Here is a 111,883-nt window from a genome sequence, read left to right as displayed (position 1 = left end):
TGGTGACCTCGGGGTCTCGAACCTGGGTCCTTCTGCATCCCAGTCCGACACTCTATCCACTGTGCCACCGCCTGGTCAGGCTAATTTATTTTTAAAGATTTTATTTATTGATTTTAGAAGGAGGAGAGAGAGAAAGAGGGGGGAAGAGCAGGAAGGATCAACTCATAGCAGTTGCTTCTTGTATGTGCCTTGACTGGGCAAGCTTGGGGTTTTCAACCTACAACCCCAGCATTCCAGGTTGATATCTTATCCAGTGTGCCACCACAGGTCAGGCAGCAATACATTCTTTAAATACTGATTTTAGAGAGAGGAAGGCGGGGAATGGAGAGAAAGAGATAGAAAGACAGAAAGAACACTGATCTGTTCCTGTATGTACCCTGACCAGAGATTGAACTGAACTTGTGACCTCTGGACGCTGGGATGACACTCTATCCACTGAGCCACTCAATCAGAGCCTCGCGCCTGACCTGTGGTGGTGCAGTGGATAAAGCGTCGACCTGGAAATGCTGAGATCGCTGGTTCAAAACACTGGACCTAAAAAAAAAAAAAAAAACCTGGACCTGCCCGGTCAAGGCACATATGGGAGTTGATGCTTCCTGCTCCTCCCCCTTCTCTCTCTCTCTCTCCTCTCTAAAATAAATAAAGGGACAGACAGTAGACATATCCCCAATGTACAAACCTTACACTCTATATTGTAAAATTATCTGAGTGTTTTTATTTTTAGGCACAGCGATGCCAGCTGAATTGCTTCCCTAGCCCAGATATAAGGCCTTGAAAACCAGATGGAACGCAGGAGTCCACAGCCCTGACTGCAGAGCTCTTGGGCACGATCCAAGTCCTTGAGAAAGGTAACAAGGCGAGAAACCTTATCTCCATCTCCAAGAATAGTGCCAAGCCCTAATGAAGAACAGAATCCAAACCCGAGAAAGGGCACACAGCCCCAATCACCCTATAAAAGAGGCCTGCAAACTAAGGATGTTCAGGCAGTTCTCTGGACCTGAAGTCCACTGCCTTCTCAGGTTGTTGGCAATTTGATTAAAGACACTCATGTTCCACTTGGTCCTCATCTCTGTGTACTGGCTCTGCGGCAATCGACAACTCGAACCCCAGCTTGTTCTGTTACCACCACCACAATGGAGATATTGAACAGCCTGACCAGTGGTGGCACAGTGGATAGTGTCAACCTGGGATGCTGACGACACAGATTCAAAACCCTGAGGTTACTGGCTTGAGTGCCAGCTCATCCGGTTTGAGCACAAGTTCACCAATTTGAGTGCAGGGTTGCCCTCTTGAGCATAGGATCCTAAACATGATCCAAAGGTCACTGGCTTTAGCAAGGAGTCTCTGTCTCAGCTGGAGCCCCCAGGTGAAGGCACAGATGAGAAAGCAACCAATGAACAACTAGTGATACAACTATGAGTTGATGTTTCTCATTTCCCTTCCTATCCGTCTCTCACTAAAAATAAATATCTCAAGCAAGTAATTCCAACTGTCTTAGTGCTGCCAGTGAGTCTGCTGAGGCTGGAGCCACCAGCAGGCACGTCCTGCCAGGACAAACCCTAGCACGCCCTCTTCTTGCTCTCAACTTCAGACCAACATCTAGGAAACCTCTGCTAAGGAAAGACTAGATTTGTTTTCACTTCCTGTCTCTCCTGTAATCCTAATCTTGCTTCCTCTTCTTGTTACCTTTGAAACCTTAAAGCAAACCTATTTCTTGGGTGAGGACATTGACACACACCCACCTCCCACCCTTCCCACAAAGGGCCTGGTCTGTGAATAGAAAAGGTGGATTTTGGTTCCTTGTGGAAATAAAGGTGCAAGATGGAAATCCTTGAAGCTGTTTGGAGTGTGGGGGGTGGTCTGTACCACAGAGGAACAAGATTAGAATCCTTGAGGACCTGAGAGAAAAAACTGGAAAGACACAGGGGTGGTTGGGACATTTGTGAGAAGACAAGGAGTGGGAAGTGTTTAGGAACAGAGAGGATTTGAAGCACTCCAGGTTATGTTGAGAGGTCTGTGAGGTGTAACTCTGGGAGGAAGGGTACAAAGAATGACGGAAGGGCAGGACCAAGCCTTGGGGTAGGGGGTTGTCTCTGGAGGTGGCAGACCTGAGTGTACCTGGCTTCTGCTAGGACATTGAGCAGTGTGAGTTTGGGCAAGTTGTCTTCTCAGCCTTGTTATGTTCTGGAAAATGGCTGTAAATATGCCTTTCCCAGGACTGCGGCAGGGATTCAAGGAGAGTGTAGATTGACAGGTTGAGAGAGCAAAGGCTCCTTGAATGTCAGGTTCAACAGGGCCGGTTTCCAGGGAATGGGGACCCAAGAGTGGGGTGTGAGGGCTCTTAGGGACCAAGGGAAGGTTCTAGAAGTGTCTGGGCAAATACTGGGTTTGGGGGCTCCCCAGGATACAAGGATGACCCCACCCTCTTACTGAAACTCCCTGAAGCCAGATGCACCACCCTGCCCTGCACCAGAGAGGGACTTGACCCAACAGCAGTCAGGGACACTTCCTGGTCCTTTGAATCATATCTGAATACTGGATGAGAAGCCCTTTTACCAAAATGACAAAGTAGGTTGTATATGCACTGAAATTTCACTTGGGTTTAAAAACTCAAGTGTGCGTGCATGCAAAGACCTGGAGGGACAGGACCTCGGTATCACTCAGGGAGGCAGCCATGTTAGGTCTTTGTTTTTAAATCTTTACTTGACTGTTATGTTCTAGTTTTCCACACTGCCCAGGGTCGCTTTTGTGATTCAATGGTTATTAAACAGAAAGTTTTCAGGGCTGCACCTGTCTCCTAGTCAGGTCGGAACCTCCACCAGGTCTACCAGGCCTGCAGCTCGGACCTCTTCTCCCTTTCACTAGCTCTGCTCCTCAAACTCTCTAAATACTTGCTGCCTCTGAGCCACTGAACTTGTGGTTTCCTCTTCCTCCTTACCCTTCAGCAGTCACTGTTGGGGGAGGGGGGTTCCTGGCCCGTTGCTCTCACAGAACTTTATTTCCTTTGGGGGTGTTATCACACTTGACTCTGGGAGAGGTGTTTCTGCACACCTTACAGGCTTCCAATAGGCGTAACTAGAAAGGATGCGGGGGAGGGGAGGGGAGTCCTATTTAGCCTGTTAAAATGGCGCCCTCTTATGGTGGCAGCTGGGCCTCCAACCTCTGGCCACACAACCAATTTTACCGCTGTGCATTTATATTCCACTCTGATTTTACTTTGAACGTGTGACCATGTTAAACACTCTCTGCCGAAACTCTCAAACTCGAGTCATCCCGGCACCACCAGAACGCTTCCTTGCCAATGGGCAGGCCCCTAGGGCTCCAGGGCGAGTGAAGGCGCAGCATGGCCATTTGTTTGGTCCCCTGAGCTTTCAGGCCTGCATCACAGGCCGCGACTTCTCTGCCTGCAGCTTCACTCCGGAGCCAGCAAAGCCCGTGCCGCCCTAGGGGAGGAGAAAGGCAGGCGTGAAGGCAGGTTGCGGCCGGGCTGGGCCGGCCGGCTGCAGAAGGGGGAATCCTAAAATGGCCAGGTGAGACAGTGGGGCGGGTCTTGAGAATAGGGCGGAGTCTCCAGGTGGGCGTGCCGTATGGATGGCGGGGGCAGGCATTGGAGAGGGACAGGGAGGCAGGAACCAGGAACCGCGGCAGGGGCGCTGCTCACCCTCTGCAGCACGATTATGTCACGGTCTGTGAGCTTCTTCCCATTCACAGGGTCCACCATGTCCTTCCGAATCAACTTCTCCACGCACTCCAGGGTGACCACCGACCCACTGCGGTGAGGGGATGAGTGGGGACATCGATTAGAGGGCCTGCTCCAGACAGCCACACCCCCTGGCCCAGCCCCGCCCCCACATAAGACTCACGAGGGCCGCAGCACTGCGCAAGGGGTGGCGTTGCTCAGGCTGTCGCGGGTCACAGCGCATACATAGCGCTCACTGCGTGTGATCAGTCCCACGCGGTCCACGGAGCCGTCAAGAGGTGTGAACCGCACGGGCGTCAAGTCGGACATGCGCAGAGGCTTCCCGGACATGGGGCAGGTCACAGTGCGTGACTATGAGAGTGGGAAAGAGGCCAGGCTGGGCCAGGTGTGGACAGGATGGGGGATCCCTGTGAGGAAGGGGAGGGTGACCTCAGGACACTGGCAAAGTGGGCACTGGGGCGTTTGTTGGCAGGGGATGCTCACCGGCTTCTCCAACTTGGTGGCTTTGGCCTCGGGGGTCAGTGACGGGATCCAGAAACTGGGCAGGGTTTTGTCCTTGTCCTTGCCCTTGCCTGAGGGTCCAGCGCTGAGACTGGGTTGGTCATCCTCTACAGGGGGCACAGGGGATCTGATGCTGCTCCTAGGCAAGTAAATACCTGGCCATGGGGGACTCCTAGCCACCCGCAAGCTCTCTCCTCACCTGGGCCACTCCCTGAGGTGGTCTTGGGTGTGAATGGGTTGAGGGGCCGACTCACAATGGCCGCCTCCTTCTCCAGGAAGCCCCGAACCTGGTCCTGTGCTGCTGCCCGCTGTAGCTCTTTCTGTTCCTCCCGCCGGGCTCCCCGTTGCTTCTCATAGGCCTGCGGGCAACCAGGAGAAGTGAGAGAGACAAAGGCCCAGTGGGGCTCTCTGCTTTTTTTTTATTTTTATTTTTTTCATTTTTCTGAAGCTGGAAACGGGGAGAGACAGTCAGACAGACTCCCGCATGCGCCCGACCGGGATCCACCCGGCACGCCCACCAGGGGCGAGGCTCTGCCCATCCTGGGCGTCGCCATGTTGCGACCAGAGCCACTCTAGCGCCTGAGGTAGAGGCCACAGAGCCATCCCCAGCGCCCGGGCCATCTTTGCTCCAATGGAGCCTTGGCTGCGGGAGGGGAAGAGAGAGACAGAGAGGAAAGCGCGGCGGAGGGGTGGAGAAGCAAATGGGCGCTTCTCCTGTGTGCCCTGGCCGGGAATCGAACCCGGGTCCTCCGCATGCTAGGCCGACGCTCTACCGCTGAGCCAACCGGCCAGGGCACTCTCTGCTTTTGAGCTTAGCATCAAAACCACCAACACACCCTGTGCTCCCTTCTCTCATTCCCCATCACCTTCATCTGTCGGGCAATCTCCTTCTTCTGGTGCAAAATGTACTCCAGAATGGCCTCGCGCTCATACAGGTAGCCATCAGGCCTGCAAAGAAGGTAGGATGAGGACACACTGCCTGAACCAGGCCCTACAGCCAGGGGTCAGTAAGCACAGCAAACACTGGCCTCTGCCCTGGGCACCCACTGACCTCACAGGCAGCAGCACACTCACTGCTCAACTTTGCTCCCTGAGGTGACCACACTGTTTTAACTCTTCTGGCTTTGTGGAGGGAGAACTGTGTGCTGTGAAGGGCAGGCCTGGGTTGTCTAATCCCTGCACATTCTAAAGGACTGGCCCTTGATGGGCTTCTCAGATGGAACTTCTAAGCCCTTGGAATGTCCTGCCTAAAAGGACATTCCACCTCCCCATTCACCTGGGGAGCTTGGGCCATATGGTATCAACTTGATCTCTGGAGGGGCTGGAGACCAAGGTCAGCCACATGGTGGTCAGTCATGTCTGCGTGACCAACCTCCAGTAAAAACTCTGGACACCAAGGCTCAGGTGAGCTTCTCTGGTGGGTTGTTACATGTCACTGCTAGAAGAATTAAGTGCTGTTCCTGCAACTTTACTGGGAGAGACAACGCGAAGCTCATTCTGGTCTCCCCTGGGCTCCGTCCCATGTGTCTGTTCCCTTTGCTGATTTGGTCTGTATCCTTTCACTACAACAAGCTCATGGTGAGTGTCACAGCTTTGCTGAGTTGTTAGTCCTTAGGGAATCACTGAACCTGAGGGTGACCTCAGGGACCATGAACCACAGTCTGCTCTCATCATCATCCCTATAAAATCGACCTGTAATCGAGCTCATATTTACTCACTGGACTTATGATTCACTGAAGCCTTTGCTGGGCCCTAAGAGGCGAAAACAGAAGTGTTTCACATGTGAGTTGTCACGGGCCAGGCAATGGCCCGAAAACCCTCCCTGCTTTTACAAATGCATTCTTTTCCACACTCCACCATGAAATGTACTAGGATAATGCCATCTGTCACACGAGGACACTGGGAACCCGAGAGGTTAATGGCTTGCCCGCAGCACCCTGGCTGTGCAGCTGGCCAGACTCACTCCTACAGACCCCTCCCTATGGTTCCCTTGCCCTTGCTGCCCACGTCCCTGGCTCACGTGACGACAGGGTCATGGCAGGGCTGCAGAGAGAGACAGCAGCAGTCGAAGTCCTTGACAGCATCCCGGCTTAGTCGAATATTCTGGGTCCCGTAGCCTGAGGCCGCTGGGGACAGAGACAGGAAAAGGGAAGGAGACGGGAGACATGCCTCTCTCCAAACTTTGAGAGGCACAGAAAGAACTCGGAGTTGAGGGGACTCCGAGAAACAGGCAGTCAAAGGTGGGCTGTGTTTCCTGACCAGGCGGTGACACAGTGGATAGAGCATCAGACTGGGACACAATGGACCCAGGTTCAAAACCCCAAGGTCACCGGCTTGAGCGTGGCCTCACCATTTTAAGTGCGGGATTGCCGGCTTGAGCGTGGGATCATAGACAAGACCCAAAGGTCACTGGCTTGAGCCTAAGGTTGCTGGCTTGAGCAAGGGGTCACTGGCTTGGCTGAAGCCCCGCCCCTCCATCAAGGTACATATGAGAAAGCAATCAATGAACAACTAAGGAGCCACAACAAAGAACTGATGCTTCTCTTCTCTCTCCCTTCCTATCTGTCTATCCCTATCTGTCCGTCTGTCAAAAAAAAAAAAGTAGGCTATGTATCTGTGTGTCTAATGTGTCTGCAGAAGCCGCAAAGAGGTGTTCATCACCAGAGGGAAAGTTAGACTCTCCTAACCCCTTCTGGCTCTGTGATAGAGCTTAACCACATGGACCTCTCTGGGCTTTCATTTCCTCCTGGGGTATATTACTATGGCAACAGTGACACTTTCCATGGGAGGATTGGAGGAGTTCACGTAAAGAGGCACTTAATGTAGTGCCCACTGCATGGAGTCACATGAGCTGTCACTTAGGTGGTCATGACCATCAGTCGGAGAAGAAAGACATGCAAAGAAAGCACAATCAGAGGTGCCAAGTGAGACGGTGATTCTAAAACACATTTGTCCCCCTCCTAACCCAGTACCTGTGTCCTTCTTCTTCTCATGGTAGGTGTAGACAGCCCCAGCAGTGCAGTTCTTGCCGTGCCGAGTCATCCTGGGGGAAGAAGGGACAGCTGAAGGCTGTGGAGGCCAGAGGAGCCGGTGCTGGGAGGATGGCCCTCAGGGCTGACCTATGTCCCAGACAGGAACGCTGGTGGCAGGGCAGGGGGGACAGTCTTACACATGTTAAATGTTTAAGAAATTCCCATCGACCTAGAATGCTGAGGTCGCCGGTTCAAAACCCTGGGCTTGCCTGGTCAAGGAACATATGAGAGTTGATGCTTCCTGCTCCTCCCTCTCCCTTCTCTCTCTCTCTCTCTCTCTCTCTCTCTCTCCTCTCTAAAAATTAATAAAAGAAAAATTTTAAAAAAAGAAAAAAAAAAGAAATTCCTACACATTTCAATAGAGCAGCGGTTGGGAACCTATGGCTTGCAAGCCAGATGTGGCTCTTTTGATGGCTGCATCTGGCTCACAGACAAATTTTCAATAAAAAAAATAATGTTAAAAATATAAAACATTCTCATGTATTACAATCCATTCATTTCCCACCACTCACGTTCATGGTTGCAGGTGGCTGGAGCCAATCACAGCTGTCCTCTGGGACAACACCAAATTTTTTTTTTTCCTTCTTTTCATTCCTTGGAAGCTGGAAACAGGGAGGCAGCCAGACACACTCCCGCATGCGCCCTACCGGGATCCACCCGGCATGCGCACCAGGGGGCGATGCTCTGCCCCTCTGGGGCATAGCTCTGTTGCACCCAGAGCCATTCTAGCGCCTGGGGCAGAGGCCAAGGAGCCATCCCCAGCGCCCGGGCCATCCTGGCTCCAATGGAGCCTCGGCTTTGGGAAGGGAAGAGAGAGACAGAGAGGAAGGAGAGGGGGAGGGGTGGAGAAGCAGATGGGCGCCTCTCCTGTGTGCCCTGGCCGGGAATTGAACCCAGGACTCCTGCACGCCAGGCCGACACTCCACCGCTGAGCCAACTGGCCAGGGCCTACAACACCAAATTTTTATTGGACAATGCATAATGTACACGGGTCATTGTGTGGCTCTCATGGAATTACATTTTAAAATATGTGGCATTCATGGCTCTCTCAGCCAAAAAGGTTCCCGACCCCTGCAATAGAGAAACGTCCCTTTACTTTAAAAAAGACCTGAAGTTTGCTTATAGAAGTGGGTGCCGGCAGAGGTGAGCCCTATGAGTTAGTGTGAGGCTGGCGAAGGAGCTATCTGAAATCTGATGGAAAGTTCGAGCACCGAATGTGGGTGGGTGTGGCTCCCACACACAGGGTGCTGAGGCCCTGGGTTGGTGTTCAGGGTGCCTGTGTGTGTGCTGTCTGACTACACGCTCACTTCGACTGTAAACTAGGGCAGATTTCTGGGCTCATTCTGTCTTTCTTGTGGATGAATTCCCACGGAAGCCAAGGTGAAATCTGCTTTCTGCGTAAACTGACCCCTAAAGTATCAATAGAACTGACATTGCCTGACCAGGCAGTGGCGCAGAGGATTGTGTCAGACCGGGACATGGAAGACCCAGGTTCGAAATCCCGAGGTCGCCAGCTTGAGCGCAGGCTCATCTGGTTTGAACAAGGCTTGGACCCAAGGTCGTTGGCTTGAGCAAGGGGTCACTCGGTCTGCTGTAGTCCCCCGGTCAAGGCACATATGAGAAAGCAATCAATGAACAACTAAGGTGTCTCAACAAAGAACTGATGCTTCTCATCTCTCTCCCTTTCTGTCTGTCCCTCTCTCTGTCTCTGTCCGTCCCTATCTGTCCCTCTCTCTGTTTCTGTCACAAAAAAAAAAAATAGCACTGACGTCAGTCTGAGTTTTCAAAATGAGCCTCAGAGGCCCTGGCCGGTTGGCTCAGCAGTAGAGCGTCGGCCTGGCGTGCAGGAGTCCCAGGTTCGATTCTCGGCCAGGGCACACAGGAGAGGCGCCCATTTGCTTTTCCACCCCTCCCCCTCTCCTTCCTCTCTGTCTCTCTCTTCCCCTCCCGCAGCGAGGCTCCATTGGAGCAAGGATGGCCCGAGCGCTGGGGATGGCTCTGTGGCCTCTGCCTCAGGCGCTAGAATGGCTCTAGATGCAACAGAGTGACGCCCCAGAGGGGCAAGGCATTGCCCCCGGGTGGGCATGCTGGGTGGATCCCGGTCGGGCGCATGCGGGAATCTGTCTGACTGCCTCCCCTTTTCCAGCTTCGGAAAAATGAAAAAAAAAAAAAATGAGCCTCAGAATAGAATTGACTGTACACAGAAGTCTGGTGGATGGATCACCATTAAAAAACCAGCTACCCGCCTGACCTGTGGTGGCGCAGTGGATAAAGCGTCGACCTGGAATGCTGAGGTCACCAGTTCAAAACCCTGGGCTTGCCTGGTCAAGGCACATATGGGAGTTGATGCTTCCTGCTCCTCCCCCCCCCCTCTCTCTCTCCCTCCTCTAAAATGAATAAATTTAAAAATTAAAAATAAAAAAAAATACAAAAACAAAACAAAACAAAAAAAAACCCAGCTACCCAACAGGAAAACGAGCAAAGGATATGAAGAAGCAACTGGCAGAAGAAGCTCAAAGACTAACAAGGGGGTGGGAGGGACACTCAAACTCCCCTTAAATGAAAACTACGGTGACATACCATTTTATACCTAGCTTCAGGCTGGCAGGTAAAACTTTGTAAGCTGAACAAGACCAAGGCTCAGTGGGGATGAGTTAGACATGGGAACCCTCAGGTGATGCTGGGGGAACAGTGGATAGGACCAGACGTCCTAAAACAAGCTGTGGGTACTTCAGCAAAATGAGTGTAGGAGCTCTTGTACTAGAGTGTGTGTGCCCCAAAGACATTCTCAGAGACACCCACAAGGGAGCCAGTTCACAGCGGCGCCATTTATACTGAAGGGGAGTCAAGGGCAACAATGTCCTTCCCTCCCTGGAAGAATGGCTAGTGACTGCCCTTCATGGAGACAACCCAGCCATGACATGCAACTGATTAGATGTGTGCAAAGAATCATGGGTAGATCTTAAAAACACAATGCTGGGTGAAAAGAGTAAGAAATAGCCCTGGCTGGATAGCTCAACTGGTTAGAGCATCATTCTCATACACAGAGGTTGTAGGTTTGATCCCTGGTCAGGGCACATACAGGAACAGATTGATGTTTCTGTCCCTCTCTCTAAAATCAATCAATCAAAAAAAAAATTGCCTGACCTGTGGTGCTGTGGATAAAGTGTTGACCTGGAATGCTGAGATCACCAGTTCGAAGCCCTGGGCTTGCCTGGTCAAGGCACATATGGGAAGCAATCACTATAAGTTGATGCTTCCTATCCCCAACCCCTGCTTCTTTCTCTCCCTCTCTTTCCCCTCTCTCTAAAATCAAATAAAGTTTAAAACGATAAAAAAAAAATCACCCACAAACAAAATAGTCACACATATTAGAATGGCTGCCCATGTATGGGAGGGGACTGACTAGGGGATAAGCAAGAATAAGTAAATGAAACGAAGGGTGGGATGTAGGGATCAATGTGTGGAGGATTAAGCAACATGAGCTGCCTGAGCTTGAGCCCAAGATTGGTCCCCAATCCTGTGTGACTCTGGACTGGGGATCTCCTTTTTCTGAGTCCCAGCTTCCTTTGATAAAAAGTGGGGATAGGCCCATGGCCGGTTGGCTCAGTCGTAGAGCACTGGCCCGGCGTGTAGAAGTCCCAGGTTCGATTCCCAGCCAAGGCACACAGGAGAAACGCCCATCTGCTTCTCTACCCTTTCCTCTCTCCCTTATCTCTCTCTCTTCTCCTCCTGCAGCCAAGGCTCCACTGGAGCAAAGATGGCCCCAGCGCTGAGGATGGCTCCATGGCCCCCACCTCAGGCGCTAGAATGGCTCAGGTTGCAATGGAGCAATGACCCAGATGGGCAAAACATTGTCCCCCGGTGGGTTTGCCGGGTGGATCCCAGTGGGGCACATGAGGGAGTCTGTCTCTCTGCCTCCCTGCTTCTCACTTTGGAAAAATAAAAAACAGGCCCTGACCAGCTGGCTCAGTGGTAGAGCATCAGCCTGGCGTGCAGGAGTGCCAGGTTCGATTCCTGGCCAGGGCACACAGGAGAAGTGCTCATCTGCTTCTCCACCCCTCCCTCTCTCTTTCCTCTCTGTCTCTCTTTTCCCCTCCTGCAGCCAAGGCTCCACTGGAACAAAGTTGGCCCAGGCGCTGAGGATGGCTCTGTGGCCTCCGTCTCAGGCGCTAGAATGGCTCTGGTTGCAACAGAGCAATGGCCCAGATGGGCAGAGCATTGCCCCCTGGGGGGCATGCTGGGTGGATCCCGGTCGGGCACATGCAGGAGTCTGTCTGACTGCCTCCCCATTTCCAACTTCAGAAAAATACAAAAACAAACAAACAGCCCTGGCAGGTTGGCTCAGTGGTAGAGCGTCGGCCTGGCGTGTGGAAGTCCCGGGTTCGATTCCCAGCCAGGGCACACAGGAGAGGCATCCATCTGCTTCTCCACCCCTCCCCCTCTCCTTCCTCTCTGTCTCTCTCTTCCCCTCCCGCAGCCGAGGCTCCATTGGAGCAAAAGATGGCCTGGACGCTGGGGATGGCTCCTTGGCCTCTGCCCCAGGCACTAGAGTGGCTCTGGTCTTGACAGAGCGATGCCCCGGATGGGCAGAGCGTCGCCCCTGGTGGGCGTGCCAGGTGGATCCCGGTCGGGCGCATGAGGGAGTCTGTCTGACTGTCTCCCCGTTTCCAGCTTCAGAAAAATACAAAAAAACAAAAAAAAAACAAAACAAAACAAAAAACCCTGGGATAATCCAGAGATCCAGCTGATGGGACTGGATTGCTGTGAGGACAAATGAGGTCATGCTCAGAGCTTGGCACACAGGGGCTGTTCAGGAATTACTCACCGGTGCTCTGGAGAATCCAGAGGTAGGGGAGGAGTGGAATGAGGGGGGGATGTAACTAAGGGCTCCCAAAATGTAAAAAGCAGCTTCATCTTTATTTCTCCCTTCTGGTTACTTTCAGGGACTTGCTTTTCACTTTCAAAACTTGAAACACAAACCTCTCTCTGAGCTATGGATCTTGCATGCCCCCTACTGGCATTTCCTCCCAGAAAACAATTCTTGTTTTTTGGTTTATTTATACAGAATAGATGCACAGAACTTAAGGATGCAGTTTGATACATTTTAGCAAATGTATGCACCCTCTTAACCAGCACCCCACTCAGGATGCAGGGCATGACTATTACCCAAGAAGTGGAAATGCGCTGCTAGCCACCCCACTGAACCACCCCACTGAACCCACAGCCCCTCCTCCAACTTCCCCTCGCCCCCAAGCTTTCGAGCATGTGTCTAGCACCTGCTGTTGCTGCCTCCCCTTGCTCACCTGCCATCGGCTTCTCTGCCCAGGCCCCCTCGCTTCCGCCCAGCCCCCTCAACTACCAACTCATGAAGGTCGAGTTGACCTCCTCATGGACAAACTCTCCACTCTATTTTAAGTTGTCAACTGCCTTGACCCTCCACGGTACTTGGCACTGAGCTGCTTGTCTTGTGGCCAAGAACAGGGTATGTCTATGTCTTTGGCCTCATGGACCGGGACATTTTTCCTCCAAGAGAAAGAGGAACAGTGAGAGGAAGCATTTTTTTAACCTTGCCAGGAGATAATGGGAATAATCACGAGGAATGCCGCTTGGTGCCTGACCACATGCCAACTCTCTCTGCGCCCCATCTCATCAATCGTTCAACCTCGGCCACCGTCTGGTCTGTCTCTTCCTCACCTACATTTTGCAGACAGGCAAACTGAGGCTGAGAAGTAAAGCCATTTGCCTAGGGTACTAGTTCTCACGGATCCTTGAAGCACTTTCAGAAGATCCACAAAACTGTTTTCATTATAAAAACGAATTTGTTCCTCTTATTCTGCAATAAGTGTTTAGTGGTTATCTATCCAAAGACCCACTCTGTAAAGTGTGAGAATGCCATCTCTCTGAAGGGCTAATTGAATATGTATTTCTGCATCTTTGGGTTTTTTTTTTTTTTTAATTTTATTTATTCATTTTTTTAGAGATGAGAGAGAGAGACAGAGAGAGAGAGAGAGAGAGAGAGAGAAGGGGGGAGGAGCTGGAAGCATCAACTCCCATATGTGCCTTGACCAAGCAAGCCCAGGGTTTCGAACCGGCGACCTCAGCATTTCCAGGTCGACGCTTTATCCACTGCGCCACCACAGGTCAGGCCAAAATATCTGATTCTTTTTTTTTTTTTTTTTTAATTTTTTTTTTTTTACTTTATTTATTCATTTTTAGAGAGGAGAGAGAGACAGAGAGGGAGAGAGAGACAGAGAGAGAGAAGGGGGGAGGAGCTGGAAGCATCAACTCCCATATGTGCCTTGACCAGGCAAGCCCAGGGTTTCGAACCGGCGACCTCAGCATTTCCAGGTTGACGCTTTATCCACTGCGCCACCACAGGCCAGGCTATCTTTGGGGTTTTAAAAATTATTTATTTAATTTTTATTTAATTTTTTTTAGTGAGAGAAACAGACACAGAGGCAAAAATAGAGACAGACAGGAAGGGACAGAGATGAGATGCATCAACTCGTAGTTGTGGCATCTTAGTTGTTTATTAATTGCTTCTCATATGTGTCTTGACCAGGGGGCTCCAGCGGAGCCAGTGACTCCTTGCTCAAGCCAACGACCTAGCGCTCAAAGGGCACAAGCCAGCAACCACGGGCTTCAAACCAGAGATCTTCCATGAGATCATGTCTATAATCCCATGCTCAAACTGGCAACCTTGAGGTTTCAAACTGGGTCTTCAACATCCCAGGTCAACGCTCTATTCATTGAGCCACCATTGGTCAGACACTTGGTTTTTCAAATGTCTGTTAATGCCTTGGCTGGATAGCTCAGTTGGTTAAAGCGTCATCCGGATGCACAGAGGTCGCCAGTTCAATCCCCGGTCAAGGTACATACAGAAACAGATCGATGGTCCTCTCTCTCCCTCTTTCTAAAATCAATACATAAAAATTAAAAAATTGTTTTGTATTTTTCTTAAGTGAGAAGCGGAGAGGGAGAGACTCCCGCATGCGACTGACTTGGATCCACCCGGAAAGCCCACCAGAGGGCGATGCTCTGCTCATCAGGGGCCCTAGCTCCATTGCCACCAGAGCCATTTTAGCATGTGAGGCAGTGGCCATGGAGCCATCCTCAGCACCAGGGCCAACTTTGCTCCAATGGAGCCTTGGCTGTGGGAGAGTAAGAAAGAGATAGAGAGAAAAGGAGAGGGGGATGGGTGGAGAGGCAGATGGTTGCCTCTCCTGTGTGCCCTGGCCGGGAACAGAACCCAGGGCATCCACATGCCCGGCTGATACTCTACCTCTGAGCCAACCAGCCAGGGCCAAAAATTAAAATTTTTAATGTGTTTTAAAAATTTTTTATAAAGATTTTATTTATTCATTTTAGGAAGAAGAGAGAGAGAGAGAGAGAGAGAGGGGAGGGAGGGAGGGAGGAACAGGAAGCATCAACACCCATATGTGCCTTGACCAGGCAAGCCCAGGGCTTTGAACCAGCGACCTCAGCATTCCAGGTTGATGCTTTATTCACTGCACCACCACAGGTCAGGCAAAAATTTCCATGTTTTAATTTCTCTTTTTATAATAGTTTTCTTTTAATTATTTATGTATTGATTAATTTTAGAGAGAGAGGAAGGAGGAGAGAGAGAGATCGAGATCAATTTATTGTTCTACTTATTTGTGCATTCACCGGTTGATTCTTGTATTTATTCTGACTGGGGATCAAATCAGCAGCCTTGGTGTATCAGGATGATGCTCTAACCAACTGAGCTACCAGGCCAGGGCTGTGTTAATTTCTGAGAGGGCAATCTTAATAGACAGAACTCACACCAACAAAGGCTGATTGGTGAGATTGTTAAGATTCTGAGACCAAAGAGTTTGAGACCCACTGGCCAAGGGTCAAAGGGTTGGTAGGTGGCAGCGCCAGGATTTTGAAACCCCAGAAGTCGTGCTTTTAGCCACTGGGCTACATCATCTCCTCAGTGAAGCCAATTTCAAACTAGAAAACAGGACAAGTGCCATCTGCTGTCACTAGCACTTTGGAAAGGACACATCAGAGGGACAACAGATATTCTTTATCATCACTCTCACTGTACAGGGAGAAAACAAGCTCATAGGATCAATCCTCCAGTTCGAAAGTGGCAGAGCAGGGATTCAAACCCAGGCAGCCAGGCTCTGGAGCTGCCGCATAACCATGTGACAACTTTCAGTCCTTCCAGGAAGGTCACAATCTGATTCTTTTATGTGTGTGTGTGTGTGTGTGTGTGTGTGTGTGTGTGTGTGTGTGTGTGTAGTTGGGTTTTTTTATTCATTTTAGAGAGGGGGGAGAGAGAGAAGGAGATAGAAAGAGAGAGAGAGAGAGAAAAGAGGGGGGAGGATCAGGAAGCATCATCTCCCATATGTGCCTTGATCAGCCAAGCTGGGGGTTTTGAACTGGCGACCTCAGTGTTCTAGGTCGACGCTTTATCCACTGTGCTACCACAGGTCAGGCTTTTTTTTTTTTTTTTGCAAGAGAGAGACAGAGAAAGGGACAGACAGGAAGAGAGAGATGAGAAGCATCAATTCTTCATTGTAGCTCCTCAGTTGTTCGTTAATTGATTTCTCATATGTGCCTTGATGGGGGTAGGGGGCTATAGCAGTGCGAGTGACTCCTTGCGCAAACCAGTGACCTTGGACTCAAGCCAGTAACCATGGGATCATGTCTATGATCCCACGCTCAAGCCAGCAACCTCGAGGTTTCAAACCTGGGTCCTCTGCATCCCAGGCCGATGCTCTATCCACTGTGCCACCACCTGGTCAGGCTATTTTATTCTTTTAATACATTTCCATTTCCATTTAGACACTAACTTTCCATTGAAGGTACTTGTCCTTATTTAGGTTCCAAAAAATGTACCAGTGTGAACATCCTTTCATGTATCCTGGTTGTTCCAAACATATTTAAAAGTTTTCCAGCCCTGGCCGGTTGGCTCAGCGGTAGAGCGTCGGCCTAGCGTGCGGAGGACCAGGGTTCGATTCCCGGCCAGGGCACATAGGAGAAGCGCCCATTTGCTTCTCCACCCCTCCGCCGTGCTTTCCTCTCTGTCTCTCTCTTCCCCTCCCGCAGCCAAGGCTCCATTGGAGCAAAGATGGCCCGGGCGCGGGGCATGGCTCTGTGGCCTCTGCCTCAGGCGCTAGAGTGGCTCTGGTCGCAATATGGCGACGCCCAGGATGGGCAGAGCATCGCCCCTGGTGGGCGTGCCGGGTGGATCCCGGTCGGGCGCATGCGGGAGTCTGTCTGACTGTCTCTCCCTGTTTCCAGCTTCAGAAAAATGAAAAAAAAAAAAAAAAAAGTTTTCCAATAACTGAATCAGGTATTGGTGCTTAAAACTAAATTAAGAATTAAAACATCAGTCCCCCAGTGGCACTAGCCACATATCAAAGCACTCCATAGCTTCTTGAGACTAGTGGCTATTGTACTCGAGTATGAGAAGCATAGTGCTAAGAAAGAAGGGCTTTTAAAAACATGACCACAATACCGTAAGCACTTAACAATTCCTTCACACTATCTACTCTCTGGCCAGTGTTGAAATTTCCCTGATTGTCTCCCAACTGTATTTTTCTTTTTTTTGCAGTTGGTTTGTCTGAATCCTGAACCCATGGTTCTTTTTTTTTTTTTTTTTTTTTTTTGTATTTTTCTGAAGCTGGAAACGGGGAGAGACAGTCAGACAGACTCCCGCATGCGCCCGACAGGGATGCACCCAGCACGCCCACCAGGGGGCGACGCTCTGCCCACCAGGGGGCGATGCTCTGCCCCTCTGGGGCGTCGCTCTGTGGAGACCAGAGCCACTCTAGCGCCTGGGGCAGAGGCCAAGGAGCCATCCCCAGCACCCGGGCCATCTTTGCTCCAATGGAGCCTCGCTGCAGGAGGGGAAGAGAGAGACAAAGAGGAAGGAGAGGGAGAGGGGTGGAGAAGCAGATGGGCACCTCTCCTGTGTGCCCTGGCCGGAAATCGAACCCAGGACTTCTGCACGCCAGGCTGACACTCTACCACTGAGCCAACCGGCCAGGGCCCTGAACCCATGGTTCTTAACCTCTTTGGGGTGATTCCTTTGAGCCCCTAAAGGTGCTACAAGCCTCTCTCCCTAGAAGACCATCCAGGGGATACAGTCCTCTGAGTTTAAGGAACCCAGAGCGCTAATTACACTGAAGGAAGTCAGACAGAAACACAACCTGTTGAAAGTGGGAAAGAGAGAATTCCCTAAGAGCAAATGCAAGCCTCTGAGATTTTTCTATTAATAATAGATGGTATTTAAGAGGTTGGTGAACCCAGCTCTGTTCTAACTATTTTACATATATTATCTCTATCGAGATAACACCTGCTGTTATTCCACAACAACCCAAAGGGCTGTTACAAACAAGAACACAGGCACAGAGAAGGTGCCCAAGGCTGTGCAGCCGGGGTCTGACCCAGGTATCCAAGTCTAGCGTAGACCACCTCTGAGCCTCCAGGCTGCGGGCAGTCTCCTCACTGTGCTGGGTTCTCAGGATAGAACAGGGCTGCTGTGTGCCTGGCCCTTCCCTCTGCAAACCCTGTCCCCTTAACCCTCCTGTGCTCCATGGAAAAGTTGTCTCCCTGGGAAGCCTGACTGTCCAGGCTGAGTTAGGTATTCCCTCAGCTCTGATAATGCCGAGTTACCGGCACCTTCATGATAGCCACCACCCATCAGAAGTTGCTTTCACGGACTAGGAACCCTAGAAGGGGGCCTGGGTCAGACTCCTGTCTGGGTGCCAGCATTGTCTGACACCTTGGGGAGGGTGTTTCAGAGATGTGATCATGGGATCACTTCCTCCACTTCCAAAGCCAAGGGAAGTGTGTAATCAATGAACTGATAACCCAACCAATCCATATATTTATCACAAAAGCACTAAAATAATAGAAATGTTCATCATACCCTTCAAATGGTTATATATGGGGCCCTGTGCAAAGCACTTCCCATATCTGACCCCACTCAGTCCTCATGACAAGAAGTCCTCAGTACTTCTTAGTTTGTAGGTAAGAAAACAGATACCCATGAGGAATTAACTGATCACTTCCTCTCTCTGTTCCCTGACAGACCAGACCCAGTGAGCTTTTCAAAACAAAACTTTGGCCCTGGCCGGTTGGCGCAGTGGTAGAGCGTCGGTCTGGGTTGCGGAAGTCCCGGGTTCGCTTCCCGGCCAGGGCACACAGGAGAAGCGCCCAGCTGCTTCTCCACCCCCCTCCTTCCTCTCTGTCTCTCTCTTCTCCTCCCGTAGCTGAGGCTCCATTGGAGCAAAAAGATGGCCCGGAAGCTGGAAATGGCTCCTTGGCCTCTGCCCCAGGCACTAGAGTGGCTCTGGTCTTGACAGAGCGACGCCCCGATGGGCAGAGCATCGCCCCCTGGTAGGCGTGCCGAGTGGATCCCAGTCGGTCGCATGAGGGAGTCTGTCTGACTGTCTCCCCATTTCCAGCTTCAGAAAATTATTTTAAAAAATTAAAAAAAAAACAACTTTGATTAAGTCTCCCTGCCCTGGCTCAGTTGGTTAGGTCATCATCCCAACATGCCAAGATTGTGGGTTCGATTCCCAGTCACAAGGCACATAAAATAATCAACCAATGAATGCATAAATAAGTAGAACAACAAAACGATATTTCTCTTTCATTTAAATGAAAAATTTTAAAAATGAAACACCTGCCTGACCTGTGGTGGTGCAGTGGATAAAGCGTCGACCTGGAACACTGAGGTCACCCACTCAAAGCTCTGGGGTTGTTGGGTCAAGGCACATATGAGAAGCAACAGTAAGCTGATGCTCCCGCTACCCCCTCCCCATTTCTCTCTCTCCTCTCTAAAATCAATAAGTAAAATCCTGTTACTCTCCCCCATCGCCTTTCTCTCTCTCAACTCAAGAAATAAAAAAAATCTTTTAAAAATTCAAAAAAGAAACACCCCAGGTCTTGACTGGGTGGTGGCATAGTGGATAAAGTGTCGACCTGGAACGCTGAGGTCGCTGGTTCTAAATCCTGGGCTTGCCTGGTCAAAGCACATATGGGAGTTGATACTTCCTGCTCCTTCCCCCTTCTTTCTCTCCCCTCTCTAAAATTAATAAATAAAAATCTTAAAAAAAAAAAAAAAGCGTTGCCCCAGCACACTGAGGCTTGATTCCCTTGACAAGGCATGGACAATAATCAATGAGCCCTGGCTGGATAGCTCTGTTGGTTGGCGCATCATCCCAATATACAAGGGTTGTGGGTTGGATCCCCAGACAGAGAACATACAGGAACAATCAGAGTTTCTGTCTCTATCTCTCTCCCTTCCTCTGTATCTCTAAAATTAATATTTTAAAGCCTGACCAAGTGGTGGCAAAGTGGATAGAGCGTCGAACTGGGATGCGGAAGGACCCAGGTTCAAGATCCCGAGGTCGCCAGCTTGAGCGCGGGCTCATCTGGCTTGAGCAAAAAAAGCTCACCAGCTTGGACCCAAGGTCGCTGGCACCAGCAAGGGGTTACTCGGTCTGCTGAAGGCCCGCAGTCAAGGCACATATGAGAAAGCAATCAATGAACAACTAAGAAGTCGCAATGCGCAATGAAAAACTAATGATTGATGCTTCTCATCTCTCTCCGTTCCTTTCTGTCTGTCCCTGTCTATCTCTGCCTCTGTAAAAAAAATAAAAAAAATAAAAATTTTAAAAAAGCAGCCTGACCTGTGGTGGCGCAGTGGATAAAGCGTAGGCCTGGGACGCCAAGGTCACCAGTTCAAAATCCCAGGCTTGCCTGGTCAAGGCACATATGGGAGTTGATGCTTCCTGCTCCTCCCTTCTCTCTCTCTTACTCTCTCTCTCTCTCTAAAAATGAAAAAATATTTTTAAAAAGTTAAAATATAAAAAAAGCAAAACAAAACAAAACAATGAGTACACAACCAAGAATGGAACAACTAGGTAGAACGATGAGTTGATGATGCTTCACTCTCTCCCTCTCATCACCCAGACCGCATCTCTTAAATCAATGGAAAAAGTTTTTATTTTAATTTTAATGTACTTGAATATTTCTCAGTGGATAAACAAATTAATCCCCCCCAAAATGTAGCAGGAATGAGAGAACTGGAAAACCATCATTTTGCAATCTCTAATGACATTAGGATTCAGGCAATGATTGTTGACAGAAAAACTGATGCAAATGGGATATTTTCAGGGTACTACTCCTTGTGAGCAGAGAGAAGAGAACTAGCTTTACAATGTCGGGTTTGCGCTGTTCCTATCTGTACTAGTCAGCCACGGCTGCCAAAACAAAACTCTGATGGCTCAAACAACAGACGTTTCTTTTCTCTCTGTTCTGGAATATAGAACTCTGAGATCAGGATTCAATCCCTGGTCAGGGCACATATCAAAATCAAGCAGTGAATGCATAAATAAATGGAACAACAAATCAATGTTTCTCTCTTTCCCTTCCTCTCCCTCTAAAATCAATAAACAAAAATTTTTAAAAAGAAAAAAAAAGCAGGCATGGACAGTATGTAAATGATTGGGCACAACTGTGTTCAATGAAAATTTTATAAACATTGACATGTGAATCACACATAATTGTCACAAAATATTAGTCTTTTGATTTTTTCCAATTATTTAAAATGTTAAAACCATTCTTAGGTTGTACAAATACAGGTGGCGGTTGTAAACCATATAGTTGATCAAAGACAACTGTATATAGAATATATAAGGTCTACCGGAAAGTTCTGTCCGTTTTTTGAATAAAACAAAATACAAATTATTCTTACCATCAATAAACTTTATTAAATATATAATATAATTGCCATTATTATTAATGATTTCTTGCCAGCGTGAGGGCAATTTGTATATCCCATTTTTGAAAAATGTTTTATCTTTTGATGCGAAAAATTGAACCAGTGTTTGTTTGATATCTTCTTCATTTTTGAATTTTTTGCCCTTCAAAAAATTTTATAAGGACAAAAACAAGTGATAGTCGGAGGGTGCTAAATTTGGGGAATATAGTGGATGCGACAGACATGCTTCTGTAGCATTTCTTCCTTGTTGAAATTCGTAAAAATTACAGTGGCGTAAATGAACTTTATCAGTAGCCATGGGTACACTATCGCTTCACACATAAGACTAACGTGAATCAACTTTGTTTTAGTTAATTTGCTACGTCAGTATGTATACATTAAGTGATAAAAATAGGCACACATGCGCCAAATAAACATGTGCTTACGTGTCGAAACTTGTGAAAAAAAAAAAAACTTTTTGTGATAGAAACGAACAGAACTTTCCGGTAGACTTTTTTTTTTTTTGGTATTTTCTCTGAAGCTGGAAACGGGGAGAGACAGTCAGACAGACTCCCGCATGCACCTGACCGGGATCCACCCGGCACGCCCACCAGAGGCGACGCTCTGCCCACCAGGGGACGATGCTCTGCCCCTCCGGGGGCTTCGCTCTGCCGGGACCAGAGCCACGCTAGCGCCTGGGGCAGAGGCCAAGGAACCATCCCCAGCGCCCGGGCCATCCTTGCTCCAATGGAGCCTTAGCTGCAGGAGGGGAAGAGAGAGAGAGAGGAAGGGGGGGGTGGAGAAGCAGATGGGTGCTTCTCCTATGTGCCCTGGCCGGGAATCGAACCCGGGTCCCCCGCATGCCAGGCCGACGCTCTACCACTGAGCCAACCGGCCAGGGCCTCCGGTAGACTTTTTATTTAAAAATTACAACTCAGCCTGACCAGCCTGTGGCACAGTGGATAGAGCATCGAACTGGGATGCGGAAGGATCCAGGTTCGAGACCCTGAGGTCGCCAGCTTGAGTGCGGGCTCATCTGGTTTGAGCAAAAAGCAAAAAGCTCACCAGCTTAAGCCCAAGGCTCGAGCAAGGGGTCACTCGGTCTGCTGTCGCCCTCCCACCCCCGTCAAGGCACATATGAGAAATCAATCAATGAACAACTAAGAACTGCAATGAAGAATTGATGTTTCTCATCTCTCTCCCTTCCTGTCTGTCTGTCCCTATCTGTCCCTCTCTCTGTCTCTGCCAAAAAAAAAATTTTTTTAATTAAATTAAAAAATTACAACTCAATAATAAGAAAACAAATAATTCAACTTAAAATGAGCAAAGGATTGGAACTGACATTTCTCCAAAGACAAATGATCAAGAAGCACATGAAAAAAAATGCTGTATATCATTAATCTCGGAGAAAATGCAGTCAAAACCACAAAGTTCATAACCCATTTAGATGACTAAAAAAAGTCAGATAATAAGTGTGGAGAAAATAGAACCCTCATACACTGAGGGGAGGTGAAATGGAGTAGCCACTTTGTTTTATTTATTTATTTTACTGATGGTAAAGAGAGAGGGAGAGAGGGGGAGAGAGAGACAGGTACATCCATCTGTTCTGTATGTGTCCTGACTGGGGACTGAACCAGCGCCCTCTCTGCTTTGGGATGAGGCTCTATCCATCCAGAACTGAAGTACCTTTTTTTTTATTATTATTCATTTTAGAGAGGAGGGGGAGGGAGAGAGAGAGAGAGAGAGAGAGAGAGAGAGAAGGGGGAGGAGCAGGAAGCATCAACTCCCATATGTGCCTTGACCAGGCAAGCCAGGGTTTTGAACCGGCAACCTCAGTGTTTCCAGGTTGATGCTTTATCCACTGCGCCACCACAGGTCAGACTGAAGTACTTTTTTAAAAAATTGAATTTTGGCCCTGGCCAGTTGGCTCAGTGGTGGAGCATCGGCCTGGCGTGCAGGAGTCCCGGGTTCAATTCCTGGCCAGGGCACACAGGAGAAGCGCCCATCTGCTTCTCCACCCTCCCCCTCTCCTTCCTCTCTCTCTCTTCCCCTCCCGCAGCCAAGGCTCCATTGGAGCAAAAGATGGCCCGGGTGCTGAGGATGGCTCCGTGACCTCTGCCTCAGGCGCTAGTATAGCTCTGGTTGCAACAGAGCGACGCCCCAGATAGGCAGAGCATCGCCCCCTGGTGGGCGTGCCAGTCAGGCGCATGCGGGAATCTGACTGCCTCCCGGCTTCCAGCTTCAGAAAAATTAAAAAATAAAAATAAAAAATTGATTTTTTTTTAGAGAGACAGAAAGAAGAAAGAAGGGAGAGAGAGAGATAGAGAGAGAGAGAGAAACATTCATTTGTTGCTCCACTTAGTTGTGCACTCATTGGTTGTTTCTTGTATGTGCCCTGACTGGGGATTGAACCTGCAATCTCAGCATTTTGAGAAGCTCTAACGGACTGAGCTAACCAGCCAGGACCAACCCAGAGTTACCATTTAATTTAGCAATTCCACTTCCAATGGAAATGAAAACATGTCCACACAAACACCAGTACACAAATGTTCAGAGCAGCATTATTCATAACAACCCCAAAGTAGAAACAACCCAAATATCTATCAATTGATAAATGGGTGAACAAAATATCTCTCTCATAAAAAGGAATATCGGTAGTCCATAAAAAGAAGTATTGATAGTACAAAATGGATGAACCTTGAAAACATTCCGCTAAGTGAAAGAAGCTTCCATTTTATGTGACATTTCGAGATTAGATTAATCCATAAAGATAGAAAATAAATTTATTGTTGCCTGGGGCTGAGGGAGGTGTGTGTGTGTAAAATGGGGAGTGACAGCTAGTGGGTAGTGAGTGTCTTTGAGTGAGATGAAAATGTTCTAAAACTGACAATAGTGATGTTTATACAACTCTGTGACTATTCAAAAAAACAAACACTGAACTGTGAACTTCACATGGGTGAACTATATGTTAGATGAATTATATTCTAATAAAACTGATTAAACAAAATAAAGAGGCCAGCAGGATTTGGGTTTGGACTGATGAATCCTGGCTTAGCGAAATAAGTGAAACGAGATAACAAAAAAGCAAAAATACAAATCCATATGGTGGGATGAGCAATGGAGTAACTGACCCAGTTTCTTCAATGAACCGATTACACCAAGAGAAAAACAGTGGAGTGCAGGGAAGATTGCTCTATTAATAGAAACTTAAAACACTAAGAGGTGACTGGATGATAGAATCCTCTACCTGTCTTCCTCAGGATCCCCGGACTCTAGGCCTCGGGAAGGCGACCCAGCAACACTATCCCTTCACCGCCCGGAACTCACCTCACACACGACTCGCCGTGCCTTCGTTGTTTCTTCAACTGTACCCCTTCCTTCGAAAGGCGCGTTGTTTTCCCCCTTAGCTCCTCCCACTTCCGTGCGGCGAAAGAAACCGGAAGTAGAGCTGCCCCTAGTTTCAGGAGTACCCTGCCTGGTTTGGTAAGTTGTCCTTCCTTCTCTTCCTCCCTCCGGAAATGTGAGTGACAGATCGAAGGTTCCGGTTAGTGAAGCTGGCATGAATATGGGCACGCTTAGGATCTACTAGGCATTTCCCAAGGCAGGCGATTTCCTGCTTGTACCCACAGCTTTGCGTCTCTCCAAGCCCGAGTTTAAGGACTAATCACTTTCCACGGAGATTGGGAACCCACTTCCTCAAGTATATTATCCACTTTTAAGTGAAGAAACAATTGAGAGGGGACAACTCTTCTGTCCCTGTTTTATCAATGGAGCAATGGCGAAAACTCAAGTCAAAACCGTTCAAATCAACCCAGGAAGCAGGAATTTACTACGGCATACCCACTACTCCTAAGGACCAAGGCATACAGTTCCTGCTTGTTCTAGATACATAGATATCTAGATATCTGGAGACCTAGACGTTTACTTCCCTAGCTCGGCTGGGCGAATTCCCATTGGGGAAATGGGAGGAGCGGAGGAGGCGCCTACCCAGTTCCCTAAATACCCACGGTGTCGAAGATCCTATGGGGTTCTGGACCTTAGGCCCTTCATCATAAGGTCCCTTTAAATACTTTGTCCCTTACCTGAGTCCCGCCCAGGACAGGTAGTCCCAAACCCCGCCCCCGGCCCCCCCCCCCCCCCCCCCCCCCCCCCGCCTGAAGTCGCGACCGGGAAGAATTACAGGCAACAGGCGGGGGAACCCCTCCTTTCTTTTCCCTCCCCTCTTTCCTACCCCTCTTCACAGCTGGCCGCAGCTGGCCTAGGAGGCCCCGATTAAAGAGGAGGGGACAGTACTCACAAGTCTGGGCAGGTAAGTGAATGTCTCTGGAGGCAGAGCCTGGCTTGGGGACCTTAGCGTCCTGGCTCCCTGCCCCACTGGGTCCCATAAATTCAGGGCCCCCAAGCCCAGAAGTCCAGGCCCCCTGGCCCCTCTGCTCCCTGGACCCAAGAATTTAGGCCCCTGTTCTTGCCTTTCCTGTAATCTTTTATCTCTGTTGCTGGATGTGGCAATGGGCATAGAGAGAGGAGTATATGTGGAAATTACCAGGGAGAAAGGAATCCTGAAGATCAGTGGACATGTTTGTGAGCACCTACTATGTGTCTAAACTGTACTCAGGGCTGCAAACAAAGGGGAAAGAAGATAAGCTTCCTGCTCCAGTCTCTGGAGGCACACTGCCTTTGCTCAAGTCCTGCTTCTGAATCGTGCAAACCATGCAACCTTGGGGAAGTTCTTTGACCTCTCTATGCCTCAGTTTCCTCATCAATAAAATGGGAATAATAATAGTGCTGTTGTGAAAATTAAACGGAGTTGAAATAGGTAAACTTCCTCGAACAGTGTTTGGACCAGAGTACAGGCTATGACCGTGTCTGCTATTACTATTATAATTCATGAGCTACAGAGTCCAGGCAGGGAGACCTTGCCTTATTCCTTAGGGGCTGAGGCACTTGTCATCTATATCACACCTTGTTCCAGGTGTCCACAAAATATGAGGAGCAGGGGCCACCCCTCTCTGCTGCTGCTATACCTGGGGTTGACTACCTGCCTGGACACCTCACCCAGTGGGGAGCAAGACCAAGGTGAGTATTTGGGGAAGAGCTGGTGTCCAGGCTCTGACATCCACCTTCCCCTGACCCTGGAACCCTTGCCTCTATTCCCCTCCTACCACAGGGACCCATAGCTCCCCTTACCCTTATGTAAAGGTTCTTCCATGTGTCTAGTCCTCCATTTTTCTGTCTCTTGTGTCCTGTGGGCCCAGAAGTCTTCCTGGACTCCCCAGAGGCACAGAAGTTCCTGGGAAGCCGCAGACGAATTCCTCGAGCCAATCACTGGGACCTGGAGCTGTTCACACCAGGGAACCTGGAAAGGGAATGTATCCAGGAGAAGTGTTCCTGGGAAGAGGCCCGGGAGTACTTTGAGGACAATACTCAGACAGTGAGAGCCTGGGGGCCCTGAAATCCCTGTCTTCTCCAGGCCCTGGAGGGGTCCTGGCCCGCAACTATTTCTATCAAAAATTTGGGTGGGAGACCCTGGAGGGTTGGCTCAGTGGTAGAGCATGAGCCGAGTGTGTGGATGTCCAGGGTTCGATTCCCGGTCAGGGCACATAGGAGAAGCACCCATCTGCTTCTCCTCCCCTACCCACTCTAGCTTCTCTCTCTCCTTTCTCCTCTCTTCCTGCAGCCATGGCTTGATTAGAGTGAGATGGCCCCAGGCGCTGAGGATAGCTCCATGGCCTCTGCCTTAGGTGCTAAAAAATGGTCCCTGATGGGCAGAGCATCGCCCCCTAGTGGGCTTTAGGGGTGGATACCAGTGGGGGTGCATGTGGGAGTCTGTCTCTACCTCCTCTCCTCTCACTAAATTAAAAAAAAAATCTAGGTGGGTTGGTTTGGGCACAGGAGGATCTTCCAGTTAACAGCTGCTTTTCTACCTTCTCTACCCGACCCCCACCCCTCGAGGAGCGCTTTTGGGAGACATATACCTACAATGGCAAAGCAGGTGAGTGAGTCAGGGAGCAAGCCCTCTTGTTCCATGCAGCTAAGGCAGCCCTTTCCCATGGAGGCTGAACCAACACTCCCACCCCAAATTCTGTGATCCAAGTTCCTGGAGGTGGTTGTTAAAGCATCCTCTCTTGAGACTAGAGCTGGAGCCTGAGGAACCCACCACACCTCATTCCAGAGGTCCCATGTTCCCAGAAAGTAGGAAGTACGTGTGGAGAGAGGAGTTACAGCCTGGGGTCTATAAGGCCTCAGGCTCAGAGTTGCTGACCCACCTGAGACCCTCTTTGGAGTCCAGGGCCCCAGCCCCTTCTGCGGTTTGATTGCTAGGAGGGCTGTTCCCTAGCAACGCGGCTTGGCCAGGCCCCATTGTGTGCGGAAGTCTCTGTGTCCTCACCTGACCAGTCCACCCACCCTCAAACCCTCCTTTGAGTTCCACGACCCTGTCATGGCTGCAACCTTGCTTCTAAGGGGGGAGGGGCTGCTCCTTAGCAACAAGGCCTGGCCAGGCCGGACCAAGGAAGCCTGCCTGCAGCACTCACTACCTGGCTGGCTTCCCCTCCCCCACAGCCCCATCTTAGCCTGGCCTGGTTGCTAAGGAGGCCTTCTCCCTAGCAACCACACCTAGCCAGACTCAGGACCCAGGGCCTCCTGCTCACCAGAGGACCCCCCCTTCCAGGCACCAGACGCCCCACCCCCTGGTGGCTTGGTTGCTAGGGGTGGATGTACCTTAGCAACAGGCCCTAGGTCTGGGCTGGAGTCCTCCTCACATTGGAGCCCGGTTGCTAGGGGAGGTAACTGCGTTGCTACAGGCCTGTGGATGCCTGGTGGCTCCTTGATTCCACCTGAAACATGTCATAGGGCCTGCCTTCTCAGTGCAGCTTTTTGCTAAGAGGACTAAAAGCCTGGGGTTTACTGTTTGAGGAAAGCCCCCCACCCAGTGCTAAAGTTGGTCTCCCTAGCAGCAAAACCTAGGAAGACCTCAGGAAGCTGGAGTCCTCCCTGCACCCCTCCCCTACTTTTCCTCAGATGCGAAGCCTTGGATTGTTGAAGAAGCTGAACCTTAGAAAAAGGCCACATGAGTTCTTGACACCCAGCAATCTATTGTTATTGGAGAAAGGTCCCTAAATACCTCCATTGGTAAATGATTTTTTTCTAGTCTTCTGGTAAATTCCAGAGCCTTTCTAGGAGTTCTGCTCTTCCTTCAGAGTTGAGACCCTGCCCCTCTGTAGCCTGCTTGGTAAATGGGAATGAATTTCAGAGGGGGCAGTGTTGCCATTTAAAATACAGGAACCACCCCCACCCCCTTCCTGAGTTAAATTTCAAATACACATGAATAATTATTTTAGTATAAATATGTCCAGTTGAATATATGGGACATATTTATACCAAAAAGTTATTTATTGTGTATCTAAAAATTTGTGGGGTATCATACATTATTTGTTAAATTTGGCAGTGCTCAGTGTGGGGGCCTTGAGAGCTGGCTACCTGATCTCCTTACCCTATCTGTAGTGTGTCACCTGCAATCTTAGCAGATGAATTATTTAGGAGGGTCTTGAACTATATGCTATGTCCAGGGAGGGGCCCCTATCATCATGGTCATATAGCTGCTGTATTTTCTAATACCAGGTGAAGTTATCATAGGCCTTATAATACACTTTATCTCATTTAATTTTTACCTGTCAGAGAGGGGTTATGGTCCCATTTTACAGATCAAGAAATGGAGGCTCAGAGAAATGAATTGCCTGACGTCACACAGCTAGGACGTGGCCCCAGCTTTGCTTTGTTTCTTGACCGTATTTCTCCCTCAGGGAAAGGGCATTTGGACGTTGGGGTGGGTGGCAGCCCTTTAGGCAATGCTTCTTCCCTTTACTTCCTCCCCAGGGCGTGGACGAGTGGATGTAGCAAGCCTGGTTGTGGGGCTGACATCTGCCATCCTGCTCATTGTGCTGGCCGGCCTGGGAGTTTTTTGGTATCTACACTGGCGACGAGGCCGAGGCCAGCAGCTCAGTCCACAAGAGTAAGAGGGCTTTAGGGAGGAGGGGCTGGGGGTGCTGGAAAGAAGGGTGAGCAGGGGTCGGAGGGCCAACCAAAGGAGATGGACCAAGAATTGGGGGTAGGTCATGCTGATGAAAGAACTGAGGAGATAGTCATGTGAAGAGTGATTCTGTGAGATTGTTTCTAGTTGTGGCATCTGTCTTTTTCCTCAGTGTCTGGCACACAGTAGCAGCTCAATCAGTATTTGCTGCCTGTCTTTGCAGTACCAGGTTTCTGTGTGATTATCACTCTGTTAATATTGTATCTAGTGAAGCTGCAGACTGTGGTCTGTGGGTGTCTGCGGTATGTCAGTTTCCCTAGTACAGGGTGTAGCACGTTTGTGTGTGCCTGTAGAAGTTATCTAGGTGTGTCTTTCTTAGTGGCAGAGTCTAAGAAGGTACCTGGGCATCAGTCTTGGAAGTAGGGCTGGGGATAGTTAAGAATAGTTTTTTGTAATTGGGTATTTCTGTTGTGTCTGTTTCTTTGTGTGCCCACCAGCCTCTCTGGAGGGCTCTTTTTCTCCATTATTCTGTCTCTATCTGGAGTACCTGTGTGTCTGTGAATAAGAGTGTCTAGAAGCAGTTGTTGATTTCTGGGTCTGCCTGTTCTTGTCATTTTGAGGTACTTTTCTGCGTGTCAGATTGAAGGTGACCCTTTTCCTCCCTGTTCCATCTCCCTTCCACCGGTTTCCTACCATCCTCAGAGTCTCTGTCTTCCTAAATCGTCCCTCTTCCCAAATCTTTTTATGCTGTAGGTTTCCCCTGCTAATTGTGCACATTCTGTCTCCAGGGCCGAGCTCGTCAGCCCTCTGAGTCCCCTGAGCTCTCCGGGCCCTGCTACCACCCCAACGCCTCTGCTGCCACCCCAACCCCCAGGCCTCCCCACCTATGAACAGGCTTTAGCGGCCTCTGGAGTGCACGATGCACCTCCTCCTCCCTACACCAGGTACCCGGCCAGGCTTCGGCCGGGGGGCGGGGCGCAGAGGGGAGGGCACTGCTGGAGGCGGGGCGTGGGCTCGAGGGCGGGATTTGGAATTTTAAGCTTATTATTCCCCGCGAGGTTTGAGCGCGGAGGCGGGGCCTTTTGCAATTGTCTGGGGGCGTGGCTCATAGTTGTGTGTGAAGCATTTGAAGGAGGTGGGTCTTGCGCCCAGAGGGTCTGGGATTGGCTAAGACGCTTAGGGCGGGTCGGAATGGTATGGTTGGGCGGGTGGAGAGGAAAAACAGCCGGGTCTTTGACTCTTCACTGTGCCCCTCCCCTGCAGCCTCCGGAGGCCTCGCTGAAGAGCTGCTTCGGAGCCGGGGTTCCCCGAACCGTGCCCCAGATTCACACCGGATTCCGGAAGCCCCCAGGCCTCTTAAACTGCGAGGCTGAGCTGGGGGGTGGGAGGGTGGGTGGGAGTAGGGGTCGTCCAGCCCGAGGCCTATCCTGGCACACGTGTTTCCGCCGCGTACGAATACACGCATGTCCCCGGCGAGTGTTCCCGCGGTCCGGCACTCGCGGGCCCTCACGCTCTCTTGACCTTGGGGGTACTCGCTAGCCCCGTCCCCGGAGTAGGCTTGCCGTGGCAACTCGGACTTAGGCGCGCAGACCGGGTATGCAGACTCTCATGTGAGGCTTGACACAGCCATCTCCTTCCAGTGCCACCGACCACACACGCGCGCAGCCCCACCGGTGCACACGCATATCTTCGTGCGCTGCCTGTGCGCTGTACGGGAGTGCTTTGCAATACAGGGAAGGAGTGGGGGGCATATTTGCAACCGTGCTCGTTGGGGGCAGCCTCGCATTGCACTCGGAGGATTAAAGTTGAACTCTAACCCCTAAATAAAAGCCCTTTGGAAAAGAAACTAAGAGAAGTGAAACAATGCAAAAATAATAAACAACCGCGATCCCAGGCGCTCCTGCGTGTAGTAGAGTTGGTTTTCTGTACTAAGGTTGTGCCCTACACCCCCAGGCCTCGCTTGTGCAGTCTCTGGGTTTTCTTTTTTTTTTTTTTGCATTTGCACGGGATTGTGGGAGGAAGCGGAGCGCAGCCAGACACCCCGCCGCCCGCCCCCCCTTCCCTTCCCCCCTCCCCCAGCCGCCTTGTGCAAAGATGGCTGCACCGTGAGCGCAGCGGAGGAGGAGGCGGCGGCGGCGGCGGCGAGAGAGCGAGCACCCAGCGCCCGCACCCACCCCGGGGCCGCCCGGGACGCCCCCTCCTGAGCGCGCGTTCCCCCCTTCTCTCTTGCAAGCGCCAGGGCAAAGGCGGAGACAGCGGGGTCCCTCCTCCCCCCCTTTCCCTCAAGGGGGAACCCCCCTTCCCCCTCCTTGGCTGGGCGGCTGCACCCCCTCCCTATCCCGCCCCTCTGTCCCTGTCCCCTCCCTCCCCCGCCCGGGCCTTCCCGGGCCTTCGGCGGCAGCAAAGAAAAAAAGAGAGAGAGAGAGAGAGAGAAGGAAGAAAAAGCAGTAGCGGAGGGAGCGGCGGCGGAGGAGAGCGCGCGCGCGCCCCCTCCCTCCCTCCCTCCCTCCCCCTCCCCCCAATTTCCACCGCGGCCAATTCATGGACAGGAACTACCCCAGCGCCGGCTTCGGGGACCCGCTCGGCGCCGGGGCGGGATGGAGTTACGAGAGGTCAGCGAAAGCTAGGTAAGGAGCCGAGGGTGGCCTGGAGGAAGGGACCAATGGGTGGGGGATAAGCCCGGCTCGGCCCGGCCCGCCCGGCGACGCGTGCATCGCAAACTCCCCTCCGGTTTGCAAGGGAGCGGCCTTCCTCGGTTTGCAACAACGCCGCCGCCCCAGTTTGCAAATTGCAAACTCCGCCAAAGCCAGCTCCGGCATGCAAAGGGAGAAGTGCAGCGGGAAAATGGGGGTTCAAAACAATTTTGAACGTAAAGGCCTTGGGAAGGTGGGAGGGACTGGCGAAGCTAGGCCTGGATTTCCCCCCATTCTTGGATTGCCGGCTTGCTGACCCCTCCCCCCGCGCTCCAGGCTCTGCTCTTGCAAAGGTGGGAAGGAAAGGAGAATTAGAATGCAGACCTGGGGGGCGCGCCCCCCCCAGGTCCCATTGTTTCCGGTTTGCGCGAGGCCGCGCCACTCGGCCCCCCCTCGAAATTCCGCGCGCAGAGTGGGCACGGGGCCCCGCCCCCTTCCTAAACTGGGGTTCCTTGTGTTTAAGAGGGGGTGTCTTGGTATCTGAAATACAACCCCTTTAACTCCCCACCCCCAAAGGCAGAAAATCCTGGTTGTTGGCAAGGAGTGGCGTGTTTGACCTCTTTGATTCTGGGCCATGGATTGGGGCCATTATTGCATGAGAAGATTCGGTTGTGTGGTTGTGTGTGTGAGCGTGGACCCTGTGCATGTGTAGCGGGCAGTCTGTTCACCTGCGAATCTACCCTCACCTTCTATTTATTTGTGTCGCACCCTCACTCTTCACCTGCCCTGAACCACCTCCCCCCCCACACACACACCTGGGTTTTCCAGTATGGCTGGGCATGACCACACGTGTGCTAGTTACATGTGGGCCTCTTCGCTCTGTATCTTTCCTTCTCCACGGGTGAGTTGGATACCTTTTGGACACGTACTTGGCTTTGCATGGTCCCATGCATTTGAACCTCAACCCCAGGGGCTGGACGCTGTTCCTGTTCGCACTTGTATCTGGTCCTGTACTATCTCCTCCTTATCCTATATCTCTGCCATTTGGGGAACAATCTCCTCCTCCCGACTGCTTTGCACCCCCCCCCCCAAGACGTTCAGGGCCTATATGTTCCTACGTGTCTGCAGAAGATGGGGGCGTCTATGCACAGCTCTGGGCTTGGCCCCAGGGTCTTGTGTCACCAGCGGGATGGGATGGGGTCTCTGTGTGGTAGCAGGTCCACATTTTCAACGCAAAGCACAACTTGACTTTTCACCCTGTGTTTGTCTCATACTTGTGCATGTCTGTTTGTAAACGTGAGACTACTATATGGGCCCTATTTATTGGAGCTCTAGGCTCTTCACTGCTGCTGGGGATTGAGTGGGGACCATTTCTATGGCGCTTTAGTTGGGCATCTCCATTCCCTTGTCTTCTCTACTTTTGGGTACAAGGCTCCTTAGGATGGATAACCCCCATTTAGCTGAAAGAGTCCTCCCCCCTCCCCGCTAACTTCCCGGGGGATTTGCTGAATTCCCTTCTTCGAGGGTAGCTTGGGCAGTTTCGGAGGTTACCCTTACATCTCCTCCTTCTCCCCAGCTTGGTCTATGGCAGCTCCAGGACCTCGCACCCCGAGACGGACATCTTACACCGCCAGGCCTACGCGGCCCCCCACCCACTGCAAAGCTATGCCACCAACCACCACCCTGCAGGTACGGCCCCTGTCCCGCCCTGCCTGGGCTGGCTCTCCCTCGGAGGTAGCTGATTGGCTGATAAAAGTTCCACCCCTCCTAATTGGCCTTGTCCTGCGTCCTGGCCCGCCCCTTTGTATCCTGCCCCTGATTGGTTGATCTGAGGCTGCTTTAATTTCATGCCGGATTCGTTCGCCTTCTCTGGCCCCGCCTCTTTCGTTCCAATTGGTCCCATCCCCACAGTCCCCAAATCCCACCTTCTCTTCCAGGCTTTTCCGCTTCTTCAGCCCACCCAATCACTTCTCTCTGGGTTTGCCCATTCTCTTGGCTCCTTGGTTCTCTGAATTCTTTCCTTCTGATTCCGATTTTTCCTGATTGGCTCTGATTCTGTGGACCTTACCCTTTTTCCTGAGATTTGCCCACTATTCTCCCCGAGTGTCTCTGCCTTTAAGGCTTCTGATTGGCCCCTTCCTTGATAGTCTAGTAGTGAGACTGTAGTCCAATTCGACCCTTGACCCTCTTGCTTGGCTCCTTTTTTCCTTCCCATCGTTTTTTTTCCCCCTGGATCCTCTCACTTTGACTCACCTCCTTTCGATTTGTCCTCTAGTTCTTCCCAGTGGCTCCAGTCATCCCATCCCTCACCCTTGCTGGAATTACCCAAATACACTGACTTCACCTCCTGCTCCCAACCGTGAAGACTCCCTGCCCTTTTCTAGTCATTTACTTCACTTTTGGATTTTCCTATTCCTTTGTCTACCTTTCTTTTCCTGGCTCCCTGCCCTTATGGTGGCATTGTACCCCATCTTGCTTGCTGTCTCCTTAGCTTGCCTCTGCCCACTTTCTCCCCTTTCCTTTCCTCTAGTCCCTTTCCCTGACCTAACTTGCCTTTGACCTCTTCTCTTTGAACCCTGCCCTATCCTTTACGGAGCTGACTCTACACCCTATTCCTGGCCAGGTCTCTCTGGACTCTTTGACACTGGCCTACACCACGCGGGCTCAGCAGGGCCTGACGCCTCCGTCATGAACCTCATCTCGGCCCTGGAATCCCGGGGCCCCCAGCCAGGTCCCTCTGCCTCCTCTCTCCTCTCCCAGTTCCGTAGTCCTTCCTGGCAAACAGGTAAGCCCATTGCCAACTCAAGAGGGCCAGGGTGGGACTGGCTTGTGGTGTATCCTGACCTATGGTCTCCTCCGTCATCCCCAGCCATGCATACGCCAGGCCCCACGGAGCTCTTCATCTCAGGTGCCCTGCCGGGTTCCAGCACCTTTCCATCTTCCTCTGCCCTGTCCGCCTATCAGCACCCAGCTTCCTTCGGCAGCCGCCCCTTCCCAGTGCCCTCGTCCCTCAGCCTCCAGGACCCCCCATTCAGTCCCCCAGCTAATGGGCTCCTGTCCCCTCATGACGTGCTGCACCTGAAACCCTCGCAGGCACCCACGGTGCCCTCCTCGCTAGGCTTTGAGCGCCTGGCGGGGAGTGGTGTCCTGGGGCCCGCTGGTCTTGGCCCGGCCCAGACCCCTCCTTACCGCCCTGGCCCCCCAGACCCACCTCCACCTCCCCGACACCTCCCAACTCAGTTCAACCTGCTGGCTTCTTCTTCCGCTGCTGCCGCCGCTGAACAGTCCTCCCCACAACTCTACAATTTCTCGGGTGCTGCCCCAGGCCCACCACCACCTGAGAGGGCCCTGCCCCGCCAGGACACCGTTATCAAGCACTACCAGCGGCCAGCCAGTGCCCAGCCCCCACCACCCCCACCACCAGCCCATGCCCTCCAGCACTACCTGAGCTGTGGGGGCAGCTATCCCTCCATGGGCCATCGGGCCAATCTGGCCTGCAGCCCTCTGGGTGGTGGAGAGCCTTCTCCAGGCGCTGGTGAGCCTAGTAAGGCTGGGCCCAGTGGAGCCACGGCTGGGTCATCAGGCCGGGCTGCAGGCCCCGAGGCAGCTGGAGGAAGCGGGGCAGGTGGTGGCGGCGGAGGTTACCGCCCCATCATTCAGTCACCTGGTTACAAGACGGGCAAAGGCGGTTATGGAGCAGCTGCAGGTGGTGCCAACAGGCCCCCACCACCTCGTTCAACTGCCACACCCAAATGCCAGAGCCTAGGTGGGCCAGCAGCAGCCTATGCCACTGGGAAGGCCTCTGGGGCTGGTGGGGCAGGAGGCCAGGCCTATTCTCCTGGTCAGCCCCAGGGGCTTTTAGGACCCCAGGCTTATGGGCAAGGGTTCGGAGGGGGTCAAGCACAGGACTTGAGCAAAGGCCCTAGCTACTCAGGGGGGCCTCCGCAGCCCCCCAGCGGCCCCCCACCTGGCCTAGCCACATGTCAGAGCTATTCTCCTGACCAGCTACAGGGGCAGCTATATGGGGTGCAGAGTGAGCCGTACCCAGGGCCAGCCGCCCACTCCCAGGGCCTACCCACGGCCAGCCCCTCCCTCAGCTATAGTACTGGCCATTCCCCAGCACTCTCAGGCCACGGAGGTGGCTGGGGTCCTAGCTCCTTGGGTGGCGGTGGAGAGGCCAGCCCTTCTCACATCATCCGCCCTCTGCAGTCGCCACCTGCCCCCGGTCGCCCACCTGGAGTCGGCTCTCCAGGAGCCCCTGGCAAATACCTGAGTTCAGTCCTGGCCTCAGCCCCATTCCTGGCACCCCCAGGAGCTGGCAGCTATGCAGCTGGGGGAGGTGGCTACAAAGGCAAGGGAGATGGCTCTGAGCTGCTGGCAGGCCCAGGGGGACCTCCCGCTGAGCGCACTGAGGACGAGGAATTCCTCATTCAGCACCTCCTACAGGCGCCCAGCCCCCCGAGGACCTCAGGGGCCGATGGCTTGGTGGGTGAGGACGGGGCGACAGATGCCTCCAAAGGACTAGGGGGGAGTGGTGGGGCCGGGGGTGCCCCCAGCACACCCTATGAGCTGGCCAAGGAAGATCCCCAGAGGTACCATCTGCAGAGTGTCATCCGTACCAGTGCCAGTCTCGATGAGGGTGCCACGGCGGCCCTGGAGCTAGGCCTGGGGAGGCTAAAGGAAAAGAAGAAAGGGCCAGAACGGGGTGGTGAGACCTCGGAGGGGCTGGCCACCTCAGTTGTCCACTATGGGGCTGGTGCCAAGGAGTTGGGGGCCTTTCTCCAAAAGAGTCCACCACCTCCTCCTCCCTCAGCCCAGCCTGCACAGCCCAATCCCCATGGCCTCCTCCTAGAGGCTGGGGGCCCTGACCTTCCATTGGTGCTGCCTCCTCCTCCCCCCCAGCTACTTCCCTCAGTCCTCAGCCACACCCCCAGCCCCTCCTCCAGCACCCCCAAAGTCGGCGTTCATCTCCTTGAACCAGCCACCCGCGATGGGGCACCCCAGCCGCCCCCACCGCCTCCCCCACCACCACCTATGCCTCTCCAGCTTGAGGCCCATCTCCGCAGCCACGGGCTGGAGCCTGCCGCCCCCAGCCCCCGCCTGCGACCAGAGGAGAGCCTGGAGCCACCAGGCGCCATGCAAGAATTGCTTGGGGCCCTGGAACCACTGCCTCCTGGGCCTGGTGACACTGGTGTGGGCCCCCCTAACACTGAGGGCAAAGATCCCTCTGGTGCCTACCGTAGCCCCAGCCCACAAGGCACCAAGGCGCCCCGCTTCGTGCCACTCACCTCCATCTGCTTCCCTGACTCCTTGCTCCAAGATGAGGAGCGCAGCTTCTTCCCCACCATGGAGGAGATGTTTGGTGGTGGGGCAGCGGATGACTATGGCAAGGCTGGGCCCCCAGAGGACGAAGGAGATCCCAAGGCAGGGACCGGGCCACCCCCTGGCCCCCCTGCTTATGACCCCTATGGGCCTTACTGTCCAAGTCGGGCATCCGGAGCAGGGCCTGAGGCGCCAGGCCTGGGTCTGGACCCCAACAAGCCGCCTGAGCTACCCTCCACAGTCAACGCTGAGCCTCTGGGCTTGATCCAGAGTGGGCCACACCAGGCGGCCCCACAGCCACCGCCACCGCCACCGCCACCACCTGCCTCAGAGCCCAAAGGAGGCCTGACCTCGCCCATCTTCTGCTCTACCAAGCCAAAGAAGCTGCTCAAGACATCCTCCTTCCATCTGCTGCGGCGCCGTGATCCTCCCTTCCAGACACCCAAGAAGCTGTATGCCCAGGAGTATGAATTTGAGGCAGACGAGGACAAGGCTGATGTGCCTGCTGACATCCGCCTCAATCCCCGGCGCCTGCCCGACCTGGTGTCCAGCTGCCGCTCCCGCCCAGCTCTCTCACCGCTGGGTGACATCGACTTCTGTCCACCCAACCCTGGCCCCGATGGCCCCCGGCGCCGTGGCCGCAAGCCCACCAAGGCCAAGCGCGATGGCCCACCCCGACCCCGGGGTAGGCCCAGGATCCGCCCACTGGAGGTCCCCACCGTCACTGGGCCAGCCTCAGCCTCCACAACCACAGATGGGGCCAAGAAACCCCGGGGTCGGGGCCGTGGCCGGGGCAGGAAGGCTGAAGAAGCAGGGGGAACCCGGCTGGAGCCCCTGAAGCCACTTAAGGTGAGGGCGAGTGGGTCCCCATATCCGAGTCTTAAGAGGAGATAGAAAAGGGTCAGGGTCACATTTGAGTTTTGGGGGTTAGATGGGGGACATGGCTTAAATTTCCAAAATCTGTGAGAAACCTAATCAGGGTTGGAATTCCAGGATTCTACTGTCAGGGAGATCTGAGACTTGAAGCTTGGGTTCCAGAGGGAGGCGGGGGGTTGAGGCTTGTGTTCTGATTGAGGATCCCAGACTTCTGGGTCTTGGTGGGAGGAGGGTGTGGAGCCCTAGGTTCCTGGACTGTGTAAGGGGAGGTCAGGGAGTTAATAAAAGGATGGAATCAAGTTCTGTCATTCTAGAATCAGGGAAGGGGTCTATGGACTTGAATTCTTGGATTTTACAGGCTGATAGTGTGGAGATTTGTTTTATTTTCATTTATTTTAGATTACAGTAAAATCCATATTTATTGAACCCTTAACTACATAAAAAAAGAGTCTGTTAAGCCCTTTACACATATTGATTTACCAATTCTAACAGCAATATTATGATGTAGTTACTATTCCTCATTTTATAAGTAAAGAAACAGGCATAGAAAACTTTTAAGTAATTTGCCCAAGGTCACAAAGCAAATGAGTATTAGATCTAGTAAGGCAGTTCTTACCTTAGAGATTTTCTCTCTCTCTCTTTTAAAATATTTTATTGGATTTATTGGGGTGACATATTGGTTAATAAAATTATACAGGTTTCAGATGTATAGTTCTAGAATATCACCTCCATTTTGTATTGTGTGTTTACCACCCTAAGAGAGTCTGGGAATTTAAATTTCACTGTCTTGAGTATAGAGGAGGCTGGGGTTCACAGGACTCCTGGGTCACAGGGAAGAAGGGACTTGGGGCCTTACTCTTAAGCCTTGACTCCCCACTGCTCCCATATCTAGATCAAGCTGTCTGTGCCCAAGGCTGGCGAGGGTCTGGGAGCCTCAACAGGTGACACCATACCAGGGGCTGACCATAACAGCCTGGACTCCAGCCTGACTAGGGAGAAGATCGAGGCAAAGATCAAGGAGGTTGAGGAGAAGCAGCCGGAGATGAAATCCGGCTTCATGGCCTCCTTCCTGGACTTCCTCAAGTCAGGCAAGCGCCACCCACCACTCTACCCGGCCGGCCTGACACCTCCACTCAGCCCCCCCAAGAGTGTGCCACCTTCTATGCCTACCCGAGGCCTGCAGCCCCAGCCCCCCACTGCGCCCACTGTGCCACATCCCCCGCCCACTGGCGCTTTTGGGCTGGGAGGCGCGCTAGAGGCGGCTGAGAGCGAGGGGCTGGGGCTGGGCTGTCCTTCGCCCTGTAAGCGGTTGGACGAGGAGCTGAAACGGAACCTGGAGACGCTGCCCTCTTTCTCCTCGGATGAGGAAGACTCTGTCGCCAAGAACCGGGACCTACAGGAGAGCATCTCCTCGGCCATCTCTGCCCTCGATGACCCACCCCTCACCGGGCCTAAGGACACCTCCACCCCGGACGGGCCTCCGTTGGCTACTGAGGCTGCAGTCCCAGGGCCACCCCCTCTCCCAGGGCTCCCCAGTGCCAGCAGCAGTGGCACACCTGGTGAGCTCTGGGAAGATGGTCCGGGGACAGGGCAAGGATTTCCTGTGATTCTGAACACCGGGTACAGTTGTGCAGATGGCACCTTGTTTAAGAGACACTGTGTTAGATGATGTAGATTTGCATATTTATGGAGGTAACTCTGATGAGGGCAAACAAGGCTTTTGAGAAAGGGGTGTTTTTTCCTAATTGCCCACAGATGATAAGTGAACTAGTAGAGGCCCCAAAATGGGCACTGGGGAACTCTGGGGGACAGAGCAGGTTATATATAAGTGATGGGAACAGTTGGGTAATGGGGTACTCAGCAAGCTTCTAAAGTTGGCAGGGGCACCAGGGCCTGAAAAGGGCTCTGAGTCAGCAACGTGTGATAAGGGATAGAAGAGGGGGACTGAGAGACTTGGGAAGGGTTGTTTAGAATGAGATAGGAACATTGATTAGGTCTTCGGGGTGGGAAGGGGTATGGTTGGGTCTGGATAGGGTCTGTCCCGAGAGAGGCTTTGGACAAAATTTAAGGGCCTTTGATGGGGGTTTGAAGAAGGGCATTTGGGCAGTTAATGAGGGGGTTTGAGGGCTCAGAGGGAATGTTACAAAAACCCAGGGTGAATTAGCATAAAGGAGAAGGGCATTGATTATTCTGAGAATGAAGGACTTGGGTGGAGGAAGATGAGACCTCTAAGCAGGAAATGAGGAGGGAAGGAGGGAATGATTTCAGAATCAGGAAGAATGGGAAGGGATAGGGATTAGAGCCAGGCAAGGGCACTGAGGCAGCAAAGCAGTATTCAGGATTAAAATGGGCATTAGGGTGAGAGCTGGGTTTCAGGAGCTCAGGGTAGTGCCACAGCTGGGAACGGGCCTTGTAAAGGGACTCAGATGTGGCAAAGGGTTATGGGGACCTGAGTGGTGATGGGGGAAAAGAGGCTGTTGTCACAGGAAGGGATATTTAGATTCAGGGACAAGAGGAGAGGTTCTAGTGATGGTGAATGGCATCTGGGAACTTGGAGGCATGTCAGTGCAGGGCAAGGAAGTTTGTAGGGACTAAGCAGGGGAAAGATAGCGGGGAGGGGGGAAGACAGCTGAGAACCAAGGAGGGATATTTCTTGCTTTTAAATTTATTTTAGGCAGAGAGAGAGGGAAGCATTCATTTGTTCCATTTAGTTGTGCATTCGTTGGTTGCTTCCCTTATGTGTCCTGATCTGGGATTGAACTGGCAACCTTGGCCTTTCCATACGACACTCAGACGGACTGAGTCAACAGGCTAGGGCCAAGGAGGGGGTTTTAATGGGATAGGAGAGGACTCCTGATCATGGCCAGGGCTTGGGCAGAGCATTGAGCAATAGCATTGGAACACAACACCAAAAGACAGTCTTTGGAGGCTAGGAAAACATAGTAAGGAACAGAGGAGTATGTCTGGGTAGGAGGACTGATTGGAGAGAGAAATTAAAGGGATGTGGGCTTCATATGGGTTTCTGGGGACTGGGGTGTTGGTCAGGGAGGGGTGGGACAGTATGGGATGGGATAGGTGAACTGGGTCAGACAGGAGCTGTGAAGGAGGAGCAAGGGCAACAGAAGAGTCATGAGAAGTGGAGATGAAGGGGATGGGGGCAGAGATGGTTGGTAGCTGAAGAACTCAGTTTCATCAGGAGAGATGCTGGGATACATCGTGGGCTGGCTTGGCACCCACCTAGTCGAGACTAGGAAAGGGCTGGGAGCACCTTTCACTGACAGCAGGAACTAGTACCACTGGAGACCTGAGGACATAACCGGGATACTGATGGGCAGCAGGTTGAAGCTGTGGGAGGTGCGGGTGCAGTGGGTCCAGCCCTGACGCCCCTCTCACCCCCCCAGAACCCCCGCTGCTGGAGGAGAAGCCCCCGCCCTCTCCACCGCCTGCCCCAACGCCCCAGCCGCCACCCCCACCACCGCCAGCCCTACCCTCACCACCCCCTTTGGTGGCCCCAGCCCCAGCCCCAGCTTCAGCATCCACCCCGCCTCCGCCGCCACCGGCCCTGCCTTCGCCACCGGCCCCACCGCCCCAGCCAGCCGCTGCCCCGCCAGAGGAGCCCGCTGCCCCGTCACCCGAGGACCCTGAGCCGCCCGACGCCCGGCCCCTGCACTTGGCCAAGAAGCAGGAGACGGCAGCCGTGTGCGGGGAGACAGACGAGGAAGCCGGCGAGAGCGGCGGGGAGGGCATCTTCCGTGAGCGAGATGAGTTTGTCATCCGCGCGGAGGACATACCTTCGCTCAAGGTGAGTCCCAGCATGCCCCGCGCTACGTGCCTGTGGTTGGTCATGAGTTGATGGGAGCGCCGGCTGGATGACAGGTGCAGGAATGGCCGAGACAGCTCCGTGGGTCTCTTCTGAGTCCACAGCCCAACAGGGCTGCTCGAGATAGCCGGCTGGGACGGCCAGGAATACGCAGGCCTCTGAGATGTTTTGTGTGTGTTACCTTTAAATAAGATAAAATGGTTGTTAACCATTTATTGCAATCACCTTGGGTACTAAGGTTACAGTAGGATCACAGCAAGTGAGGGTCTGATTTGATTCTAATTTAATGGCACAAACTGAGGCAGACAGCTTTTATGACTTGTCCCCTAACGGTGAAAGCGTCAAACATTGACATGACATAGCCATACACACGCACCACCTTTGAGTGAGCTGGGAATACATCTTAAACATTTTATGCAGACCAGCCCATTCACTTCTTCCAGTTTCACCACACCAGCAAACTCTAGCCTCCATGGGGCCAAATCCAGCTCATTTCTTATTTCTATAAATAAAGTTTTATTGGCACTTAGCCACACCCCCTCATTTAGCATCATCTGTGGCTGCTTTCTCCATGCAATGGCAGAGTGGGGTAGTTTCAGCTGAGCCTAGCTGGCCTACAGGAGGCGAAAATATTACCTGTCTGCCCCGTCTCAGAAAGTTGTCTGGCCTCTGCTGTACTTGGTTCCTTGGACAAGTAGAATTGGCTCAGAGGATTAACATCAGTGCTTGACTAAGGTAGGTGACATTAGATGCAGGTATAGTACTTTTCAAAGGCCATGAGGCAGAACAAATGCTCGGTAGGTCAGCAAGCCATTAGCACCTTGATAGTGACACCATAAGCCAAGGCCATTCTCCGTATTAGTGTCACTGACTGGGTACTGACTAATGAGCAGGAACCATGTTCAGGCCTTGATGTATGCTACCACGTTTAACATTTGATCTTAGGTATTGTTTCTTCTAAAATACAGATGGAGAAATTGTGGGGCAAACTAATTATAGGGATAATTACTATTAAACCTTTTATTAGGTGTTTTGTGAGATGAACTTAACGTAGTTTTCCTACGTTACTTATTATTATTATTATTACTATTATTTTAGTGCATGAGACAGACAGACAGAAAAGGAGATGAGAAGCATCAGCTCATAGTTGTGGCACCTTAGTTGTTCATTGATTGCTTTCTCATATGTGCCTTGACCAGGGGGTCTCTAGCAGAGCCAGTGACCTTTTGCTTAAGCCAGCAACCTTGGATTCAAGCCAGTGACCATGAGACCATTTGGATGATCCCATGGCTCAGGCTGGATGAGCCCACACTGAAGCTGGTGACCTCAGGGTTTCAAATCTGGGACCTCAGCGCCCTATGTTGATGCTCTATCTAATGCATCCCCACCGGTCAGGCTTCCTACATTATTTTTAACCTATTTTATTGTGGGAAAAATAGAGCAGATATTATAATGGGACTGTGTGTACCCATTACCCAGCTTCTGCCATCAGCACCTCCTGGCGGGTTCTGCTTCCTTTCCACTTGGGCACATTCTGCCCCCTACCCCACCCCATCCACCCAAACATTATATCCTTTCACCCCATTATATTTTTTTAATTGTTATTTATTGGTTTTAGTCAGAGAGGACGGGAGGCAGACAGACAGGAACATCGAGCTTTGCCTGTATGTGCTCTGATGGCAACAAACCGGCAACCTCTGTGCTTCGGGACGATGCTCTAACCAACCGAGCGCTCCAGCCAGGGCTTTCTTTCACACATATTTTATCAACCTTTTAGCTTCAAATTTGATACATACAACAAAAGAACAGTCATAAGAGATTTGTAAATTATAAAGCAAAACGCACTTATGTCCCACCACTGCCCAGCCAGTCACCAGAACATTCCTAATGCTTAGAGTCTCTGGTGTCCCTCCCTGGCCAGTCCTTCTGCATCCCTCACAGTCACACTCACTCTCATAGTGTCCTCTGTACACTATTGCATTTTACGACTTCTGAGGCTTATTTGGCCAGTCAGCCTGGGACAAAAGAGGAAGACATTGAAAAAACCACCAATGGTAGGAACTGGACAGGATTTGGGGCACGTCACAGTCAGAATTTAGCTTGATGTTTTTTTTTCCCTTTAATTGTGATAACCTATGCATACATGAAGTTGATGTTTTGTTTTGTTTTTTGATGTTTTTTTTGTATTTTTCCAAAGTTAGAAGTGGGGAGGCAGTCAGACAGACTTCTGCATGAGCCCGACCGGGATCCACCTTGCTTGCCCACCATGGGGTGATGCTCTGCCCATCTGGGGCGTTGCTCCATCGCAATCAGAGCCATTCTAACACCTGAGGAAGAGGCCATGGAGCCATCCTCAGTGCTCGGGCCAACTTTGCTCCAATGGAGCCTTGGCTATGGAAGGGGAAGAGAGAGACAGAGAGAAAGGGGAGGGGGAAGGGTGGAGAAGCAGATGGGCACTTCTCCTGTGTGCCCTGGCCGGGAATTGAACCTGGGACTTCCACATGCCAGGCTGATGCTCTACCACTGAGCCAACCAGCCAGGGCCAAAGTTGATCATTTTAACCATTAAGTATATTCACATTGTTGTGAATAACTGTCTCCAAGTTTTATTTTTATAATCACCTTCCTTTATAGGGATTACTATCCCCATTTTATAGAAAAGGAAACTGAGGCGCAGAGTGTTAAAGGAGCCTTCCCAGGCTTTTCGCACCTGGGACCTGCATGCAGCTGTGCTGTCCCCTGGGCGCCTGTGCTCTCAGCACCAGATTTAGCCATTCTTTGTATAATTCCATCAAATACAGATGATGACAGCAGCTAGTGTTGCTGGGCGCCCAGCCCTAGGCCATTTAAACAGGACTGTGGGGCAGAGAATGTGTCTCCCAATTTACAGATGAGGAAGTTCCTGATGAGAGAGAGGGAATCATTTGGCTGGTGACTGCCGAGCTGGGATTGGAGCCAAAGCCATCTGAAACCACCTCCCAGCTGGCATTGGGCACGGGATGGGATTGGGCAGGGACTCAGATGCTTAAAATACAACACGAGTATGCGTTGTAATGAGGGATGCACAGCCCCAGGACTGAGCCACCAGTGCAGATGTTGCACGCTCGGTCGTGTAACTGGAGTCAGGGCAGGCTGGTGGCATGGTTGAGAGCCAGCTTTAGCCTTAACATTACAGGTGCAAATCTATTGCTCTTCTGAGTTAGACTGGTGTTGAACTTTCCTGAACCTCAGTTTCCTCATCTGTAAAATGGGGCTGGTCGTATTGGTACCTCCTTCCTGCAGTGTGAGGACACGGACATTGTGGCTCATCCAGTGCTGTGACCATGGGTGACATTCTGAGGTGTCCTATAAACTCTGTCTCTGTTATTCACTTGGAGATCTTGGGCAAATCTCTGAGTCAGAGCTTGGCCAAGTTTTTTTTATAGGCCAGATGGCAAAGACTTAGGGTCTCTGTCACATTCTTTTTTTTTTTCTTTTTTACAACTTTTTAAAAAATGTAGAAACCATTCTTAACTCTTACATCTATGAAAATGGACATGGGCCATAGTTTTTTCCTAGAACAATGGCAGTCTAATAGAAATATCATGAGTCATATTCATCACTGAAATGTTCTTGGGTCCATATTTTGAAAAGTTAAAAGATAGGTGAGGCCCTGGCCGGTTGGCTCAATGGTAGAGCATCGGCCTGGCGTGCAAGAGTCCCGGGTTCGATTCCCGGCCAGGGCACACAGGAGAAGCGCCCATCTGCTTTTCCACCCCTCCCTCTCTCCTTCCTCTCTGTCTCTCTCTTCCCCTCTCGCAGCCGAGGCTCCATTGGAGCAAAGTTGGCCTGGGCGCTGAGGATGGCTCTGTGGCCTCTGCCTCAGGTGCTAGAATGGCTCTGGTTGCAACAGAGCAACGCCCTGGATGGGCAGAGCATTGCCCCCTGGTGAGCATGCTGGGTGGATCCTGGTCGGGCGTACGCGGGAGTCCGACTGCCTCCCCGTTTCTGTCTTCGGAAAAATACAAAAAAAAAAAAAAAAAAAGATAGGTGAGAGGCGTTGGCTGGTTGGCTCACCAGTAGAGCATTGGCCCAGCATGTGGAAGTCCCGGGTTCGATTCCTGGCCAGGGCACACAGGAGAAGCACCCATCTGCTTCTCTACCCTTCCCCCTCTCCTTCCTCTCTATCTCTCTCTTCTCCTGCAGCCAAGGCTCCATTGGAGCAAAGTTGGCCCCGGGCGCTGAGGATGGCTTCATGGCCTCTGCCTCAGGCGCTGAAATGGCTCCAGCTGCTATGGAGCAATGCTCTGGATATGCCGAGCATCGCCCCCTGGTAGGCATGCCAGGTGGATCCAGGTTGGGCGCATGCGGGAGTCTGTCTGACTGCCTCCCTGCTTCTTACTTTGGAAAAATACAAAAAAAGAAAGAGCTTCTTGGATGGAGAAAATTGTGGGAAGGGCAGTCCAGCCAGAGAGAACAGTCTGTCTGCAGAGCCCCTGTGGTGATGGAAAGTATCACATGTTTGTGATGTGCAAGGATACGGGAGTTGAGTGGCTGGACCGTGAGCGCCAAGGCTGGGGTCAGTGAGTTGCTCAGCTTCTGCTTAGGGCCCCTGGTCTGCAGGGAGGCAGCTGGGGAGGTGTCCGGTTCTGATGACAGTCTGTCTAATGTGTCATTTAGTTCTGTAACAGCGACTCTCCTGTGAATGGACCCTGCAGCTTTCTCCTTAACTCCAGGCTGTGTGCTTCTAGCTTATTCAGATCCTGCTGCTTATAGCCCTTGTCTCACATTGTCACAGTTTAAATTCCCAGAAGAGAATCTGATTGGTTAAGCTCAACATTTGGGGGCTGTGGGTGGGACAGCTTCGCTAGTAGGTGGAAGTGGGTGTTGTTGGTGATATGATTGATGTAAGGAGAGGCACGAAGGACATGGCTTTGGGACTAACTGGCACCTGTTGAGGGGCCGGCAAGAATGATTGCTAGGTGATTGGGTTAGGTGACTGGGGGTACAGTGGGGATGTTGGGAGGAACAGTGGTTTTGGGGAAGACATTGAATCCAGTTGGAATGTGGTGAGTCCAGGGACCTGGGTCCAGCTAGGAATCAACCATCTGCTTAGAAAAGACAGGCAGTGGGAGGAGAGAGGAGGGGTGGTTTCTTCTCTCTGGGGGTGAGAGGGGTTACACTGATGGATTTCTCAAAGGCTTTTGATGATTAGAACAGGGCACATCATAGTCACACTGAGAGGGCAAGATACCCCTGGTGAGGGACCTAGCATATGCAAAAGCCTGGAGTTCAGAAAGCAGGGTCGGGGGATTTGTCTGTTGAGCTTTGAGGGGTCCGCACGGCCCGCTGGGCCGGGGGCAGGTGAAATTAGAGGAAGCCACAGCAAAGTCTCTACGCCAGCCTGTGGAATCTGCGTTGGAGGCCTTGGAAGGTTTTGGAGCAGGGCAAGATTTAAATAGACATTTTGGTCCTCAAGCCTCTGAGCTGGCTCCCTGAGAAACCAGGAGAGAGGACTGAGAACTGTGGTATCCTGGGAGAAAGCACTTTAGGTCGGGATGCCTACATCCCTATTTCATCCTGCCTAACTCTTGTATGAATCTCAGGCAAGAGCCTTTCTGGATTTTCATCAGGTTATTGTAACCCCTGCTTTGTGTTCTCCTGTTTGGTTTGAGAGATATGAAAAATCGTGAATGTGAGAGCAGTTGACCCAAAATCAAGAGTAGATAGCCAGTGCTTGGCATGTAGGCTGTAGTGTTGCCTCTGCTGCCAGTGGCAGACATTAGTAATCGAACCCAGCACTCACTCCTGTGCCTAGCATATTGCTTAGGGTAGCCATGATCAATCAAATGGAGTTATCGTCTGAATGCTGTTGTATCACTTGATTGTGGAGTCTTTGAATGCAGGAACTGCCCCTCATTCATCTCTGGGTTATCACAATGCATGTTTCCCGCTGTGTTCTTACTCTTTATGTATTGGTGCCTGTCACTTGCTCTCTTCTAGAGGCACGGGTATAACACACTTCCCTGGCAATCCCTGCTCATCCCTCAGTCCCCTCATGAAAGGGCATGTGGTCCTTCCAGGACTCATGGATTCAGGTTGAGTTCAGGGTCCTTCTAGGCTTCAGGGGCACTACTGTTAACACCTCTATTGCCTATGCTGTTATTTTGGGGGCCTGTGTCTGGCTTCCCTGCTGCTCCTCGTTCCCCTAGGTCAGATGCTGGGTCTGACTCACATCCATCCTTTCTTGTGCCCAGTCAGGCTCACCAGCCTCAGCGTGTGGGTAAGGGTCTGAGGGTGTCAGGGAGTGGGGATGGGAGAGCCTTTCTACCACCGTGTCGTGCACAGCTCGGATAGGCTGATGAAATAAATGGTCTCTGGTAACCTATCACCAGTCTGTTCTCTACAGAAGCTGCAGCCTTGCCCTGCTTTGCTCATTTGCTTGTCTATCTTGTTACCTCTGTAATGAAGACCCTATAGAAGGTTTTGTTATTCTCGCTCACTGCTGTACCCCAGGGCCGAACACTGTCTAGAAAACAGTGGGTGGGTGCTCGGGTTTTGCCATTATATCGAGTCACGCCAGAAGCTGGTACCATCGCACAGTAAAGCTATAATAACTAAAGCCTTGTAAGCCAAGAATGAATGGCTGGATCGAGAGTATTGGATAAGCCATAGGAGGACAGGGCCAGACTCTAACTGCGTTCCCAGGGCTGAGGATATCACAAGGCCAAAAGATACGTCATTTGGATGTTCGTTGATCCTTATTGACCACAATGGTTTTTCTCTGAGGGGGTATTGAAGGAGGTCAGAGGGCCAGGAATGGGGGGACAAGGCACAGGAATGGGGGCTAACCCTGCTGGACTTGCTGTGACCCTCCTCAGCTGGCGTTGCAGACGGGCCGTGAGCCCCCACCCATCTGGCGGGTCCAGAAGGCCTTGCTGCAGAAATTCACCCCAGAGATCAAGGACGGGCAGCGACAGTTCTGTGCCACCAGTAATGTAAGCCTACACCCAGCAGTGAGGACCCGGACCCTGGGGGTGCTGATCGGCTGCCATGGTGGCCCATGGTGGGGTGGGAATCCTGGGTGTCCAGCTGCCTGGATGGGGTGAGTGAAGGGATTCTGCTTGTGCCTCTTTCCCTCCATAGTATTTGGGGTATTTTGGGGATGCGAAAAACCGGTACCAGCGCCTTTATGTTAAGTTTCTGGAAAACGTCAACAAGAAGGATTACGTGCGGGTCTGTGCTCGGAAACCCTGGCACCGGCCCCCAGCACCTGTCAGGTACCACGGGGCCTAGGGGACAGGTGGCAGACAGGGCAAACAGGCAAGGGGATGGGATATGCAACAAAGGAAATAGATTCAGGGGGAGGGGACAGGGACTCAGAGAGAGAGAGGAAACATCACCTCAGCGAGGGGAAAGATGGTGCTATGCTTAGAGCTAGGCAGGGGGGTCCCAAGGAGGAGGATTTGGGTTTCTCAGGGTCTGCTGACTTCTGTGTTCCCTTCCAGACGCTCCGGGCAGGCCAAGGGCCCCGCCTCTGCGGGAGGCAGCTCTGCACCTCCCCCCAAGACCCCGGCACCACCTCCTAAGCCTGAGACCCCCGACAAGATGACATCTGAGAAGCTCCCAGAGCAGACGCCCGAGATGGTCGTGCCTGAGCCCCCTGCCCCTGAGAAGCCATCCACACCTCAGCCTGTCGAGAAGGAAAAGGAGAAAGAAAAGGAGAAGGAAAAGGAGAAGGAGCGGGTGACGCGTGGGGAGCGGCCTCTGCGTGGGGAGCGGGGCACCAGTGGGCGGCAGGCTCGGCCGGAGCGGAGCCTCAACACGGGACAGCCCACCGCCTCCCGGCTGCCCAAGGCTCGGCCCACCAAGGTGAAGGCTGAGCCGCCCCCCAAGAAAAGGAAGAAGTGGCTGAAGGAGGTGGCAGGCAACACCTCGGCAGGCGGAGGCCCAGCAGGCAGCTCCTCGGACTCAGAGTCATCCCCCGGAGCGCCCAGCGAGGATGGTGAGGCCCTTGGCAGCCACCAGGCTGGTGGGGAGACTTGGGGAGGTGACTCCTAGGCCTTCAGAAGGAGCCATGGGTGAGGGCTGTCCAGAGGACTCCAGGGAGCAAGACATTCACAGTAATGTGAATTAAAAATATTAGCAATAGCTAACAACTGTGTGGCACCTAACTACATGATAGGCTGTCTTCTAAGTTTTTTTTTTTTTTAATTTATTGATTTTACAGAGAGAGAGAGAGAGAGAGAGAGAGAAACATCAATTTGTTGTCCCACTTGTCTTGTTTATGCATTCATTGGTTGATTCTTGTATGTGCCCTGACTAGGGATTGAACCTGCAACCGTTGCATGTCAGGACAATGCTCTAACCAACTGAGCTACCCTTCCAGGGCATGTCTTCTAAACTCTTTTTTTTTTTTAATTTTATTTATTTTTTACAGAGACAGAGAGTGAGTCAGAGAGAGGGATAGACAGGGACAGACAGACAGGAACGGAGAGAGATGAGAAGCATCAATCATTAGTTTTTCATTGCGCGTTGCAACACCTTAGTTGTTCATTGATTGCTTTCTCATATGTGCCCTGACCGCAGGCCTTCAGCAGACCGAGTAACCCCTTGCTCGAGCCAGCGACCTTGGGCTCAAGCTGGTGAGCTTTTGTTCAAATCAGATGAGCCCACGCTCAAGCTGGCGACCTTGGGGTCTCGAACCTGGGTCCTCTGCATCCCAGTCCGATGCTCTATCCGCTGCTCCACTGCCTGGTCAGGCTCTAAACTCTTTTCGTATGTTAATGTGCATAATTTTTATAGCAGTCCTAGAGGTAGATACTAATATACTGCTCAAAAATTAGGAAATATTTCAAAATGAATATAAAGTGATAAAAAGAAGCATTTGATTTTTTTTAATTAAACAAAAACATCAGACAAGCAAACAAGTCAAAGAAAGTTGTTTGATTATGCAAATGAGATGCAAAACTATCTTTTATTTAATTGGTGAAAATGCACTATACAAAAGGCTGAAAGTATTGGAGTATCTGCAGGTTCCCTGATCCCCTCATTTTTGTGAGCAGTGTATTATCTTCATATACAGATTAGGAAACTGAGGCCCCAAGAATATAACACCACTGGGATGTGGTGTCTCACCCGAGTTAGAATGTGGCCAGCGGAGCCTTGGGCTTCATCCTTCAGCGCTGCACTGTTTTATATCAGAATAGGTAGGCTCTGGGAGCTAAGGGACCAGCACTGATCCTGAAGGCCCGAGATAGTGGTGTGACTTTCTGAGTGCCTCCAGAAAAGAGGCGTCACCTTTTTGTGCCTTAGTGACCTCACCTGTAAAATGGGTTAATAATAGATAAAGCACATAGGCGGGTATTTGCCATTAGTGAGGACCAGTGTGAGCTCCATTGCTTAGAAAGATGTCTGGTTGCTTGGTTTGTTTTTGTGTTTGTCATGTATGGTTTATGATGACAGTAACAACAACAAAAATATGTGTACACATATGTAAAATAAATATAACAGCCAGGTGCTTACCAGGTGCTAGGCATCATTTTAAGCATTTTACACATGGCTTATTTTACCTTTACATAAACCTGTGAGGTAGGTGCTTTAGGGTTAGTCTCAATTTGAATGATGAGAAAAACCGAGGCACTGGGAGGTTACCTGAGTTGTTCAAGGTCATACTCTTTCAGGTATATTGTAGGGGTAGCTGTTTTAACTAAACATACAGCTGGTCAAATGAAAGATGGAGTTGTCTTTCCATCAAAGCCCTGACACAGATGGGAGGGTCACAGAGATTAAGAAGCTCTTATTCAGGTTGTCTAGAGTCTGGGTTTCCTTTCCTTTTGCTGTTATGCTGTCCCCAGCATGCTGTCTTCACCACATGGTCAGAGGCAGCCCAGCAGCCCTGTGGGTAGAAATGGACAGGAAGGCAAAAGAATGGCTCCACCTTCCTCTTAAGTTACAGATTTGAATGAGTGGTCCATGGTCTGTCTTCTCATATCCCATTGGCCAGAACTACTTAACATGGCCGCAGCTAGCTGCAAGGGAACCTGGGAAATGTAGTCTTTTGACTGGTCCTGCTGTGCTGAATGATTCAAGGCTGATGGAAGCAGTTGAAGCTGAGACACGAAAGTAGACAAGGGAGTAGATTTACCAAGGGCCTAGATTTGCAGGCCTTTCCTTCTCTGACACTCATTTTTTTGTTTTAAAACAACTTTATACATCTAATTCACATACCATGTAGTTGTAGTTTAGCTATTTAAAATGTATAATTCGTCAGTTTTTAGTATCATCACAAGAGTTATTCATCTTGGCAATCAATTTTTTTATTTATTTTTGAGAGTATGTTTGTTTAAGCTGGAGACAGTGAAACAAGAAAGGGCTTAGGATAGAGGAAGCAATAGGAGGGAGCCCAGGTGGGGCCGCCCTGGCTCACTGGAAAATCAGAGATAAGGGGCTTGGAGACAGGTTCAGGGAGTTAGGCCAGGACAAGCTGCTGCCACCCACTGCTCCCCTAGTTACATGTTTCACGAGCACCCTTTAGAGTTTAGCAGAGGCTCGCCTGACAGGAAAGAGTGACATGGGCAATCGGAGAGGGAGAGCACCTTTGTCATCAATTTCAGAACAGTTACATCACCCCAGAAAGAAACCCTGTACCCCTTGGCCATCACTCTCCTTTCTGCCCTCCCTCCAGCCCTAAGAAACCAATAAAGCACTATATATAGATCTGCCTATTCTGGACATTTCATGTAAGTGGAATCATACAGTACTTGGCCTTCTGTGTCTGGCTTCTTTCGTTTCGCATACTTTTGATGTTCACCCATGTATTGGTGCTTTGTTCCTTTTTATGGTTGCATAATATTCCATTGTATGGATCTCCCACACTTATTTATCCATGCACCAAATGATAGACATTTTGATTGTTTCTACTGTTTGTCTAAAGCTGCTGTGAACATACATGAACTGCCCTAAATTTTCTTCTTTTAATGTATTGATTTTTAGAGAGAGAGAGAAGGAAACATTGATTTGTTGTGCCACTTATTTAGTCATTCATTGCTTGATACTTGTATGTGCCCTGACCTGGGATTGGATCCACAACCTTGGCATATCAGGTCGATGCTCTACCCAACTGAGCTGCCCAGCCAGGGCCAGCCCAGAATTTTCTGAGCCTGGGAAATAGGGGGAGCTGAATTCTGTACTCTTTTTTTTTTTTTTTTTTAAAGAGTGTACTTTATTTATTTATTTTTTTTTACAGAGACAGAGAGAGAGTCAGAGAGAGGGATAGACAGGGATAGGAATGGAGAGATGAGAAGTATCAATCATTAGTTTTTCGTTGAGCGTTGCAACACCTTAGTTGTTCACTGATTGCTTTCTCATATATGCCTTGACCGCCGGCCTTCAGCAGACCGAGTAACCCCTTGCTGAGCCAGTGACCTTGAGCTCAATCCAGTGAGCTTTTTACTTAAACCAGATGAGCCCGCACTCAAGTTGGCAACCTAGGGGTCTCGAACCTGGGTCTTCCACATCCCAGTCTGACGCTCTATCCACTGTGCCACCACCTGGTCAGGCGAACTCTGTACTCTTAAGGGAACAGTTCCCCTTCCAAGGGTCAATATCTCTCCCTGGTCTGGGTATGTCTTCCCTTGCCCCATTTAACCAGGAGCCCCTCCAGGGAAGCATGAGCCTGACTCACATCTGGATACGCTGAAGGCTTTGCCTAGCCCAAGAGGCCTCAGAACCAACTCGTTTGCTTGTCTAAGACCAGCCACCCTCCATGTGTTGAAAGCTGATGCTTTCTCCTTTCTCAAATTCTCAATGAAAGCTCTAGAAAGAGACTGCAATGATGTCTTCTCTCTTCCTTTAGTACACTCTCATCCAGCTTTCTCAGCCGCTTTTGGCAGGTGTTTATTGAGCACCTACTATGTGCCACAACTAGGGTTCCAGCGGTGGACAGCATAGGCAAAAATATGTGTCTTATGGGAGCTCACAGTACAGCCAAGGAATCAATCAGATAAAAATAAGTTATGTAATGGAATCTAAAACATGAAAAGTCATCAGTGTGAGGCTGGGGAGGATTAAAGGCAGTTAAGAAAAATAAATCTAGTCAAGAGGACCCAGGCAACATGTTGGGTAATTTTTTCAGAAAGGGAGAGATTGGGGAAGGCTTCTGGAAACAACATTGGAGCAGAGATTTGAGTGCAGCGGGGTCATGTGACTTTGGGGGAGAGAACATTCCAGTCTGGGTGTGTCTGGCAATGAGGAAGGAGGTCAGTGACTGGAGCAAGTAGGAAGAGAGGGTGAGACATGAGGGCAGAGAAGGAACAGGGCCAGTTCTGGAGGGATAAGGGGATTTGGACTGAGGCTTTACGGGATCTGACTCCCACTGCCAAGGGGTCACTTTAGACCCTTGAAACAGCTGTCACTGGGAACCCTCAGTATGGATAAGTCAACTGGACATTTTTTTTTTTTTTAATACAGGGACAGAGATAGAGTCAGAGAGAGGGATAGATAGGGACAGACAGAAACAGAGAGAGATGAGAAGGATCAATCATCAGATTTTCATTTTGACACCTTAGTTGTTCATTGATTGCTTTCTCATATGTGCCTTGACTGTGGGGCTACAGCAGACCAAGTAACCCCTTGCTCGAGCCAGCAACCTTGGGTCCAAGCTGGTGAGCTTTTGCTCAAGCCAGATGAGCCCGTGCTCAAGCTGATGACCTTGGGGTCTTGAACCTGGGTCCTCCGCATCCCAGTCCAACGCTCTATCCACTAGGCGACTGTGTGGTCAGGCTCAACTGGACATTTCTCATGCTTCTTCCTAAGGGGTATTTTGGGGCCTTCTTATGGCCCTCCTGCTTGTCTTTTCTCCCTGATATCGCTTGGGTTTCCCATGGGTGTCCCTCAGGTCCTGTCCTTGGCCTTGTTGCTTCTCATTCTCCACCTCTCACTTGGCAGGCCGCCATGAGTTTCCAGTGAGCCTCAGGTTTGTTTTTTCCCCTCTGGCTACCCTCCAGGCATCCCATAGCCCCCTCCCTCCAACTCCTAATGAGCTCCTTGTGCTAGATTCTCTGTCTCAGGGACAGTCCCCCTGGCTGCTCAGTCACCAGGCCAGACCCTCTGGCACCATGTTTTGCTTCCTCACCTCCAAATCTGAGAAGTCCGCAGCCTGTCCCTCCCGCCCTGACCTCCCTATGCCTCTCTACTCTTTCCCTTAGCCCTGGCCCTCTTGCCCTGTCTCGATCTCCACAGCCTGCCTCTACCTCCCTGCTCCGGCCTCATCCTTTCTTACTTGGTCCATTGCCCCGACCTCTGGTCTCACCCCCTCCATCTGTCCCCTAGATGGCCTCAAAGGGATTTTTCTATACGTATTTGCATCCCACCCCTGCTCATAGCTCTCATGGCTTCCTAGTACCCACCAGGAGAAGCCCTTGTCCTTTTTACCTCTGACTGGAGGCCCTGCGTGGTCTGCTTTGCAATGATAACATGCTGTCTGCTTGTATCTCATCCCTCAGTGTTGCCCTTTGTGATCTGATCTCTGACTTGATTCACTGGTTTAGAAACCAACTATGCTGCTTCTTTAGACTTGGTGAAGCTGCATTGAACTAGCCAAATATGAAGTTTACCGTCTTGGAATGCTCTTCCCTGTCACTCAAGACACAGCTCTTGGGTGACCTGTAATAACCCTTTCCTGACTCGCTAGGCTGAGCTCATCATAATGCCTGTGACTCCACCATTAGAGCATGTTACACTGGTTCTTATCAGACCTCCCCAGTGCGCTTAGGCCTCCCTGAGAACAGGGATTTCTCTCCTGGTCCTTGGTACTTAGAACATTGGCTGCCACACAGGTAGTGTCAAGCAAGTTGGAATAACGAGCTCATATCCCATGTTTCTATCCCAGAGCGGGCAGCCCCTGGGCGTCTGCTGAAGACCCGGGCAATGCGGGAGATGTATCGGAGCTATGTGGAGATGCTGGTGAGCACAGCACTCGACCCAGATATGATCCAGGCCCTGGAGGACACGCATGGTGAGCTGAGGCCTGAGAGGAGGGCGCTGGGGGGACCAGATCCCCAACCTCTCCTTGCCCCCACCCCGTCCACCAGCTGAACACCTTCTCCTTGTCTTTCAGATGAGCTGTACCTCCCACCCATGCGGAAGATCGATGGCCTCCTCAATGATCACAAGAAGAAAGTCCTGAAGCGGCTGTCGCTTAGTCCAGCCCTGCAGGTGCTTGGGGGGCCTGGGACAGATATGTCTGGGGCCCAGGGCTCAGCCCATGTCACAGCGGGCTTGGCCAGGAGCAGAGTTGAGAGCAGAGATATCAGAAGGGGGTCTCTGAGCTCCCAGTGGCCCTGCAGGCCAGTGGGAGGGGAGCTGGGATGGTGTGGAGAGGTTGGGAAGGTCTGGAATGGGCTGCTGAGAAGGCCTAGTAGAGTATGGTTGTGGAGCGCAGGTTTGGGGACAAAGGGCAGACTGGTGCTACACCAAGGGGTCACTTTTCCATCAGCCTTATGCAGGCTCTAAGAAAGTCTCTGCTTTCAGTATTTTTATTTTTCTTATTAATTTTTTCAGTTTTTTTGTTTGTTTGTTTTTTAGGTTTTTTTGTATTTTTCCGAAATTAGAAGCAGAGAGGTAGTCAGACAGACTCCCGCATGCGCCCGACCGGGATCCACCTGGCATGCCCACCAGGGGGCAATGCTCTGCCCATCTGGGGCATTGCTCCATTTCTGGAACCATTCCAGCACCTGAGGCAGAGGCCACAGAGCCATCCTCAGCGCCCGGGCCAACTTTGCTCCAATGGAGCCTTGGCTGCAGGAGGGGAAGAGAGAGACAGAGAGGAAGGAGAGGGGGAGGGGTGGAGAAACAGATGGACGCTTCTTTTGTGTGCCCGGGTCAGGAATTGAACCCAGGACTTCCACACGCCAGGCTGATGCTCTACCGCTGAGCCAACCAGCCAGGGCCAATCTTTTCAGTATTTTTTTAAAAATTACATATACAATTTTTAAAAATTGATTCGAGAGAGAGAGAAACATTGATTTATTTGTTTTGCTTATACATGCATTCATTGGTTGAATCTTGTATGTGCCCTGACTGGGGATCATACCTGCAACCTCAGGATGATGCTCTAACCAACTGAGCCACATAGCCCAGGCCTCAGGCTTCTGTGTTAAGTCAACTACATAATTTTCCTCTGGAATGGCCTAGGGTCCTGGGATGGAATATCAGGGCAGCTCTGGGAGTTGTAGGGTAGAATATAAATCTGGCTCTGAGAATTCTGATAGGGATGTGAATGTCATGCTGAGAAGATGGAGATAGAATCTAAAGGCGACTCAGATTCCTAGGATGGAATTTAGTCCACCCTGAAAATTCTAAGGGGATGTTAGTCTAGTTCTGAGAATTCTAGGATGGCCTTTAGGCTGGCTCGGGAAATTCTTGATGGAATGTTAGTTTGCCTCAGAAAATAGGAGCTAAAATGTTCATCTGTTGGCCTGACCTGTGGTGGCGCAGTGGATAAAGCGTCAACCTGGAAATGCTGAGGTCGCCGGTTCAAAACCCTGGGCTTGCTTGGTAAAGGCACATATGGGAGTTGATGCTTCCAGCTCCTCCCCCCTTCTTTCTCTCTCTGTCTCTTCTCTCTCTCTCTCTCTGGCTCTCCCTCTCCTCTGTAAAATGAATAAATAAAAAATTTTTTAAAAATGTTCATCTGTTTATAGAACCCTGGATGGGATGTGAGGCTGACTGAGAACTCTGGGATTGCCTGACCAGGCGGTGGTGCAGTGGATAGAACATCCACCTGGGATGCTGAGGACCCAGGTTCAAAACCCCGAGATTATTGACGAGCATGGGATCATAGACATGACCCCATGATAGCTGGCTTAAGCCCAAGATCGCTGGCTTGAGCAAGGGGTCACTGACTTGGCTGGAGCCCCCTGGTCAAGGCACATATGAGAAGCAATCAATGAACAACTAAGAGTGCCATAACTACAAGTTGATGCTTCTCATTTCTCCGTTACTGTCTGTCTGTCTCTGTCTCAAAAAAAAAAAAAAAAAAAAAAAAAAATCCTGACCTGTGGCGGCACAGTAGATAAAGTGTAGACCTGGAAAGTTGAGATCACTGGTTCAAGGCCCTGGTGTTGCCCTGTCAAGGCACATAAGAGAAGCAAGTACGAGTTGATGCTTCCTGCTTCTCCTGCCCCCTCCTCCCTCTCCTCTCTCTCTAAATCAATAAATAAAATATTTTTTTTATTTTTTTTATTTACTTATTCATTTTAGAGAGGAGAGGGAGAGACAGAGAGAGAGAGGATAGACAGAGAGAAGGGGGGAGGAGCTGGAAGCATCAACTCCTATATGTGCCTTGACCAGGCAAGCCCAGGGTTTCGAACCGGCAACCTCAGCATTTCTAGGTCGACGCTTTATCCACTGTGCCACCACAGGTCAGGCCTAAAATCTTTTTTTAAAAAAAGGGAAAAGCCATTATAGAATAGAATATAGGTATACCTCATGTTAATTGTGATTCTCAGATACTGCATTTTTTACAAATTGAAGGCGAGACCTTCCACCTGCAAAAAGATTATAACTCATGCCTTGGCCGTCTGGCTCAGTGGATAGGGTGTTGTTGGCCCAGCATGCGGACATCCCAGATTTGATCAATCCCCAGTCATGGCACACATGAGAAGTGACCATCTGCTTATCTTCCCCTCCCTTTCCCCCTTATTTCTCTCTTCCCCTCTCACAGCCATTGGCTCCATTGTTCCGAGCATCAGCTCCAGGCACTGAGGACAGCTCTGTTGATTTGAGGTTAGGGTCCCAGATGGGAGTTGTGGAGGTGTGTGCAGGAGCCTGTCTCTATATCTCCCCTTCTCTGGCTTTAAAAAAAAAAAAAAGTGCCCTGGCCGGTTGGCTCAGCGGTAGAGCGTCGGCCTAGCGTGCGGAGGACCCGGGTTCGATTCCCGGCCAGGGCACACAGGAGAAGCGCCCATTTGCTTCTCCACCCCTCCGCCGTGCCTTTCTCTCTGTCTCTCTCTTCCCCTCCCGCAGCCAAGGCTCCATTGGAGCAAAGATGGCCCGGGCGCTGGGGATGGCTCTGTGGCCTCCGCCCCAGGCGCTAGAGTGGCTCTGGTCGCAACATGGCGACGCCCAGGATGGGCAGAGCATCGCCCCCCGGTGGGCAGAGCGTCGCCCCATGGTGGGCGTGCCGGGTGGATCCCGGTCGGGTGCATGCGGGAGTCTGTCTGACTGTCTCTCCCTGTTTCCAGCTTCAGAAATATAAAAAAAGAAAAAAAGAAAAAAGTTACAATTAACAAAGGCTCAGATGGTAGTTTTATTTTTTAGCAACAAAGTATATTTGTTTTTTAGAGAGAGACAGGAAGGAAAGTGGAGAGATGAGAAGCATCAACTCGTAGTTGTGGCATTTCAATTGTCCATAGATTGCTTTCTCGTATGTGCCTTGATCCAGATGCGGGGGTGGGCGTCTCCAGCCCAGCCAGTGACCCCTTGCAGCCAGCTACCTTGGGGTTTTGAACCTGGTACTTCAGTGTCCCAGGTCAACACTATGTACTGAGCCACTGCCAGTCAGGCACAACAGAGTTTTAATTTTTATTATTATTTTTTTTACAGAGTCAGAATGAGGGATAGACAGGGACAGACAGACAGGAACGGAGAGATGAGAAGCATCAATTATTAGTTTTTCATCGTGCATTGAGACACCTTAGTTGTTCATTGATTGCTTTCTCATATGTGCCTTGACCAGGGGGCCTTCAGCAGACCGAGTAACCCCTTGCTTGAGCCAGCGACCTTGGGTCCAAGCTGGTAAATTTTTGTTCAAACCAGATGAGCCCACGGTCAAGCTGGCAACCTTGGGGTCTCGAACCTGGGTCTTTCGCATCCCAGTCCGATGCTCTATCCACTGCGCACCCGCCTGGTCAGGCCACAACAGTTTTTTTGCGGGTTTTTTTTGTATTTTTCTGAAGTGAGAAGCAGGGAGGCAGAGAGACAGACTCCGCATGCGCCCAACCAGGATCCACCCAGCATGTCCACCAGGGGGCTGTGCTCTGCCTATCTGGGGCATTGCTCCTTTGCAACCGGAGCCATTGTAGCACCTGAGGTGGAGACCACGGAGCAGTTGGCCATGGAGCCGTCCTCAGTGCCCGGGCCAGCTTGGATCCAATTGAGCATTGGCTGCAGGAGGGGAAGAGAGAGACAGAGAAAGGAGAGGGGGAGGGGTGGAGAAGCAGATAGGTGCTTCTCCTGTGTGCCCTTGCTGGGAATCGAACCCGGGACTTTCACACACCGGGCCAACGCTCTACCACTGAGCAAGCTGGCCAGGGCCAGAGTATTTTTTAATGAAGGTATGTGCATTTTATATTAGACAGGATATTATTGCACACTTAATAGACTGCAGTATATTGTAAACATTACTTACACATACACTAGGAAATCCAGAATTTTGTTCCTCACTTTATTGCGGAGTTTGCCTTATTCAGTCAGTGGTCTGAAAGTGAGCCTGCAGTTTCTCCGAAGTCTGCCTGTATTAGGACAGTTCTGAGGGTTATGGGGTGGAATGTTGCCTGACATTGTGACTTCAGTACTTGAGGCTGACTCTTAGAATTTTTTTTTAATTTTTTTTTTTTTTTTTTTTACAGAGACAGAGTCAGAGAGAAGGATAGATAGGGACAGAATGACAGGAATGGAGAGAGATGACAAGTATCAATCATCAGTTTTTCGTTGAGACACCTTAGTTGCTCATTGATTGCTTTCTCATATGTGCCTTGACTGTGGGCCTTCAGCAGACTGAGTAACCCCTTGCTCAAGCCAGCGACCTTGGGTCCAAGCTTTGCTCAAACCAGATGAGCCGGTGCTCAAGCTGGCGACCTTGGGGTCTCGAACCTGGGTCCTCCACATCCCAGTCCGACGTTCTATGCACTGCGCCACCGCCTGATCAGGCTGACTCTTAGAATTTTTTTTTTTTTTCCATTTTTCCGAAGCTGGAAACAGGGAGGCAGTCAGACTCCCGCATGCGCCCGACCGGGATCCACCTGGCATACCCACCAGGGGGCGATGCTCTGCCCACCAGGGGGAGATGCTCTGCCCCTCTGGGGCGTCGCTCTGTTGTATCCAGAGCCATTCTAGCACCTGAGGCAGAGGGCACAGAGCCATCCTCAGTGCCCGGGCCATCTTTGCTCCAATGGAGCCTCGCTGCGGGAGGGGAAGAGAGAGACAGAGAGGTAGGAGAGGGGGAGGGGTGGAGAAGCAGATGGGCACTTCTCCTGTGTGCCCTGTCCTGGAATCAAACCCGGGACTCCTGCACACCAGGCCGACGCTCTACCGCTTATCCAACCGGCCAGGGCCTGACTCTTAGAATTTTGAGTAGGACATTAGGGTAACTGAGAATTCCAGGTGGAAATCAGGTGCCTGAGACTTCTGGGCCACAAAGCACATCAAGGTCACCAGGCAGGCCTAGACTCCTTCGTACTTTTGTGTGTGTGTGTGTGACAGAAACAGAGAGAGAGACAGAGAGAGGAACAGACAGACTGAAAGGGAGAGAGATGAGAAGCATCAAGTCTTTGTTGCAGCACCTTAGTTTCTCAGTGATTGCTTTCTCATATGTGCCTTGACCAGGGGGTACAGCAGAGTGAGTGACCCCTTGCTCGAGCCAGCGACCTTGGGCTCAAGCTGAGCTTTGCTCAAACCAGATGAGCCTGGGCTCAAACTGGTGACCTCAGGGTTTTGAATCTGGGTCCTCCGTGTCTCAGTCCGACGCTCTATCCATTGCACCACCGCCTGGTCAGACTCCTTTGTTCTTTGAAAAGAGCAAGACTCCCAACTGTCTCCTCTGATTTATAGCCTGGGAGATGCTGAGGCATCGGACATCTGGGAGAACCTGAGAACTGGGTGGTGAGTTTGGGCTGTGTGGGTCCCAGGAGGTGTTCCACTGATCCACCTTCCCACAGGACGCCCTGCACACGTTTCCCCAGTTGCAAGTGGAGCAGAGTGGGGAGGGCTCCCCTGAAGAGGGGGCAGTGCGGCTGCGGCCGGCGGGGGAACCCTACAACCGCAAGACGCTCAGCAAGCTCAAGAGGAGCGTTGTCCGGGCGCAGGTGGGGCTGGGACTGGGACCAGCCGGCTAGGAGGTGGAGCCGGGGCTGGGGCTGCCTAGTGTTGGGCGGGGTGCTGAGGCTTCTCCACCCCATCTGTCTAGGAGTTCAAGGTTGAGCTGGACAAGTCAGGATACTACACGCTGTATCACTCACTCCACCACTATAAGTACCACACCTTTCTGCGCTGCCGGGACCAGGTAAGTCTACCCACAATGCCTATCACTCATGGGTTCTTCCATAGACCCAGGGGTCTAGTCCGCCATTCCCCTCACCTCTTAAACCCAGGAGTCCGGTCACCGGCCCCTCCTCCTCCCTCAGACCCAGGAGTCTGGCCCCCAGCCCCTCCCCGCTCAGACCCGGGAGTCCAGCTCCCAGACTACCTCTCCCTGGGACACTGATCCCTAGGCCCCCTGCCTCCTCTCACCCCAGGCCCTGGTGGCCACCTGTCCCAGCTCCACGTTTCAACCCCTGCAGACCCTGGCCATTGAGGGCGGCGCTGAGGACCTGGGCCAGGAGGAGGTGGTCCAGCAGTGCATGCGGAACCAGCCATGGCTGGAGCAGCTGTTCGACTCCTTCAGTGACCTGCTGGCCCAAGCACAGGCCCACAGCCGCTGTGGGTGACCCCATCCTGGCCTGCGGGGTGACACCTCCTCCATGAACCAAGAAATGGGACAGAACTGTGTCCTCAGGCGCTAACCCCCAGGCCTGGTTGCCAGGGAAGGGGGCGGTCATTGGTCAGGGTGTGTCCGTGCTGCCCCCACAGGGCAGGGTTCAGAGTTTGACTCCCCCCCCCTTCCAAGCCCTCTCTACTCCCTTCCCATTCCTCCCACTGTCCGGTGTACAGAGAAATTATTTATATATATGTATAAATGTCTATTTAGTAACGGTTTCCCCCTCCCCCTTGCCCACTACCCCCCTCCACGGCCATAGCCCCCATGCCCTCCACCTTGTACATAATGTATAGGAAAAGTCTATGTATGGTTGAGGGGGGCGGGGCGGCTTTAGAGAGCTGGGGGACCCCCTCACCCCCCAAGCCCCCCCCTACAGGCCAAGATCTTTGCTAAAGGCCATTCCCTCCCCAGGGCCTTCGGTGTCTGGTGAGGGGGAAAACGCATCTTGTTAATTATTTTTAATCTTATTTATTGTACATACCTGGGGCGGGGGGCCGGGGAGGTGGAGGGGGGAGAAGGGTCCCCTCCCTTTGCCCCTCCCACTCCTTTTCTACTGCGATTTGTCTGTGTCTCCCCAACACACACACACACACACACACACACACACACACACACACGCACCCATTGTTGTCTGGATGTGGTTCTATTTTTTATTGGTCTCCCCTCCCCTCCCCCCTCTCTCTAACCCCTCTGCTCCCACCTCCCTCACCACTTGTTGTCTCTTGCTCTTTCTTGGGCTTCTGTACAACTCAACTTGTATACACTGTGTACACACAACCAGCCAAACGAAAACCCAACGGCAAACTTTATCAGCGGCTGGTGTGGCTCTGTCCTGCGGCGTCTGGGGTGGCCCTGGAGTGGCATGGGCAGAGGGTCTGGACCTGGAATGGGGCTTTTCTGGAGCCCTGGGAGGTGGCTGGGCTGGAGACATTGTCTCGTTCTGTAACAAATCACCCAACCCAAAATTTAGCATGACGTAAAGCAAACAAGGTACCGTACAGTTTCTGAGAATCAGGAATTTGGGAGTGGGTTAGTTTGGTGGGCCAGGCCTAGGGTCTGTCATGAGGGTGTGGTCAGGTCATCAGCTAGGGTGGCAGTCGGCAAGGATTTTTTTTTTTAATTTTAATTTATTTATTTTTTATAGAGAGAGTGATAGATAGGGACAGACAGACAGGATAGACAGACAGGAACGGAGAGAGATGAGAATCATCAATCATCAGTTTTTCGTTGCAACACCCTAGTTGTTCATTGATTGCTTTCTCATATGTGCCTTGACCTCGGGCCTTCAGCAGACCGAGTAACCCCTTGCTCAAGCCAGTGACCTTGGGTCCAAGCTGATGAGCTTTTTGCTCACGCCAGATGAGCCCGCACTCAAGCTGGTGACCTCGGGGGTCTCGAACCTGGGTCCTCTGCATTCCAGTCCAACGCTCTATCCACTGCACCACCTCCTGGTCAGGCAGTCGGCAAGGATTTGATGGGACTGTTTTTCTCCTCCCCCACCCCCATTTTATTGAATTTTTTGGGATGACACTGGTTAACAAAATATGCAGATTTCAGGTGCACAATTGTACACCACATCTTCTGTACACTGTTCTGTGTGTTTACCATCCCAAGTCAAGTCTCTATCAGGATCTACTTTGTGTGTGTGTGTGAGAGAGAGAGAGACAGACAGACAGACAGAGACAGGCAGGAAGGGAGAGAGATGAGAAGCATCAATTCTTCATTGTGGCTCCTTAGTTGTTCATTGATTGTTTTCTTTTATGTGCCCTGATGGGGGGCTACAGCAGAGCAAGTGACCCCTTGCTCAAGCCAGTGACCTTGGGCTCAAGTCAGCAACCATGGGGTCATATCTATTATCCTATGCTCAAGCCAGCGACCTTGAGGCTTTGAACCTGGGTCCTCCACATACCAGTCCAATGCAGTACCACTGTGCCACCGCCTGGTTAGGCTACATTTTTTTTTTTTTTTAAGTGAGAGGAGGGGAGGCAGAGACTCCCTCAGGGGACCTGACCAGGATCCACCTGGCAACCCCCCTACCCAGCAATGCTCTGCCCATCTGGGGCCACTGCTTTATTGCTCAGCAACCAAACTATTTTAGCACATGGGGCCATCCCTCAGCACCCAGGGCCTACTTGCTCAAGCCATGGCTGCGGGAGAAGAGGGGGGGGGTGGAGAAGCAGATGGTCACTTCTCCTGTGTGCCCTGACCAGGAATCAAACCCGGGACTTCCATACACTAGGCTGACGCTCTATAGCTGAGCCACCCAACCAGGGCCAGGATCTACTTTTAAGGTGGCTCTTGGCTGGAGGTCTCAGTTCTTTGCACGTGGACCCCACCCAAAGGGCAGCTTGAGTGTCTTCACAACATGGCAGCTGGTTTCCCCCAGAGCAATTACCCAACGAAGAGGGCAAGGAGAAAGCCATGAGATTTTTATGTCATCATACACCATTGCTTCTGCCATCTGTTCATTAGAGGAGAGTCATGAATGAGCCCAGCACACACTCAGGGAGAGGAGGTAAACTCCACTTTGTGAAGGGAAAAGTATAGGCATTTCTGGATATAATTTTAAACCAGCACATGCAGCGACAGGTGTTGGGAGTAGACCAGCTTTCCCTTGGCTGCTGCTTTTTAAAAAAATACTTTTTATTCATTTTAAAGGGGAGTGGGATCAGGAAGCATCAACTCCCATATGTGCCTTGACCAGGCAATCCCAGGGTTTCGAACTGGCGAACTCTTGTTTCCAGATCAATGCTCTATCCACTGTGCCACCATAGGTCAGGCTCTTGCCTGCTTCTTAACGTAGGCTTGGGAGCTGTCTCTGTATCCGTGAGCCTCACTGGTCCAGGACTGCTGAAAATGTAGATTCTCGGGCTCTTTATTCAGAACCCATGTTTTAGTAAGCTCCTGGGAGGATTCTAAAGCACATTCAAGTTTGAGGAGTGGTGTTCTAGAACAAGAAGTTAAAACCTAGAGGTCCACTGCTACTATTCTAAGCCTAGCCTATAAAGCAGTGAGTGAGCCACTCTGGAGTCTGGGCACTTGTCATTGAAGATGGACTATTGGTGTTCTAGAATCCTGGTGTCAGCACGGGATACTTGATCAGTGAGTGGGTAGAGACCCAGGGATATTTAGGGGTAGATCACCAGCGTCCTAGACTCTTAGGTGAAGTTGAGGAAGACCCACCTTCCTGCTTTAGAACCTTGGATATTGTGTAGGGCCAGTGATCGGCAAACTCATTAGTCAACAGAGCCAAATATCGACAGTACAACGACTGAAATTTCTTTTGAGAACCAAATTTTTTAAACTTAAACTATATAGGTAGGTACATTCCTTATCGAAGTATCCCGCACGTATTTTCTGGAAGAGCTACACTCAGGGGGCCAAAGAGCCGCATGTGGCTCGCAAGCTGCAGTTTATCGACTAGGGGTGTAGACCATCAATTATATAGTGCCCTGGTTTTATAGAATGGCTAATAACATTTGAGAACCATAATGGGAGAGTCAGTGATGGACCGTGGACCTTCTACAATTAATCAGTTAAGAACATTGAGAATGGACTGTTAAAAGTGTTTTGTTTTGTTAAGAACTTATTTTTTTTTAATAATTTTAAAGTTGTGTTTTGGTTTGTTTTTAAGATTTTACTTAATTGATTTTAGAGAGAGGAGAGAGAAAAAGGTGGGTGGAGGAGGAGCTTCTTGTATTTGCTTTCACTAGGGAAGCCTGGGGCTTTAAACCAGTAACCTCAGCGTTCCAGGTCGACTCTATCCACTGTGCCACCACAGGCCAGGCCAAAAAGAAAAAAATATTTTTAGATAGGAGAGAGAGACATTAATTTTTTTTAAATTTTTTGTTTTTTGACAGATTTAGAGAGGGACAGACAGGAAAGGAGAGAGATGAGAAACATCAATTTACTGCAGCACCTTAGTTGTTCATTAATTGCTTTCTCATATGTTCCTTGACTGGGGGGGGGGGCTCCAGCAGAGCAAGTGACCCCTTGCTCAAGCCAGTGACCTTGGACTCAAGCCAGTGACCCCAGCAACCATATGAGGTCATGTCTATAATCCCATGCTCAAACCAGTGGCCCCATGCTCAAGCTGGTGCACTCAAGCTGGAGACCTCTGGATTTTGAACGTGGGTCCTCCGCATCCCAGTCTCATGCTCTATCCACTGTGCCACTGCCTGGTCAGGCAAGAAACATTGATTTATTGTTCTACCTATTTATGCACTCATTGGTTGAAAAAATTTTTTGACAGATAGACGGACAGATAGGGACAGACAGGAAGAGAGAGATGAGAAGCATCAAATTCTTTGTTGCAGCACCTCAGTTGTTCATTGATTGCTTTCTCATATGTGCCTTGACTGGGGAGCTATGGCAGACCGAGTGACCCCTTGCTCAAACCAAATGAGCCTGTGCTCAAGCTGGTGACCTTTGGATTTCAAACCTGGGTCCTCTGCGTTTCAGTCTGATGCTCTATCCACAGCCACCACTTGGTCAGGCTGTTAGTGTGTTTGACCCGTTGGGAATGTAGCTTCAGAGGGAATGGCACATTTAAGGTTCTGGATTAGATGTCAAATTGGAACCAAAGTTCCTTGGGTCAGCGTTGTCACAAGTCAGATCTCTGGGATAGAAAGCAGATGGAGTGGTTAGAAGGTGGACCTTGGCTTAGAATAACCTTGTGGTTGGCCTTTGTAATTCAACTGCCCCAACTGAATCCCAGCTCTAGTTCTAATTGGACAAGTTAGAGAATAGTTTTCCGTCCTTGTCTTTGTCATCTGTAAAGCTGACTTTTGTCAAGCTGAAGGAAACTAAAGCGCTAGACTGCCAGCCCTCAGGAGACTCCTGCTACCCAGCACGGGAGACTCGGGTTTGCTGGAGGTCGAAGAGATGGCAAGAGCAGTCGGGAGACAGGATGACAAAGAGAGGGACATCAGAACTTGGAGAGACTTAAAATCATTGACAAGTCCCAACAAAGCCCAGGGGAAGCCAGGATCCAGAGGCTCACGGGCACACACACGTGCCTAGGGAGATGCCAACTAGGTCATCCCAGGCTCCTTGCTGTTTGATGAGCTTTGAAATGGTGGTGGCTGCGAACCTCCCAAAAATGGCCTGCCAGTTGTCATGTGCATTTTTCTGGGGGGCAAATGTTAGCTTTTATCAGCTTAAAGTGCATTTTGGTCCCTCAAGAAGCACAGTATCCCAGCCAAGAATTTGGCTCTGTTAGGCAATGCAGAAAGAAAGAACTCAGAACTTGTACTAGGGGAGTGCTTCACTCCTGGCTGGGACTTACGTGGAGGTGTCAGATCTTGTTGGAAACTGCTAGCAATATCCACCAGTCCCATCAGAGATGGGCCTCTGCTGAGCAGAGGTTCTGGGGGAGGGGGAGTGAACTTGTGGTACAATACATCTGAGCCACGCTTATTCCCAGGGCAGAAGGTTGAACTCAGGCCAAGGATTCTGTGATAACGAAACCCGGAAAGGGATATTCAGCTAATCATTGTTCTAATCTGGAATACAGAGGGACATTCATAGTTCTGGGGCAGGAGAACACTGGGGCCTTGGTCACTGAGACTTAGCACTTAGTATGTCCCAGGCGCTGTGCTCATCTCCGCGTGCACACAGGGTGCTCCTAAAGGCCTCTTGCCCTGGGAAGGAGCTTGGTGGTCACCCACATTTTACAGATGAGAGGACAAAGGCACTTGACTGAGATAACAGAGCTGGATTTGAACCCAGGCAGCCTGCTGCCAGGGCACATACAGGACCATAATCTACCCGAGGACCAGGAATTAGGTTCTGAGAGGGTGTGAGGGGAGCATTTCCGGGCTTTTTGTGGACACTTAGATGTGGGGGTTGGGGCAGCAGATCATTGACAGGTGATAGTTCATCAGGTGGAGGTCAAAGTTCTAGGGCCTGGGGACGTCTGGGTTGCAGTTTCTGGCCTGCTGTGTTGAGTGGGTGTTGGGGGTCAAAGCTGTCCATTGAGGGGACTTGGGAAATGGGTGAGTTGTGGTCTCAAGTTCTGGTGCCACCCTTCCAGGTCAGCAAATAGAGCACAGGGTTAGGACTTCCGGGTTGCATATGGGAGAATCAAAGTTTTCCAAACTGAAGAGTGTTGGCAACTTACTTGCAGTGGCCTGAAGATAACCCAAGCTTCAGCCCCTCCCAGGAGAGAGGTTCAGATGGGGTGTGTCCACACCAGCCCAAAGTTGGATTCAGGGTTTAGATTCCAATGTCAACCCAATTGGAAACTTTCTGGAACTGAGAACTTGCCAGTTGGCTGCCCGGACACCATTCTGTCCACCTGTCCCGTTCTTCTCTAGCCAAAGGCCTTTCAAAATATACACTGGAGGTAGGAGGGAGCAAGGGTTTGTAGAAGTTGCTGCCTGCCTCCAAGATCTGGAACCTTTTAGAATACACTGCCTGATAGGCCTTTCGGCTGTGGTGCGAGTGTTGCACGTTTGCCCTGTTCAGTAGGGTAGCCACCAGCCACATGTAGATCCTGAGCTCTTCAAATGTGGCCAGATTGAGGAATCAAGTCTATAATTTTATTTAAATAGTCACATGTAGCTTCTGGCTACTATATTGAACAGGGCAGTTCTCGAACATTACAGAAAAACAAATTATTTTTCAAACATTAAACCTCATCTGACCTGTGGGGGCACAGCAGATAAAGCATCAACCTGGAACACTGAGGTTGCCTGTTTGAAACCCTGGGCTTGCCCGGTCAAGGCGTATACAGGAAGCAAATACGAGTTGATGCTTCCAGCTTCTCTCCTCTCTAAAAATCAATAAATAGGCCCTGGCTGGTTGGCTCAGCAGTAGAGCATCTGCCCAGCATGTGGAAGTTCCAGGTTTGATTCCCAGTCAGGGCACACAGAAGTGCCCATCTGCTTCTCCACCCTTTTCCCTCTCCTTTCTTTCTATCTCTCTCTTCCCCTCTCACAGCCAAGGCTCCACTGGAGCAAGGTTGGCCTGGGCACTGAGGATGGCTCCGTGGCTCTGCCTCAGGTGCTAGAATGGCTCTGGTTGCAACAGAGCAATGGACCAGATGGGCAGAGCATCGCCCCCTGCTGGGTATGCCGGGTGAATCCCAGTCGGGCGCATGCGGTAGTCAGTCTGACTGACTCCCTGCTTTTAACTTCGGAAAAATACCAAAAAAAAAAAAAAAATCTAAGAATAACACCATTAAACCTAATCCTGACAAATGCCCACTGAGATGGAAAAGGGTGGGATGCAACTCTTGAAGGGTCAGTGGGGGTCCAGACGCCTGGTTTACCTTGTTCTCTGTGGTGCCTGTCCCTCACCAAACAAAGGCTTCTACATCTGATGGTTCTAGGTGGGCATGTCTTGAGTGTGATCCCCAAGTTCACCTACCTCCCCTAGCCCTTTTCCCTTTTACAAAAGCACTTCTGACATTGGCAGTGACCTTTATTTCTCTGGGGCAGGGTTATATACAGCAGTGCCCCGGATGCCCGGGAGCCCCTAACCCCCACCAGGGGCTTTGGAGGGGAAGGGTGGTGTTGGCAGAAGGCACATGTGGCAGTGGTCTGGAGGCCAGGAACTGTGGGTGGGGGTGTAGTGTATCCTGGGAGACCCAGGCGGGGAGACAGGCTTGGCAAGGGCAGCTGGTCCCTAGAGCTTGTGCTGGTGGTTCCTCTTGTGCCTGGGCTACAGGAGGACGCAGGGGCAGCCCCCACCCTTCTTCCTGGGGGCGCTGGGTGGGCTGGGTGGGAGCTCTTGCTCCTGGTATTTCCTGTGGGAAAAAGCTGGTGAGTTTGAGCCCCAGTGGTTGGGGACAAGGATGACAGGGAGGGGGCTCCTCTCACCGGACTGCCCGCACCAGCTGTTGGAAGGCCTCGTCCACATTGAGCCGCAGTTTAGCCGAGGCCTCAAAGTAGGCCACATGGTGGGAGGCACTGAAGGTGGAGGCTTCAGATCGGGGCACCTGGGGGGGACATAGGGTAGAGTCAGGTCCCTGCCCTCAGGGTGGGTCTCAGTTGGGAGGGCAGAAAGGCACACTTGTATTGGAATGGGGGGTTACACATGGTGGGGGCCAGAGGCAGATTAAGGTCAGTTGAAGCCCCAGGCACAGAAGAAAATACTGGGCCCCTTAAAAAAAAGAGAGGGAGAATAAAAAATATGTTAACCATATTTTTAAATAAATAAAAAGTATTATGCACTATTAATGTTAAAAATGCACTATGAAACCAAACTTGGTGTCATTAGAAAAAAAGTGTCAAATTGGAGTTTTGTGGGGCCCTTCAGAAGTCGGGGCCCAAGGCGTGTGCCCATCATTAAATCTGCCTCTGGTGGGGGCTCAAGAGGAGAGGGAAAGTTCTAGAGATTATAGAGGGGGCTCGGTGCTATCTAAGGAGTGAGGGAGGGTGCTGCACTGACATTTGCCCTTCTGAGTGTTAAATAACAGCTCATCAGGCAAAGAAGTCGGGGTGTTCCTGGCAGAAGCCTGGAGCCAAGCACCCAAGGTGGGCAATCCCCAAAGGCTTAGTCCAGAAGGTGCATTCTGTGTGGAAATCCCATCGTCTGGGTTTGTGTAGAGAGAAGTGTGGACAGAGAAAGGAAGGGACGAGACCATGGTTGGCCATCCAGTGCCAGATGAAAGAGCTGGGTTTTTTCCTTGGGGTAATGGGGAGCCTTAGAAGGCTGGGTTAGCAGGACCAAGTTGGGCGGTGGCCTGGAAGGGACAAAAGGCTGGGGCAAGGGTCCCTGTGGGAACAAGAGGCAGGAATGGAGCAGTCAGGGCTGGCTGCCTGGGGACAGGGAGGAGCACTATTTCCCATCCTGCCACCTCTCCTGGGAACTCCTGTGTGCCTTGCTGGGGGATTCAGAAGGTTCTACTTGGGGGCAACAAACACATCTAGTGAGGGAGCAGGGTCCCACAAGCCAGAGGAGGATGCTGATGTGAAGAGAGGCAAGAGGTGCCTCCCAGGCTGAGATGGAGTTTTTTTTGGGGGGGGGACGGGGGGGGGGTCCAGACCTGGCGCTGTGCCTCCAGATCTGCCTTGTTCCCAACCAATACGATGGGGAAGTCGTCGCGGTCCTTCACTCGGAGGATCTGTGTGAAGAGCTTGCCCACCTCGTTGAAACTGCAGATGAAACCAGAGGGATGAGGTCCAGCTGCTGAGCCCCGGGCACCACTGTTCCGCCACCTCCCTGCTCCTCTCACCTCTGCCGATCGTTAATGGCAAACACCAGCAGGAAACCGTGCCCGGCACGCATGTACTGCTCCCGCATGGCACCAAACTCCTCCTGGCCCGCAGTGTCCAGGACTGCAGAGAGGGGGAGAGGGCCATGTAGACAAGGCTCCCCGCAGCAATCCCCATGCACCCTCGGCCCCTCCTCCATTCCCCCATCCACTTTCTGCCGCCCTCACTGTCCAGCCGGGCGGGGATGCCATCCACGGTACAGATCTTTGTGTAGGAGTCTTCGATGGTGGGGTCGTAGTCAGACACGAAGTAGGACTGGTAGGGTGGGGAGAGGACACTGTTACTCTACTGCCCCAGCAGAAATCACATAGTCCTGCCCCTGGGACTCACCTTTTAATGTCCCTCCTCTCTGGTTCTTTGTTCCCCTCTCTCTGGTTCTATCTCCCTTTTTGGCTCTCCATCCTCCTCCCCCACGATGCCCCCAGTGCCATCTCTGAGGCTCTTCCGAACTGCACCCTCTTTCTGGTATAAAGTACATCTCCCACATCGTAATTACCTCCTGGCTGTGTGGTATTGAACAAATCACTTCCCCTCTCAGAACCTCAGTTTCCTCATTTAGAATGAGGGTAAAAATAGCACTGCATTAATCCAGTGTTTGTGAAATTCAGCGAAAATCCATTTAATTCCTAAGCATTTAAAACATTGCCTGGACATAGTTAAGTGCTCAATAATTGGGAACCCTGTTGTTCAGACTATCCGCCTGTCTCTGTATCTCTCCCTTCTCCTCTTTTTCTTTCTTCCTTTTTTCCCCCCTCCTCCTTGGGCGGCTTTTAGTGTCTCCTCCCAGGGGAAGGTCCGGGTTCCAATCCAACTGCGGAGAAACTGCCCCGCCCGGAGGCTGGGCCCCTCCCTTCCTGCCTGGGTCCTGCCGTCTTCAGCCAGGCCTTTGACCAGCTTTGGGCCTGCCCCTGGGGCAAGGATCTCAAGGCTGGGGGACTTTTCTCTACATAGGCAATGGCTCCCATGCAGGCACTGCTAGGGTCTCTTGAGCGGGCTGGGGTCTAGGGGCCTCTGCAGTATCATCTCAGGAGCAGACATCATTCTAGGGTTTCTCTGAGGCTGGAAGGTTTCCCTTGGGAATGGGGTAGAGGTTTCCTCTCTGCAGGGGTAGATTGTTAGCAGAGAAGGGGTGATCTGGCAGCTGGAGGTCTTAGGGCTGCTTCCTATCTGCTAGGGGAGGGGCTTGTTGAGGGCCCCGTGGTGTCATGGAGGGAGAAGAGTGTAGGGACCAGGTCCTAGGGGGATTAGGTGAGTGTCTTCAGTGCACCTCAGGAGAAGCTTGGGGGAAAGCCCCAGGGTAATTTAGACACATTTGGGAGGTTTGTCGTAGAATATAGGTGCAGTGCGTGTCTAGAGTCTTAGAGACTGTCATGCATTTATGGGGTGAGAGACACTCCTCAGGAGTAGATATTCCTGGGGGTGCCAGAATCTGGGGGCTAGCCAGGGTTACTGAGAGGGGCTCAGGGACTTGGAGTGGAAAACTCAAGATGGACGAGTAGTTGGTTTTCCTTAGGGGAGGGTGGAGGTCTGGCTCTGGTAGGGTGGGGGAGCTCCAGGATTTGGAGTCTTAGAGCTCTCTGGGATGACCAAGGGGCAGGATCTTTTTTAACTTTCTTGGGTCTGAGGGTGACTCTCTTAGAACCGGTTGGTCCCAGATGGACCTCAGGGGCAAAGCCTGGGCATAATTTCTAGATTCTGGGGGAGGTCCCTGAAGGGACTGAGCATCAGTCTGGGGGCATCTCAAGGGTTTTGGGCACAGGGGTTCTCCCATTTAGGCTCTGGGTAGCTCAGAAGGGAAGCTGGAGACTGAGATTTGGGGGAGATGGAGCTCAGGGGGAGGGGAAGTGATATCAACTGGGATGGGGGCAAAGGAGAGGGCTTACGGTCTGAAGGGGAAGACTCATGGATTGAAAGTGCTCCCAGGAAGTGCTCAGGGTCTTATGTCCTGGGGGAACGAACGATGAGTCTCGGGATATGAGTATAGGAGGAAGGTCCCTCAAGTAAGGGGTTGAAGGTCCTTACTTGTGACCCTGGGGGCTCAGGGTCACATTCTGAGGGGAATTTTTAAGATTAGAGGGCCTTATAAGAGGGTCTCAGTGATGGATAGAGGGGAAATCGGGGTCTCAGGGATCTCCCCAAGGACTACGTTCTGGATCCCGGGGGCACCCCCCTGGTGAGGGCCCCACTACCTGGATGAACTGGATGGTCAGCGCACTCTTGCCCACGCCGCCGCCGCCCACGACCACCAGCTTGTGTGTCTCGCTGGGTGGGGGGTCCCCGGGTCCCGGCCCCCCGCCCCGGGGCCGCCCCCGCCCCGTCCCAGACGCCGCCCCGCTGCTCATGTCGCGTCCGCCGCCGCCGCCGCCGCCGCTACCGCCTGGGGGAGAGCCGGGCGGGGCCTAGGGGCGGGCCACGCTAATAAGCTCACTGCATAATCATGAGCTTCAGCAAGAAGGGCACAAGTCTCGGTACACTTAAGGAGGAGGTAAGGTCAGGGATAAGGAGGAGCTATGCTAATAAGGCCTCGGGAACGACATTCGCTGTGAGGGGGGAATTCCAAAAGGGGGCGGAGATATGCTAATGACCTCTACTCATCTCGAGCTGCGCCACGCGCTCTCGCCTGGCGGGCCGTCAGGGGCGGGGCTATGCTAATGAGAACTCATTCTTTCGGCAGATGGGTGGGAAAGATCATTCGGGAGGGGTTATGCAAATAAGCACTCAGTGAAGCAGCTTCTCAGGGTACCCACTCAGAGGCCCTGTATTAGTAGGCGAGGCCCGCCGGCTCGCGCGCGGCCGTATATAGGCGCGCTCCGAGGAAGAAGCGGGTCCTAAGAGGAAGCTCCACCTCCGTCCTGGGATTCTAGCCAAACTCCAGACCCGGGTGTCTGGGCTGAATGTCGGAGTCTCCGCCCGCTAAGGGACCCTGGCTTCCGGTTCTCGCTGTCCTAACCAAGCGGAAGGCAGACTGGGAGGGGAGTTGGGGCCCTGGAGGAGGACAGCCGAGTAACGGGACAGGGAGGGGCCGTGAGATCACTACATTCCTAATCCATGAACCAGCTCGCCCAAGCCGAGACGCCTGGGTCATGAAGGGCCTGGAGCCAGGATTTCTGGGTCTTAGAAGGAGAAGGAAGCTGAGGGCCCAGACTCCTGGGTCCATTGGAGAGTTTGGGACTAGAGGCCTGGATTCCTGTAATCTGGGGAGGAGGAAATGTGGGGGTCTTTATTATTTGGACTACTCATGTCCTGTAAAGGGAGGAAGCTGAGGATCCAGCCTTGGATCCAGGGGCTAGACGGGCTGGGGACCCAGAATTTTTGATCCCAAGAGAATTGGGGTGAGGAACTGGAACACTTGTGTTCGTTTAAGGTACGATCATGAAACCAAGAATGGTCTGAGGGAGGAAATGCCTGAAAGCCCAACTCCTGGATCCAAGGAAGGAGGAAGCCTCGGAATCTTGAGTCCCAGGGAGGAGGGAAATGGGAATTTGAACTGTGTGGAGAGGAATAGGAATTTGGACTCTTCTATCCTGATTAGGGAGGCTGTAGCCGGCCTTCTTGGTTCTAAATTCATAGGAGACTGGAGATCGGGATGCTGGGGTCCCCAGACTGTGGGCGGGGCAACTCACAGGCAATCGAGGTCTTTTTCTACTGCCCGCTCAGAACTACAATTCCCTTGTTACGTGTTCAGTTACGTACTCTTACGTCACTTCCTGTTCCTCAGCTCTTTCCGCGCGCGCGCAGGATATTGTGGGGTTTCATCGCGGGCTACCGCAACCCCGCCCACTTCACCTCTCACCTCCTTGCTGTCCCTGCGTGACGGAAGGAACGCGCGGACTACGCCTCCCGGCGTGCGTCGCGCGCACGCTATCCCAGGTGCCCCGTTGACTGTTGGGAAACTGAGTCCGCAGCCTTCCCACCAGCCTTCACGGTACCGTGCACGGTACTTGAAGTCCCGGCAAGCTTGGCGGCATTTTAGCTCCGCCTTTCTCCTTTTTTTTTTTTTTTTTTTTTTTTTTTTTTTGCTCGCGAACCTCCCCAGCCCGCCCCGCCCCACGCCGGGGCCGGAGCCGCAGCCCGAGCGGCGGGGTAAGATGGCGGCGGTGGTTCGGACCGCGGGGCTCGGGCCTATCGGGGTGGGCGGGGCGGAGTCGGGTCGCTAGTAGGCCTGCGGTTCTCCCTGCACACTGCGGGGTCTGAAGGACTTAGCGGAGAGGTCTCCGGCCAGGCAGCGGCGGCGGAGCCTGGCGCCGATAAGAGGGCCGTCTGAAGGCCCCGGGACGCGTCTGTGGATGCCGGGGGCATTTACGGGGCGTCCCGGTGAGAACTGGGGACGTCCACAGGGCCTGGACTGAGACTGGCGGCTGCCCTCCATCGTATAGCCGTGTTGGATAATTTCTGTAGGCACTGTTGATCGTTTTAATGGGATGACCGGAGGCTGGGGTCTGTTCAAAGGGTTCTGGGGCCATCTTGAGATCTTGAGATATGCCCCAGGGGTGAAGGAGGTCTTCAGGAGCTGAGGAGTATCTGCAAAGCCATCTGTAGCTGTGGGGTATGTCTGTTGGGGCTGGGAAGTGTCTACGTTGGCTGACCGAGGGATGCCACTCACTTACATGGGGCTGGGGCCATTTAACGGGCCTGAAAGAACTATTCCTGGGTTAGGAAGTCTTTTAGGGGTGGGATGTGCCCACCAAGGGAGGGAGGTAAATATTGTGCTGTACTGAGAGGCCTGGATGTGTCTCCAACGTCTGGGGAGTATCTAGGCTGAGTGACAGGAGGCTGGGGGCAGTTAGAAGGACCTGGAACATCTCGGTGGTTGTGAATGTGCCTGCAAGAGTGCACTCTCTATGCCTGGAGCAAATGCGAATGCCTTTTGGGGCCAGATAATCAAATGGAGACTAAGACAAAGGAGAGTATTGGAAAATTTGCGGAGCTCAAATGTACTTGCACTTTAGAAGGTAATTCAAACGAAAAATAGTTCAAAAGTGTGCATTGCCCTGGGGCTATAAAGAGAGTTAGAATTAGTTCACAGTAGTTTGGGAAAGTCTGTAGGATCACCTAGGTCCTAGGCGTTTAGTGTAGTGATTTTCAAACTTTTGTCCTTTTTTTTTTTTTTTTTTTTTTTTTTTTTTTAGAGAGGAGAGGGAGAGAGAGAGAGAGAGAGACAGGAGAGACAGAGAGAGAGGAGCTGGAAGCATCAACTCCCATATGTGCCTTGACCAGGCAAGCCCAGGGTTTCGAACCGGCGACCTCAGCATTTCCAGGTCGACACTTTATCCACTGCGCCACCACAGGACAGGCTTGTCCTTAATCTACAGTAAAAAATACACTTTTCATTGAGACCCAGTACCCACCAACATATATACATATATATATACATACATATATATATTTAATATTGATGTCCCATGAGGATTTCCACTTAATACTTATGATGTACTGTGAAGAAATTTCTACTGCCTTCGATTTACTTTTTATAACCAGCAATTTGTGAAGCACTATACTGCTATCAGTGAGGATCATTCACTGATCTAGAGGGACCTTGCAATGTCTACAGTCTTATCATATTAAAAAAATCTAAGGAACTGTTGGTATTTTTGTGTGCAGAGCCTAGGGCATGTCTGAATGGGCAGGGGAGCATCTTCAAACTCACGAAGGGTCTGTACTCAGATCTCTTCTGTTATGTGACAGTCACTGCAGCTTGTGCTCCACCCACCCCTAAGGTGCTGGAGAGTAGCACCAGGACTGGAAACTGTCCTTGGGGCCTTATCTGGGCGGGTGTCAATCGGAGTTAGGAAAGGAGCCTCTGGCTCTTAGAGAGCTGGAAGGCAGCATTTGGAAGCTTTGGCAAAGGTTGACAATCTGGTAGAGGGAGACTAGGGCAGAGGTCTTTTCTTTGCAGGTATGCAATGGGGGAAGGGCAGGGTAGATGTGGGGAAAACTTGGGCCCTAAAGGTTAACAATAATAATGATAATTGTTATTTTGTATGGAGCACTGGGTTGAGCCAACTTTTTGGCCGAAGTGTCTCCTTACATTTGTCACCACTGTTCTCTGAGATGGATATTCTGATTGTGCTATAAACAGATTAAGTGCCCTGAGTTGAGAGTTAGGGGTTTGAAGCTTTCTAGGAACTTTGAAACTGGATATTATCTCAGAGTAGCAGATTTGACAATTGAAGGAAAACCTACAGCTGAAATATTCCTATTTTTGGAAGCCCTAATTAAGACAATTTCCAGTCTGAAGAATGACTTTTCAACTTAAGTACAACCTAAGTTTTTGTGACATTGCAAAACCTCAGCATGCTCTCACGTAATGGTGGACAGTGCGCCTCTCTGTAATTAGTGTTTTCATTTTAAAAGTGGCATACAGGTTTTGTAAATTCACTCTCATTGTTCCGTGTTATGTATGTAAATAGTTTTGTTCCCTCGCTGTGGAGGGAAATTGATGCTTTAGGAAGCTGCACTGTGTTTGTGGCACACCAAGCTCTCTGGCTCGTAACCTCATTCTGGGAAAGGTGTCCACATGAGACTACGGAGCGCACTATTTGACATCGCAGCTCAACAGAAAAATCTTGGCATTGACTTGGATCCCAGGAGGGTGGGCTTTGAGGTCTTAAGTGGGGTAGGGGGGAAGTTGTGGGAACTGGGGAGTGGAGTGTTGAAATGGGAGGCTGAGAAAGCCTCCCTTTGACAGGGCAGGCAGCTGAAGTCCAGACGAGGGAGAAGCATTGCTCTACTCCCTTTGGTGTCTGCATAAGACCTGGTGCACTCCCAAGGATTGATGAGATGGGGGAGAGGAGGGATGCTGAAGAATATGCTGATTGAGGCAACGTTGGAGGCCCTTGAGGTCTTCATGACCATTCTCTGATTTTACCCCCTTGCATGCGTACACATACACACACACACACACACACACACCACTGCCCCTGGCCCTGCCAGCCTACACTCCAAACTCTCTTCCTCCACCCACCAGGTGACCATGGAGGAAGAAGATGAGTCTCGAGGGAAGACAGAGGAGTCGGGCGAGGATTGTGGCGATGGTCCGCCGGACAGAGACCCCACACTTTCTCCTACTGCCTTTATTCTGGTGAGGCTGGGTGCTATCTGGGGCCAAAGGAGGGAGGAGCTAGGTGAGAATCCAGATTCAACTCAGGGGCCCTAGTGGGAGGAGGGGCTGGGGACCTAGACTCTTGGCTTCTCTGAAGGGTTTGAGTGTGGTTGTAGGATATCTAGAAGGTCTGTCTCCCAGGAGCAGAGCTTGTGACCATTTGCACGAGTCCCCTGACTGCCGCCCTTTCTTTCCACTCCCTTCACCCCCCATCTTTTCCTTAGCGGGCCATTCAGCAGGCTGTGGGAAGTTCCCTGCAGGGGGATCTGGCGAATGATAAAGGTATGATGGGTTCTGGTTCCTCTTAGCTCCCTGCCCCATCTCTGCATTCTTTATTCCAGTTTCATTCACATACTTTCCTGAGGTCTCTGGGTGCTATCCTTGTGCTGGCATGGGAGCTAAAGATGGGTCAAACCCCCCGTGGCCGCCTTGGAGGGGCTCACAGTCTGGTGGAGGGGAGATAGTCACAGTTCAGAGGTAGCCTGTGGTACCCTGAGAGGGTAGGAGGGTCAGCTAAGCTAGTGGGAAGGAGACAGGGCCGAGGAAGGCTTCCAAGAGGGGGCAACAGGTGAATTAGGTCTCTAGTTGTCTGATAGGAAGAAAGGTCTGGTAGAGCCAGCGGCAGGCGCATAGCTCAGAGGTGCATCGCAGGCCCGAGCTGTGGTTCTTAGGGTCTGGTGGGATGGGAGTGGAAGAGGAGGCAGTAGAGATTCATGGGGATCAAGTCACAGTCTGGCTCGAATGCTGAGCTGATTTGTCTGGAGTTCATCCTGAGGGCAGCTGTGAAGACGGATGAATGAGAGAATCAGAGCCTCAGGTGTTGGGGAAGTCCTTCTGGGACCCAAGTTGGGAGGTGGTGGGTGGAGGCTGGGAAAGGAGGCAGGAGCTTGGTTCCCTTGTCAAGAGCAAGGGCAGGCTCCACCTTCCTCTGCCCCACAAGTTCTCTGCGTCCAGTCCTCTGTCCCCAACCCCCCATGCACATCTCTCTCCAGATGGCTCTCGGTGTCATGGCCTTCGGTGGAGGCGTTGCCGGAGCCCACGGTCAGAGTCCCGTTCCCAGGAGTCGGGGGGAACTGACACGGCTGCTGTGAGTAAGGAGGGGGTGGGGGGAGACAGGCACTGGGCCTGGATTTCTGAGATGGGGAGGCGGGGTTGGTGATCCAGGCTCCTGGGTCTGGGGTACTGAACAGGGGCAGAGTTGTGGGGTCTGTGGGCCAGGCTGTGAGTCCTAGAAGCGGTTAGGATGAGGGAGTTGGTTGAATCTTTGCATTTTCTTGGAGATCTCAATTGTCTGGGTTCTTGAAAGGTTAGGAGCTGGGGAAATGGTATGTGTGGGTCCTCACAGGCTTAGGGTCAGGGTGGATCCTGTCCTTCCTCTTCCAGGTGTTGGACATGGCTGCAGATAGCTTTCTAGCAGGGTTGGTGAGCATCCTGGATCCCCCCGACACCTGGGTCCCCAGCCACCTGGACCTGCGGCCTGGCGAGTGAGTAGTTGGGCATCTGGAGTGGGGTAGGCTTTGGCATGGGAGCTGGGAGCATCCCTATGTCCCGCTCACTTCTCTTTTGCAGAAGTGAGGACATGCTGGAGCTGGTGGCTGAGGTCCGCATTGGGGACAGGGACCCAATCCCTCTGCCGGTGCCCAGCCTGCTGCCTCGTCTCAGGGCCTGGAGGACAGGCAAAACAGGTATGTGTGGCCAGGGCAGGTGGCTGGCCTTGGCTTTGTGTTTCAGCTCTTGTTCGAAGTCAAGTTGTGCTGATTGTGTCATTTAGACAGAATCTTGATTTTAACGTCTTTGTTTCTGTTACACTGAGTGAAGACTGCACATGCACACAAATGTACATAAAGTAGAAACTGACGTGATGGCTACCATGTGGGAGCAGTTGGCACTTGGTGTCCAGGGTTCTACCTGTCAGTGTAACTGCAGGGGGACTTGTCTCCCCAGGAGCGGGCACTCTCAGCATCTCTATCTTGCAGAGGAGAAAAGGCTTGAGAGAGGGAATTCGCTTGCTCAGGGTGGCGCACTTAGTTGTTTAGTGGTGGTCCTGAGTCACAAGCCTAGGTGTGTGTAAAGCCCAAGTTGTTGATTTCGGTGATGTGTACCTGCCCAAGTGAAAGTCTGCCCCCATCCCACTTGCAGTGGTGAGTTGTGAGCCTGTGAGAAGTGTAGAGCAGAGGTTCTCAAACTTGAGTGGGCATCAGAATCACTAGGACTTCTTGGCACACAGGTCGCCAGACCCACCCTCAAGGTTTCTGATTCTGCAAGTCTGGGGTGGGGCCTGGAATTTGCATTTCTAACCATTTCCCTAGTGCTGCAGCTTTGCTGCTGACCCCATGACTCTGATGAGACCCTGGATTCAGACTTTGTTTTTGCGTGCACATATGTGTTTGCGGAGGGATGGAGAGGAGACGGAGGCGCAGATCTAGCGGTAGGTGAGCCACAAGCCTCTGTGGCTCGCTTACTCTCTGAGCCAGTTCACAGTTCTTTTTTCTTTTTTTTTTTTTCAGAGACAGAGAGAGAGTCAGAGAGAGGGATAGACAGGGACAGACAGACAGGAATGGAAAGATGAGAAGCATCAATCATTAGTTTTTCGTTGCGCATTGCGACACCTTAGTTGTTCATTGATTGCTTTCTCATATGTGCCTTGACCGCGGGCCTTCAGCAGACCAAGTAACCCCTTGCTTGAGCCAGCGACCTTGGGTCCAAGCTGGTGAGCTTTTGCTCAAACCAGATGAGCCCATGCTCAAGCTGGCGACCTCGGGGTCTCGAACCGGGGTCCTCCACATCCCAGTTCCACGCTCTATCCACTGCGCCACCGCCTGGTCAGCCTCTTTTGTCTTTTTTTTTTTTTTTTAACAGAGACAGAGAGAGAGTCAGAGAGAGGGATAGATAGGAACAGACAGACAGGAACTGAGAGAGATGGGAAGCATCAGTCATCAGTTTTTCGTTGCGACACCTTAGTTGTTCATTGATTGCTTTCTCATATGTGCCTTGACCGTGGGGCTACAATAGACCAGGTAACCCCTTGCTCAAGCCAGCGACCTTCTCTCCAGCTGGTGAGCTTTGCTCAAACTAGATGAGCCCGCACTCAAGCTGGCGACCTCGGGGTCTCGAACTTGGGTCCTCCACATCCCAGTCCGACGCTCTATCCACTGCGCCACCACCTCAAGAGGCTTGTCCTTTTTTTAAAGCTGCAGTTTGACTTGTCTACTAGCTCAGGGGACATGGTGCCTAGGGCCCATCACACTCTTAGGGGCCACAAAAGTAAAATTAGAAGCCAGAGAGGATAAGTAAGCAAACGGGTGGGACAGGGGTTCACTAAAACTTTATTTACAAAAACAGATGGTGGGCTGGACTTGGCTCCTGGGCCTTAAGTAATGTTAGATGTATAGAGAACCTAGTAGTTGTCTTCAAGGGTTATGTTTTTTTGTTTGTTTGTTTGTTTTTTAAGGGTTATGTTTTATTTTTCTCATTCCAAGTGGGGTTTTTTTTGGGTCTTCATTTGGAAAATACTAAGAACTTAGGAAAAAAGAAAGAAAATTCACCCTTGCGCCTATTCTATCTAGAAATTATATAAAGAGGTAAATGGCTTATTCTTCCACACCACTCCAGTCTGTATACTGTTTTATACTTTATGTCATGATGATATTAACCAGGGTCATAGGCGATCACGCGCTGAGTTCTTTTTTTTTATTTATTCTTTTTTTTTTTTTTTTTTAGAGAGGAGAGGGAGAGACAGAGAGAGAGGAGAGAGAGAGAGAGAGAGAAAGAGAAGGGTGGGGAGGAGCTGGAAGCATCATCTCCCATATGTGCCTTGACCAGGCAAGCCCAGGGTTTTGAACCGGCGACCTCAGCATTTCCAGGTCGACGCTTTATCCACTGCACCACCACAGGTCAGGCACGCGCTGACTTCTTACAATGCCAGGCGCAGTCTGGCTCTTTCCGTGCAGCTGTTCAGGTGGCCCTCATCCCTGTGAGGTTTGAATGCTCCCATCATCATCATCCCCTGCTTTATTTTCCTCCAGAGCCCTCAGCAGCTGGTGGACTCTACGCTTGGCACGTTGATATTTCTCTCCCCACTCGAATGTGAGCTCCTTAAAGGCAGGGATTTTTGTCTATTTTGTTCACCATTCTATTCCTGGTACCCTGAACAGCACCTGGCACAGATAGGTGATGGATAAAAATGTGTTGAATGAATGCACGAACCCCCACTTTATAGATGAGGAAACTGAGGCAGACAGAGGTTGAGTGACTTGTCCGTGGTCAGGTCATGAGGGAGGGCTGGAGCCTGGGGTCCAGATGGGAAGGGGGCTCCAGAGCTGCCCTTTCAGCCCTGGGCTTGCCTGCTGCTGTCCAGCAACAGTGCTGGCGTCCTTGCTGGGGCCGGTCCTTGCAGTTACATGTGGTTGACAGAGGGGCCTCTGGACTCTGCTGTGTGTCCACATTCTGGCCTGGAGACCCACCCCAGGTACAGGACTTGTGGCTCCGAGACTTGTGCTTATAGACAGGGTTTCAGGAGTACGGATAAGGTGACATAGGGAAGCAGGATGGCCCATAGGAAGGAGTGAGTACTGGTTGTCCCTGACACCAGTCAGTGCTGTCTCTGTCTGAGTCCTGAGCAGACAGAGCCCCTTGGGGGGGACTCACCACACAGTGAAGAGTTCGGCTGCCAGGACTCCCTAGTTCTGCCCCTTCCTGGCTTTCCGGGCCCCCACTGTTCTCTATAAAGGGGAGTAATTCCCACAGGTGGTATCCAGCCCAGCAGGCCCAACCTTGGCTGCAGAGGCAGTCTGAGGTGTGAACTCGGCTCTCCTAGCTCTCATCCTCTGTGGTAACATCACTGCCCTCAGCGGTCAGGGTGGTCTTGGGCTTTGGGTCAGCGTCCATCTCAGGATACGGGAGTGCAGGCTGGGGGGGCCACACTAAGTTTGCACACTGACTCCTCCCTGCTGTCTGTGCCTCAGTTTCCTCCTGGGACCCGCGGGTCACAGTATCTATGGTGTGGAGTTAGGAATAGCCTGAGTTGACACACACAGAGCACCGGGGGCAGTGCCTGCAGGTGCAGAATGCCAAGTGGGGGCGTGGAGGGTGTGGATGGGTGCTGGCTGGCCTGTGGCCCCTCTGCTGGGGGACAGGGACAGGGGTTGGACACCTGACCACAACTCTGTCTCCCATTCCTTTGCAGTTTCTCCTCAGTCTCATTCTTCTCAGTCCCCCTGTGCCCGCCACCTCACCTTGGGCACCGGAGACGGGGGCCCCGCTCCACCCCCTGCCCCTTCCTCTGCATCCTCCTCACCTTCCCCTTCCCCCTCATCATCCTCTCCTTCCCCTCCTCCCCCACCACCCCCTCCAGCTCCTCCAGCCCCCCCTGCCCCTCGGTTCGACATCTATGACCCCTTCCACCCCACCGACGAGGCCTATTCCCCACCGCCTGCTCCGGAACAGAAATACGACCCCTTTGAGCCTACTGGCTCCAACCCCAGCTCATCAGCGGGGACCCCCTCTCCTGAAGAGGAAGAAGAGGAGGAGGAGGAAGAGGAGGAGGAGGAAGAGGAAGAGGAGGAGGAAGAAGGCTTGTCCCAGAGCATCAGCCGTATCTCTGAGACCCTGGCAGGCATCTATGATGACAACAGCCTGAGCCAGGACTTCCCAGGTGATGAGAGCCCCCACCCAGACCCCCAACCCCCACAGTCAACTGTAGCCCCTGTTACTCCGCCACAGGCGGACTCCACCCGGGCAGACGGAGCCACCCGCCGGCGAGTCTTTGTGGTGGGGACAGAGGCAGAGGCCTGTCGAGAAGGCAAGGTCTCCGTGGAGGTGGTGACAGCCAGTGGAGCTGCCCTGCCACCCCCTTTGCTGCCACCTGGTGACTCAGAGATTGAGGAGGGTGAGATCGTCCAGCCTGAGGAGGAGCCCAGGATGGCGCTGTCCCTCTTTCGATCCAGCAGCCGTGCTGCCCGCCCCCCTCCCACGGCCCCAGCCACCCCCACAGCCCAGCCCCCACCTCCGCCGCCTGCCCCCCGAGCCCCGGAGGGAGATGACTTCTTGTCTCTGCACGCCGAGTCGGATGGGGAGGGTGCCCTGCAAGTGGACCTGGGGGAACCAGCCCCTGCACCACCGCCCTCTGATGCACGCTGGGGTGGCCTGGACCTACGCCGCAAGATCCTGACCCAGCGGCGGGAGCGCTACCGCCAGCGCTCGCCCTCCCCGACTACCGCTGCCCCGGCCGGCCCGCCTGCCCGCAAGAAATCGCGGAGGGAGCGCAAGCGCAGTGGGGAGGCCAAGGAGGCCGCCTCGTCCTCATCAGGCGCACCGCCAGCCCCGCAGGCCCCGGCCTCACCCTGGGACTCCAAGAAGCACCGCTCCCGAGACCGCAAACCCAGCTCCCACAACTCCTCGTCCACCCGCCGCCGCTCTCGGTCCCGCTCTGCCCGCCGCCGCTCACGCAGCCCCGACCGCCGCCGTGGGGGCAGCCGCAGGTCGCGCTCCAGGGAGAAGCGGAGACGGAGGCGGCGCTCGGCCTCCCCGCCCCCGGCTACCTCCTCGTCGTCATCCTCGAGGAGGGAGCGGCATCGAGGCAAGCACCGGGAAGGGGGTGGCAGCAAGAAGAAGAAGAAGCGGTCTCGGTCCAGGGGTGAGAAGCGGTCCGGGGACAGTGAGAAAGCCCTGGTGCCGGCCCCGCCACCCTCAGGCTCTGCTTCCTTAGGCGGGGAGCGCGACAGCCGCCGCCGGGGGGCGGTGCCGCCCTCCATCCAGGACCTCACGGACCATGATCTCTTCGCCATCAAGCGGACCATCACCGTGGGCCGGCCCGACAAGTCCGACCCCCGAGGCCCCTCGCCGGCCCCGGTCTCATCCCCCAAGCGCGAGGTTCTGTATGACTCGGAGGGACTGAGCACCGAGGAGCGGGGTGGCAAGAGCAACGAGAAGGACCGGCGCCGCTCTGGGGCTGCCTCCTCCTCCAGGGAGAAGGGATCACGGCGGAAGGCGCTGGATGGGGGGGAGCGGGACCGGGACAGAGATCGGGACAGGGACAGGTCATCCAAGAAGGCCCGGCCTCCCAAGGAGCTGGTTCCTTCCTCAGGACCCCCGCCCAAGCCACCAGTCAGCAGCGGCTCAGGCTCCTCATCCTCGTCGTCGTCCTCTTCCTCCCGGAAGGTGAAGCTGCAGTCCAAGGTGGCAGTGCTGATCCGGGAAGGTGTCAGCAGCACCACGCCAGCCAAGGAGGCCACATCGGCCAGCCTGGGCTCCATTGGAGTCAAGTTCAGCCGCGATCGGGAGAGCCGCTCCCCCTTCCTCAAGCCTGATGAGCGGGCCCCTGCTGAGGTGGCCAAAGCAGCTCCCGGCAGCACCAAGCCCAAAAAGACCAAGGTTAAGGCCAAGGCTGGGGCCAAGAAGGCCAAGGGGACCAAGGGAAAGACCAAGCCATCCAAGACCAGGAAAAAGATCCGCAGTGGGGGCAGCAGCGGGGGCTCTGGGGGCCCTGTAACTCTGAAGAAATCCAAGGCGGATAGCTGTAGCCAGGCGGCCGGAACCAAGGGGGCCGAGGAAACTTCCTGGTCTGGGGAAGAGCGGGCAGCCAAGGCGCCCAGCACCCCACCCCCCAAGGCAGCCCCTCCGCCCCCTGCCCTCACACCGGACTCGCAGACTGTGGATAGCAGCTGTAAGACCCCTGAGGTCTCCTTCTTGCCTGAAGAGTCCACTGAGGAGGCTGGGGTCCGAGGTGGGGCAGAGGAAGAGGAAGAGGAGGAAGAGGAGGAGGAAGAAGAGGAGGAGGAAGAAGAGCAGCAGCCTGCCACCACCACGGCCACCAGCACGGCCGCTGCTGCCCCAAGCATGGCCCCTAGTGCAGGATCCACAGCTGGTGACTCAGGGGCAGAGGATGGGCCAGCCACCCGTGTCTCCCAGCTGCCCACGCTGCCCCCACCCATGCCCTGGAACCTGCCTGCTGGTGTGGACTGCACTACCAGTGGCGTCCTGGCCTGTGAGTGTCCCTGGAAAAGGGGGCAGGGCAGTCTGAGGCAGCCAGAAAGGATCAGGGAAGATGAGGTCATATAGGGACAGACTTGGAAGCAGTGGGGATGCCTTGGAAAGGGGGGTTGTATAGTGATCTGGACTGGAGGGCCACAGGTGGGCGAGTGCTGATCAGGGTCTACCCAGGAGGCTTCTAGATCTTTGAGTGTGAAGAAAGAAAGCAGAGCAGATGGGCAAAGGGTGGCCAGCGACAGTACATGCTGGAGGAGGGGGACGTGTCCTGGAGTCCTCTTAGAGGTGGACTGGTATAGAATTGGTGGAGTGATCAGAAAGAAGGATGAGCAGGGAGCAGTGTCCCTTAGGGGATGTGCTAGGTCACAGAGGTGGGAGAGAGGAGATACAGTCTCACTTGGCTACTACCTTGTCACTGAGCGACCCCGCCCCCCGCAACACGCACACATTGAGTCCCAAGAACATGGGGGATGTGGGGTGGTTCTTCCGTGGCCCAGGTCCCCTTTTCTTAGTTCTGAACCTGGGCCTTCAGGCCTGTCCGGGGCCCTGGGGCAGGAGGTGGCAGCAGGTGGAGGGGCTAGGTTCACAGTCTCATCTCCCATCAAACCCTGCTCTACCTGTCGTCAACTCTGTCTCTTGCAGTGACTGCACTTCTCTTCAAGATGGAAGAAGCCAATCTGGCAAGCCGAGCAAAGGCCCAGGAGCTGATCCAGGCCACCAACCAGGTGGGCTCCCCAGGGGAAATAGTCCCCACGGCCCCTTCTCTTGTCCCCCACCTTGGGTTAGGAGAGAAACTAAACTTCCAGCAGACCCTCGGGGAAAGTTATTGGCCAGAGGTGGAGTTTGTTGCCTTTGGGACTCGGAAAATCAGGGTAGGGGTTATTGGGGATACATGTTTCCTCTTCCCTTCCACCTCTCTTTGTTTATTCTCCAACCTCTTCTACAGATCCTCAGCCACCGAAAGCCTCCCTCCAGTCTAGGGGTGACACCAGCTCCTGTGCCTACTTCCCTGGGTCTGCCCCCTGGTCCCTCCAGCTATCTGCTCCCTGGCAGCCTTCCCCTGGGGGGCTGTGGCTCTACCCCTCCCACTCCCACTGGGCTGGCTGCAACGTCTGACAAGAGAGAGGGCAGCAGCAGCTCCGAGGGACGAGGGGACACAGACAAGGTGAGCTGGGCTTGGGGGAGGTGGGTTGATGGTGACAATTTGCAGAGAACAAGAGCAGACACTGAGATGCAGGGGCCCACGGAGAATGGCAGAGACAGGTGCCAGCAGATGGGGCCTTAGATTAAAAAAACCTGAACTTGTTAAATTAAGGAACTAAACTTTCACTCAAACAGATGAATAGGAAATGGGCATTGGGCATATTTTTTTCTTTTTCTTTTTTTTTTTTTTTTGAGACAGAAGGAGAGAGAGAGAGAGGGAGAGTCAGAGAGAGGGATAGACAGGAACAGAGAGATGAGAAGCGTCAATCATTAGTTTTTCGTTGCACGTTGCAACCTTTAGTTATTCATTGATTGCTTTCTCATATGTGCCTTGACCGCGGGCCTTCAGCAGACCGAGTAACCCCTTGCTCGAGCCAGTGACCTTGGGCTCAAGCAGGTGAGCTTTTGCTCAAACCAGATGAGCCCGCGCTCAAGCTGGCGACCTCGGGGTCTTGAACTTGGGTCTTCCGCATCCCAGTCCGACGCTCCATCCACTGTGCCACTGCCTGGTTAGGCATATTTTTCAAAAATGATCTGTGCACACGTAAGTACATATATGGAGAGAGATAAAGATACAAGCACACCTGCGTATGCACATGCCCACTACAGACCACCTCTTCCACCTCTTCATAGCCCATATCACTCTCTTCCCATCTTTTCTTTCCTTTTTTTTTTTTTTTTTTTTTTGACAAGAGACAGAGAGAGGGACAGATAGGGACAGACAGGAAGGAAGAGAGATGAGAAGCATCAGTTCTTTGTTAAGGTTCCTTAGTTCATTGACTGCTTTCTCATATGTGCCTTGACTGGGGGGCTCCAGCCGAGCCAATGACCCCCTTGCTCAAGCCAGCGACCATGGGGTCATGTCTGTGATCCCATGCTCAAGCCAGCAACCCTGCATGCAAGCCAGGTGAGCCTGCATTCAAGCCAGCGACCTCAGGGTTTCAAACCTGGGTCCTCTGCATCCCAGTCCAATACTCCATCCACTGTGCCACTGCCTGGTCAGACTCCCCATCTTTTCTTTTCTTTTCTTTTCTTTCTTTTTTTTTTAAGATAAGATTTCATTATTTTTTTTATGGCCAAGTAGTATTTTTTTTTTATTTATTTATCTATTTTAGAGAGTAGAGGGAGAGACAGAGAGAGACAGAGAGAGAGAAGGGGGGAGGAGCTGGAAGCATCAACTCCCATATGTGCCTTGACCAGGCAAGCCCAGGGTTTCGAACCGGCAACCTCAGCATTTCCAGGTCGACACTTTATCCACTGTGCCACCACAGGTCAGGCTCCCCATCTTTTCATGTATGGGGAAGGACGGTTGACAAAAATCAAACATCTGCTAGACAGAGGGAGGAGGAATGGATGCTCACCAAATACAAACAGGTTATTCCATTACATATGGCTCCTTCTCCTAGGCCTCAGATCCAACAGCCTATTGCCACATGGTGGCGTTTCCTACCTCTTATACACTTCATGTATAGTGCCGGAGGGAAAGCAGAATAAAGCCCACTATGAGGGGTCCTGGCTGGCTAGCTTAGTTGGTTGGAGCATCATCCTGATGCACCAACATCATGGGTTTGGTCCCCAGTCAGGGCACGTGCAAGAATCAACCAGTGTATACATAAGTGGAACAAAATATCGATGTTTTTCTCTCTCAAAATTCAATTAAAAAGTCCCATATGAGAGACAGTGGGGACAGTGGCAGAAGCACAGCTTGATTGTCACTGGTGCATGGCTCATGCCATGGGCTGCAGGACAGGGACAATGTGGACCCTGTGACAACAGCAGGTTCCTTCTGTCCCAGTGAAGCTGTTTCCTGCCTACTGTCCCCTTTCTCTGTAGAAACCCACGTTCTGTTGGGTTAGGGAGACTTGAGGACGCTCCAGAGTGCCTGGTGGCTCTCTGAGCAGGGGCGCTGCCCAAGCAGCCCAGGAGCTCAGCAGTTTGCATTCTTGTCCTGTCATCTGAGCTATTGGCCCTAAAGTCTGAAGTATCCTACCCTTCTCACATCTCAGTTTACTGTTTTCCATCTTCCCTCAGCCCTGACTCGGGGAGACCTCTTTCCAGTATTGGTTCTTGAGGTGACTGTCCCTTGCTCCTGGAGGGAGTCCACAGCAGAGACTGGCTCCTCTCTGAATGCATTGTCCTGATAGAGGTGTCCTACCCGTCAGCCTTTGCAGAGATCTCACTTGGGGTTGTGGCAGGAGTTAGGGGTTTCTCAGTTGCTCCTTGTCTTGTCCCCCCAGCCATCACCCTTAGAATAGCCACAGCTCCCCTTGATTGACTCCTTGCTGTGGCCTTTATGTGTGTCACCTCAGCCTTCTCCCTGAGTACTGTCTCCATTTTATTAGTGAACTACAAAGGGGTTCAGTCCCTCGGCCAGGCCGCAGGTGGTAGAACCAGGATTCCAGCACAAACATGCCAGCTCCCCGCCCACCCCCTCCCTGTGCACCTAGCGAGTCCTGGGCCCTCAGCACCCCATGGCCCCACTGTCCACTCAGGAGCCAGGACAATGTTTTGAAACGTGCCCCCTCCAGAAAAGCTTTGACATACTTTTTTTGCTGTGATCAGACTAAGTCTTGTAGAGTCTCATTAAAATAGTCATAGCCTGACTGGTGGTAGTGCAGTGGATGGAGCATCCCGGCTTGAGCACAGGCTCACCAACTTGAAAGTACAGGGTCACCAGCTTGAGCATAGGATCATAGACATGATCCCATGGTTGCTGGTCAAGTCACTGGCTCAGCTATAGTCCCTGGTCAAGGCACATATGAGAAGCAATCAATGGACAACTAAACTGCCACAACTATGAGTTGATGCTTCTCATCTCCCTTCCTGTTTTTTTCCCTCTCTCTCCTCTCTCCCCCTCACTAAAAACAAAAACAGCCTGACCTCTGGTGGCACAGTGGATAAAGCGTCGACCTGGAACGCTGAGGTCGCTGGTTCAAAACCCTGGCCTTGCCCAGTCAAGGCACATATGGGAGTTGATGCTTCCTGCTCCTCCCTTCCCTCTCTCCCCCTTCTCTAAAATGAATAAATAAAATCTTTAAAAAAAATTAGGCCCTGGCCGGTTGGCTCAGCGGTAGAGCGTCGGCCTGGCGTGTGGGGGACCCAGGTTCATTTCCCGGCCAGGGCACATAGGAGAAGCGCCCATTTGCTTCTCCACTCCCCCCCTCCTTCCTCTCTGTCTCTCTCTTCCCCTCCCGCAGCCAAGGCTCCATTGGAGCAAAGATGGCCTGGGCGCTGGGGATGGCTCCTTGGCCTCTGCCCCAGGCACTGGAGTGGCTCTGGTCATGGCAGAGCGACGCTCCGGAGGGGCAGAGTATCGCCCCCGGTGGGTGTGCCAGGTGGATCCTGGTCGGGCGCATGCGGGAGTCTGTCTGACAGGCTCTCCCCATTTCCAGCTTCAGAAAAATACAAAAAAAAACCAACAAAAATTGAACAAAAACAAAAGGACAGTCATAACTGCTTGGCTACAGTCTTGTTTCCCCACCAAACTGTGCACTTTGTGAGGGCAGAGAACACATGTATACTGGTCATGGCCACCTGGGCAGGCCAGAGTCCAGCCTAGAGGGCATGCTCATTGACAGAGGCCGGGGCCTAGCCTGTGGTCCAGGGTAACCACAGTGTGGAAAGCATGGGCAGATCGTAAGCAGGACTTCCACCTCCAAGAGTTGCTGGATGGTCAAGGAAGTTGAACTGGTAGGCAGGTAGTGGAGGCGGTGGTTCTGCAGGAACTCAACTGGCCCTCGCTGTTCCTTTTGTCACCCTGTCACCCCCCACACCAGTATCTGAAGAAGCTGCACACGCAGGAGCGGGCAGTGGAGGAGGTGAAGCTGGCCATCAAACCGTACTACCAGAAGAAGGACATCACCAAGGAGGAGTACAAGGACATCCTGAGGAAGGCCGTCCACAAGGTGGGCCCAGAGGGGGACAGATACACAGAGACATACACAGATGGGGAAACTGAGGGATGGTGGGCTAGTCTGGAAGGTGAGGAGGGTGACAAGATTTCCTCAAGTCTACCCGGGCCTGTTCTGCTGGCATCAGGATAAGTAGGGACGTTGGCCTCTAGACACTGGGAGAGTGCCTCCTCTCCGAGTCCCAAGCTGTGCTCAGCAGTCTAGGGGGGCCGGGAGGCTGGCGGTGACCGCACCTGCCCTCACCCCCCAGATCTGCCACAGCAAAAGCGGGGAGATCAACCCAGTGAAGGTGAGCAACTTGGTGCGGGCCTACGTCCAACGCTACCGCTACTTCCGCAAGCACGGCCGCAAGCCAGGGGATCCCCCGGGGCCCACACGGCCGCCCAAGGAGCCTGGGCCCCCTGACAAGGGTGGCCCAGGCCTGCCCCTGCCCCCTCTCTGAGACTCCCAGCCCCTACTCCCCTCCTCTGCCTCTTCAGAATTCTGGACGTATTTATGGCTCTGCCTCCCTACCCCCCTCCCCACCAGTGGGATGATTGGGGAAGGGTTGTCGTGGGGAAGAGGAGAGCCCCCTGCCCAGCCCCACGCCCATCTCCCTGTCCCTGTCCCCATTGCCCCTCCTCTCTGTTCATGTCCCTCCCACGATTTCATTAAAGATTTCATGAAATATTAGCCCCAAGGCCCATAATTTTAGCCCTTTCTTTCCAGAGACCAATTTGGGAAAGGGTTGGGGGGAGACACACGCAGGAGGCTTGGTCTGAGGGTGGTTACCAGGGAGACCAGACTGTGCACCCCTTCTCTAGGCCTGTTTCCTTACCTATAAAGTGGTTGTGGTGAGGATTAAGTAAGTGGGCCCAGGCAGCTGGCTCATAGGAAGCCATTGCGGTGGACAGAGTGGTAGTCCCAGGCACACCTGGTCAGTGTCTTCCAAGCTCGGGGAACCTAACTGCTGCTTGTCTACCCTGGAAGTGCGTGTCCCCCATTGAGTCCACTGGGGCGACAATGGACTCTTCTGAGATGGAGGGAAGCAGACACTGTAGGGCCACATGCCAAGGGCAGTGCTGGTCTGTCTCATTGCCCAGAACCCAGGCATGGTAAGAAAAGGCGGTCGTGTCCGCTCATTGGAGCATGTTGGCTCCAGGGGTGGGGCCCAGGTCCTTTACAACTGCCCATCCCAGCTCCATGCAGAGGGGAACCCATGGCCCAGAATAGAGGGCTTGCCGGAGGTCACCCGGCAGGAGTTGGGAGACCCAAGTCCTCCACGGACAGGATGGCCCCTTGGCCTTGGCCCAGCGGCCCTCGACACAGTGCCTCGCCCTCATGGAGGGAGCACCTGAGTCCGTGGGTGGCTTGCACTGAGGCATGCAGACAGAATAATGCCTGGTTTGGGTCAGGGCTGGCCTGGGGACACCAAACACCAGACACAAGTGGTGACTGTGGCAAGGACTAGTTTATTAGTTGAGGTGAGGAGCCTACACTCACGAGTGGTGGGCTCAGACCTCCCCAGTGACCTAGAAGTCCATGTCCTCGACCAGGTCCTGGAGGTAGGCCTTGTATTGGTCCGATGTGAGGGAGAGTGGGAGGCTGTTGGAAATGTGCAGGTCCACAGTGTTCTCCAGCGAGGAGGCACCACCTGCTCGCGCCATTTCTAGCAGGGCCCTGAGGCACGTGGGAATAACCTGCAGGAGTTGGGGGAGAAACACGTCAAGGGAAGCACGGAACAGTGTCTATTCTAGGGGGTGAGTGGCCAACTTCCAGCAGCTCCCACCACAACCAAGTATGAATTCTTAGGCCCAGGGCTGCCAGGAGTTGTAGTTTCCCCGTATTCACAACTTCTGGGAGACCAGAGAGGGTTCCCAGAAACTAGGGCTGAGCAGCTAGTGTCAGGACTCCTGGGAGCTGTAGTTCCTCACAGGGTCTGCTGGGGCTTCCAGTCCACCAACTCCCACGTGGCTAGAGTAAGGCCATGAGGGGGACACCCAGAAGCTCCTGGGGATGAAGAATGGTGGTTGCAGAGACTTAGAAGTTGTAGTTTCTCAAGGGGCTTCTGGGAATTATAGTTTCTGGGAGCAACCTATTCCCTTTAGAAGATCCACCCCAGTTCCAGGAGCCCGGGGCTGCAGGCACCTTGACCATCACTAGCCTCTTGGTCCACGGCTGGTCCTGGGGCCATGGCTCCCCCACGCAGAACCAGAGTGTGTAGCGTGGCGAGTGTCCGCTTCCTTCGATGAAGGAGATCAAATCTGGGGACCCAGGATCCTAGTCAGGGATGGGAAGACCTCTACCTGATCCTCCCTTTAAAACTTGAGTAATATCCTACCTTCTCCCCTAAACCTAAAGCCATCAAAACCAGGGGGCTGCTGCCTGACCAGGTGGTGACAGTGGATAGAGCATCGGTCTGAGACACTGAGGACTCAGGTTCAAAACCCCAAGGTCGCTGGCTTGAGCGTGGGCTCATAGACATAGTTGTTGGCTTGAGCCCAAAGGTTGCTGTTTCGACAGGAGCCCCTGGTCAAGGCACATATAGAAAGCAATCAATAAGCAACTGTGAATCGATGCTTCTCATCTCGCTCCCTTCCTATCTGTCCCTGTATGTCTCTCACTTGTGCTTAAAAGGGTGGGGGTACTGATTTGGATACAGTCTGCATAATTCTATGTAATTCTAGTACAAACATAGAGGTTCCTCTCCCTCCCCTGTATCAGGGTAGGGCTGGAAGATTTCTCACCTCCCACAGCCTCAACCTTCAGGTGGGGAAACAGGTCCAGATGGGAGATCCACTCCCAAAGATGGATAGGCAGTTGACAGTTACTACTCTTTAACCCCCTCAGGGCCATACTGTCAAGTATGTAGCCATTAACCACCATAGCTATTTAAATTGTAACTAATTAAAATGCAAATAGTTTAACACTCACTGCTCAGTTACCCTCACCTCACCTAAATACTCAATAGCAGCATGTGGCTAGTGGATACCCCATTGGACAGTGCAAAAAGTTCTACTGGCTGGCAGAACCCTATGGGATCTGTCTGTCTGTCTGTCCATTATAATTGGTAATAATGATGACGACTAAAGCAGCTAATTCCCTTAGCGCTTCTGTACTTGGGCTTGGTGCCTCCTTCCAGCTCTGGGCAGGGAGGGGGACAGACACAGTCCTCAGACTTGACAGACTCAGAGCAGCCCAGTTAGTTTGTTTTTAAGCACAAGAGAGAGGGACAGACAGGAAGGGAGAGAGGTGAGAAACATCAACTTGTTGCAGCACCTTAGTTGTTCATTGACTGCTTTCTCATAAGTGCCTTGACAGTGGGGAGAGGGGGCTCCAGCCAAGCGAGTGACCTCTTGCTCATGACAGCAACCTTGGGCTTCAAGCCAGTGACCATGGGGTTTTGAACCTGGGTCGTCAGTGTCCCAGGCTGATACTCTATCCACTGCGCCATCGCCTGGTCAGGCAGAGCAGTGCGGTTTAAACTGCAGGCAGCGTAGCAAGATCCTGAAAAGTCTGACCCCAGAGTTCTTTTTTATTATTTTTATTTATTCATTTTAGAAAGGAGAGACAGAGAGGTAGATAGAGAGGGAAAGAGAGAAGGGGGAGGAGCAGGAAGCATCAACTCCCACATGTGCCTTGACCGGGCAAGCCCAGGGTTCCGAACCAGTGACCTCAAGAGTTCCAGGTCGATGGCTGATCCATTGCGCCACCACAGGTCAGGCCTGACCCCAGAGTTCTTAACCACTGGGACCCCCTCTTCACAGCCAAGGAAGGCCTACCCCACTCACCTGTCACAAATGGCCTCAGGTCCAACACGCCTGCTTCCTTGTCCTTGGAGACCTCACCATCAGGCCCATGCCCACCATTGGGGAGGAGCTCCTCGCCCACGGCCCAGTATGTGGCTGTGTGGCAGCGCCCCAGCCTCTGGGCCCAGAGCTTCTGCCCTGCCCTCCACAGAGCTAGTCCCTCGCCCAGGCTGTTCAGCACACGGCTCACGAAGCCTATCACACCCCTGTCTGTCAGGAGTGCTCCAGGATCCGGCAGTAATATTAGCTGTTCAGGCAGTGTCCTGTCCCCTGCTTCTGACCCCACCAGCCGCAGGCCCTGCGGGCAGAAGACGGTCTGCTGGAAGACTTGGCGGCCCCGGTAGAAGGCGGTCACCTCAAATTCCCACTCTGAGCAGCAGGAGAAGCAACAATGTAAAGGGAAAGAGATTGAGAGAGTGTCAGGGGCCTATAACCCCAGACCGGCCCCTCACAGCCCATGGCTAGTACTCACCATCCTCGGGCACCAGTAGCCGTCTCAGTGGGTTTTCGGGAGGTTCAGAGTTTGCGTAGGGAGGCAGTATGTCTAAGTTAGGGCTCAGCAAGAGCTGAGGGGGCTGTTCAGGAGCCACAGCCAGGCTCAAGGGCTCCTCATTTGGGATTGGGCCCAAGGCCATGTCACTCAGTAACTCCTCCAGAATGTCTTCCTGAAGAGAAAAATAGATTCCAGGCATTTCCACAGCATTTTCTAGAGACTCCCCATGGACCAGGCCTTGTGCTCAACATTACGGGGACCCAGAAAGGAGACAGTCCTGAGCTTTGCTCTCGAGGGGCTTCCAGACCAGGGGAGAGACAGCCATGGGCACAGACAACAAATTATATGCTTGAATATATGCTGGGTGTTATGATGGCCCTGGGGGAGCAGCTGATTCCAGCCCAAGGATCTGGCTTCCTGCAAACAAGGCCTGGGCAGTAAGATATGGACGGAATTTCAGAGGGGACTTTTCTGGCCACAGACATCAGCAAGATCAAAGGTACAGAGTTTCCGAGTTCCCTACAGGCTGGAGAGCGAGGAATGCGATAGAAAGCGTGTTATAGCCTTGAATGCTTGGTGAGAACTGAATTTTCTCCTGAGGGCTGTGAGCAGAAGAGGGATAGGGTCAAGTGGGGGACAGAAGGAGGGAAAAGGCTGGGGTGATGGCCCATGGGGAGAAGATGAGGCCTGAACAGGTCCATGGGGACACAGGGGATGAAACAAACTGAGGGCAAGAAGGTCAGGCACATGCTTACTTGAGTATCAGAGGTGCTGCATCTGGTGTCTGGAGAGGTCTCCAGCTCAGGAAAGTCTACACCTCCTGGTAAGAGAGATGGTGAGCGGAGAAGGGGTGCTAGGGACTCTCAGAATCCCACCCCTCCATGAAAAGCCCCATGTCCAGCACACCTGAGTTCAAAAACTCATAGATCTTGTGCGGGTCATGGGGATCCTTGCTCCGGTCCTCAGCTAAACGCAACCCTTCCTTCCGGTTCAAGGCAGACCTGAAATTCCTCTTCCAGGTTGGCAGGTCAGGCTTGTCCTTCCCAGGAGTATAAGCACCACTGGCCTCCGCCCAGGCCTGGGGAACCAGTGGTACCAAAATAGAGGAGAAAATGATTCAGACCCTGCCCAAGGTCAAAACCCTCTGTCTTCTGATCTTTTTTTTTTTTTTTTAGAGATACAGAGAGAGTCAGAGAGAGGGATAGATAGGGACAGACAGACAGGAATGGAGAGAGATGAGAAGCATCAATCATCAATTTTTCATTGTGACACCTTAGTTGTTCATTGATTGCTTTCTCATATGTGCCTTGACCATGGGCCTTCAGCAGACCGAGTAACCCCTTGCTCGAGCCAGTGACCCTGGGTCCAAGCTGGTAAGATTTAGCTCAAACCAGATGAGCCAGTGCTCAAGCTGGCGACCTCAGGGTCTCGAACCTGGGATCCTCCACATCCCAGTCCAACGCTTTATCCACTGCACCACCGCCTGGTCAGGCTGTCTTCTGATCTTAACACCAACCCCTCTCCACTGGCACATTTCTAACTTGGCAAGGTTCTATTCCAAACTTTTGGATTCTGTGCCCAAACTTCTCCTACCTCAACCTTTCTTTTCCTTGTTTTTTTTTTTTTTCCTTTCTTTTTTAAGATTTTATTTATTCATTTTTGGGGGGGAGGTGGTAGGAGCAGGAAGCATCACATCCCATATGTGCCTTGATCAGGCAAGCCCGCAGTTTCAAACCAGCGACCTCAAGAGTTCCAGGTTGACTTTTTATCCACTGTGCCACCACAAGTCAGGCCTTATTAACCTTTTTAAAAAAAACCTTGCTTTCTAAAAAAAATAAACAGCCTTGGTCAGACAGCTCAGTTGGTTAGAGCAGGGTTAGTAAACCTTTTTATACCTACCACCCACTTTTATATCTCTATTATTAATAAAATTTTCTAACCACCCACCGGTTCCACAGTAATGGTGATTTATAAAGTACGAAGTAACTTTACTTTATAAAATTTATAAAGCAGAGTTACAGCAAGTTAAAGCATATAATAATAATTACTTACCAAGTACTTTATGTTGGATTTTCGCTGTTTAGCAGAATCAATCTTTATAAAACAACTTACTATAGTTAAATCTTTTTATTTATACTTTGGTTGCTCTGCTACCACCCACCATGAAAGCTGGAACGCCCACTAGTGGGCGGTAGGGACCAGGTTGACTACCACTGGGTTAGAGCATCATCCACAAGCACAGAGGTTGCTGGTTTGATCCCCAGCCAGGGCACATACAGGAACAGATTGATGTTCCTGTCTCTCTGCCTTCCTCTCCCTTTGTAATCAATAGAATAATCATTAAAAACAATAATAATAAATAAAAGTAAAACAAACTTTTTCTTTCTAAGCCAACTTTCCATGTCCTACTCAGCGTATAACTGTGCCACCAACCTGCCCCAGGGCACCTTCTGTAACAACCCCACTTGAAGTCCCTTTACCACCACTGGTGTATCCTAATTTAGTGGGAAATAACCTCAGCTTTGGCCCAGTCTGGCCTCTTATGTTCCAAGATTCGCCCCCATAATTCAACATACAGGAGCCCCACCCCCAACGAGTCCTGAAGCCCCAGGGTACATTTCATTCACGGTCTTACCTGCTTTTCTGGTTCTATCCCCAAACCCGGTCCCTCCAATCCTGCCAGCTACCTGATTTATATCAACCGTCCTAACCCCACCCCATCCCCTTCTAATTCCACCCCACGGAGTTCACCCCACCCTGTGGCAGCTTCAGGTTTCCTGAAGCTCAGTTCCCACGCACCTGGAAGATACCGAAGTCCTCCTGCTGGGCATCTTGCCTCAAGCCGTGTTTCCAGGGAATGCGAAAGCGCTTACGACTCTGGTCCAGCCAGGCCACGCCCTCAAGCTGCCCTCCATCCAGCTGCGACACCAGCCAAGGCAGGATCCGTGGCTTTTGGGTTCCCATGGTTGGGCCTACGAATAAAATGGGCAATTCGTGGCGCAGCCGGGCTCAGGCCCACCTGGCCCGAGAGCGCCACACCCAGATCATCCTCAGAGCCACAACGCAGGTCCCTCACCTATATGTTCTTGAGTTACAAACAGACCTCTGCTTCCATCCTCCAGAGAGGCTCCCCAACTCAGCGTAGACTCCCTCCCAAATCCATTTTAGAACTTCCTCGTTTCCCCAGCTCCTATGCAAACCCACCTACTCCCTCCATTCCACCAACACAGATCCTTCCCTGTTCCATTGTAACCCTCTCCCCGTCTCTCCCCACCACCCAATGCAGGTACCCCACTTCCAAGGTGGAACCTAACCGCAGACACTACTCACCTGTACACCTCTACCTCCCGCACCTATCCCAGTGTAGATCCCCTTCCACATAAGGTCCTCTCACCCATTTCCACCACAGACCTCCACCCACAATTTCCCCCAGACAGCCTCCCCGTCAGGGCGTGCTCCATACTAGACTCTAGAGTGGACTGCCTCCAATCTCTTCCCCTCTCCGCCGCTTTTTCTTATTTATTAATTTTATCGAGAAAGGAAGAGGGCGAGAGAGAGAAAGAGGAACATCGATCTGTTCTTGTATGTGCCCTAACCGAGGATCGAACCGGCAGCCTCTGCACTCCGGGACGATGCTCTACCCAACAGCGGTCTGGGCTCCCCTTCTTCTATGTGTCCCCCGCCACATACCGGCCACTGCTTCACTTTCCACAACCCCCTCTCTACTATCATAGCAGAACGATCTTTCCTCCCGTTCTTCACTCCTGGACCAACTCCCCATCTCTTCCGTGTTACCTACCTAGCGGGGTGGGGCGCGAAGGGTGCTAGGTCCCAACCCCGACTTTGGGGTTCGGTAGCTCTCGAACTCGCCGCTGCCCCCACCCCTTCCTGTCAGCTGAGCGTTAGAGCGGCGGAGCTTTGTTTTGTACCGATTTCTTGAAATAAAAACGATTTACCGTCATTTGGTTGACAAACTCCAAAAAGGAGGCTCCCAAAGCCCGGACGACCCTCCCATGCCCTTTTTAGGCCTTCTGGCCACCAGCATGCCGGGAACGTCACATGCAAATTAAGCGGGCACCAAGCACCCTTCTCTCTACGTTTGGGCCTTCACCAATCTGACCCAGTGCGCAGGCGCGGAAAGTGGCGCTAATAAAGAGAAGTTTACAAGTTTAGTGAAGGAGGCGGTGGCGGGGCCTGGGACCAGGTGAGTGGGGCGTTAGTGAGGGCTGAGGTGAGATGGGAAGAGGAGAGGGCCAAGATGCAGGAGCGGCCACTCCAGTCTCGCTTCTTCGACATCCAAGCGTGCTGGGTCCTCAAAACACTGTGCCAGCCTTAGATAGTGGAACTACATCTCCCAGCAGGCCGCGCGGCGACCAAGTGCTAACCGAGTGGAATGTTGGCCATGAAGCCTGCTGGGATTGGTAGTTCCCATCCTCTTAACGGCTTAAGTAGCTTGGCATTTACCCGCAGAATCAGAAGTTGAAGCCTCAAGCCTACTCTCTCGGAGACCCAGAGGTCTGAGTCACAGTTTCCTTCTCCCTCAGACTCAGAAATTTAAACCCCCACTCCCCTTTTCTGTTAGACCCAAGAATCCGGATCTCCAGGCTCCTCCTCTGCCAGGATCAAGGAGTTTTCGTCCTCATCCCCCTTCTCCCTCTGGGGACTCGAGTCCGTACCACCAGACCTCAATTCCCCTAAAGGATCTAGGAGTTCAGACCCTCAGCTCCTTCCTCCCTTGGGGACTTCCAAGTCTTGGCCCCTTCCTCATTCACGGGCTAGAAGTTTGGGCCCCAAGTCTTCACTTCTCGCTGAACTCCTGAGTCCATCCCTCAGCCCCTCCCTCACAGGTGCCCCCATGGCAGGCTCAGAGGAGCTGGGGCTCCGCGAGGACACGCTGAGGGTCCTAGCTGCCTTCCTTCAGCGGGGTGAGGCTGCCGGGTCCCCCATTCCAACCTCACCCAGGTAAGAGGAGTTGCCTCCTCCCTCCGGCCTGCATGTGGTGTGGGCCATCTCTAACTCTTGCTCCTGGTCTCAGTCTGTCTCCTCTCCCGTCTCTTTATATCTGGCTCTTTTTCTTGTTCTGAGGTTTCAGGGAGAGGCCCCGAGGGGGAGAAAGAAGGGACTGCTTGCAAGGAGCTTCTGGGGTCACTCTCTGAGGTCCCCTTTCCCAGGAGCCCTGTCCAGGAGGAGCCAACAGACTTCCTGAGTCGCCTTCGAAGATGTCTTCCTTGCCCCTTGGGTCGAGAAGCAGTTCCCCCTGAGTCCCCTCGGCCTTGCTCCTTACCCCTTCGCCCCTGCTATGATTCACAGCCTGGTAAGAGATTTCCCTAGATTACCTATGAACTTGCTGGGCCAAGAGCCTTTATTCTTTTTTTGTAATTGATTTAGAGAGTGAGAAAGGGAAATAGAGAACAACATTGACTTCTTGTTCCACATTGGTTGGTTGACTTTTTTTTAATTCTTCTTTTTTAAGCCTTTTAATTTCATTTATTTATTTATTTTGTGACAGAGACAGAGAGAGGGACGGACAGGAAGGGAGAGAGATGAGAAGCATCGATTTTTCGTTGTGGCACCGTAGTTGTTCGTTGATTGCTTTCTCATGTGCCTTGACCGGGGGGCTACAGCAGACTGAGTGACCCCTTGCTCAAGCCAGCGACCTTGGGCTCAAGCTGGTGAGCCTTGCTCAAACCAGATGAGCCCACACTCAAGCTGGCAACCTTGGGGTCTTGAAACTGGGTTCTCCACATCCCAGTCTGAAGCTCTATCCACTGCGCCACCACCACCATCTGATCAGGCTGTTGGTTGACTTTCTTTTTTTTTTTTACAGGGACAGAGAGAGAGTCAGAGAGAGGGATAGACAGGAACAGACAGGAACGGAGAGAGATGAGAACCATCAATCATCAGTTTTTCGTTGGGAGACCTTATTTGTTCATTGATCGCTTTCTCATATGTGCCTTGACCGTGGGCCTTCAGCAGACTGAGTAACCCCTTGCTCAAGACAGCAACCTTGGGTCCAAGCTTTGCTCAAACCAGATGAGCCCGTGCTCAAGCTGGTGACCTCAGGGTCTCGAACCTGGGTCCTCTGCATCCCAGTCTGACGCTCTATCCACTGCGCCACCGCCTGGTCAGGCTGGTTGACTCTTGTATATACCCTGATAGGGGGTCGGTTGAACCTGAAACCTTGGCATATCAGACAATCCTCCAACCAGCTGAGCTACCTGGCCAGGGCAAGGAGCTTTGATTACGAAATCATAGACGGGATAAGGAACTAGTTTAAAGATCACTCAGCTAAGAGTGTAGGTAACTGTCTGGAGTCTACAGCACCTACCCTTACCATTCTGTGCCCTACCCTGTCCCTGTTAGATTGCTGTTTGTCAGTTCTCTGGTTGCTTTCTATTTGTTATCTCCTTCCATACCACAGGGAGACAGGAAGCATGGTTTTCAATCAGAACTCCTGGATGTTTGGTTACATGACTCAGAAAATCCTTTTCTTCTCTGTTTCTGTGTTTCTCCAGTAGTGAAGTAGGAATGGGGAATCATTGGCCTTGATCAAGAGTGACTAACAGCTTTCCGCTAGGCCCTGGAGGGTTGGCTCAGCGTTAGATTGTCAGCCATGTGTGGAAGTCCCGGGTTCAATTCTGGTCAGGGCAACACAGGACAAGCACCTATCTGCTTCTCCACCCTTCCCCCTCTCCTTCCTCTCTATCTCTCTCTTCCCCTCCTGCAACCAAGGCTCCATTGGAGCAAAGATGGCCCGGGCGCTGGGGATGGCTCCATGGCCTCTGCCTCAGGTGCTAGAATGGCTCTGGTTGCAACAGAGCAACGCCCCAGATGGGCAGAGCATCGCCCCCTGGTGGGCGTGCCGGGTGGATCCCGGTTGGGTGCATGCGGGAGTCTGTCTGACTGCCTCCTGGCTCTAACTTCTGGGGGGAAAAAAAAAAAAAGTGAGAAACGACTTTCCTCTCATATGTGAGCTTGAATAGACTAGTAATGGCTATGGGAATGCTAGTTTGCAAAGGATTTCCTAGCTAGAGAGAAGAGTTCAGTGATCAGTTGATGATGCCTAAAATGGATAAGGGGTAGAGTGGTAATAGCTGGAGTGTCATGTGTTTGCTTTTCTTAAATAGGTTCATCTTCAAGGTCCAGTTCAGCTCTAATGCTCTAAGTCCATTTTGGGGAACACCATAAAGTAGAAAAGGGTCTTTTGCCAAGTTTGCTCCCATTATGAAATGGAAATCACTGCTACCTGAGAAGGTGATTAGAAGGAGAGAATCAATAACTTCCTGATGTCTTAGAGACCTGTCATTGGCTCTTTTCACCCCAGGCACAGCTACCCCAGACTTCTATGCCCTGGTGGCCCAGCGGCTGGAACAGCTGGTCCAAGAGCAACTAAGATCCCCACCTAGCCCAGGTGAGGTATAGAGGGGCCCTGGAGAAAAATGAGGGTAGACCAAAAAAAAAAAAAGAAAAGGAAAAAAAAGAAAAATGAGGGTAGAAGGGTCACCAGTGTTCTGCTCACAATGGAATTCTCTTCTGCCCCTTAGAGTTACAGGGTCCTCCACCCACGGAGAAGGAAGCCCTGTTGCGGAGGCTGGTGGCCTTGCTGGAGGAAGAGGCAGAAGTCATCAACCAGAAGGTGATGGCAGCCTATTCCATCCCTTAGCTAGGATAGGAATTACTTTATGATTTGGCACTGGGATTAGAAGCTAGATCTGCATTCTCATTGAATGGTCAGGTGGGGAGAGGGTGGGACAAGGCTTTAATGAAGGGTTGAGTGACAGAGATATGGCCAGGGCAGGACTTCAAATTCCAGACTTGCATTGTACTATAGAGGAGTGTGGCCTAAAGACAGGGGGTGTGGCCATCAGAAACAAGATCTAGGAAAGAGATTGGGACCAGTTGAGGAAACAAGGGAATGTATGGTGGTGGGAGTAGAGTGTGGTTTGAAGAAAACTATCTGGAAATCTAAAGCCCTGAGTTATAGACTATATGGGGGCATGGCTTAGAATGTGGGGGAAGGCCTGGCCTGTAGTGGCGCAGTGGTTAAAGCGTCTACCTTGAATGCTGAGGTCACTGGGTTCAAATCCCTGGGCTTGTCCCTTCAAGGCACTTACAGGAAGCAACTACTATGAGTTGATGCTTCCTGCTTCTCCCCCTCTCCCCTCTCTCTAAAAATAAATAAGAAATAAAAATAAAAATAAAAGAATGTGGGAGAGGAGGGAAATGTCCTGCTGGAGGAGGTGGGTTTGTTGCTCTGTCCTGGAATATGATTAGTGTAAGAGTTTGGGCATTGTGCGTGGTAGTATTAAGTTAGGGGATCAGGGAACGTGCAAGATATTCCAGTACTTTCAGCCTTTTGTATAGTACATTTTCAATCATAAGTTTTTCATTGCGACACTTTAGTGCTTTCTCACATGTGCCTTGACCACGGGCCTTCAGCGGACCGAGTAACCCTTTGCTTGAGCCAGCGACCTTGGGTCCAAGCTGGTGAGCTTTTTGCTCAAGCCAGATGAGCCCGCACTCAAGCTGGCGACCTTGGGGTCTCGAACCTGGGTCTTCCGCATACCAGTCTGATGCTCTATTCACTGCGCCACCACCTGGTCTTTATAGTACATTTTCATCAATGAAAAAAAAGTTGGTTTTGCATCTCATTTGCATAATTGAACAACTTTCTTTGACTTGTTTGCTTTTCTGATGGTCTTGTTTTTTTTTTGTTTGGGTTTTTTTTTGTATTTTTCTGAAGCTAGAAATGGGGAGAGACAGTCAGACAAACACCCGCATGCGCCTGACCGGGATCCACCCGGCACGCCCACCAGGGGGCGACGCTCTGCCCCTCCGGTGCGTCGCTCTGCCTCGACCAGAGCCACTCTAGCGCCTGGGGCAGAGGCCAAGGAGCCATCCCCAGCGCCCAGGCCATCTTTGCTCCAATGGAGTCTCGGCTGCAGGAGGGGAAGAGAGAGATAGAGAGGAAGGAGAGGGGGAGGGGTGGAGAAGCAGATGGGCGCTTCTCCTGTGTGCCCTGGCCGGGAATCAAACCCGGGACTTCTGCACGCCAGGCCGACGCTCTACCACTGAGCCAACCGGCCAGGGCTTTTTTTTTTTTTTTTATAGAGACAGAGAGAGAGTCAGAGAGAGGGACAGACAGGGACAGACAGACAGGAACAGAGAGAGATGAGAAGCATCAATCACCAGTTCTTCGTTGCGCATTGCGACACCTTAGTCGTTCATTGACTGCTCTCTCATATGTGCCCTGACCGCGGCCCTTCAGCAGACTGAGTAACCCCCTGCTTGAGTCAGCGACCTTGGGTCCAAGCTGGTGAGCTTTTGCTCAAACCAGATGAGCCCGTGTTCAAGCTGGCGACCTCGGGGTCTCGAACCTGGGTCCTCCGCATCCCAGTCCAATGCTTTATCCACTGCGCCACCGCCTGGTCAGGTTGATGGTCTTGTTTAATAAAAAAAATCAAATGATTTTTTTTTTTTTTTTTTTTAGAGATTCTTTTTTTTAGATTTTTTTATTTATTCATTTTTACTGGAGAAAGAGAGAGAGAGAGAGAGAGAGAGAGAGAAGGAGAGAGAGAGAGAGAGAGAGAAGAGGGGAGGAGCAGGAAGCATCAACTCCCATATGTGCCTTGACCAGGCAAGCCCAGGGTTTCGAACCAGCGACCTCAGCATTCCAGGTCGACACTTTATCCACTGCGCCACCACAGGTCCGGCTCAAATGCTTTTTTTTATCGCTTCATACTCATTTTGAAATATCTCCTAATTTTTGTGAGCAGTATATTAATGATGGGTAACGGCAAGATTGTTTTTTTGTTTTGTTTTAATTGATTTTAGAGAAACAGGAAGGGAGAGAACAGAGACAGAAACATTGATCTGTTCCTGTATGTGCCCTGATGGGGGATCGAACCAGCAACTTCTGTGCTTGCTTCAACCAACCAAGCTATGCGGCCAGGGCTGAATGCAAGGTTGTTGTAGACACTGGCCCAGCCTGGCCTGCTCACCTCTCAGGGAACACTACTACTGTGGATGTGGCTAAGAGATTAGCATTCTAGAACTCAGTTACAGTAGGGTTTGGCCCTTATTAGCTGTAGCGGCCTGGGCAGAGGCATAGGCTTAGCTTCTTGGATTCTGGGCCACCTTCTTGTGAGCAGGTTGACAGAAACCATGGAATCTAGTTTATGATTGGCCGATGTGATGGATAGGAGCGTGGCTTGAGCCTTGGTAGAGGACCTTGAACCAGAAAGCCACGCCTCCCAGCCTCCTATTGGCTGGACACAAGGGCGGGCTCTACCTTTTTCCCTGTCTACCCCACAGCTCGCCTCGGACCCTGCCCTGCGCTGCAAGCTGGCCCGCCTCTCCGCTGGTTCTTTCGCCCGCCTAGTGGAACTGTTCTCCAGCCGGGAGGGCAGCCCTCGCACCAGCCACGCACGCCCCTCCTTGCCGTGCCCCGGGCCCCCGCCGCCTTCCCCGGAGCCCCTGGCCCGCCTGGCCTTGGCCATGGAGCTGAGTCGGCGCGTGGCCCGGCTGGGGGGAACCCTGGCTGGACTCAGCGTGGAGCACGTGCACAGCTTCACACCCTGGATCCAGGCCCAAGGGGGCTGGGTGAGCCGCCCAAGCCTCTGTGCGCCTCCCTTTACCATACTATAATTGTGGGTGGGGCGCTTCTTAGGTTGCCTTTAAGACATCACAGGTGTTCTCCCAGCCCTCCCAATCACCCGTTCTGTGTTTATTGAGCACCTATTGTACAGCAGGCACCATGGTGATGAGGAGGTAGGTTATTGTGAGGATTAAATGGGATGGATCATCCTTGTAAGTACTTGGCACTCCATAGGCGTTTGTGCGATTATCTAGTGCAGCGGTTCTCAACCTTGTGGGTTGCGACCCCGGCGGGGGTCGAACGACCAAACACAGGGGTCGCCTAAAGCCATCGGAAAATTGGTCGTTCGACCCCCGCCGGGGTCGCAACCCACAGGTTGAGAAGTGACTCTGCCCTCCTGCACTCCCTTGCCAGTGTATGCCACTGCCTCTGCTCTGCTCTACTCAAGTCTTACCCGGGAGGCCTTCCCCAGTCCCCATGTAAACCGGTAGCCACCTCTTCTCCTTCCCACCCCTCTCCCTCCCTCTTTGCTGCTTCACCGCCTCCCATAGCACTCTGCATCTTCAAACAGATGGTGGAAACGCTCGTTTATGCCTTTCCATTGTTTCCTCCCGCCCCTGACACATCAGCTTCAGCTAGACCTGGGAAGGGGGTCTTACCTTCCTTGCTCTCTGCTTTCAATCCAGTGCCAGGCTCAGAGCTGGATTGGGTCCAGTGTACCCGCTGTGTGACCTTGGCAACTGCCCTCACTTCCCCTGAGCATTTGTCTGCTGCTGCCCAGTGGGCACCATCTCACTTGGCTTTGTTGCTATGGGGATGCAGTCGGAGAAGGACACGCTTCCCAGACCTGCTGGAGCTGGCCAGGTGTGTTAGAGAAGCAGAGAGGGGCTGGAGCAGGGTGAGCCAGGTGAGTGATGGGGGTGGGGGCGGGACTCAGAGCCGAGAGCAGGAGGAGTGGCCAGGTTGTGCAGGGCCTATGGCCACGGTGAGAACTTCTAGTTTGACTCTTGAGTCCCAAATCCCTGGACGACAGGTGACTTGGGTGTTAACACGTGCGCCCTCTGGTGGCTGCGTGGGGAACTCTATAGGGAGAGGGTGGAGATAGGGAGTTTAGAGAGGGTGACTGTGCTGGTCCAAGGGAGAGATGAGGGTAGGTCATACCGGGGTCGGGGTAGTGGAGGGCTATCGATTTCATTTGGAGATAGAGGTGACAGATTTTGCTGATGGAGTGGGTGTGGGGGATTGAGTGGCAGGCAGGGGTCAAGCATGCTGGCCCAGGCAACAGCTGGGCTGTATCTGATACTCCCAGAGACAGGGAAGAGCAGGGCAGAGGGGAAGAGGAGGAGCAGGTTTGGGGAAAAGTCAGAGATGGCTGGAAGCGGTCCAGTTACGGGAGAGATGCCCTCTGACCTTAAAGCAAGACGATGCGTTCACAGGGGATGTGAGTGTCTGGAGCTCAGCCCAGAAGCTTGTCGATTTGTACAATTATTTTATTTCTTTAAGGAATGATAACAGATAGGCTTGGCCAAGTACTCACCAAGGACTTCAGTGGGCTGATCCCATTTAAGTCTCACAACAACAGCACGGGATTTGGTTATCGTCGGGGTCTTACTGCGGCCTAGGGGGAAAGTCCCTCACACAGGGGATTAGAATCAGCACTGACACAAAGCCAGGGCTCTCAATCTTTAAAACCCCAGCACTCTGTCTTTCTCTCCCCTCCAGTGTTCTGCCCACCACTGGATCTCTGGCTTTCCCTCTTCTCTCTAGGACTCTGTCCCCACCCACCCTGGGTCTCCATCTCCCCACCCCCTGTCTGGTCTCTGTCCCTTCCTCTCTCTGGTCCCTTGCCTCCCCTGACTCAGCTCACACCGGGCGGGTGTGGAGGCCGTAGTGACCAGAGGCTGCCTCTGCTAACAAGGCTCTGCTGCTTTTCCCTCCAGGAGGGCATCCTGGCAGTTTCGCCCGTGGACTTGAACTTCCCCCTGGACTGAGATCTTCCTCAGCAGCTGCTACACGCTCGACTTCAGGTCCTGGCCTCTTTGTGTGCCTCTTGAGCCTTCCTGTTCTACTCAGGGCTGTGGGGTGGTGGCTGCCCACCCTGGTTTTGCCAAAAAGAAATTGTTCAAAAAATTTTTCATATTAAATACTTTTTCAAATATTTAATTATTTGTCCTTTTATTCGAGTAGCAAGTTCTAAGTAGCAGAAATTTGGTTCAGATATCGGTCTGGTTTACAAATGAGGAAAGAGCCAGTTCATCCCTACTAGAAATGTTATTTGGAGCATCTAGGAGTACCTGTCATACAGCATATTGAGGATTCCAGCTAGTTCCATTTTCCCCTGTTGCGTGATAGATTTATTCCAGCTCACCGTGTTGATGCTCATGGGATCTTTCTAGCGAGTTCCAGAAGAAAGCTATGCTCTTCCTTCAAGAGGCACCCAGAACACCACCCTCTTCTCATGTGTCTCCTCCCACTGCTCCTTCTGAGCCTTTTATGCTGGTTCCTCCCCATCTGTTTGGAGACTCGGGGTCTGTCACCTTTTTAGGGTGATAGCCTCTTTCAAAAAATTATGTTTGTAAAGGTGTACAACGAAATGTACAGGATTGTAAGAGAAACCAATTGCAGTCAATCCTTGTTACTTGCCCGTCTGTATTTGCGAATTCACCTATGCACTAAAATTTATGTATAATCCCCAAATTAATACTCAAGGAAATTTCGTGGATGTGGACAGAGCGTGGACAGAGCTGCAAAGATTTGCCCTGCCTGACGTGTGCCCTCTTAGCTGAGGCTGCTCAGGCAGGGCTCTGCCATCTTGTTTCAGTCTCGTGCTGTAAACAAACGTGTCTGGTCCACAATTCTTTTTTATTTATTAATTAGAGAGAGAAACATCGATTTGTTTTTTAAATATTTTTATTTATTCATTTTAGAGAAGGGGGGAGAGGGAGAGAGAGAAGGGGGGGAGGAGCAGGAAGCTTCAACTCCCATATGTGTCTTGACCAGGCAGGTCCAAGGTTTCGAACTAGCGACCTCAGTGTTTCCAGGTCGATTCTTTATCCACTGTGCCACCACAGGTCAGGCCAAAACATCAATTTGTTGTTCCACTTATTTATGTATTCATTGGTTGATTCTTTATATATATATATGATTTTATTTATTCATTATAGAGAGGGGAGAGAGAGAGAGAGAAGGGGAGAGGGGCAGAAAGCATCAACTCCCATATGTGCCTTGACCAGGCAAGCCCAGGGTTTTGAAGTGGCAACCTCAGCGTTTTCAGGTTGACACTTTATCCACTGCGACACCACAGGTCAGGTGGGTTGATTCTTTTAGTGAGAGACAGAGATAGGGACAGACAGAAAGGGAGAGACATGAGAAGCATCTTTATTGGAACACCTTAGTTGTTCATTGTTTGCTTTCTCATATGTGCCTTGACTGGGGGCCTACAGCACAGCAAGTGACCCCTGACTCAAGCCAGTGACCTTGGGTTTCAAGCCATTGACCTTTGGGCTCAAGCCAGTGAACATGGGATCATGTCCATAATCCCATGCTCAAGCCAGCGACACTGCGCTCAAGCTGGGGAACCTGCACTCAAGCCAGCAACCTCAGGGCCTTGAACCTGGGCCCTCTGTGTCCCAGCCAACGCCCTACCCACAGGTCAGGCATTATTAGTTGATTTTTATATGTGCCCTGACTGGGGTTTGAACCTGCAACCCTGGCGCATTGAGACTACATTCTAACCAACTGAGCTACCTGGCTAGGGCCCGTCCACAATCTGTTTAGCATCCCATATTTCTTTGCATTTTTGTGCTTTCTTTGTGCTGATGTTGCCGCTTAAAAGGACCCCAAGCAGAGCACTGAATTGCTGTCTAGTGTTCTTAAGTGAGCCTTGGTTAAAGAACCTTCATTCAGGCTTGAGTCATTGTATTTTAGGTGAGAGGAGGGGAGATAGCGAGACAGATTCCTTCATGTATCCCAAACAGGATCCACCTGGCAACCCCATCTTGGGCCAATGTTCGAATACCAAGCTTTTTTAGTGCCTCAGGCTGATGCATTCAGACCAACCGTGGTATCCCAATCAAGGGACTGGCTGTGGAGGGGAAGAGGGAGAGAAATGGGAGAGGGAGGGGAAGAGAAGCAGATGGTCACTTCTGTGAGTTCTGACTGGGGATCAAACCCAGGATATCTATATATGGGGCTGACACTATCCAGGGCCTGGCAGTTTCTTAGAAAGTGAAACACACACTTAGGGTACAACTCAGCCATCAGCTCCTGGGTTTACCCAAGAGAAATGACCCAAGTGTCCATCCACAGAAAGACTTGTACATGAATTTTCATAGCCACTTTATTCATAATAGCCCTAATCTAGACATTAATTGGATGTCTGTCAGTAGGAAAATGGATAAACAATGATACTGTTATTGAAGTAGCTTGAGGCACTCTACTCAAAAATAAAACCTAGTTGTTGCAAAGTCATTTTATTTACTTGCAGCAAGTAAAAAAGATGAGATTCATATCCAAAACTCTGCCTCTTCAAGGAAGGCTCAGCCTTATGGTTTATATACACTATTTGGTCAATTACATGTTTATTTTTCTTTGCATTTGGCTACACTTATCATGTTAGGTTCCTGTCCATCTAATCTTCTTTAGAGCTACATCTAAGAACTACTATGCTACAATTTTTTTATAAATAAATTTTTAGTAATTTTAATGGGATGACATCAATAAATCAGGGTACATATATTCAAAGAAAACATATCCAGGTTATCTTGTCATTCAATTATGTTGCATACCCGTCACCCAAAGTCAGATTGTCCTCTGTTACTTTCTATCTAGTTTTCTTTGTGTCCCTCCCCTCCCCCCTCTCCCTATGCTACATTTTAACATTTAGCAAGAATGACAGTAAAAAACATTTAATTTAATTTAATTTTTTATTTTTTATAGCGACAGAGAGTCAGAGAGAGGGATAGATAGGGACAGACAGACAGGAACGGAGAGAGATGAGAAGCATCAATCATTAGTTTTTCGTTGCAACACCTTAGTTGTTCATTGATTGCTTTCTCATATTTGCTTTGACCGTGGGCCTTCAGCAGACCGAGTAACCCCTTGCTTGAGCCAGCGACCTTGGGTCCAAGCTGGTGAGCTTTTTTGCTCAAGCCAGATGAGCCCGCACTCAAGCTGGAGAC

General features: G+C 51.9%; 7 protein-coding genes across 18 annotated transcripts; 4 read left to right on the top strand and 3 right to left on the bottom strand.

Annotated features, from left to right (window-relative positions):
- Nucleotides 1-2,979: 2,979 nt before the first annotated feature.
- NOSIP (nitric oxide synthase interacting protein) lies at nt 2,980-24,468 on the bottom strand. 2 transcript variants are annotated; one of them, XM_066271540.1, is made up of 10 exons: nt 24,314-24,411; nt 19,914-20,054; nt 7,174-7,244; nt 6,222-6,327; nt 5,068-5,149; nt 4,401-4,560; nt 4,184-4,308; nt 3,864-4,051; nt 3,662-3,770; nt 2,980-3,443 (listed from the first exon to the last, which is right to left on the bottom strand). In XM_066271540.1, exons 3-10 carry the CDS (start codon nt 7,241-7,243, stop codon nt 3,372-3,374), a joined length of 912 nt encoding a protein of 303 aa, XP_066127637.1. In that variant the 5' UTR covers nt 7,244; nt 19,914-20,054; nt 24,314-24,411; the 3' UTR covers nt 2,980-3,371. The 2 variants fall into 2 exon arrangements, with proteins under 2 accessions (XP_066127637.1, XP_066127636.1); XM_066271539.1 differs by lacking the exon at nt 19,914-20,054 and having other exon boundaries at nt 24,314-24,468.
- Nucleotides 24,469-25,141: 673 nt separating this feature from the next.
- PRRG2 (proline rich and Gla domain 2) lies at nt 25,142-30,906 on the top strand. Of its 2 annotated transcripts, none has more exons than XM_066265269.1 (7): nt 25,142-25,295; nt 25,959-26,062; nt 26,245-26,417; nt 26,939-26,978; nt 28,862-28,997; nt 29,804-29,959; nt 30,279-30,906. In XM_066265269.1, exons 2-7 carry the CDS (start codon nt 25,972-25,974, stop codon nt 30,295-30,297), a joined length of 615 nt encoding a protein of 204 aa, XP_066121366.1. In that variant the 5' UTR covers nt 25,142-25,295; nt 25,959-25,971; the 3' UTR covers nt 30,298-30,906. The 2 variants fall into 2 exon arrangements, with proteins under 2 accessions (XP_066121366.1, XP_066121365.1); XM_066265268.1 differs by having other exon boundaries at nt 26,242-26,417.
- A 598-nt stretch (nt 30,907-31,504) lies between these two features.
- PRR12 (proline rich 12) lies at nt 31,505-63,211 on the top strand. The gene is made up of 14 exons (XM_066271537.1): nt 31,505-31,642; nt 33,225-33,337; nt 34,272-34,433; nt 34,518-37,819; nt 38,739-39,405; nt 41,248-41,648; nt 48,526-48,642; nt 48,791-48,924; nt 49,153-49,649; nt 55,536-55,661; nt 55,764-55,861; nt 61,585-61,731; nt 61,833-61,928; nt 62,206-63,211. The coding sequence occupies exons 1-14, from the start codon at nt 31,557-31,559 to the stop codon at nt 62,350-62,352; spliced, it is 6,093 nt and encodes a 2,030-aa protein (XP_066127634.1). The 5' UTR covers nt 31,505-31,556; the 3' UTR covers nt 62,353-63,211.
- Nucleotides 63,212-69,812: 6,601 nt separating this feature from the next.
- On the bottom strand, nt 69,813-73,988 carry RRAS (RAS related). The gene is made up of 6 exons (XM_066265267.1): nt 73,813-73,988; nt 71,791-71,878; nt 71,584-71,686; nt 71,395-71,503; nt 70,226-70,344; nt 69,813-70,152 (listed from the first exon to the last, which is right to left on the bottom strand). Exons 1-6 carry the CDS (start codon nt 73,963-73,965, stop codon nt 70,068-70,070), a joined length of 657 nt encoding a protein of 218 aa, XP_066121364.1. The 5' UTR covers nt 73,966-73,988; the 3' UTR covers nt 69,813-70,067.
- Nucleotides 73,989-75,650: 1,662 nt separating this feature from the next.
- SCAF1 (SR-related CTD associated factor 1) lies at nt 75,651-92,497 on the top strand. Of its 4 annotated transcripts, none has more exons than XM_066271533.1 (11): nt 75,651-75,706; nt 78,591-78,704; nt 78,950-79,007; nt 79,718-79,812; nt 80,109-80,209; nt 80,295-80,410; nt 83,911-86,709; nt 87,354-87,436; nt 87,658-87,876; nt 91,691-91,819; nt 92,076-92,497. In XM_066271533.1, the coding sequence occupies exons 2-11, from the start codon at nt 78,597-78,599 to the stop codon at nt 92,265-92,267; spliced, it is 3,900 nt and encodes a 1,299-aa protein (XP_066127630.1). In that variant the 5' UTR covers nt 75,651-75,706; nt 78,591-78,596; the 3' UTR covers nt 92,268-92,497. The 4 variants fall into 4 exon arrangements, with proteins under 4 accessions (XP_066127630.1, XP_066127633.1, XP_066127632.1 ...); XM_066271536.1 differs by lacking the exon at nt 75,651-75,706 and adding an exon at nt 75,720-75,937; XM_066271535.1 differs by lacking the exon at nt 75,651-75,706 and adding an exon at nt 75,720-76,017.
- Nucleotides 92,498-93,256: 759 nt separating this feature from the next.
- IRF3 (interferon regulatory factor 3) lies at nt 93,257-100,173 on the bottom strand. 5 transcript variants are annotated; one of them, XM_066271528.1, is made up of 8 exons: nt 100,063-100,173; nt 98,906-99,078; nt 97,013-97,184; nt 96,862-96,926; nt 96,086-96,278; nt 95,596-95,982; nt 93,953-94,084; nt 93,257-93,504 (listed from the first exon to the last, which is right to left on the bottom strand). In XM_066271528.1, the coding sequence occupies exons 2-8, from the start codon at nt 99,068-99,070 to the stop codon at nt 93,272-93,274; spliced, it is 1,347 nt and encodes a 448-aa protein (XP_066127625.1). In that variant the 5' UTR covers nt 99,071-99,078; nt 100,063-100,173; the 3' UTR covers nt 93,257-93,271. The 5 variants fall into 5 exon arrangements, with proteins under 5 accessions (XP_066127625.1, XP_066127623.1, XP_066127621.1 ...); XM_066271526.1 differs by having other exon boundaries at nt 99,906-100,118; XM_066271524.1 differs by lacking the exon at nt 100,063-100,173 and adding an exon at nt 99,797-99,887.
- Nucleotides 100,174-100,185: 12 nt separating this feature from the next.
- Nucleotides 100,186-108,808, top strand: BCL2L12 (BCL2 like 12). Of its 3 annotated transcripts, XM_066271532.1 has the most exons (8): nt 100,243-100,310; nt 100,465-100,621; nt 100,954-101,068; nt 101,278-101,420; nt 103,431-103,517; nt 103,651-103,742; nt 106,421-106,708; nt 108,644-108,808. In XM_066271532.1, exons 3-8 carry the CDS (start codon nt 100,962-100,964, stop codon nt 108,692-108,694), a joined length of 768 nt encoding a protein of 255 aa, XP_066127629.1. In that variant the 5' UTR covers nt 100,243-100,310; nt 100,465-100,621; nt 100,954-100,961; the 3' UTR covers nt 108,695-108,808. The 3 variants fall into 3 exon arrangements, with proteins under 3 accessions (XP_066127627.1, XP_066127628.1, XP_066127629.1); XM_066271530.1 differs by lacking the exon at nt 100,465-100,621 and having other exon boundaries at nt 100,186-100,310; nt 100,940-101,068; XM_066271531.1 differs by lacking the exon at nt 100,465-100,621 and having other exon boundaries at nt 100,210-100,310.
- The last annotated feature ends 3,075 nt before the right edge of the window (nt 108,809-111,883 follow it).

The sequence above is a fragment of the Saccopteryx bilineata genome, chromosome 3, assembly GCF_036850765.1.
Source record: "Saccopteryx bilineata isolate mSacBil1 chromosome 3, mSacBil1_pri_phased_curated, whole genome shotgun sequence".
Lineage (NCBI taxonomy): Eukaryota > Metazoa > Chordata > Mammalia > Chiroptera > Emballonuridae > Saccopteryx > Saccopteryx bilineata.
This window is presented reverse-complemented; position numbering and strand designations above follow the sequence as displayed.

What these genes read in the sequence shown, in the direction of transcription:
- NOSIP (XM_066271539.1), bottom strand. Translation starts at nt 7,243, where the DNA reads ATGACTCGGCACGGCAAGAACTGCACTGCTGGGGCTGTCTACACCTAC. An exon ending in CCACCAAGTTGGAGAAGCCG is followed by an intron (nt 4,052 to 4,183) that starts GTGAGCATCCCC and finishes CCACTCTCATAG; the next exon opens with TCACGCACTGTGACCTGCCC. An exon ending in ACATAATCGTGCTGCAGAGG is followed by an intron (nt 3,444 to 3,661) that starts GTGAGCAGCGCC and finishes CTCCTCCCCTAG; the next exon opens with GGCGGCACGGGCTTTGCTGG.
- PRRG2 (XM_066265268.1), top strand. Translation starts at nt 25,972, where the DNA reads ATGAGGAGCAGGGGCCACCCCTCTCTGCTGCTGCTATACCTGGGGTTG. An exon ending in CAGTGGGGAGCAAGACCAAG is followed by an intron (nt 26,063 to 26,241) that starts GTGAGTATTTGG and finishes CTGTGGGCCCAG; the next exon opens with AAGTCTTCCTGGACTCCCCA. An exon ending in TTGAGGACAATACTCAGACA is followed by an intron (nt 26,418 to 26,938) that starts GTGAGAGCCTGG and finishes CCACCCCTCGAG; the next exon opens with GAGCGCTTTTGGGAGACATA.
- PRR12 (XM_066271537.1), top strand. Translation starts at nt 31,557, where the DNA reads ATGGACAGGAACTACCCCAGCGCCGGCTTCGGGGACCCGCTCGGCGCC. An exon ending in CGGAGCGCCCAGCGAGGATG is followed by an intron (nt 49,650 to 55,535) that starts GTGAGGCCCTTG and finishes TTTCTATCCCAG; the next exon opens with AGCGGGCAGCCCCTGGGCGT. An exon ending in CGCTTAGTCCAGCCCTGCAG is followed by an intron (nt 55,862 to 61,584) that starts GTGCTTGGGGGG and finishes ACCTTCCCACAG; the next exon opens with GACGCCCTGCACACGTTTCC.
- RRAS (XM_066265267.1), bottom strand. Translation starts at nt 73,965, where the DNA reads ATGAGCAGCGGGGCGGCGTCTGGGACGGGGCGGGGGCGGCCCCGGGGC. An exon ending in CATCCCCGCCCGGCTGGACA is followed by an intron (nt 71,687 to 71,790) that starts GTGAGGGCGGCA and finishes CCCTCTCTGCAG; the next exon opens with TCCTGGACACTGCGGGCCAG. An exon ending in GCCATTAACGATCGGCAGAG is followed by an intron (nt 71,504 to 71,583) that starts GTGAGAGGAGCA and finishes TTTCATCTGCAG; the next exon opens with TTTCAACGAGGTGGGCAAGC.
- SCAF1 (XM_066271533.1), top strand. Translation starts at nt 78,597, where the DNA reads ATGGAGGAAGAAGATGAGTCTCGAGGGAAGACAGAGGAGTCGGGCGAG. An exon ending in GGATCTGGCGAATGATAAAG is followed by an intron (nt 79,008 to 79,717) that starts GTATGATGGGTT and finishes ATCTCTCTCCAG; the next exon opens with ATGGCTCTCGGTGTCATGGC. An exon ending in GACGAGGGGACACAGACAAG is followed by an intron (nt 87,877 to 91,690) that starts GTGAGCTGGGCT and finishes CCCCCACACCAG; the next exon opens with TATCTGAAGAAGCTGCACAC.
- IRF3 (XM_066271524.1), bottom strand. Translation starts at nt 99,887, where the DNA reads ATGGGGAGTTGGTCCAGGAGTGAAGAACGGGAGGAAAGATCGTTCTGC. An exon ending in CTATGAGTTTTTGAACTCAG is followed by an intron (nt 96,927 to 97,012) that starts GTGTGCTGGACA and finishes CTCTCTTACCAG; the next exon opens with GAGGTGTAGACTTTCCTGAG. An exon ending in GCTACTGGTGCCCGAGGATG is followed by an intron (nt 95,983 to 96,085) that starts GTGAGTACTAGC and finishes CCTGCTGCTCAG; the next exon opens with AGTGGGAATTTGAGGTGACC.
- BCL2L12 (XM_066271530.1), top strand. Translation starts at nt 100,962, where the DNA reads ATGGCAGGCTCAGAGGAGCTGGGGCTCCGCGAGGACACGCTGAGGGTC. An exon ending in CAGAAGTCATCAACCAGAAG is followed by an intron (nt 103,743 to 106,420) that starts GTGATGGCAGCC and finishes TCTACCCCACAG; the next exon opens with CTCGCCTCGGACCCTGCCCT. An exon ending in TCCAGGCCCAAGGGGGCTGG is followed by an intron (nt 106,709 to 108,643) that starts GTGAGCCGCCCA and finishes TTTTCCCTCCAG; the next exon opens with GAGGGCATCCTGGCAGTTTC.